The sequence below is a fragment of the Brachycentrus maculatus genome, unplaced genomic scaffold (assembly GCF_059751285.1).
Source record: "Brachycentrus maculatus isolate JH-2025_06_01 unplaced genomic scaffold, ASM5975128v1 h1tg000169l, whole genome shotgun sequence".
Lineage (NCBI taxonomy): Eukaryota > Metazoa > Arthropoda > Insecta > Trichoptera > Brachycentridae > Brachycentrus > Brachycentrus maculatus.
The window spans coordinates 1457276-1601454 of NW_028280922.1; the positions used below are offsets into that span (position 1 = coordinate 1457276).

The 144179-nt window shown below is 32.5% G+C and overlaps 5 protein-coding genes and 2 non-coding genes across 9 annotated transcripts; 4 read left to right on the forward strand and 3 right to left on the reverse strand.

Annotated features, from left to right (window-relative positions):
• Positions 1–11526: 11526 nt before the first annotated feature.
• On the forward strand, positions 11527–11599 carry TRNAK-CUU (transfer RNA lysine (anticodon CUU)). Its single transcript has one exon. It is a non-coding gene; the product is annotated as a tRNA-Lys (tRNA).
• A 20232-nt stretch (positions 11600–31831) lies between these two features.
• On the reverse strand, positions 31832–31915 carry TRNAL-CAG (transfer RNA leucine (anticodon CAG)). The gene has a single exon. It is a non-coding gene; the product is annotated as a tRNA-Leu (tRNA).
• A 236-nt stretch (positions 31916–32151) lies between these two features.
• LOC148308356 (putative cytochrome P450 6a13) lies at positions 32152–37534 on the reverse strand. Of its 2 annotated transcripts, XR_015837697.1 has the most exons (6): positions 37377–37534; positions 36354–37245; positions 34766–34993; positions 33139–33390; positions 32559–32793; positions 32152–32501 (listed from the first exon to the last, which is right to left on the reverse strand). XR_015837697.1 is itself a non-coding variant. In XM_088261944.1 (4 exons), the coding sequence occupies exons 2-4, from the start codon at positions 34977–34979 to the stop codon at positions 32624–32626; spliced, it is 636 nt and encodes a 211-aa protein (XP_088118070.1). In that variant the 5' UTR covers positions 34980–34993; positions 37377–37533; the 3' UTR covers positions 32541–32623. The 2 variants fall into 2 exon arrangements, 1 of the variants encoding a protein (XP_088118070.1); XM_088261944.1 differs by lacking the exons at positions 32152–32501; positions 36354–37245 and having other exon boundaries at positions 32541–32793; positions 37377–37533.
• A 7083-nt stretch (positions 37535–44617) lies between these two features.
• On the forward strand, positions 44618–60131 carry Nurf-38 (Inorganic pyrophosphatase Nurf-38). 2 transcript variants are annotated; one of them, XM_088261942.1, is made up of 9 exons: positions 44618–44770; positions 46854–46969; positions 53462–53661; positions 54807–54877; positions 56307–56524; positions 56704–56762; positions 57422–57531; positions 58444–58531; positions 59958–60131. In XM_088261942.1, the coding sequence occupies exons 1-8, from the start codon at positions 44713–44715 to the stop codon at positions 58491–58493; spliced, it is 882 nt and encodes a 293-aa protein (XP_088118068.1). In that variant the 5' UTR covers positions 44618–44712; the 3' UTR covers positions 58494–58531; positions 59958–60131. The 2 variants fall into 2 exon arrangements, with proteins under 2 accessions (XP_088118068.1, XP_088118069.1); XM_088261943.1 differs by lacking the exon at positions 58444–58531.
• Positions 60132–65434: 5303 nt separating this feature from the next.
• Positions 65435–84957, forward strand: Cow (Proteoglycan Cow). The gene is made up of 12 exons (XM_088261884.1): positions 65435–65701; positions 74035–74098; positions 74294–74396; positions 74828–74956; positions 75767–75912; positions 76943–77109; positions 78073–78151; positions 78855–79019; positions 79877–79975; positions 80530–80688; positions 81522–81662; positions 83047–84957. Exons 1-12 carry the CDS (start codon positions 65597–65599, stop codon positions 83127–83129), a joined length of 1440 nt encoding a protein of 479 aa, XP_088118010.1. The 5' UTR covers positions 65435–65596; the 3' UTR covers positions 83130–84957.
• A 5406-nt stretch (positions 84958–90363) lies between these two features.
• On the forward strand, positions 90364–92767 carry LOC148308359 (protein ST7 homolog). The gene has a single exon (XM_088261893.1). It carries the CDS (start codon positions 90474–90476, stop codon positions 91998–92000), a length of 1527 nt encoding a protein of 508 aa, XP_088118019.1. The 5' UTR covers positions 90364–90473; the 3' UTR covers positions 92001–92767.
• Positions 92768–93907: 1140 nt separating this feature from the next.
• On the reverse strand, positions 93908–101601 carry LOC148308360 (uncharacterized). Its single transcript, XM_088261894.1, has 5 exons — positions 101425–101601; positions 101081–101261; positions 98290–98442; positions 96921–97037; positions 93908–95768 (listed from the first exon to the last, which is right to left on the reverse strand). Exons 2-5 carry the CDS (start codon positions 101237–101239, stop codon positions 95616–95618), a joined length of 582 nt encoding a protein of 193 aa, XP_088118020.1. The 5' UTR covers positions 101240–101261; positions 101425–101601; the 3' UTR covers positions 93908–95615.
• Positions 101602–144179: the final 42578 nt, after the last annotated feature.

The window sequence follows — 144179 nt, forward strand, 5'->3', positions numbered from 1 at the left end:
AAACCACAAAGTAAAAAATTACGATTCATTTGCAAAAAAGTATTTTTCGAAGCAAAGCAATGGTTTATCCACTTTGAAGAAGTGCTTAAATTCTTTCATGTTCAAAGCTGAAATTTCAGGTGGTACGTTTGCTCGAATGTCATGAATTTTGTTCAAATAAAATAAAGGCACTGAAACAAAAAACACATATATTTGTTTTATAACATTTTGGCAGTGCTTGAAGTTGTTGTATCTTTTTTACGTGGTGGAACTTTATTTTATGTGCATTGTTGGTTTTCCAGTGTTCGTCGCTTTACATCAAGTAGTCCGTGAATACGGTGGGTGGGCGAAGGAAAAGGGCCCTTATGGGAGGGGCACATAAGGTCGGAAAATGGAGCCGGGAAATGTGATTTATTTATCAACAGTATCGTGTCGGTGTGTGTTCACGGGGAGACGGCAGACTTCTGTGGGTAGCTTTTGTTTTATTGCTGTCTCTTTTACTCGTAACGGGTGAACACAAATTGTGGGGCATACTAATAAATAAAATAAAAATTTATCATTTATTTTCCATCATACACATAATTACAAATCATAACGTACAATGATATGCCCTCACTTGGTTTTTCTTCGCCGACTGCATATTTTACAATACTTATAAATAAAATTATGTAAAAAGATAATTGTTTGTGAAATTTAAATACGACATGGCCAAATGATGCGATCTAATTCAGATTATGTCACCACCATTATCTATTTGTGAATAACTCTTTTATACATACGTAGCTTTATTATTTAATGACTTTATGGATTATAAAAGCAGGTTGTACAACTTTGTTCCATATTAATTAAAGTAATTTTGATTAACAGAGGTATGAATTAGGTTTTTGTCGTGTTTCTATGTTTTGGATTTTGTACTTTATCATATTACCATCCTAATTTGAATATTTTTTAAATACTGAGAAGTCTAAAAAATCTTGCTACATTGGATTCGAATACATCATATGTAAACAAAAATAAGACAAAATATTGTTTCAATAATTGATTCGGTAATCACTTTGTAGTAATATCGATCCATTGTTTATTTAACATGGTAAATACCACTATTACTTCAAATTTATTGTGAAACGTGTTTTAATGCATTCCGTATCATTTTTAAATACCGTAAGTGAAGTTAAGTATAAATATTATAGTTGTATCCTTGAAGATGAATTGGTTCTAGGAGATATTTTCTTCTTCTTTCAATTATTTCCCTAATTTATCAAATATATATTTTTTGTTTAATTGATTCAGCAGTAACTTTGTGGTAATAATAAATAAAAATAAGATAGAGCCCCTATTCATTCTTCAACAACCCAAGGACACAACTCTGAAATTTATACTAGGCTTTATATACGGTGTTTGATAATGATGCTTAATACATCGAAACACGTGACACAAAATATATTTAAAATAATAAATAATAAAACCCTTATCCGCACCCCAATGGTGCATAGGGCACTGCGTCATATAAACGCAGTGTTATCTTGATCGTTTACAAATGAAGGAAAGGTGATCAGCCCTCCGCTTCAGGTACCAGTCCAGGGTAATATTGAATAAATTTTTCAGTAAAAAAATCACTTATATTTATTTTACCCCCCTTGGGAATCGAACCCGGGACCTCCAGAACGGTAGCCGAGCGTGCTGACCATTACACTACGGAGGCGGACAAAATATATTTATAAATAGTGATATTTACTAAATGAAATTTATGTAAATTCAAAATATTGTTAAAATCAATTTTATTATTTTTACAGTTTGTAGCTCCCTCTTTTTTCCTAGCCACCCATCGCTTTGAAAAGAGATAGGGTGATCAGAAAGTGTTGGGTGTGTCTCTGGATCTCATCGCAAGAAAACAAGCTTTGTGTTGGTCCCAGCGGACCAGAGAAGAATATACCTACTATGTATTATACAGGGGGCGGCAAAAAATAATGTGTCTCTTCATATTTTGGTTTTATACGGACCTAATAATTTTATTACCATCCCGGGGGGGAGGGTTGAGGGATGATACATGATTTTTTCGGTGCTTTTGTATTATTGTCTTGATTTGCGCTTTCAATATTCTTCTTGCCTTTTAAATGATTTTATTTTCGTAAAAATGTACTATTATTATAATTGTTTTTCATCTTAGTAGAACAGGTGGAAAAATTCAAATATCTGGGTGTGGACCTGTGTGATCGGATCTGCGATGTGAAGCGTGGGGCAAGTAAACAAGGCTGCAGTCATCTCAGAATGCCTGAAAATTCTATATGAAAAACCCAGACACGAAGATCAGTGGCAAAATTAAAATATATAAAACTTAAGTGTATATATCGGTAGAATAATGGCAAAGGGGTATATCTGTCAAATTTTTTATTTTCGTATTTTCATTTTCGTATCTAAAATAGTGTATTCCATAATCCGGCAAAAGGATATAGCTGTTGTTGCAATACTTATTTGGTTTAGATATAACAAATGAGTTATTTAATTTCACAAGTTTGTTTCTGCTCTCCTATAAAATTTGATCTGAGACAGATATACCCCTTTGCCTTTACACTACCGATTTTTGGGTATGGATAAATCCTTGTTCATAAATCTAGGTTTCTCCACATAGGAGTTATTTTTACATTTTAACATCTCAAAGTAGATGAAGAAGAATATGGAAGTCTGCGTATTTACAGAGCTCATGACCTGTCAAACGCTGGTCAACTGATCACATTACACACATGCATCATTCACCATATTTTGCACACATCTAAATAAAGGATCTCAGCTAAATAAAAGGTTTCTCAAACCAACCATAGATTACTCCAGTGAAATCACACAGTTTGCGAATATTTTAATATATATATATATATATATAAGATTTTGGAGAATTTGACTAGTGTGGTTGTCAACCATGGGTAGAATAGTGATTGTGGCAGGTGTATAAATTAATCACTTAAACAGCCATTGACAAGTCATAAACCCTGTAAATTACACAGATTTCCATATTCTTCTTCATCTATTTTGAGACATAAATGTAAAAATAACTCCATAGTAGCTAAATCAGGATTTGTGAACGAGGACACACCAAAATGTTGTGAGGAAAAGTTCATGTATAATATATCTGTTTTTTTTTATTATTTTAAATATTTTTTTCAATCCTTGATCTAAAAGTACTCATACAAGTAATTATATAAAGACATTTTGAGTATGTCCAAATACTTGTTCACAAATCTGTATTTTCTCCAATTATAGGAGTATTTTTCATGTTACTTTTTGACATCTCATCAAAGATGAAGAAGAATATGGAAGTCTTTACATTTACGGGGCTGACGACCGTCATGGGTTGGTTTAAGTGATCTTTTTACACACGTATAACATTCACCAATTCTACCCATTAATGACAACCACACTACTCAAATTCTTGGAAGTTCTGTATATATGAACCAATTTTGAAACATTGCTTTTGAATCACTAGAACTTCACTAGAGACATCTATTGGTGAGATGAAAAGAAACTTTTTGTTTACTGAGCAGAATTTTTTTTATTAGTATCTGAGGTCCGAATCCTGAATCCGAAAAAAAATTATAATTGTATAACGTACTGTTATCTGCTTGTATTTTTTTTCATAAATTTGTTTTGTTAAAAATGGACATACATTGTTTTAGCTCTAGTAACAACTATCTCTTCATTTGAAAGTAAATTATTTCCAATAATGAAACATCAAATGTAAAGCCTTCATTTGGAGAAGTAATGGCTTTTCAGTGATTTGATTAAAAACTGTATTAAAATTTCAATTTCCAACTGATAGGGGAACGAATTGTGATTGAAAAATATACGTTTGAGGTATGTAGACTCAAATGCATCGATTTGCATTTCATCAAAAAGCAATAAAGGCGAAATTATGATAAAATGTATTTGACATACCTATTTTTTACTTCATAAAATGGGCTTTCATTTGTAAAAAAAATGTAACTTATTGAAAGACTTTTTATGATTAAAAAGGTGAGTTATGCAAATTCAAATTGCGTAACTTTTTAAAAATTGGTGAGTGGCATATTGTGCCATCTTATTGAAACCACAGCTCTGTCACATCAATGCCATTCAACTGTTGTACGAAGAAGTCAGTAATAATAGTTCTGTAGCGCTCTCCATTGACCGTGAAATCTGGTCAGCATCGTATTTCTTTCTTTTCATTCCACCTGGCTATAAAGCACACCAAATGGTGACTTTTAATGAATGTAAGTGCGTCTTGACAAAGGCTTCTGGGTTTTTTCCACTCCAAATTCGGCAATACTGTTTATTGCCATATAACCAAAACTGTCCCTCATCGGTTGACACAGTTCACGTGAGTTCACTACCGATATCTATGTTGGAATAGGGAAAGCTTTTAGTAAGCAAAGACTCTTTATATTTGTATGTAAGGTCCGAATCTTGGATTCAATTCACACACTTGTACGCCGCCTGAAAACATGATTTTAATTTTTTTAAGTAGCTAAGTATTTGAACAGTTACTTTATTTACAACATTTTGAGTGTGACCATTTTTTGTAAATTAAAGCATTGTCAACTTCGTGGTATTTTAATATAACACCCTCTTTGTAATTCATCGTTCACTTTGAGTAATACCACTTTAATAAACACTGGTACGTGACTACCGGTTCCGGAATAATCATTCCATCATCAGGTCATTAAAATAAAATTATTCGTTGATTGATTCGGCCTCCATTTGTGGTAAAATCTATCCATTTTCATTTAAAGTTTTACTAAGTAAATACCACTATTTCTTAAAATCTAGTGTGACACGTGTTCCGTAATGACGGTGTTTGAAAATGATACGGAATGCATCGAATCACGTGTCACAGTAGTTTTTAGAAATAATGGTATTTACGAAGTAAAACTTAAATTTAAAAAAAAATCGGTCTGTATTTTGTCCACATATTATTTAATCGTAAAACTATGTAAAACACTTATTTAATCGTGATAATTTTTTTCATTTTTCGCCATCGGATCACCATTTGGGCACAGATTGAGCGCAGTTTTCCGCCCCCGCCCTAGCGCCGCGTGGGCGGCTGGGCGGCAAATTGACGTTTCCACTTCCAGCGCGGAGTTTGGGCAAGCACGAGGGCGGGGGTGACTCAGGCACCCGCGACTGCTAATATAGCGACTAAATCTATTTGTGCGCGGGCGGCAGGCCGGGGCGGGGGCGGCAGACGGCATAATCAAAGCGGTCGGTGGGCGGAAATTCACTTAATACTATAAGTATTGCGTATTGTGACACATTACGCCTTGGAATTGTTTGATGTCATTTACGTTTGTTGTTTATTTATTTGGTGGATATGTATCGTATGTCTCGTGAGTTTTTTTGCAGAATAAATGTGTACTGGAGAGTTAGTTGCTTTTAAGCAATATCTTCCAACCAAACTAATAATATGGACAGACTAATAATATGGATAACAGAGCTTGTAATTATATATTTATATATATATATATATATATATATATATATATATATATATATATATATATATATATATATATATATATATATATATATATAATATATATATAAATATATAAATATATATATATATATATATATATATATATATATATATATATATATATATATATGTATGTATATATATATATATATATGTATTAATGATTCGGACACTCAAAATATTGTGGATATTTTCTTAAGTCAACTGTTGCTTTTCATAAAAATATTTTCATTAAATAAAGTAAATATAGAATCCATTCATTAGCAGTAGCTAATTACTAACTAATTACCCTTTATATGTATATATATATATATATATATATATATATATATATATATATATATATATATATATATATATATATGAAATAAAATACCTAGGTACCTACCTATACATTTTATTAAGTACTTACAAATAGTACCTACATAAAACAGTTCTACCACCAGATGTCGCATGCGTCGCACTGAAAAAAACAAAAGACATCAGATAGAAAAAATATAATATTCTGAACTGTCAGAATCAGATAGATAGATAGAAAAATATTATAAAGATAAATTAAGAATAAACTTTAATTATGAACTTTAATTACAAAGCAACACATTGTTTATTTTATTATTATACACACACTTTACATATTATTTACACCCAATTTACAAAGAAAAATATTACCACGTTTTATATATATATATATATATATATATATATATATATATATATATATATATATATATATATATATATATATATATATATATATATATACTTAAATTTATTGTTTAACTTTAACGGAATCATTGTAGAATCGAAACACATGTACGTTAATATAAACATATTATATTTATACATCCATAGGTATTATCTTCTACCCTAAAATCCCTAATTTAGACCGTTTGATACCCTTTCTCTCTCTGTGCACGAATGTGTATCTATCTCCCTATAGAAAATAACTTTAATTACTTAGGATAACTTGACTCACCCTTTGGTTTGGCTCTGAGTGGACTTTAGCGGTGGGGTGGGTCTAGAAGGACAAGGGTGGAGTAACCGGAGAGGGGGTGCTTCTGGCGGGAAACTCACTTTCTAACTAAACCTTAGTGAGGTGATTCGGAAGTTTTCACTTCCCAGATCGCACTTGTGTATAACATTATCATTATAATCATATAACTTTGTAATTAAATCATTTGTAATTAAATAAATACAAAAACTTGTTTTAATTTTTAATTTAATTTTATATAGTAAATATTGATTATTACAGAATATTGATTATCATGTGTTTTTTTAACAATAAAATACAACTTAGTACACTCAAGAAATCTGTGTTCGACTTAACATTTAATGCAAACATTTTGTATTTTCATTCATTCGAACCCTTATCCGCACCCCAATGGTGCATAGGGCACTGCATCATATAAACGCAGTGTCATATGATGCAGTGCCCTATATCGTTAACACACGAAGGAAAGGTGATCAGCTCTCCGCTCCAGGGTAATATTGAATTAATGTTTCAGTGAAAAAATCACTTGTATTTATTAGACTCTCCTCTGGGAATCGAACCCGAGACCTCCAGAACGGTATCCGAGCGTGCTGACCATTACGCTACGGAGGCGAAATTTAGTATTTATTGTTAAATAATAGCGTCATGCAGTTATACATACGTGTACATATCGTAGTCATACAGGAGAAAGTGACCAAGTGCATTGTTTTACAAAAACGTGATCATTGTCTATTTGATATCTTACTAGCTTAATATTGCCCTGAAAAAATCCCAAAAGATTTTAAACTTGGAAGTATAATATATTGACTAGTTAAAAATGACTAACTGCGTTGGTATTTATTTTCTTGCCAAGCAATAGTGACTTATATGGCCCTCCTGAACATTTTACGTTTTGGTAGTTGGTCACTTTCTCCTGTACGACTATGATATGTAGAATGACTGGTTTTTCTCCGTATTTTGTTCTTAATATTATAATTTTCTTTGTTTGTATATTTACTTTGTCTTCCATTCGCATTTCTCTAGCGTTTCAGATATAAAAACCAGTCCAACCGTTCCCCCCTCTCCCCAGATTTGGAACATTTTCCATCAGATGTCTTTAGGATTTTCCGCTTTTCCTTTCTCGGAATTCCCCCTGCCTTCCTCTCAACCCATTACCTCCACCCCTCTTATCTTCTCATTCTGTCTCCCTCCCTCCCTCCCTCCCTCCTTCACCCCCTCCCCCCCCCCCCTCAGCCAAGTGCCGGATGAGAAAGAGCAATGGCAAGGCAAGAGAGGAGATGATTCGGCGTAATAAACATGATAAATTCTTACCTACTCACTTCTTCGTTCTTCTTCCTCCTGTTTCCGCTTCCCCTCCACCCGAATTTGGGGTTTTTCCACCGGAACACCTCAGACCCTGTTCCGTCGAACGAATTGACAGGGAACAAGTAAATTTTTCGATTGTACGATCATGTCGGAACGACAAAGCACTGTCGTCATACAAAATTACACCTTGTTTTTAAATTTCCTATTACAAGTACTACCATATATCATTTCTATGATTTATTTTTTATCTTAATTTTAATTCTTAACAATTTTAATTGACAAAGTCCAAATCAAACGTAGATAACTTTTTAACTTTCTTTATTAATAATTTCAAAATTTTACGTGTCTTCACAGGACTTTCATTATATTTATTTGTAAATATCCAGCGTTTTTACAGGACTTTTGTTTTTCTAGATTTTTATATTTTTATTCATTATCATTTTTTTTAGGTTTTTTTCATTTTTTTAATGTCGTGTTTTCGGTTTATAAATTTTTCATATATTTTTATATTCTTATAAAATTTTCCACGTTGAAAGCATTGATGTATGCAGTGCCTACTTAAAATATAATGTGATTACCTACCAATATAAAAAGCATTGATTAGCCCCAATGTAGCGATTTTATTAACTAACAAGAATTCCGTACCACAGATGTTAAATATAATCTTATTTATTTTAAATGTGTTTAAGGTGATATATTTATTTTAAAATAAAATTAAAACAGGCAATAAATACATGCCTTATCAATATTTGAAAAAATGACATCTGTAGGATGTGATCTTTACTAAAAACGAAAATATTTATACTTGTTATAATTTTATTTTAATTTATTTTTAGAATATTTTTGATTATACGAGTACCAATATACCTAAAAAATATTACATATTTTATAAGACAAACATTTTTACCATCTCAATATTAGGTCAAATATCACAAAAGCGCACTTATGCGAATATCACACTCAAGATTTTTTAAATAAATATTTTACTTTAAAAGATATTCGTATTAAGTAACTGCGTCAAATTAGCATCAACTAAATGAAAATTTGCGCCAGTTCAAAAAACCCAATTCCTAATCGTTGAGCCATCAAAACATTGGCACTTATTAAAATATTTGAAAAATTGTATAAATTTTCCAGAAGCTCAATACACGCTATCAAACCTTTTTTATAAAGTGCTACCGAAAGGAAGTTATTTAATCGTTAGGAAAGTAGCCGAAATAGGTAAATCAAATGACGGCACGTCGCCAAAAGCCGAAAATAGTTCATTGTGTTTTGTGGTTGGTCGAATGGTGAAATGGGTCATTTTGACATGCGGCTACCGTATTCAGGATAATTTTTATCGTTTGTATCCCGGCCTTGGTCTGATAGTAATGACAGTTGGCCTTGAATGGAAAAGGGGAAAATGCTTCAACACTTTGGCTTGGTGAAAGATTCACAAGGGGTCAGTTTGTCAATCGTAGCCTAAAAAAATTGTAAGTTTCTTTTTGTATGTTAAAGTTTCTCTTTTTCGTAGAAATGCAGAGTTCTTTTCAATATTTTGTTTAAAAATGCCTAACTAAATAAATGAGCACAATTGTACTATTCTCAATATTATTAATATTTAATGCATTTACTTTGTGGTTGGTCATTTTTACTTTTTTATTTTTTTACAAATATGTTAATAATATTAGTATGTATATAAACAATGACGATAAGTTGGGATGTAGCCAGGAAGAAGAAGAAACAGTCTCACAAAAACTAGTACAATTGCATTTTTTTTACAAAAATGTTAATAATATTAGTATATAACCACTCACCGAAATGTTTATGTCTACCGGTTTCGAGACACACCCGTCTCTTCATCAGGACTCGTCTCTTCGTCCTGACGAAGAGACAGGTACGTCTTGAATTCGGTAGACATAAAAATCTCGGTGAGTGGTTATATACTAATATTACTATCATTTTTTGAAAAAAAAATAAAAGAACTGCTGATGTGTACGAATTGTGACGTACGAAACTGTGACGTCGTTTTCCCAAAGTTCGATAGGTTTGATAAACCGTTCACCGGGAAGACGAATAAGTGTACAGTAAGATTGTTTGACGGGAATGAAAGCGTAAAATATTAAGTGATCTTACCTCTCCCTCTCTCATTCTCTCTTCACACTGTTCCCCCTTCGCCATACTGCTCGTACGTCTCGGGTGTTGCCATCTCACTCTTCCCCTGTCTCCTCGAAATAAGGGATTTTCCTTCGTTTTGCCGGGATTACGGGTGATTTTAATAAAACTACGTATTCAGAGATTTACGGGATTTTTTTAGTTAATACGTAGCGTATATAATAATAAAAAAACAGATTTTTCAGCTTTTGTTTGGGGTGGGTGCACCATTGTTTTACTGTCTCTTGAACAAAGATATAAAAATCACAAAGTATGAGATGAAAAACGAATGAACAAAGAAACAGTAGAAATGGTTTACAATACGTATGTGGATGAGATAGAAGCCGAGAAAGGCCGAATAAAAAGTGATATGAGCAGATTCACCTAATACATAAAAGTGGATAGGTAAGGAGTCGGCGCAATCGTTGTATGTTCTTATATTTTATGTAAATACAACATTTCGAGTATGTCCAAACACTTCAGAAATCTGGATTATCTCCAATTATAGGAGTTATTATTCATATTTTATTTTGACATCTCAACAAAGATGAAGAAGAATATGGAAGTCTGGGCATTTACTGGGCTTACGACCATCATAGGCTGGTTTAAGTGATCACTTCCCACACTTGTTACATACACCAATTCTACCCATGATTGAAAACCGCACTATTAATATTCACACTTCCATATTCTTCTTCATCTTAGTTGAGATGTCAAAAAAATAATTATGTAACATGAATGTGAAAGACGTGATTTTTTATTATTATTAATGTAGTTGCTTGACATTCTATCCTCCCTACCTACATCTGCAAGGAAACAGCGTGATGATTATAAAATATTTCTAATGAATTTTTTTTTTTTTTCATTGTAATATTTATTCAATATTACCATGGACTGGTACCTGAAGCGGAGGGCTGATCACCTTTCCTTCATGTGTAAACGATCAAGATAACACTGAGTTTATATGACACAGTGCCCTATGCACCATTGGGGTGCGGATAAGGGTTTTATTATTATTATTATTATTATTATTAAATGAAAAATGAATTAATTCATACGGTAACCGAAATTACGCAAGGGGTGACCGAACGCTTTTTTATTGCGCAGTTAACTTATATCCCTCGGTTGACCAATAACGGGCGGTTATCATACCGCTACCAAATGAGGGTTAAATTCTGCGTTTGTCTACTCAACAGGAAGATATATACCTAGTAGATATCTGAGAGGTATAAGTATGATCCCTATCGTTTTTATATCTACCCGATAATATTTATATAACGCTATAATATGTATTAGGTTGTTATTGTGTTGGAGTAAAGGTATGCGTTAAGTTAGGAGCGCTTGGCAATGTTCCAATAAAGTCACGTTTACAATAATGCCGCACCTCGCATATTTAGTACGAATTCCGCTACAAAATGCTCATATAACAGACAAAATTCTCTTTTATTCTATTTCTTACGTTATATTCACATATCTGTATATCCACGGCTACATTTAACAAACAAAAATGTTTTCGTACGTTCGTACTTATCCACATTTTCAAAAGTTTTTAGTCTACTTGAGCTTAAAAGCATACAAAGGTTTAAATATAGTAATATTGGCAAGATCACCATCTGCCCGGCTAGCTCAGTCGGTAGAGCATGAGACTCTTAATCTCAGGGTCGTGGGTTCGAGCCCCACGTTGGGCGCAACATATTTTTGTTTTTATTTTACGTTATGTGAAATGCGATTTTTTTTAAAAAATAATATACTGCAAATGTAAAATTAGCGAGCCACATTTATAATGACGAAAGCAGTTAAAAATATAATAATTGCCGATGAGACTTATTTTATAAACGTTCACCTAGAATATGCTGACTGCTCTAACATACTACTCGTTAAAAAGCACAGTGGCGTACAATTAGATAATTATTTTTAAAAAATGTTGGATATATTATATAATTTCATACCAGAGGTTCCCAATTTTTTTGCTCACCACCCTCTAGGAAATCGTCTCACTCACGACACCTTACTTGTGCCTCTTTTTACCACATTTATAAAATCACTGCTATAAAGCACTTTTATTTCATTTCCCTCGACTCTCAAAGTACTTCAATCAGCTTTTAAACCATTTAAAATTCTTGATCGCTCCAAGCGACCTTAATCGTAAACATTGGGCATCACTGGTTTACACGGATAGCACACTGTTCAAATTTTAAATCAGCTCTACTTATAATTTCCACATTTATCTACCTCCCTTTCGCCCTAGGACCTTCACACCGTCACACAATACCACATTAAAAAAATACTTTTTGAATGAACAAAAATATCAAAATTGTTTTCATATGTTTATAAATAAGTTTTATTAATTGATTCGGCAGTCACTTTGTGCTAATAATACCTATCCATTTTTTATTTTAATTTTACTCGGCAAATACCGATATTTTTTACACATAATCGATTGAACTCTATATTTAAACACACAATTCTATATTTGGTCATTGAATTCCCACACATTTTAGCCATTTGTAACTGTACTTGTTTAACTAGCAATAATTTTATTTAATGATTAGGCAGACAGACACATTGTGGTTTAGCTGGAAGCAACCTAAATCCACTATTATATCCATGAAACTTATCATAATAATTAAGCAAGATAATTAATAAACGCAACTCCCATCAACAACAAAAAAGTCACTTTGTGGCAATCAAATAATTATTAATTTGGATTTATCAATAGGTTTGAGATTACGTGAATATATTTGACTGTTGTAAAATATTTAACAATATTTTTTTAAGTAAATTGTTGAAACTTTTGAGTCACTCATTCTCCTTATTATTTCTCCATTATTTTAAAGATTAATCTTTGAGAGATTATTAACGAGCCACCACTGAATTGTGACGAAATCGCTTCACTTCCAGGCGGTGCCGTTAATAGGTCAGACGAAAGATAGGCTCTGAGGGCGTCAACAAAAGAAAATACACATACTTATTACTGATTGTTTTAAAAATATTTTACGTTACAAAAATGTCATTATTTAATTATGGCATTTTTGTACTGATTTATTCATTTAATTGTGGTATATTGATTTTCGTGAGTTTAATAACATCTCATTTTAAATCTCGTCCTTTACCTATGAAAAGGATGTCTTTTATTTCACTCTAAGCTTTAGGACGTTTCTTAATTATATAAATAAAAACACAAAAATAGACGACAGTAAAATATCCCGATAAACTGCTGACTAAGCAATTTTTTGTCATTGGGTTCTTAGAGTAATAAAGAGTTCAAAGTATAAATAACGAAAACGAAAAATAAGTGACATCATACTCATCATTTATATACATACATCGATACCTAACTAACTAACCATCATGCCGCTTCCCCGCAGGGGTAGGCAGAGAGAATCGAACGCCCCACCACTCTGTCTTTGCAAACATTCTTCGCCTCTTCTACATTCATGCATCTCGTCACACATACCCGACGATTATTCCGACTCCTGACCCAGCCGCTTTCAAGTATTTGACAACTGATATATATATATATATATATATATATATATATATATATATATATATATATATATATATATATATATATGTATATATATATATATATATATATATATATATATATATATATATATATATATATGTGTGTGTGTGTGTGTGTGTATTCATATTCCATGTTAAAGGAAACGAGAAAGATAAGATATAAAAGTAATATTAATAAAAGATTAATAAAAAACAATTAATTTACATTATAGCAGACGACATATGTAGCTGTCCTGGTTTTATTGTACATACTTAAAAAAGTAGGCAATATACTTTTATGTAATAATATACGTCAGCTTAAATATTTGGAACAATACTTAAAAATGTAGGGAAAAAATGGAAGAGTGATGTTTAAATTAGATATGAAGTTATTGCAGTGGCGGATTTGGGATATCTTTCACGGGCGAGTAATTTTATTTCGCAAAAAAATGTAATGTTAGTTACGCAGCCGTGTAAAATTGCATAAACCAACGGAACTCCAATTTCATACTATGATTTTTTTTATTACAGGTTCTTTGAAAACACTCAAATGACAAAAATATGTTCTTATAATTGTATTTTCTTATATTATTACAGTTGGGCATGTATGACTAGATGTATGATGTGAAGGAAGCCAGGAGCGTGTGTCAGGATAGACGCAGCGGTGGGATGCAGGGGGCTCGGAGGGGCTCGCGCGAGCCCCTTGTTAAATTTGACTTGGACCGTCGAGCCCCGTGTTAAATTAAGAGAAATCAATATATTCTCTGATTAAATTAGTAAATAAATGCAAATTCAGTGGTTGGTTTAAATGTATCCTGAAACTTAATTTGTTGCCTTTTGAAATTTCTCGAGAGATAAATTTACAAGTAAAATTAAATATTTAATTTGTTTAAAAAAAAAGTCATCTACTCGTATATTTTGTCGTTTGATGCGCATATCAAGTATTTTTTATTATTTTTTAATTATTATGTATTTTGGATACTTAAAACAAAATAATAATAAAAACCCCTCTCCACCACCCCTACCACCACCACCAGCGAGCCCCTTGTTAAAAATTGGCGGCCCACCCCTGAATAGACGGGTGAGGGTGTGGCGTTCTATTTTCTCTGCTTGCACCCGCAGAGAAATGGCGTGATGGTAGTAGTAGTAGTAGTAGTAGTAGTAGTAATAGAATAGAAGTATTTGTTTACGTTTATTATAAGAACACAAATATTTATTTTTAACGGATAATAGTTTCCTATGTTTACTATTGTATATACGAAACATTATTTTTTGCTTTTCTTAAGGTCAATAAATGAATTTAAAAAAAAAGTACTACTGGCAACACTTTTCCACGTTGAGGCATTATTGTAAAGTTCCTTTGGCTTTTAGGAAAATCCGCCTCTGTGTAGGTAGGTAATATTTTTGAGCACAGAGTAGGATGTTGTGACCTTTAGAGGAAAAATCTCTTTTTTGCTATTGCCAACGGATTATCTGTCACGTGTGGAGATTATAATATAAAGAATGTATGGTGAGTATAAGTACCCTGAATTCCCTAAAGAGTAACGGCGTTTCAATTTACCAAGGCGAGTGGAAAATGGAATTAGGATTGAGCGGGAAACGTAATATAACGGTGAAAATATTCCTTATACATTACGGAAACACACGAACAAATACGAACACCTCCGAAACCCGGTCGTATTGATTAGGTGCGGTAAGCCGGCCTCTGGAATCGAGCGGAAAACCCGCAACCAAATTTAGCCCTTAGCTCGCAGAGGCCTTTCGTTACATACAGCCTAAAATCCTTTACCCTTCTCGTTTGAGTTATAACTTCATTCTGTTTTAATGGCTACACATCCACAACCTAGTACGAAATCGTACGTATCCATGAAGAATTTTAATCGGGAATGTTTTACACCGAAGTTTAAATATATTCCATAGACAAATGATAGTTTAATGGTGTCGGTTTACTATTCACTGGAGAAGACAAGCGAATTTGCGATTCTAATCAACAGATTGCTCTTGTTTTAAGGCCTGTTTTGGCAGGTCTGCTGTCATGATTTGTGAGGTTATGTTCCATGTGCCACCTCACCCATTCCGCAGCCATTTTGCGTTCAAATGATTATCGCGAAAAAGGCGGGAAAGTGGGTTGACAGTCGCCATTGCGCAGCGTAGGTGTTGCCATTATAATGAATAATATTTCCATTTACAGGCAAATTTGCAATCTGCTGATAGTAATATGATGAAAACATTATGGTTCGGGAATTATCGTAAATCAAATCAGTATTTTTAATTCGCAGAAGCGATTATTTAGCATAATATTTTCAACACACAAACGCAAGGTTTTATTTGATAAATTTGTATGGATTTTAATACATGTAGTTTGAAGCAAATAAAAAAACTTTATGACTGACGCAAAAAGTCTAAAAAATTTGTTTGCATACATTCTTTAATATGTGTATATTTACAAGTACAAATTTAGATTTTTCGATCTAAAAATACAATCCAAGTAAAAAAAATCTCGTAAAACTAAAGAACCATCACGCCGCTTTTCCGCCGGGGTAGGCAGATACTCTTTGTATTATCTCATAAAGAATTAAGGTTTTGATATGTTTTTTTAAGCTTTTGATTATTCTTTTATATCTTGGTGCAACTGCATTTTCAAATAATAAAACAACAACTGATATATATATATTTTCCATTTTTATTTCATTTGACCTGTGACCGGGTTTCGTCGTTAACGATATCATCAGATTATTTTCATTTTCAGAAGAAAAAAACTGATATTTATTCATAAACACAATAATGACGATTCATAGTTCCATGAAATTTATTAACGGACATTATTTTGGTTTTCCGCCTCCGTGGTGTAATGGTCAGCACGCTCGGCTACCGTTCTGGAGGTCCCGGGTACGATTCCCAAGGGGGGTAAAATAAATATAAGTGATTTTTTCACTATTACGTATATTCAATATTACCCTGGGCTGGTACCTGAAGCGGAGGGCTGATCACCTTTCCTTCATGTGTAAACGATCAAGATAACACTGCGTTTATATAACGCAGTGCCCTGTGCACCATTGGGGTGCGGATAAGGGTTTTATTATTATTATTATTATTATATTGGTAATGAAAAATAAAGATCGAATGAAAAAAAAAAGAATCTTTATGAATTACATGTTTTTTTTTCAATGTTTTTATTTATAGTATGTTTACTATGACGTACGTTTCATTAAGCTGTTATTTATAAGCGTTTTATAAATAACTTTTATCGATACAAACCAAAGGTCCCCAACTTTGGCATTTTGATAGCGCCAGCGAAATGAGCAAAAACTTTATGTTATTGTTTTATTCCTATCCACACATGCGCAATGTAGCGAATTGCGCATTCACTACACGGCATATTATACGAATACACACCGAAATATCAGCAAACTATTGTCTACATATTATTTCTGGAATATCTCTGTAAACGATACACATACCGGCGGTTTTATGCTATACGTCTAGATATGTGATGTGTGTTAAATGTTCTCATTTGCGTGTGGATGTGAAAACAGCCGTCATGAAAGGTTGCATCAACTGGGCGTAGGGTGACTAAAATGGGCCGATATATGGAACAATGCAACGGAAAATCCACGAACTAGTTCGGGTGAAAGCCGCTAGGTGCGCATATCGCTCACTCCTTTCAAGAACGTCATAAATCGAAATTCGTAAATTTTCTGTTGTGCATGTTTTCGGAATGCCCAGAAAATTTACTATATCCCAGCAAAAGCGGCATATTTTTAACTTAATATTTACCCGCTACAGGGCAGAAAGTGTTGTTTTTGCATTTTGAAGAAAAGGTATTGTTTAATTATTTTTTTAAATAAACTAAATATTTTTCAAATGGAGAAAAAACCTTCAGGTTTTACTTAAAAAGATCTGTTGCACAGTAAAAAGTTCAATAAGTGGCTTGATATTTATTTTTAATACATTGTATTATATTTTTAAACTTAAAAACGTTCTCCTGAAAAATCGAGTTTTTTGATTTATGACGTTCTTGAAAGGAGTGTGCGATATGTCAACTAGGGTAATTGTCGAAATTTGAGCTGAATCAAATCTACTTTGGCGAGACTTTGAAGACAGTTACATTGAGTATTTTTCTCTTTTTTACCAAACATCAATAACTTATATTATCATTAATTGGTTCGGTAGTCAGTTTGTGGCAATATCTATTAATTTAATTAATCAATTAAAGTTTTACTTGGTAAATATCACTTTTTCTTAAATGCATCATTTTCATAGGTGTTTGAAAATGTATAATCGTATCCATAATCATTGTATAATCATATCATACCGAATACAATGTTTGAATTTATTGACACTGTGAGGAAATCGTTACTTAAATCGGTTTTTGGATTCGATAGCCCATCACTAGAATAAGACTAGCATTCAATAACTGTATTCTTCTTCGTCTTCTTCTCCTCACCCTTATCCGCACCCAATGGTGCATAGGGCACTTCATCGTGTTGACGTAGTTTTATCTCGATCGTTAAATATAAGAAGGCACCCTGATCAATCGTGAGCTTCGGGTGCCGGTCAAGGGGTCATTAATTCAATATTACGATCATAAATTACTAGTAATTATTTCGACTTCTTTGGGGATCGAACTCAGGGCCTTCAGTGCAGAAGCTAAATAACCTAATATTACACAATGGAGGTGGAAAAAATTATGAATTTAACTGATTATGTACATAATCGAGACGAAAATATCAAATACTGAACATTTTGATTACGTCAAAATACTTGTTCACAAATCTGGATTATCTCCAATTAAAAGGGTTATTTTTCACATTATTATTTGACATTTCAACATATATGAAGAGAAATATAGAAGTAAACCAGCCAATGACGGTCGTTGGCTACGTAAATGCCCAGACTTCCATATTCTCTAGAATAAAATAACTATGTAACTTTTTCCACATAAATTTTTATGGCCGATAACCGACATCATCAGACCAGTCTGATAATGTCGGTTAAGACGAAACCCGGTTGCTGGTCAAACAAAATTCATGTGGAAAAAATGACAGAGTTTTTATTTTATTCTATAAAATGCAGTTCCACCAAGAAATGTCAGTACAATACTTAAATATTCTCATTCATCTATGCTGAGATGTCTTAAAATAATATTAAATACTGAACATATTATAATATTTTATTTGACTGTTTTACAGTCCCGACAGTCATGATAACGGATGGTCATCGCTTTAATCTATAAACTGACCTGTGATGCTGTAATTAACAGAAGCGTAAGTATTGAGCTCTGCCAATCGATGTATTCTCGTGTTATGTGCCAATAGTGGGCCACTGGTCGGCAGACGGGAATACTTCATACGAATTATTATTATTACAGAGTATTTCTGGAAATATTTCCTCAGCATCTCTGGACTCCGGGCAACCCGGATCGTTTATATAAATTTATCTATTATTGTACCCATGTTTGGAGTGCAAATGAAGACAAAGATGTTGCGTAAAAAAATGTTGTTTATTATTATTTATTGTTTGTTTTTATTTCTTCCTGGTGGATACAAAGCTATGGTTTATGGCTAAAATATTATTTTACAAAAAAATAGTAGCATTATAGTAATTCCAATTAGAATCAATAGACAAAGTCATCCTTTTTATAATCCAGCACGATCAAAGAACTATTTAAAAAAATCCTTTATTTATCGAAGTTGTGGGAAATTTAATGAATGTTGTACCCACCTTGATATGTTCTACTGCAATCTTTCAAACTTTAAAGCTACATTGTTCGAAATCTTATAAACCTAAAAAAGTAATTCTATTCCCTGTCCTTTCCTTTTCTTGTGTTCCTATCACTGCCATCTCCTTTCTCTTTATCCCATCCTTGTCTCATGTCTCTTCCTTTATATAGACCTCTCTTATGCATAGTTGTGAAGAACTATAATTGGTACTCATGATATTGTAACTGTTGTTCTTCCTTCCAATAAAATAAAATAAAAATAATAATACTTTTACTTATAATAATATATTTATCAATTCATTTTATTTTCAATATTTTTAATAAGATAGTGAGATGAACAATACAGATATGATTCATACGTCGAATCATAAGCCAGTTTGTGGCTATATTTTGGTTGATATGAATAAGCTTTATTCAGCAAAGATCATCCATAGATACTTCTTCGAACTCGCACACGAAGTGACGTATGAATCGCTTAAAAAATATTAAATATACATAAATGTATATATTTATATATATATATATATATATATATATATATATATATATATATATATATATATATATATATATATATATATATATAAATGCATTAAAATATCAAGTACCCTCATCCGCTCCCGATGGTGTATAAGGCACTGCGTCATTGAAATGCAGTATTATCTTAATCGTTATCTCACGAAGGAAGAGTGATCAGCCCTCCGCTTCAGGTACAAGATATATGAGTTTTTAAAAATTTGAATTGTGTGGTTGTCAATCATGGGTAGAATCGTGAATAATACACATATTTAAAGTGATCAATTATTACGCCCAATACCCAGAATTCCATATTCTTCTTCATCTATGTTGAGATTTTAAAATATAACAAATTGGTGCCAATTGCTTCAACTGTCACAGCCGGTCAATTTGCGATTTCAATACAAAAATCAAAACACGCACTTCAAAATACTTTTCATTTACGGAGTTGGCTAGTTACATATCGCTCACTGCATTCAAGAACGTCATAAATAAAAAATCGACCATTTTCAGTTGAGCATGTTTTCGGAATGCCCAGAAAATGTACTATATCCCAGTAAAAGAGGCATATTTTAAATTTAATATTTACCTGCTACAGGGCAGAAAGTGATGTTTTTGAATTTTGACGAAAAGGTGTTGTTTTTTTTTAATTTTAATAAAGTAGTTACTTTTTAAATGGAAAAAAACCTTCAGGTTTAACCTAAAAAGATCTGTTGCACAGTAAAAAGTTCAATAAGTGGCTTGATATTTATTTTTAATAAATTCTGCATATTATATTTTTAAAATTTAAAAACGTTCTCTTGAAAAATCAAGTTTTTTTTATTTATGACGAAAGGAGTGGGCGATATATATCCACATGTAAGATACCTTGAAGTGGCCTCTAAATATACAAGAATCTCATTGTCATAACACTGTGTCATTTGCATACATTTTCTATCGCGGATCAGACACATTTAAATCTTGTAAAAGTACGCTCTTTCAAATCGGTGGCCCAATTACTTACAATTACATGACCTGCTTAGGGTCCAATGTCCCACAATGTCCCCTACATTCTATGTAATATTACAAAGCCATTCGCGCCGGACAGCAACAGAAGACTTTGTCAAAAAAGCTTTTCATATCTTAGCTGAAATTGCACCACGGTTCATTCAGAATTGGATTTTTTCAGAAGAGCAATATTTGCTCGTAACTTTCGGCAAAGTGCGCTGTGTTTTGACGTAGGTTAAGTATTTCCGCTCCAGGTATATCAAGTTGTTCTCAATTTTCACTAGATTTTTCGAAACGTTGGCGTTTTCGTACTCGCTTTTGATGAAAAGTCTATTTAAAGTGCAAACCTTTTTTCGTAATCAATGAACACACTAAATAGGGCATTAAACACATTGATTTATTGGTAAAAAAATAATGTTATCACGTTTTACATGTAGTAAGGTTAAAAAAATCCAGTCACAAGATATTCGCGCGATAAAGTAAATAAAATAAATAAAAATGATCATTTAAGGCTGAGATCTCGAATGTTCAAGTTCAGAGCGCGACCGTGCTAGGGGCCAGACGAGTTTTCGGGAACATTTTTTTTAGAATATCTACAAATTTGATTTTATTGAAAAATATTTTTATCCTTTTTCTAACTTTCTTTTCTTTTCAAACCCATATATTTATTTCGATGAAAAATATTTTTTTTCAATTCAAAAACGGTCTTTTAAGCAAAAAATTCATTTACGTTAAATGTAAACTGGGTTTCAAGATAATTAAGTGGCGGAATGTGGAATACCCCACTTTTATTTATTAATAATTACCATTAGAATTTCTAGGTGCGGTGGAATGTGATATTTTGTACATATTTCCTTTCTGCCCGGTTTCGCCCGTGTTTTGAATTCCTGTCCTACTTGTATTTTACCTGAATCCCGCACTTGCATTTTTATTCATTACTTAAATCCAGGTAACAGTTTACGTAATTGTTTTTTCCTTGAAACACCGTTTTCGTATTGAAAAAATTCGTTTTTCTTTGAAATAATTTTACAGCTTTGAAAAAAAAGTTATTGAATAGTAAGGAATCAAAAAATATTTTGTTCTATATAAATTCTAAAAAACGGAAAATTAACCAATACACATGCTTTAAAAAAATCGGGAGTGAAGAGACTTGTTTCGCTGATTGAATTCCGTGTTTGCGAATATAGCCTTAAAGAAAATGAAATTGCAAATTATCGCAAATAATAATCAGCGTCCATAGGATACAGCGTCATTTGCAACACTGGCTTCGGAAGCGTTGAAAGAATAATTCATTAAACCCTCTCGGGGATTGAACCCGAGACGTGATGCACGGTAGCCAAACGTGCTAGACACTAAACTGCCGAGGCGGACTATAGATTTATACACTCGCAGAAAAGTTGAGTGACTCTATCTCCTTTATTTTTACACAGCGGCGGGCTGGGGGTTGGTACCCGTGGCGCAAACCGTATTCGCGCCTTTTTGTTTGTTATTTATTTGTCGTTTTTTCTGTTTCCCCGTGACCTGCCCCCCCCTCCACCGGCCATCCCTGCCAACCCTCCCCCACCCCCGAAACCCCCCCGCCACCTCCCCCCTGCGCACTACTAGACACAACTCGTGGCGGTCCACTCGACCCGAATGAAATGGGAATGCGAAAAAATGAGAATAGGCGGGGTGACCATCTTTCGACGGCCAAAATTTTATACTTAATAGAAAAATGCTCTTTTTACTTAATAGGAAAAAAAATATTGACATCTCGTCAAAGATGAGAAGAATATGGAAGTCTGGGTATTTACGTCAATACATAATATGAAAAATACCGTAAATACACAAACTTCCATATTCTTCTTCATCTTTGATGAGATGTCAAAAAATAATATGAAAAATATTCCTATATTTGGACACACTCAAAAGTAATGGAAATTATTTGGTCCTTAATTTTTTTGTAAATTAAAAAAGATGATACATATTTGTTCCCGTTTTATCAATCCGTTTGTATACTACAGCTGTCTAGTTCACAAATGTCAAATATAGTTGACGTACGACACCGTTTGCAAAAATTATAACATCTTCCGATTGGGTCATTAATTTTGTTCTACCTGTATATAATATTGCGGATTAACAACTTCCATTTTTATGACTTCCAGATTTTTGAGTAGCGTGGTTGTTAATAACAATAATAATAAATTTTAAAAATATATATTTCAAATTATTATTATTTAAAAAAAAATTACATCTCATCAAAGATGAAGAAGAATATGGTAGCATTTACGGGTATGACGACCGCCATAGGCTGGTTTAAGTGATCACTTTACACGCGTGTAACGTTCACCAATTCTACCCATTATAATTATTGGAGATAACCCAGATTTTGTGAACAAGTATTTGGACACACTCAAAATGTTGTAAATTTATATTTCGCCATTTTCTTAAAATACCATCTGAAGGGCGCTCTTTGTGGGTAGAATGGCCACTTAACCAGCCTATGACAACCCTGTAAACGTCTAGACTTCCATATTCTTCTTCATCTATGTTGAGATGTCAAAAATATCTCAGCATATCAGGTTGCTTATCCATACACCCTATCAGAATGGCCACCCCAATCTCGGAATAAAAATGAAAGAGGAAGATCATCCAACTCTGTTGTGTTGCCAGTGTTGGTGCGCCGGGGGTTGTGGGTGGGGGGTGGGGGTGGCTCGGGGTGGGGGGTGGTAGGTAGGGGGCAGCTGTAGGGTGATTTATGTATACCGGTCGCCTAACGGGCTGGCTGCGACTATAGACACCTAGACTCGGAATAATTTTAATCATTTTCGTATGCTCGGTATTATTTCCAGAAAATTTCTTCACCGCGCTGTGTCAACTCGCGAGAGGGGCGGCAGGGGTGCGTTTCGATTAAAGCCGTTATAAAATAATAGGTTTTTCGACATCTCAATATAACTGGAGAATATACCTTTATGTCTCACCGATAGATGTCACTAGTGAAAATTCTAGTGATTCTTGTACAATGTTTCGAAATTGGATCAAAAATATATTTATATATGTATATATAGATATCCAAGAATTTAAGTAAGTGTGTGAGCGAGTGTTTTTGCCTAGAATTCTCATTAATGAATTACATAAAATTACAATAACTTTAAACATAAAGAGTAAAGCCACTCATGAATAGGCATAGGTTATAAAACTTAAAAAGTTGAAGCCTGAGTAGGGTCATGATAAGCGGTGTTGCATAAGCCGTAGCTAGATTTCAGAGGCACTTGAACGTTAGGTAATTAAAAAAAAACGTAGTTTGATTGTCAATAATGGGTAGAATAGGTGAGTGTGACACGTGTGTAAAGTGATCACTTGAATGGTGGTCGTAAACCCTGTAAACGCCCAGACTTCCGTATTCTTCTTCATCTACCTTGAGATGTCAAAAAATAATATGATAGATAACTCATATGGTTGGAGATAATCCAGATTCGTAAACAAAATTGGTCCATTCTGTGTGATTTTCATTGTTCTAGCATTTAACGCTTTCGTCGTATTTTTTATTATTTATTAATGCGTACTTTAATGGCTCGCTCTCCATTCACGCCATTTAGGCACTATTTTGTCAGAAAACAATATTTACATTTAGCATAATGTTTGCATATGAACTGCTTACGCAAAACGTTTTCTATTCCTTTTCGACTTATGTTAGCTGTCAACATGGCATTTTTTAAACAAATATATCGCTCTTATATGTAATCTAGAAGTTCCAAAAATTGAGATTCAATTGGCTGTCAATCATGGGTAAAATTGGTGAATGATACACGTATGCACGTATGCAAAGTGATCACTTAACCAAGTCTATGACGGTCGTAAGCCCTGTAAATGCCCAGACTTCCAAATTTTCTTCATCTTTGTTGAAATATCGAAAATGTAAAAAATAACTCGTAAGTGGAGACAATAATGATTTGTAAACAAGTATTTGGACACACTCAAAATGTTGTTAATAAACTTTTTTTAAAAGAAAAAAAATTGTGTTTTTCATTATTTACAAAAACGCTTAGTAAGCCTAAAAGGCTCATTTTAAGAAATAGGTAGCAAATTGTCGAAGAGTGGGTTCGAACCGAGAAACTCTGACTCAAAAGTCCGCGACACTATCCACGGGACCACAACCCGAAACTATTATTACATGATATTTATTTTCGTTTGACATTGGTTGAAAATGAGCATCAGGGCGCTAGAGGGTTAAGTGACTACCTCGCCTTGACAGCTCACGCACAAACACCGCTATGCTCCTGAGCCCTTTATCCAGCCAATAGCGAGGCTGGCTTAGAGCAGTCTTCTATGTAGCACCCAGACTTCTATTTGTACAATGTAAGACGACATCCAACCGATCAACGTTCCACGCAAACGCCACAAGCTCAAACCGCGGTTAAACGTTAACCGAGACACCGTTCTCAGATCAAACTACCCCTAAGGGTTGCCACCTTCATTATTAAACCCGTAGTTTAAACTTTGGTTGATGACTAAACTTTAGTTATGTCAATATAAGTTTCGAGTTAAATTATGTGGATGTTGCCCTAGAATAATTTTCTAAATAATGATAATTATTTTTACAAATAACTACTACTACCATCACGCCGTTTCCCCGCAGGGGTGGGCAGAGAATATGAAACGGCACGCTCTTCTGTCCCTACATACATACACTCTTAGCTTCCTTCGCATCCATACATTTAGTCATACATGCTCTCCGGTTACGCAACCTTTTGACACGACCAGATTTTAGGTTCTGATTCATCTGATCGCACCAAGTTTTTTTCGGCCATCTTCATTAACTATTCCCTCATTCTATCCATAGGCGTGCGGTGTCTATTTTACAATGTGATGTAATAAAAGAAAAGATATTGTTTAATGGTTTTTTTAAATGTACTAAATATTTTTCAAATGGAGAAAAAAGACTCTAGGTTTTATCTAAAAAGATCTGTTGCACAGTAAAAAGTTTAATAAGTGGCTTGATATTTATTTTTAATACATTTTATTATATTCTTAAATTCTAAAAACGATCTCCTGAAAAATCTAGTTTTTTGATTTATGACGTTTTTGAAAGGAGTGAGCGGTATCTGAGATTTCTCCACTCCACTCAAAAAATTGTTAAGTAGGCTCTATTTTTTTTTTAAGAAAAAATTAATACTTGTGTTTTTATAATGAACAAAAATACTTCAATTTCATACTGTTTCTGTGAGCCTAAGCAGCTCATTATTAAAAATAGGTATCAAAATGTGGTAGAGTGGTTTCGAACCGAGAAACTCTGACTGAAGAGTCCGCGACACTAACCACGGGACCACAACCCGACAAATTATTACTTGGGTATAGCAACGCATAGGGGGAGTGTTGTCTTGGTTGTAATAACGTGAAAGCAAGGCGATCAGCCCTGCGCATCAGTGACCAGTACTAACAGATCATAAATCTGTAGCCTTTTAATAAAAGATAGACAGTAAAAGGTCTGAAAACTGACGACTGGTCAAGTATTTTATGGTGACAAAAAATCAACAAGTAAAGTGATGATTTACTCGCGGACAATGGGGGGGGGGATGATGGGCGGTTGTCAAGGCAACCAGCAACAGTATGTCCTCCCCTCTCTGCATGCCTTCACCCCGACCCCGGCCGCCAGCTCCTTAGGGTGGCTCTAGCAGCCCCCTCGGCATTCTTACCCTTCCGGATGGAGATCGGATTTGTTGAAATGTACCTTACACTGGAGAAAGAATAAAATAGTCCCGAAAAATAATATATCTTACATAATGTATGAGTGTTGTGTCCGCCTACGTAGTGTAATGGTTAGCATGCTCGGCTACCGTTCTGGAGGTCCCGGATTCGATTCCCAGCGGGGGTTAAATAAATATAAGTTATTTTTAACTCTAATATTACCCTGGACTGGTACCTGAAGCGGAGGGCTGACCTTTCCTTCATGTGTTAACGACGATCAAGATAACACTGCGTTTACATGATGCAGTGCCCTATGCACCATTGGAGTGCGGATAAGGGTTTGAAGAATGTATGAATAAAAATGACCATCTAGGTAGGCCTGCTGAATGGCTTTAATTTACGAATTTTCATAGGCAACATTTTGAGTGTCCACTTGTTCACAAATCTGGATTACCTCCAATTATAGGAGTTTTTCATATTATTTTTTAACATTTCAACATAAATAAAAGAGTTTCTGTTCAATAAAAAGCTTTTTCATCTCACCAATAGATGTCTCTAGTGGAAATTCTAGTGATCCAAGTACAGTTTTTCGAAATTAGATCATATTTATAGAACTTCCAAGAATTTGAGTTGTCAATCATGGGTATTGTGGAATTGGTGAATATTACAAATATGCTGTTGAAATGCGCTCCCTCAGACGAATGTGTGGAAAATCATTGTATGACAGAATTAAAAACGACGATATAAGAAAGGAATGTAAGGCTGAACGCGGAATAATTGAAAAGATTAGAAAGAGCTCTTTGCGGTGGTATGGACATGTGGAGCGAATGGATAGCGAGAGAATGACTAAGAAAATATATGTGGAGAATGTGAGAGGGAAAACAGAACGTGGACGACCGAAAAAGACTTGGCACGATCAGATCAATCAGAACCTAAAATCTGGCGGTGTCAAAAGTCTGCGTAATCGGAGGGCATGTATGACTAGATGTATGGATGTGAAGGAGGCTAGGAGTGTATGTCAGGATAGAAGAGTGTGGCGTTCCATCCTCTCTGCCTACCCCTGCGGGGAAACGGCGTGATGGTAGTAGTAGTAGTAGTAGTAGTAGTTAAGTTATCTTCTTCATCTATGTTCAGATGTCAAAAAATAATATAAATTTCATAGGAGATATTTTTTTAAAGATCTAGCACATGGGTCGGCAAAGTATGACTCCGTAGCCACATGCGGTTCTTTGACCTTTTAAGTGTGACTCGGGCACAAATATCCGCGTGAAGGCTCTTCGACTCTACGTATTCATGCGAACAATCTTTTTTAAGCATGAACCTTATTAAAAACAAACTAAGAAATCGTCTGATTGACGAAAACTTGGAAAAGTGCTAAAATTAACGACTTACAAATATGACATGATCAAACTTTCAAAGGAAATGCAAGGACATTATTCGCAATTAGCAGTACTCTAACGCATACCTTACTTTAAAATATTTTTTGATTAATGAATAAAATATTTGATACTTTCATCCTTTTTACCAACTCCATGATATACTTCCAAATATTGGGGTAGTTACCAGGATTCCATTGTATACTGCTAGTTTAGCTTTCGCTGTAGGTCACAGTGATAAATTAATTAGATATCCCTCTCCAGTACATCAATTAGCCTATTATCTATGGGTGATAAACTACCAGGTGTCGAAAAGACGTCGCGCGACTACATTAATAGGTTAAAATATGTCTTATTATCAAAACATTTATATGAGTTTTACACACATATAATTATACAATATATGTTTTACTAAAAATTCATGCAAAATATTTATGTGGTAATTTAATATGAACACCTAGATTAAAAAAATATATATATTTAATTATTATTGGTGAAAAAAAAGTTTTTTTGAAAAGATAACATCTAAAAATATTTGCTTATTTTATGCCTTGTCTGCAGGTGTGAGGAAAAGGATGGGTTGGAAAAGAATAAATAAATCCGTCATAATACCTAGAAGATTAAAAATAAAATTTAAAAAATAAAATAAATAAATAAATATAATTAAAATATATTTAATACTTAGGGTAATATTAAATTATATTTAAATAAAAATTTTTACTGTAAATTCATAAACACATATTTATTTTCACCCCCCTCTCCCCCTAGGAATCGAATTTCATACCGGGACTTCCAGTACGGTAGCTAAACACGCTAACCACAGAGGCGGATATATATATATATATATATATATATATATATATATATATATATATATATATATATATATATATATATATATATATATATATATATATATATATATATATATATATATATATATATATATATTTATATATACATAGTAGATATTTAGTATGGATTAAGTAAGTTAACATCGGTAACATCGAGTTCTAGTGGGTCTAATTTTAGTGGGCATAATATGTTACCACTTATACCACTGTTTGTTTTTTATTGTCTTGACCAGTAGCGACGTCGCACCGCATCCCAAATTTACTTACAAGTAAAGACCTTCTCTCCCCTCCCTCTTATCTGGATTCCGAATATGCCAAAGAGCTATATCGTCGCTCCGTCCCCCTCCGACGCGAGGGTCCTTACGCTGGGAAATGGTCTGCCGTCCCGCTCGCTCCCACCCTGGGGGAGGTTCCACCGTCCCCCAAACACATTTTGACAGAAATGGTGTACGGAGAAGGAGACGAGAGATAGGGGGTATTCTGAACACGATTGTTAAAAAAAATACATCTAAACATAGATGAAGAAGAATGAAGAAGAATTATGATCGTCTTGGTCCATAGCTTATGACCTAATACAGTTTTCCGCAAACTTTTTCTATTCAAGGTACACCTACTAATTTAAGAAATTTCAGGGGTGCAAATTTGCCATATTTACCGTATTATCGAATTAACAAATTTAACATATAATGCGAGCCTATTAACTGAGCACTACCAATCAAAAATTGGAGCAATTGTGTTATTTTCACATAACTAGACTTTTTTCCACGGCACACCAACTAATCAATATTGTGCCGCGGCACACACTTTGCGGAACAATGACCTAATATGCTGTGATCAATTTTCATAGTCTGGTTAAGTGATCACTTTTCACTCGTGCAATATTCACCATCCTACCCATGGTTGACAACCACACAACTCAAAATATTTAATCTCCTACATAAATCGTTAATCTCATGACACTGTACAAATGAGTTCACAAGAGCCATCAATGTTAGATTTAGAAAGCTTGATATAGCAAAGACTAAATAAAGATTTAGATGTATACAAGATGCGAACCCCGATCCCGATTGCGAAAACCCGTTTTTACAAACTGGGAAATGCCAGAAAACATAATTTTCAATTTTATGCAGTTTCATCATGTTTAGATGTCAAAAAAATGCAATATGTAAATACCCAGTTTTCCATATTCTTCTTCGTCTATGTTATGTATGTTGAGATGTCTTAATGTAAGTACTTATGTTTATAAAATTATACATATTATACTTGCTATGATTATTATATATAATGTTAAATCTTGTTTTGAGATTTATGTATCAATATAAGTTACAAGTCTTTTCAACGAACTACTGAAAACTTCACAAAATTCTTTTTTTTCCTCACACACACACACACACACTCTTTTTTTATATATCTTAATGTTTTTAAATAAAGCCGATTAAACAATTCCACATTTATGTTATAATTAGTTATTATAACATAAATGTGGAATTGCTTAATTGGCTTTCATTTTTATGAATGTAATTATTTTTGTTAATGTAATGTAATGTAGACGACTCCCGGGCAGACCACCAAAGAGATGGGTCGATAGCTGGGAATCGACATCGCAGGAGGCTAATCCTTCTTAAAAACAGGCCGCAAGGCCTATAATAAGAAGAAGAAGAAGAAGAAGTAATGTAATGTTTATTATTGTTAATGTAATTATTTTTCATGTATATACTTTTTTAAATGTAAAGCTGTACAATTCCCTAACAAATAAAATAAATAAATAAAAATTACAAATCAAATAATATTAAGTATTTTTGGCAGAATAGGCCACATTTGCACGTGTGTTTGTGTGGGTTATTAGGGGTCTTGGTGGTGGTGAGCAGAAGTGGTGTGGGGTCACGTGGTGGGGGGGTTGGTATTTCAGTTATTATGAGTATTATTCGGTCTGTGAGTTATACATTATTGTATTACGATGTGTATAAATTTCGACATTGCGTTGTACGTTGCCCCCCGCAAACGTGTAGCGAAATAAATTGTAAATATTGTGGGGGTGAGTTGGTGCTGTGGGGATGACAATTCCATTAAGCTGATGCCTTTTTTGTGTCGCCCGATTTAATTGAAACTGGAAAAATGGTATTTTTTGCTGCTTTGATTTTATACGCTAATATATGAATTCAAAAAACACGTTATTTTAAAATTATAATTCCGTTTAGGCAATAATATGGACAGATGGAATGATGGACCCCAATAATTCTACGATAGAAACCATAGAGAACGAAATAGGTATCGAAAGTGATGGTTCGACGACATAGTCGCTGTGGGGGGTAAAAACTGGCTACAAACAGCAACCAACCGGACACAATGGAAAGAAGGGAAGAGGCCTATATCCAGCAGCAGAGGTCACAGGACTCATGAAGAAAAAGAATAATATGGACCGTGTATTTTACATTACGCATAGTAAAAATATAATCAATAAACAAATATTTTACAAGATTTTTTTGTTGCTTTAAAATATTTTGTACATTCGGCAAAAACGTCAAAATCAACGAATATGAAAGAAAACCTTTTTTTAATATTTTGCATATTAAAAGAATTGTAAAACTTTGTGGTATGGTAATATAACACTCTCCTTATCATTCATCGTTCACTTTGTGTAATACCACTTTGATAAACACTTATTCGTGACTATTGGTTTCGGAATATGCATTCCATCATCAAGTCATTAAAATAAAATTATTACGGTCTGACATTTATACAAAAATAAAATTTAGAAATGGAGAAAGAAAACAATTTTTTAAAATACAGACTCTTTTTACTAACCATAAATTCCTTCCGATTTTATGTGATTATTGGTAGCTTAATAAAATAATTAAAATATTAATAAATACCTCTATGAAAATAAAAGTTAAGAAATCTCTATTATTGTGCATATTCTTGACATCTATTGCTGAAAGCTCAAAGCTTATAATAAATATGCTTAAAGCGCCTGATATATTTTCGGTTTTCCTATTCCCTTTTCACAAAACGTTTGATAGGTAAAAAATTTAGAACAATTAGTTTTATCTCTGAATTATTTTTAAAAAAAGATAAAATAACAATAAAAAGTTTAGAATGTCTATTACTTTTTGATTTACTATATAGCCATCTATCGGTCAGATGAAAAGCTTCACTAGCTTTATTTTATACATTTAGATTAGATGCGTAATGTAAATATTGGCTATTGTTATTAGTTAAATATCCAATAATAAAAGCTTTTAATAGAATTTGTCATAAAATCCGATCCTTAAAAAGCAAAAAGCGATTTGTCAGAAGTGGGATTCGAACCCACGCCCACAGAAGTGGACTGCGACCTGAACGCAGCGCCTTAGACCGCTCGGCCATCCTGACGGCGGGGATATTGTCAAAAATATTAAATATAAATTTTTGTATGTTAGAAATTTAAGCCATGCAAGCTTTCAAATTTAATGCACAGATCTCGCAAGCTGTCATTATATTTAATTATTTTCTAAAATAGTCGGTAAATATCGGATAAGAAATTATATGCTTGAATTCAATTATTTTATTTTGTAGCCTTTTTTTCTTTTTACCAGGGATTTAGGACAGGAAATAAAAAAAAAAAACAATTCATTAGTACAATTGTTATTATTTTTCACTGTTTTTGTCTAAATGCCATCACCTAAAAGAAGTATTTTGCGTTAAAATATAACTGTGTACATAGAAGTAGTACGTATATGTTTCAATAAAGATGTGTTTACTATATTATTTCTCATATCACACATATTAATCGTCAAAACCAGGTATTACTAGCAATTCGTTATATACATTTAAACAACTCCGTTAAAAAATCCGTTATATTGAGTGAACCTCAATATAACGGATTTTTAGCCATCCAAATCTCACTATAACAAATCACTAAACCATTTTTTTAATCTCGAGTTTCGTTATATCGAGGTCCCGATGATTACATCGGAACCTCGATGGACATAAAAAATATTATTGACGAGTGAATATTGCCATGGAATGTATTAACATTCCATGGCAATATTCACTCGTCAATAATATTTTTTATTTCGATGATTTTAGCTCTATCTAGAATCACATTTGATTCAAAGATGTAAACTCTAAGAAAATGTCTCCAACAGAGTGTAAAAAGAATCCACGTTTTTTAAATTTTATGGGTAAAGTCCTTTCACAAGTTGAAAGTTGAAAGTGCAGGATTACTGTTATTAAAGCCCATTTCATTTCAACCATAGCGAAGCGCCTACCTGGAAAAAGAGAGAAAATATATATCTTAGTTGCGTTCGTATGATAGTAACTCTTTTTATTTAAATAAATTCTTATGTCAATAACTGTCTGCAGTAACGGTTATAAAATTCAGAATAATTGACTCAATATTGGTGCGTGAAAATTAAAATAATCTAAATGAAACCATTGTTTACTCATGTGTAATGAAAATTGAAAAACTAAGTAGAACTCAGGACCTCCGGCACAGTACTACAAACGAAAAATATCTGTATGTTGTGTGTTCAATTTCAAATCTACTCGTATGTATCGAAAGATTTTAGGCAGATCTTTGATGTTAAATATTAATTTATGACATTATCTCTTACCAATGCAAGTCCTAGGTCCTTCTCCAAATGGAATGTACGCAAATGGATGCCGTTTGGCTATGTTTTCAGGAGTGAATCGCTCAGGATCAAACTTCAATGGGTCAGGGTAAATGTCAGGGTCTCTGTGTATCCCCAGTACTGGAATGAGCACTTTTACACCCTTTTCAATCAAATGATTTGTGTCGGGAACAGTATAGTTCTGAGTGCAGTATCGCAAGTGGAACGGGGCAGGGGGGTACAATCTCAATGTTTCTGAAAATTTGGTAAAAATTATTCTACCCTTGAAAATAACGTGTTTATATGAGTGTTTTTAGAGGTTTGGTTTCTAAACTGGCAAAATTTATTCTACAGACTGCCAATTTGACAGTGGTCAGTTGATTAGTAGTCAGGACGTTTTGCCATTTCACCGTGAATAGACTGAATTACCATTATGCGCGTCGTAGGTTCGGCGAATGGACCGAAAACAATATTCAGCCTGATCCTCTTTTTCAACCCAAAATATAGTTCACCGGTGAGGCACATTTTTGGTTAAATGGCTATGTCAATAAGCAGAATTGCCGAATTTGGATCGGAGAAAACCCAGAAGCTTTTGTCGAGACGCCCTTACATCCATTAAAAGTCACTTTATGGGCAGGTGGAATCTTTGGCCCATATTTTTTTAAAGACAATGGAGGCGCTACAGAACCATGATTACTGACTTCTTCGTATCTTAGTTACATGGCATCGATGTGACAGAGCTATGGTTTTAACAAGATGGCGCAACATGCCACACGGCGGGTTCCACCATCAATTTATTGCGGGGAAATTTTAATTTCTATACCTGTAAAAAAACATCCTATGCTTCACTTAAGCTAAAGCTGTAATTATTTATAAAGGTCCAATAAATTCACAAATAAATTTTACTTTTATAACTTGAGTCATATGCGTTCTGAATTAGAAGTATTTTATTTATTCATCATCATTCAGTCATCTCTGAAGACGAAGATGACAACACTCAAAAGTCCCTGGGGATTACATAAAAGTATTTTTTCAGTGTTTGTTCAGATCATATATTAAATTTAGTCTTTTTTATATTAAAAACATTAAAAAACTCATAAAAACATAAAATTGTCAAGTCCCGATAATCTGCAATCCGACCAGTTTATCATCGGGTTCTTAAAATAAAGTTAATGATAGTATTAAGACGAAAAAAAAGTCTATAATAATCTGTGACTTACATCTTTACAAGTGTTTAAACTGAAAAATAAAAAAAGTAAAACAAAGGCTTTATACCTTTATTTATTCGTGTATTTTTTTATTTTCTTTTATTTATTATTTTTAGGTCTTCGTCAACATATCAAATGGCTTAGGGGATAATGTATTCTAACGTTCTTGTCTCATATTTATTATGAAATATTGGTTCTAATGTCCATCAGCAAATATGAATTTAGTTGAATCACCTCTTATTTATTTTGATGCAACGAATGAAACATGTGCTGCGAGATTATTTTTAACCATAAAATACCCTTCACAGGTAATATTTGTAATTATTTATACAAAAATTGAAAATCACGCCTCTGGTCATACAAGCCTTACTTTCAATCAATTCAGAATATTATGATTTTTTTGTTAATCTATAAATAGGTACCTTGTATTACTTTAGTCAGGTATGTAAATTTGTCAATGGTGTCGTAGGAAATGCTTCCATCGTTTTGGTTTTGAACTTCGATTATTTCTTTCCTTAGTTCATCTTGGATATCAGGATTCTTGGCTAGCTCTAAAAGGGCATAGCTTAGGGTTGTAGAAGACGTCTCGTAGCCGGCCAGAAAGAAAAGGAATACTTGGGCAGTTATTTCTTGCATTGAAAGATGCTTGCCTGAAAATAAAGGAAGCAGTCGGAAGTCATAGTGAGATATTTTTGTGATGCTAAGAGGAATGCTGAAAGCGTGGGTAGCTATTGCATCGTTCATTGAGAAACATCACTAATAAGGAGGTGGCTATGAGTTCTACAAATCGCTCACTCCTTTCAAGAACGTCATAAATCAAAAAACGTCAATTTTCAGTTGTGCATGTTTTCGGAATGCCCAGAAAATGTACTATATCCCATCGAAAGAGGTGTATTTTTAACTTTATATTTACCCGCTACAGGGCAGAAAGTGTTGTTTTTGCATTTTGAAGAAAATGTATTGTTTAATTATTTTTTTAAATTTACTAAATATTTTTACTAAATGGAGAAAAAACCTTCAGGTTTTACTTAAAAAGATCTATTGCACAGTAAAAAAGTTCAATTAGTGGCTCGATATTTATTTTTGATACATTGTGTTATATTTTTAAGCTTTAAAAACGTTCTCCTGAAAAATCAAGTTTTTTGATTTATGACGTCCTTGAAAGGAGTGAGCGAAATGTATTCAATAGTTGTGCTGTGTCAAATTTTCATCACATTTTAAAGCTTTGGTAAAAACAAATGTCTTTAGACGGTTTTCAAGTTAAAAGAATGATTTTTTTACATAAATTCGCAAATAATAAACTAGTTATTTCGATATTATATTGTTTTTTGCAAAACGAAATCACAGTCCAGGTTGAAACGCTCCTTAACAATTTATGTGTAATTTTATTTGAATAAACGTTTACAACATTTTGAGTGTGTCCAAATACTTGTTCACAAATCTGGATTATCTCCAATTATGAGTTTTTCATATTATTTTTTGACATCTCATCAAAGATGAAGAAGAATGTGGAAGTTTGGGCATTTTATGTCACCAATGGATGTCTCTAGTGAAGTTTTAGTGATTCAAGAACTGTTTCAAAATTGGATCATATATATAGAACTTCCAAGAATTTGAGTAGTGTGGTTGTCAATAATGGGTAGAATTTGTGAATGTTACACGTGTGTAAAATGATCATTTAAACCAGCCTATGACGGTCGTCAGCCTCGTAAAAGCCCAGACTTCCATATTCTTCTTCATCTTTGATGAGATGTCAAAAAATAATATAAATAAACGTTATAAAAAACCGTATATTTTTCGGCAAGGAACGCAGTATCGTATTTATACGGGTAATATACACTAATATCTAACGTTTACGAGTATATAGCGTACACTAATTTATTTCGCTCAACGAGTTTTTCACACGAGTAAAATTCTGTAACGAATTATTCTCGTTACAAGAGAAGTCAATAGCCCCTCCTTGATATTCCTCATCATTTCTATTAATAGTACTTATGAACAAACATTTACCTGAATTAACGTCACTGTTTTTCATCTCAATCAAGAGTTGAAGAAAGTCATTTTTGACAATATTATTAGTTTCTCTGTAACCGATTGTTTCTCGTACGATTCTGTTAAAAAACTTTATAACATCGCTAAAGTTTTGGCTGATGGGGATCCTTTTCGTCAATTCAGGGGCTACGAAAGAACACATATCGAGACCCAACTTTACAATACCATCTGTAGAGATCGCTTTTTTACCCATTCTCCGGAATTCGTTATCAGGATCCTCGAAACTATTTAGCGGAATGCCAAAAGCGCAAGACGCGATCACATCGCTAGTCAATTTCGCCATTAGTTCTTTAACACATATAATGTTATCGATTTCCACTTCTCGTTTTATAAAATCCAGCATATTGTCACTCGAAGCTGTGATGGTCGAGAACATGTTTTTGATTTTCGCAGTCGTAAAAGTCGGAGTAAATTTAGTCCGAAGTATTTTCCATTCCTCTCCGTCTAAATTAAACAAATGTTGGGATAAAGGATCCGCCCATTTATTTATTTTAAATCCGTGCCCTTGGAAATAGTTGTAATCTTTCAACAAAACTCTTTTTACCAAATCTAAATCGTTGACGAGTAAAACCTTCGCGAAATACAGGAACAGTCCGACGTATGGGTGGCGTTTGGTTTCATTGTACCAATTGTGAATGAATTCTCCGAAATTCCTGTTCGCCAAGGCAGCTTCTCCCATGTGGCCGATGAAAAACGTTGCCGGTGGACTGAAGATTCCTTTTTTCTTCCAATACCCGAATATTACATATTTATTCAATATGTACGCCAGCACTAAAGCTATTACTGCGCAGGTTATTGACAAAAACATGTTTTTTTTTAATATTCCTCACCCTCCACCCTCAAAAAAACTCTGGAAAATTGTGAAATTAACGTTATATTAAATAAGTAATTAAATTAGGAATTAAATGAGTTAAAATCAAAAATGTTTTGAGTGTACTTATTTCGTTTGTATTAGTATTTCAATATACATATTAATTTTACCTTAATAAAAAGAAACCAATAAAGCAGTAATTCAAATTCATAAACCTAGATTTGAAACATTTGTTTGATATTCACTTTAGTTTTTAATATAACGAATTATACAACTTCCACAAAAAACATTGATCCAAACGCGTTGGAGGATGAAACTCAAATAAAATACAGGGAAAATAACAGAAACAAGTTTTGAGTAGTTATCAGGTTTTTAAAGTGAAGTTTTAGAAACAATAAATACTTAAATCTATTTTTTAAATCGGTAATTTGGCAAACCAGTTTTGATTTTGACAAAATATCAAGGTTGATAATACCGAACAACTACACGTGCATGACAAAACATTTTTGAATGAAATATTAAAATAAATGGATACAACAGTTGTTTTATGATAACAAGAAAGCTTTTGATTGCGTGATGTGGGAACATCTGTGGAAAGTACTCATAAAGATGGGAGTCCCATTCCATTTGATAAAAATCATCCATGGGCTTTACGCCCATAGTAAGGCAATCATAAGAATCAATGGCATAAACACTGCAAGTTTCTCCACTGAGAAAAGTGTAAGGCAGGGATGCATATACGTACTCTCCCCTGACCTATTTAACATCTAAGGGGAATACATTAATGCCATAAGAAAAGTAAAGTGAGTATCGAACATAAATTAATTCAAATTTCCCAGCTTCTGAAAATTAATATTAAATTTCCTTACGATTAACTGTAATCATATGAATCTATGAGGTATATAACGAACGAAATAAAACATATTATCTTTCTAGGTTTATATCCAATAACTATAGAAAGAATATATTTTACCAATTTTTCCGTTGCGATCGACCTTTTGGTTGGCCATTTCGGATTTAAAAATCATGTTTTGGGATTAAAAAGGCATAATTTTGGTTGAATTTCTACCTTGGGAGAGAACCATCAATGCACGACAGTATTGTGAGACCCTAAAAAAACTCAAAAGGAGCATTAAAAACAAAAGGAGGGGAATACTGACGAGAGAAGTGTGCTTGTTGCATGAAAACGCATAGTCCTCACATAGCCTTAGCCACCAAGACGCTCTTGGACTCATTTGGTTGGGATGTTTTGAACCACCCCCGACTTGGGGCCTTCAGATTACCTTTTCAACAAGCTGGTGCAGAAAACGGTTATGAATTGGGGGAACGAGCTGATGGAAGATTTCTTTGAAGAGGGCATTAAGATATTTGTGCTATGGCTCACCACATGCAATGGAAAGAATAACTAAGAACTGTATTAACAATAAAAATAACTAATCATCACGCCGCTTCCACGTAGGGTTAGGCGGAAAGAAAAGTACGCCACACCGCTCTGTCACAGTTGTAGATACACTCACTTTTTTAACATGCCTCGTATTAAGTAACGATTAAGTAATTATTAAGTAATGATAGTACTAGAGTAAGGATGTTCATTGTTACCTCACGTCCGACGTTAGTTAATTTGTATGTACCCTGTTAAATAATTGTACTCAAAGAGAGACAGTACTATAAACTCTAACAGTTTAGAAGTAATATGGTCCATGTCCCGACCCTATGGATGATATAAAAATAAGTCATAAAAGTAACAACAAAGAATATGAAAAGGTCTGTACTCTAGACCATTCAATAAGCATTTCAAAAGTAAATGGTACAAAAGAATTACTTGATAAAATTAACTAGATTAATTCACATATAAATTTTAAAGGGACCTTAAAATAGTCGATTTTTCCATAAACCCCTTCATCCGCGACATCTCGGATCAAACGGTCCAGATATATTTATTTATTTAAACACATTACATTCATGAGTCACATATATAATATTCACGTTGAAAATTTCCATTTTGCATTACTCATTTTGGGACATGGGATTAAGGTTAACAAGACTGATGTCTCCTTAATACCTTTCAGGTACAAACACAGTCTTCCAATGCATTATTTTATGACTTCCACATCTGGACCCGCTACGCTCGACAAGCCCTTGACCTTGAACACCGCCTTATCATCGGACGCTAATCAGCTAAGAACTCAGTTATTGATTGTTAAGTATATACAATATAGATAAGACACTATATACCTAGTACATAAGTAAATTTATATGCTGTGTAAACTCACAAGTAAAATCGTAAAACTAAAATATTAACTTTATAAAAGAAAACAACTTTGTTTTAACCACTTTTTATTGGTACACTTTTTCCAACCGGTTTCGACAAGAACCTTGTCATCATCAGGAGTGCGTGGAAGTTTTTGGCATCGTAAGGGAAGGGTAATTAACTATAACTTAACTATGAGTATTTCAATGTTTTAGAATTAGTACATAAACCCTGGTGATGACAAGATTCTTGTCGAAGCCGGTTGGAAAAAGTGTACCAATAAAAATTGGCTTAAACAAAGTTGTTTTATTTTTAATAAAGTTTATAAAATGTGCCACAAAGTATCTGCGAAAAACATTCAAGAAATACACCTATTAATTTTGAGTTCTATGAACTCATGCCTCAACGAGATGGTGAGTGTTTTTGACAACCTTTTCACTCAAGAATTACACAAAATTATAGTCACTTCAGTCTCCTTCTTCTTCCTCAAAACGTGTCAAAACCTCTCAACTACACAGTGTTTTTTTATTTACTCGGAAAAAATACTATTAAAATAATCAGTATTTAAAGGTGATCGAAAATTGATAACAACATTTCAAATAACTGCTCAATATGCGGAAAAATTTTTTTCGTACTTTAGTAGTGAGGTGGAGCCCTATCTTGCATAAAAATAATTTGCTGTCCAGTCTGTTGTTCGATTTGTTCAATTTGAGACAGCACAACTAAACTAGGCTTGTAATGGTCTTTCTACGAAAAAAAGGACCAATAATTTGTTCCCGAAATTGGTGCACACATCGAAACATACTAAACTACAATAAAAATATTCAAAACTATTGAATTACCTGTAATACTTTTTTTTAATATTAGTTATTTTAAATGTTGGCATTGTTTTTCGATGACCATGTATTATTATCATAATCGGTAATATTAGCTTCCTGATAATATGCTTTGACTACCGGTTCCAAAGTGTCAAAATCGTTAAAAATCTAAAGATCTAGAAGTGGTATTAAAATTATTTATGCTACCTAAACACCACGTTTGTAATACCAGCCCAGAATAATGTTTTTACATTATAAATACATTATTTACTTTACTTTATAATGTAAATCCAGCAGCGCGATTCCGTGTGTATTAGTGTGGTTAAGTAGTAAAAATTAACGCGTTTCTTTAACCACACATGTTTACGTAAACCGCAACGTAATGACATATTTTATAGATTCTAAACAGCATTGCGTATGTGCGAATATTATTTAAGAGATTTTATTGATTTGATATTACCAATGCGTAGATCTGCCATTGGGATATAATGAATGTTGTAATACTTGTTGCATTTACGTTAATAAAGTACTTATTTTTTACTTTTAGCATACATGGAGGCATATTATTTTTGACATCTCATCAAAGATGAAGAAGAATATAGAAGTCTGGGCATTTACGGGGCTGACGACCGTCATAGGCTGGTTTAAGTGATCACTTTACACATGTGTAGCATTCACCAATTCTACCCTTTATTGACAACCACACTACTCAAATTCTTGGAAATTCTATATATATGAACCAATTTAGAAACCTTGTTCTTGAATCACTAGAACTTCACTAGAGACATCTATTGGTGAGATGTAAAGAAGCTTTTTACTAAGCAGAAACTCTTATATTAGTTTGTGAGGTCCGAATCCTGGATTATAATCACACACATGAGAAATGCCAGAAAATACCATTTTTATTATTTAAGCTTATAATTTGACCAGATAATTTATTTACAACACTTGTAATTGGAGATAATCCAGATTTTGTGAACAAATATTTGGACACACTCAAAATGTTGTATATAGAGGCATGTTAGTATGCAGAATTTAAAATACAGTCGATAGGAACCTTCTACATATGTATATCGTAACGTTATCACCCAGTAGCGAATCAAGGCTCAGAAATCGTGCTTGTTTTTACGTTAGGACTATCATGGATATAAATACGGAATCACTACACACAGGGCAGAAGTTAGTGTAATATTGTTCTTTTTTCTTTAATCTCTTTTCGCACCCAAATGGCGAATAGGGCACTACATTGACCAATAATTATATGAAAGCAGGTTGATCAGTCTTTTACACCAAATACAAGGGGCGTAGTAATACTCGTATATTTGAAGAAATACAAATGCCGTTGTTAAGGAATTCTAGGCGAACGACATTAAAGCTATGAAGGAAAAGAATTGGAGAAGGAATATTAGATACGTAAGGAAATAAAAATAGAAGCATTGGCTAAGGCCCTCGAGGTTGCATACCTGTACTTGCATGAGCGTACAGTGTAATACTAATGTATACGAGTCCTTTGAAAATATAACTATTGTATATAAATAAACAATATTATAATGTGCAGATACTTTTTATTGCTTTTAAATGCTCTAAATACTACCATATGTACTATGTTTCACATGTATTAACTTTTATATTAAAGTATTAACAAGTTTTATTATTCTTTTCATCAGGATTTGTAATCAAAATAAATTTTAGTTAACTGTCCCGTTCCGAAGGGGGTATCAATTTCTTTACTAGCGCTCCACAGTTTAATTATCGGTGGTACATCGCCAAGTTTGCACGTGTGTGTGTTGTGTTCCCAATACCCAAACGTTATTAGGCAAATACAGAGTGTTTTTTCTCGTTGCTAAGAAAAATTATAAATTATTCAAATTATCTACTAACATTTCTTGGTGCATCGCATTTTTACATTTATTTTATAAAAATCTGCCTTTTTACACTGTAATTAAATTGTCATAATTTTAATATTTATAAACTTTACCCTAACAATGAGTGGAAAACAATTGACAGATGATATGATTGAGCAACTTCTGAACGATACGGACACTGATGTATCTTTAAGTGATGATGAAAGCGATTTAGGGTTAGAAAATAAAGATGATGTTTCCGACACAGATAACTATATAATCAAAGAACTTTCAGCGTGGAGTCCGTAGATATAGAAGACAACAGTAGAAATGACGAAGAAAATTTGTTCACTTCCAAATCAGGCTACAGATGGACAGATATTCCTCCACCTTCTTCAAAAACCCATTCCCACAACATAATAAGATCAACATCTGTTATAGCTGGACCACTAGCAGCTGCAAAGAGTATGAAAGAAATGTTTTTTTCTTTTATTACTCCTACCATGATGACTGAGATAATACGTTGTACCAACAAATATTGTGAAGAACGAGGTATTATGGGAAACGCAATAACAGAAAGCGAAATACAAGCTTTTATGGGATTTTTATCAGCATCTGGCAAAAATAGAGGTAGAAAACAACACGTTAGTGAGCTTTGGAAAACCAACAGAGTATTTAAACAGTTCTTTTATGCAGCGGCAATGCCTCGTGACCGGTTCCAGTTTATTTATAGCAAAATTCGGTTTGATAACAAAGCTACGAGAAATGAAAGGATGGCTCTGTCTGGCCATAAACATGAGGCAATAAAATTATTTTGTGAACAGTTTGTGGAAAATTGCACGATAAATTATTCACCTGGATCCCACTTATCAATAGATGAGCGCCTAGCTGCCCATTTAAGGTGTATATAAAAAGTAAGCCAGGGAGGTATGGAATAAAAATATAGGTGGCGGCAGAAGCCGATAGTGGATATATTTGTAATGCACAGATTTACACGGGCAAAATTAACAATGTACGGGAGGTGAATCAAGGTCATAGAGTTGTGATGGAGATGGCCACACCGTATTTTGGCAGTGGACGAGGAATTACAGTCGACAATTTTTTCACATCTGTGGCCTTAGCACAATCATTGATGGCGGAAGGACTTTCTCTCACGGGGACAATGAGAAGCAACAAAAGAGAAATACCTGTAGCATTTCAGTAATCTCCTTCACGAGAGTTATTTTCCTCACTGTTTGGGTTTTCGAATAATATGACCCTGGTATCGTATGTTCCTAAAATTAAAACTGCTGTAAATCTTCTAACGACAGAGTTTTATAACAAAAGCGTCGACATTGGATATAAGAAAAAATCGGAAATAATTTTGCATTACAACAAAACTAAAGGTGGAGTTGATTTGGGAGATAAAATGACGAGAGAATATTCATGCGCCCGGTCTACAAGGAGATGGCCACTTAGAATTTTTTTTGAAATCCTTGATATGGCGGCATTGAATTCTTATTTTCTTTGGCTTAAAAAAATCCAGAATGGAAACAAAATGACAGAAGTAAGAGAAGAAAATTTATTCAACAATTGGCCATGGAGCTCGTGACAGATAATGCAAGAAAACGAAGCAGATTAAAATCAAATGATAAGCTCCATCAAAAGGCATTTAGCTTATTTGCAGATGAAATGGGGGAAGAATTCCCCTTAGATAAACCATGTACTTCAGCTTTCAATCCACCTACACAACGAGGTCGCTGTAATTTCTGCCCCCGCAAATCTGACAAAAAAAAAACAAAATAAAGTGTGTTGTTTGTGACGAATTTATATGTTTGATACATAAACACGAGGTAAAAAAGTTTTACTGTCCAAACTGTTCATTCAACGTTATGTGATTTTTTATATTGTTTTTTAATGTCTGAATTTTGTAAACATTCTTTGTTTTCTTCCCATAATATAACGACAAATTATAAGCACGCTGTGTAGTATGCTTCACTCTCTCTCCTCACCCCCCCCCGCACGCATCGTTCCGGCCAACATCCGGCCGAAGCTCTCCAGTGATGATTGAACTTCGGTTGGAATTGGATGCAATTACCGCAGAGAACTTCTTCGCAACTATGTTTTTTTCGAAAATTATTATGTTTATTGCAGAAAAATCAAATTATTATGGATAAAATAGAATAACAATAGTATGATAAACATTTTGGCATAAGTAGAATTTGTAAAAACACTGTATTTATAGCATTTTACTTGGGGTATTGCCAGTACCCCCTTCGGAACCTACGGATTATTTTTTTTTTCCTCCGGACCGGAAAGGTTAAAAACGTTTTGTTGATTATTCATTTAAGTAGATACTTGCCTATTTGTAGATTGAAAAAAATCCACTTTTTATTTCATAGACTGGCAATACTACTATCTGCTAGCAACATTGGTCATGCGCAAGCGCAAAGCGCGATATAGCGACATTCGAATTTGTATAGAAATGAATCTAGCTCGATTTGCCCGCTCACCTCTTTCATTTGCGAGAAAGTTAGCTAACGCGACCGGTTGTGCGGCTCTACGAGAGCGAATTTTCAAATTCGATTTTTGTAGTAAACGTAAATCTAGTACAATGTATACAATCGTCGAAAGGGGCGCCCCAGAATCTACCAATTACAGGATATTTTTCAGTGAGTAATATCTCTATCAGTTAAAACATAACCTTTAACCGTCAGAAATTCATATTTGCGATGCGTGTTTGCCGCATGCCATGTGAACGATTTAAAAATACACGTTTATAATGTGATGACGATTAAACAATTATTTATTTAATGTTTACATTTCTTCTGACAGCTGTCAATGCGATACTAGATTCCAAAAACTATTCAATTAAACCCCCTACACTGTAAGATTCCTAGTTCCGTTATAAACTTTTTATTCGTCATAATATTTATGCAATTTCTTTTTTGTCGACATTTCTAACGATCTGTCATCTAATACTGTTTACGTAAAATATTTTATTCATTCGTGTTAACCTGATTTCATACATCAATACGCAACTCAAGCATATTGCACAAAAATGAATTCCGGTTTCATGATCTTGACCTTATCACAAATCACGTCGAATTTTAAATTATTGTAACAGTTTCACGTCGAATTTTAAATTATTGTAACGTAACAGTTTAATAAAACGATTATAAAATTTAAAAAGTACTTTCCTCATCTTTTAATATCCTACCCACTCAAAAATACATACTTCAATACTATTTATAGAATATTTAATTTGATAAAGGTTAAAAGTAGAGAATGCTGAATGAATACAGTATTGACACAAATTTAAATATGTTATTTAGAGATTAAAAGTTTTTTTTTCTCTTCAATTAAAAATATATTGATATTTCTTGATGACAATTCTTGGTGGTGTTCATTTTGTTCTTCTATTTCCTCATTTCATTCTATAAAATTATTTGGACATGGGAATTTTATATATTTGATGGGATACAGATGACATAAACGGTCATTTCTACTCTATGGGAAGGGAAGTGGAGAAAGAATTGCTAGGGCACTCAGGGTTGCATACCCGTTACACTTATTTGCACTAGTCCCTCAAAATGTTTTTATAGAATGGTAAATTAGTTATCTGAACAAAACAGGGATTATTCATTCATATTTTTGACATCTCAACATAGATAAAGAAGAATATGAAAGTCTGAGTATTTACTATAATACTGTAGTTTATAGGCTGGTTAAGTGATCACTTAGCACACATGCAACATTCACCAATTCTACTCATGATTGATGATCCCTACTTCCATATTCTTCTTCATCTATGTTGAGATGTCAAAAATGTAAAAAATAATTCCTAAATGGAAATAATCCAGATTTGTGAACAAGTATTTGGACACACTCAAAATGTTGTAAATTATTCATTCATTTGTAATAAACTCCTCATTCACAAAGTATATACATTCCACGTGATTCTGCATAAAAAATAATGTTAAAAAAAATATACTAAAATAACAAAAAATATGGTGGGTTGATTTCCTTGTATAAAAACATTTCTATCTTAATTTTATTTGAAAAATACTTCCCAATTAATTATTCAGCTAGCTAGAGTAATAAGTACATGTGAGGGATGTAGGTAGGTAATTCAGTGGCGTGCACAGAGAATTAATTAGGGTAGGCAGTATAGGTAGGTAGTAAGGTAAGCTAGGTACTACTTAGTAAGGTGGGGTAGGTACTGGTTACGTTTTTATATGTCACGCGGGTAAGTTAGGATTGGCACTGCTTTTCTGCCTATATGGAATGCACACCCCTGAGGTAATACCAAATTACTGTTATGCTTTATCAAGATGGACCCCAAAAATTTTACGATGAAGACCTTGGGATAGCAAAAGAGGCGTCGGAAGACCCCAGAAAAGATGGTCTGACTACAGGTCAAATCTCTTTGTAGCGAATACCGAATTAACGAGATTTCCAGTACAATGAATCTGCAATTGGTCCCCAGAAAACTTCCATATAAAATCTACTGAACCAAAATTCAATGTAGCGAAGAATAACAAACTTTTTTTTCAAAATTGAAAAATAATGTTACAATTCATTTTAAAACATTGAGAAGTCCAAAAGAAAATTTCCGATTTTTAGAAATTTTCCGACATTATATTCACTCGGAAATATTTCTGGTATGGGATGCGAGTATTCCGGTACTAGAACATGGTTTTGGACAATGTTTATTAGGATCTGATTATGACTGTTGGATTTTGATAATTGCAGAAGATAACAATGGCCCCATTTCGCCACTTCATGACATTCCACTGTATTCTGACGCAGCTAATAGTATCCTCAATATGGTGGTTGAAGTTCCTCGTTGGACCAATGCTAAGATGGAGGTTGGTATTGTTTTTTAATCATCTCAATTACATTTAGGAAGCAGTCACTCATCACACTTATCACTCCAGACTTGTGCCCTATGCGCCTTTGCGTGTGTGTGTAGAAAAAGAAATCTTCAAAAATGTTTTAAGCTTTGTACTGATATTTCTTAAGAAATCTTCAAAAATGTTTTAAGCTTTGTACTGATATTTCTTGGTGGAAGTGCATTTTTAAATTTAAAAAAAAAAACAACTATATTTTTTTTACCAAGTTTAAATTATGATTTTTTTATTTTTTATTTAAATTCTTGTACAGTTATGTGAATATTGGCGGTCTTTATACTAAGAGGCAATACCTTTCAACCAATAAAAAAATATATATGTTTACAGAATATGGACAATAAGTGCATTATAATAATCATTGTTTTAATCATACAAACGAATGATTGATAAAAAAAGTACGTCCTACTAATACTCGAAATACTTAAAAAAATTATGAGATATATTTTTTTATTGCATAACAATTTTTCACTACTATTACTGCACATTATATTGTCTTACTTTCCTTAGATATTTTTTTTATCTTATATTTGATTTGCTCATAATTTATTTTTTTTAAATACGGACTTTATAAACCTTTTTTTAACTAAAATGTTTTGTTCTTTAATGTTTTCAATATAAATGCTCCCAAACATTAAAGTATTAAACTTTTTATAACTTATTTTGTCTCCTATTGACTCTTTTGATTTGTTAAAAGCCACTTTTTTTCTGTGTACTCTAGGTGTTAATTTTTATTATTTTTATTTTATAGAATGATAAGTACTAAACATTTTATAATCTTATTTTTTGTGATTAATTTATTCAATTCATAATTATCCTATTCTTATTGTAAAAACCCTCTTTCTTCTATATAAGTACTGATTATAAAAAATAAACACATCGGTTAAAACAAAAATTTTATAATACAAAAGCCTCAAAATATCTTATTTTATGAATACTTCATTGAATTTCTACAGTTGCATGTCTTTCTGTGTAAATAATTCCTATAATACATAACTGTATTTTATTGGCCTTGTAATATCACCGATTAAACATTGTATTTCAATTATACTACATACTTCCTATTACGACTGGACCGGCCTTTCCAAACAATAAGGCTATTTCATGTTTACCTTGTAATTTGAATAACTTTCCTTACACGAAAACTTGTCCAATTTAATTATCTTCTAACGGTTAATTTTTGTCATTTAAAAAAAAGTATTGCCACCATTTAATTGTTAGAATGCTGAGAATCTATATATATATATTGACTCTGATATAGTATGCTAAATGCGCGGCCATCAATATACTGACAATGTCGTTAGTGTATTTTGGCAGTCGAGCTGGGAGGTTTCTACTGGGAGGCGCATTTATAAGTTCTGATTTTTTAATCCCGAGATCTCAAGCATTCAATTCACAACGCGCTTGGCCGCACTAAGAGCTGGACGTCTCTTCACACTATTTTGTAAAATATATATTTAAAAAAAAAAAAAAATTTAAAACTTTTTTCCTTTTAATAACTCTTTTCTTTTCAAAACCATTTATTTATTTCGAAGAAAAACTGATTTTTCAATACAAATACGGTTTAAAAAAAAAAATCAATGATGTCATATCGCTCATTCCTTTCAAGAACGTCATAAATCAAAAAACTTGATTTTTCAGGAGAATGTTTTTAAAGTTTAAAAATATAACGCAATGTATTAAAAATAAATATCAAGCCACTCATTAAACTTTTTACTGTGCAACAGATCTTTTAAGGTAAAACCCGAAGGTTTTTTCTCCATTTGAAAAATATTTAGTTTATTTAAAAAAATAATTAAACAATACTTTTTCTTCAAAATGCAAAAACAACATTTTGTGCCCTGTAGCGGGTAAATATTAAGTTAAAATATTTTCTGGGCATTCCGAAAACATGCACAACTGAAAATTGACAATTTTTGATTTATGACGTTCTTGAAAGGAGTGAGCGATATGTTACCTGGGTTCTAAGAAAAATTATTTGCGATTCTTCTTGTATTGGGCCTGAATAATATTCACAAATAAATAAATTGAACTAATTTTTACTAAATTGAAAAATAGCAATGCATTTTTTGTTTGCCTTTAAAATGTCCACCAAATTTGAAATGGACCAGTTTTGCAAAAAAATCTTAAAATTTACATCTGAGAATAAATCTCAGCACCAAAACCGTTGAGCCTGAGTGATCTGTAGCAAAATCAAGGTACATTTTTTTCTCAATTGTTTTCAATATCTACGTAATATATTCATTATATAATAAAATATTTATCATTTTATAGAACATTATCAATGCTAATTTATTATTGTAACATTCTAAGATAGGTCATAAAAATATATCTATATGATAACGGCAGATATTTCCGTACTAGTCATTGCAGACCGTGACCTTCAGACCAATATAAATATATTATTATATGAAGAATATTTATTGCATACTTAAAAATAATATAAAATAAGTATGGAATGAGATATTTGTGTTTATATATCGTGGGTAAAGTGGCAAATAATGTTAACTCTGAAATCCGTGTTATTTAAAGCTTTGTCTGAATAAAATATAAAATAATAAAACCCTTATCCGCACCCCAATGGTGCATAGGGCACTGCGTCATATAACGCAGTGTTATCTTGATCGTTTACACATGAAGGAAAGGTGATCAGCCCTCAGCTTCAGGAACCAGTCCAGGGTAATATTGAATAAATATTACAGTGAGAAAATCACAAATATTCATTTGAACTCCCCTGGGAATCGAACCCGGGACCTCCAGAATGGTAGCCGAGCGTGCTGACCATTACACTACGGAGGCAGACAATCTGAATAAAATACTCGCTATTAAGCTTTAAGCTGAATTTACCATATAAATATGACAAAATATAAACCACATAAATATGACAAACTACTTAGTGTATTTTTCCAGATTATAGAACGTTGAAATCTTTATAATTTGCATCGATAAGTTAAAATTCCATATTTTCAAGTTAAGGTTTTTTGCCAGTATACCCACGATATTATCACAATAAGGACGGGTGTTTTTTACACCTACTGAGCGCTGGCGTCGGAATTTGATAATTTTGTACATATATTTAACACCTTAACAAAGAGATTGATACTTAATATTCATATAAAATCATTAAAAAATTCCTTCTTTTCCGATTTTGAAATGACCCGGTACAAGAGGTAAGAATACCCTTTCCGTGCTTATGCATCAACCAACTGAACAGGTAGAAATGCCTTTCCCGTCCTTAGTTTGTTATTATATATTATTTTTTGACATCTCATCAAATATGAAGAAGAATATGGAAGTCTGGGCATTTACGAAGTAAAGAAGCTTTTTACTAAGCAGAAACTCTTATATTAGTATGTGAGGTCCAAATCCTGGATTATAATCACACACATGAGAAACGCCAGAAAATACCATTTTCATTTTTATTATTTAAGCTTATAATTTGACCAGATAATTTATTTACAACATTTTGAGTGTGTCCAAATACTTGTTCACAAAATCTGGATTATCTCCAATTACAGGAGTGATTTTCATATTATTATTCATATTAATAATATGAAAATCACTCCTGTAATTGGAGATAATCCAGATTTTGTGAACAAGTATTTGGACACACTCAAAATGTTATTATATATTCATAAATATATTTTAATTCAGCAGTATTTTCAATTAAATCTGAGCGCCTTGAGTTTAAAAATGGGAATCAAATTACGGTTGATTGCGAGTAAAATTTAAATACTCAATATGAATAATGCAGCTAAGCAGCTTTCTAATAGCTGTATAACTATAAAGATAAGACAAATTGTTTGCACATAAATGATATAGTCCTAAAAACATGTGTAGAAAATTTACTGAATGTGCTGTTTTGTTATTATATGTTGTTGTATTAGTATAATTATTTAGGAATTAAACACTTTCCTTATCATTCATAATTCTTCTTCTTCTTCTTATTATAGGCCTTGCGGCCTGTTTTTAAGAGGGATTAGCCTCCTGCGACGTCGATTCCCAGCTATCGGCCCATCTCTTTGGCGGTCTGCCCGGGAGTCGTCTACCATGGGGTCGGCCGTACAATGTGGGGGAGTCTGGATGGTTCCATTCTCCTCACATGCGCGCATACCATTGTCTTCTTCGCTGCCTTCCCCACCTAACGACATCTTCGATCTCGCATATTTCCCTGATCTTGGCATTTCTTAATCTATCTCGAAGACTCTTGCCTGTTATGCTTCTCAGAGTCTTCATTTCTGACACTCTAAGCGCGTTTTTTGTGGCAGCGGTGTCTGCTCTACTTTCGATTCCATACGTAATGATGGGTCGGACACAAGTTTTGTATATCTTGATCTTGCTGCCGATCTTCATCTCAGGGTTTTTTCCATATAGCATTTTTCATAATTCACTTTGTGTAATACCACTTTAAAATTGTACTTCACGACTGCAGGTTTCGGAATAACCATTCACTCATCAGGTAAACTATAGACTAAATGATCTTATGGCTACTACTACTACTACTACCATCATGCCGTTTCTCCGCAGGGGTAGGCAGAAAGGATGGAATGCCACACTTGTCCTGACATACACTCGTTGTCTCCTTCACGTCCATACATCTAGTCATACATGCCCTCCGATTATGCAGACTTTTGACCACCAGATTTTAGGTTCTGATCGATCTGATCGTGCCAAGTATTTACCTTATGGGGAAATGGTTATTTTCAAAACCGATAGTCGTAAAGAAGAATTTTTAAGTGGCATTACACAAAGTGAACGATGAATGATAAGGAGAGTTTTATATTACCATACCGCAAAGATAACAATGGTTTTCAAATACAAAATATATTAAGGAATTATTAAATAAATACACTAATAAAAGTATCTATTTAAAAATTATATAAAACTACATTTTTTTTAAGAAGCATAGTATCTCCATACATGTTTCTTATACTGTAAACACTTTACTTACAAATTATCTATTTTTAATGTCAAATATTATAATTAACCTTTCTGTGCGTACTGCACCAATCGTGGGGCCATAAAATACCAAGTCAGATAGCGTATGACTACACGTTTGGGGCGCAGTGATTATTTCTCGAATATTTCCAGATAATGTCGGGATTTGGACAACCAATTATTGATGATAAAACACAATTAAATCATTTATTGACTATTTATATGTTTTATCAACTTAACAAACAATGTTTTAAAATGTCATTAATATCTTAACACACTTCCGACGGGAAAGCTATTTCTGCCCGTTGGGTCGATTGATGGTTAAGAACGGGAAGGGTATTTTTACATTCTGTGCCGGCCTCATTTCAAAGGCAGAAAAGAAGGAATTTTGCTACGTTTTTATATGATTATTTTACGATAGAAAGGGAAAATATTATATTCATTGTCACCTGTCAGGGAAACAATGAATCATGTTGATACATTCATTATTGTAGACCAAATACAGATCTAAATATTTTTTTTTTACTGGCCTCAAGTAACACATCAAAGTTCAAGTAGCCCTGTTCTACGGTATACTAATCGTTTTGTTAAGGTCTTAACTATATGTACATTAGTACCCGTCGCCAGCGCAGCAATGTGTCCGCCTCTGTAGTGTAATGGTCAGCACGCTCGGCCACCGTTCTGGAGGTCCCGGGTTCGATTCCCAGGGGGGTCAAATAAATATAAGTGATTTTTTCACTGTAATATTTATTCAAGATTACCCTGGACTGGTACCTGAAGCGGAGGGCTGATCACCTTTCCTTCGTGTGTAAACGATCAAGATAACAGTGTTCATATGAAGCAGTGCCCTATGCACCATTGGGGTGCGGATAAGGGTTTTATTATTATTAAAATGTGTTAATACTAGGTTAACCTTTTCAATGCCGGAAGGTTATAATATGGCCGTCCCTAGCAGGCCGTGATTTTTTTTAACAAAAATGTGAAAGCTTTTAGAAAGATGACTGTAACTTTGATAATATCAGTGAATTGTAATATGTATTTTAGTATTTCTTGATCTTCTTAATAATTGTCCGCCTTCGTAGTGTAATGGTCAGCACGCTCGGCTACCGTTCTGGAGGTCCCGGGTTCGATTCCCAAGGGGGGTAAAATAAATATAAGTGATTTTTTCACTGTAATATTTATTCAAAATTACCATGGACTGGTACCTGAAGCGGAGGGCTGATCACCTTTCCTTCATGTATCAACGATCAAGATAACACTGCATTTATATGACACAGTGCCCTATGCACCATTGGGGTGCGGATAAGGGTTTTATTTTATTATTATTCTTAATAGATGTTTCTATATATTCTTATTAAAAAATACTGCAATTGGATTTGATATTGGCTTGCGACAAGCTCAAACGAGAGCATGTTTATGCGCTCATTTTGTATAGCTGGCCTGGCGAGCACGAAATTGGAGAGCGCGTTAAGGCGCTGGAACCGGTTAATGAAAGGATTATTTGAATTGTTATAGATTTGTTTAGCGGAATCACTTAATCCGATCAAGCAAGATGTAAAAAAAGGCAAGCTGCGATACGTTGCCAATTGCTTTCCTCATCACGGATACATCTGGAACTACGGAGCTCTTCCGCAGACTTGGGAGAACCCGCAACACATCGATCCCAACACAAACTGCAAAGGAGATAACGATCCTATAGATGTGCTGGAAATTGGGTTTGTATTTTTGTTTAAACAATTACTAACTAATCATTACAAAGTTTTACTGTAGAGAGAATACAATACCACATCACTCTGTCTTTGCAATCATTCTTCGCCTCTTCTACATTCATGCATGTCTTCGTACATATTGACGATTATTCCGACTTGTGACCTATCGACCAAGTTTTCTCAGTCTTCTTCTACTTTTATTGCCAACCAAATTTGCCACATAAATTTATTTTACCATTGTTTCTTCATTCATTCTTTTCGCGTTCCCTAACCACATCAACACAGTCTTAATTTTATTGATTATACTCATCTCAGCTTTGCATTCTTTCCTTATATCACCATTCGAACATCTATCATACGTCGCTCTGACGCACATTTATTTGAGAGATCGCATTTCGAATGCATTTATTCTACTTTCATCCTTTTTTTGCCAACTCTTTGCTTCACTTTCATACATTAGGGTAGGAACTAGGACCCCATTGTGTACTGCCAGTTTAGTTGACCGTACCAAATTTTCGACTATTTTTCGTCTGCTTCTATATCAGACTACATTTTTTTCCTAGATACAAATGAGCAAAGAATGCAAAAACAATTTCGCAAACTTTGCTCATTTATTCGTTCACCATGTGCGAACTATCTCAACACACCTGTCTTAGTTTTATCAATAAAGCTTAGATATGCCCAGATCGGCTTTGCATTCTTTCCTTATTTCACCATTCGAACATCTATCACACGCAATGTTTAGCTGCGTATTCCTCTGACTAATCGGATTTAGACTCCATTCAGTCCACTTTCATTATTCTTTTGCCGACTCCATGGTTTATTTCCACACGTTAGGGTAAATACCAGGACTCTTTTGTGCACTGCTATTTTAGTATAGCTCAATTAGGGGACACGATGAGAACGCGTCATTGCATATTTTCAGAAAGAAATAAATATATCTTCTTTCATCAATAGTAAATTAATCATTTTATTGCGCAACTTGCTTAAAATTCATTTAATTTTGATATTTCTTTATCTAAATTAGTGGTCTTATTGATGATAGTATTAAAATAAAAAAGATAGTATCTTTATTTTGAGATTATTATGAGATAGTATCGTTATTTTAAACATGTATGGTATGATTAATTCAGTAATTATTTCCTTATCAGGTACCGAGTTGCAAAGAGAGGAGAAGTGATGCAAGTTAAAATACTTGGTACATTAGCACTCATAGATGAAGGTAAACACACTGCATTGTACAAATAAGCTACTTGCCTGCATTTCTATTTCCGAGTAAAAAAAGGTTCATCCTATGATTTAGCACCTCGGTTACATATATTGGAACAACTCGGATACAAATAGAGAGAGAGAGCATTATACATATCAACAAAATATCATCTAAGTACTCTGTGGAGATATGCTTCAAGTATCTGGTTTAGTTTCATCAATAAAAATCTTTATTTTTAATTTAAGTTTTGCTAAATACAACTATTTCTTAACCTGTTAACCGGGCGGTCCGCTGTCCAATTCGCAACTTGTAACGGACGCGAATACTAAATCACTCTGTGTCTTAAATTCATGCGGAGACATGTATGGATGACTAATACCTTTGTTGTTGGAAAAATATACGTCCCGCCCGTGCCAGGGCGCAACATATATTTCAAGGATGTGTTTATGTGTCCTACCCGTACCCGATATTGTTTACATTTGACGTATTTATGTGTCCCGCCTGGTTAACAGGTTAATATCTATTGTGGCACTTGCTTCAATGCATTCCGCATCATTTTCAAAAACCGTATAGTGTAAAATGATCAGGAATACATCGGAACCCATGTCACAATAGATTTTAAGAAATATTGGTACTTACTAAGTAAAATTTTAATTAAAAATGGCTAGATATTACCACAAAGGGAATCAGTAATTGAAAATCTATATTATAGGTGTCTTAACTTGAGATGAAACACCTATCGTTTTAATATAAAAGAAGTTGGAAGTCTGCCCATTCCAGGGTTTATGACCTGGCATTTCGCTGGCTTAAACGATCACTTTATACACTTGCGTATCATTCACCATTCTGCTATAGAAGATGTGCAGGACCCACCTTGCTTTCATGTAATTTAAGATCAAGTAACAAAGGGTAGATACGATGCAGTGGCATATGCACCGTTGGGTGCAGATTAGAATTAAAAGAATATTTTTTTCTTCTGCTTCTTCTAACCCTTATTCACACCCAATGGTACATAGGGCACATCATCATATTGACGCATTGTTATCTTGATCGTTACTTATATGAAGGCAAGGTGAATTATCACTCCTGCGCTTCAGGGACCAGTCCATTATAATATTAAAGTGAATCACTAATGTTTATTTTCACCCCCCCCCCCGGATCAAACCCGGGACCTTCAGCAAGGTAGCTAAACACGCTAACTATTACACCACGGAAGCGGATAAATATTGAAACTACTCTGTACTTCTATTTACTAACCCTTTTTTGATTCCTAATCAATATTTGATCTACACGTCTAACATTTTAATAACTGATTTTTAACATCATGATGTTAAAAATCAGTTATTAAAAATAATGTAAGAATGGGAACATAAAAAGAAAAATTATAAAGAATGTGCCAAATATAAACTTATGTGAACTTTATACATATACATTTTTGTAGGTGAAACCGACTGGAAACTCATAGCCATCGATGTTCGGGACCCTCTGGCTAGTCAGATGTCGGATATTGGCGATGTAGAGAAGCATTTCCCCGGACTATTGAAAGCCTCCGTAGAATGGTTCAAAATATACAAGATCCCCGACGGAAAACCAGAAAATCAATTCGCCTTCAATGGTGAAGCAAAGAATGCAGTTTTCGCCAAGAATGTTGTTAAAGAAGTGAGATATTATTTCCTTGTTCCTTGCTATTTGTAAAGTTTAAATTTGTAATGTTTAATATTTTAAAGATACCTTTGATAGGTTTGTTCTTTATTTTAACCAGTCAAGCATAAAAATTTGAACACCTATAGTTTTTGTGCTATAAAACTTTTTTTACAAATAAAATAATGTTTTTTCAGGTTCATGATTATTGGAAATCCTTGATTTTGAAGGAAGTGGAAGTAGACAACATTAATTGGTAAATATATATTTCTCTTTTATTTTAATTGTATTGTAAACACAAATATATTGCAAGGACTCTGCGAAAACTGACCATGCTTATAAATATTAATTATCATGCCTTAGTACCTCATTTATGGTTTTGATATCAGAGAAAAGTTTTATATCTTAAACTAGCAACATGATAATTGACAATTTGTTTTACAAATTCACAATACTCTGCGAATTGTATTCTAAAGTATTTAAAATGAGATGTTAAGATGTTATTATAAGATTATTTTAATACACTACTTAAATTCATTGAATTTAAATTCGTTTCATGAGTTTTTTTAGTAAAATCATGGTCGTGCTTACCTTGTTTTGTATATAACATAAAATGTTGTTTAACCTTCTATGTATTAGTCTGATGATGTTAATAATGAACACCCACCCAGTGGCTGGGTCAAATAAAATAAAAATTGCAAAAGCTGTTCAGTTGTTTTATTCTTATATACCAAAAATTGACTGTAAAAATCTTAAACTGAATCAAAATTACCTTATTCCTCTCTCTTCTTCCTTTAGATTTTACAGTTTGAAAATTCTCTTGAAATATTCAGCTCATTGCGGCGATTTATAAAAAATCTCTAGTATAATAATTTGTAAAAATAAATCTTATCGCCTGGTTAAAATTATTTTCAGCGCAACAGTTACCGTTGAGGACAGTCCCTTCAAAATATCCACCGACGCTGCTAATGAGTTCCTGAACGCCAGTGACCCTCCCGCACCTGCTCTCTCTGTGGAACCAATTGGTAAATTACTCTTTTTAGCTTATATGTAGTCACTTCTTCTTATGTTTGTGTCATGTCAGGTCCTCTTATGTCGATTATCACTTGACAGTAATTGTTATTGTCTTGGGCAGCTCTAAATAGCACCTCGATGGTCCTGATCCCAGGATATCTGTCTTCTGCCCACACCTCGTCGACCTTCTATTTTGCCTTTTATGATTAGGTACAATAGCTCGTACTTGTCTCCTCTCAGCACATGTCCCAGATAGGACACCTTCCGGACCTTGATATCAGTAAGCAACTGTCTCGTTGCTCTTGTTCTTTGGAGCACATTTGCGTTGCTGACCATATCGGTCCATAGAATGCGTAGCATTCTACGATGTGGCTACGTTTCGAATGCCTCTAGTCGGTTCATAGTGCTGGCTTTGAGTCCACGATTCAACTCCGTATAGAAGTACTGACTAGACATAACACCTAACCATTTTCTGCATAAGCTTCAGATTGAGGCTGTCAATACAGAATATATTTCTCATCTTATCGAAAACTGTACGAGCGGCCTCTATTTTGCACTTTTCTAATTTTTACTATTTTGAAATAGTGATAGCAAACACTCATTCCAGGGACCGATATGATCAGGAATGCAAATATGCTCCAAGGAGCAAAAGTAGAAAGGCAGTTGCTGACTGATATCAAAGTCTGGAAGGTATCCTATATGGGGTATGTGCTTAGAGAAGAGAAGTACATAGAAGGTTTTGCACCTCATCACAAAAAGCATAATAGAGGATCGGCGAGGTGTGCGAGAAAGAGAGTTCAGTGTACCACTGTTTTTTGTTGTTGTTCAAGAGATGTGTTCTCACTCAAAACTTACAAAATTCAATTGTGTTATCAATATCAGTCCATTTTTCATTTCTATTTCATAAATTTATATGTTTACAGTTGATAAATGGATATTTTTAAGCAACGATTGCCTCAAATTCAAACTATGACATGTGAAGAAATTTTAGAAGAGATATGAAAAAAAGAAGTAATGTTCAAACATATTATATTCTAGATAATAGCTACTAACTATTTATTAAAAGTTAGACTATGGGTCATTTCAGCATAATGGTCGTTATAATTATACACATTCTGGCTTATTTTTATGGCCCATGTGCACATTTGAATCTAATAAAATGAAAAGCAGTTAAATTTGTGTTTTAACTTTAAAGTGTAACTTTAACATCAATTTTGTAAAAAAAAAGACACAGTAAAACCCGGATATAATGGACTAATTTGGGGAGGGGGGGGTGTCTGCCAAAGATGAAAGTATTCCATAAAAAAAAAGGTTTAAAATAAATCACAAAACTTTTTTTCTAAATACAGTTTATTTGATTTAAGTTTTGTACCGACATTTTTTGTTGGTACTGCATTTTATAGAACAAAATAACAATTTTTTTATTTTTTCCACATGAATTTTATTTGACCTGCAAACCGGGTTTCGTCGTAACCGTCATCATCAGACTGGTGTGAGGCTAGACAAAATTCTATGTTATGTTTTCAACTCCTGCCTTGTTGTGTATATAACATAGAATTTTGTCTAGCTCCCACCAGTCTGATGATGTCGGGTAATGACGAAACCCAGTTGCTCGTCAAAAAAAATTAATGTGGAAAAAATTACAGATTTGTTATTTTATTATTTAAATACACTGTATGTGATTTAAATAAATAGTACAAAACACAAAAAAATCTATTTATTGTCTTCGGACACTCTTCGTGAAGTGATTGTTGCTGTTTAATATCCACACACTTGCTTTCAATAATCCTTATTTGAAAAAGGAATCAAGTTCTGTTTGTACTTTTGAATTTATTTTTTATTTTTTTAATAATTAAATCTCAAAATTATTTAATTATTTTATCTTTACCAGATTTTTGTCTGTTATATCCGAAGTTGATTAAATAGAGGTCCGTTATATTGCGGTTTTACTGTATTCATATTTTAAAATGTTGGTAACTTTGACTTCCTGATGATACAGTTCCACAAGCGGTTTGAAAGTGTTGGAAATATAATGCCAAAAGTAAAATTAAAGTTATCTACGCTACGTAGTTAAATCGTTAACTTCCATATGGAATCTGCACCCTGGATAATTAATTTCCTTCAGTCTTTTTGTATTCTCAATATTATTAATTATTTAAAGCATTTTCTTTTTGGTTAGTCATTTTTACTTTTATATAAAAAAAAATATAAAAATGTTAGTAATAGTAGTATGTAACCACTCACTGAGATTTTTCTGTCTACCGGTTTTGAGATGTACTAATATTACTAACTTTTTATTTAAAAAAATATAAAAGCATCTTTTCATTTTAACAGCTGCACTTGTTAATTTTCTTAGATGAAAATATTTGCACTTAATACTTAGTTAATTTTATATGGTATACAAAAATATTTAAAACTGTTTTTCTTTTTGTTACAGTGGACAAATGGCACTTTTTGAACCTGAAGTAAAATATTCCATTAAACTAAGTTCGCATTTTAAGATGTCTTTTCCGCGGTGGAACGTGATCCGATAATTTATTACATTCACTTTTTTTGGTTGTTATTTATTTGTGAAATATATAAAACAATAGAAAAAAAAACTTTTTAAAAACATTTATTTATTTATTATTTGTATACATTTATATATTTTTATCGTTCCATGTCCAATCCCCTAAAAAATATGTTTAAAAAAATTATTTTTGAAAATTTTCAATATTTTGAGTGTGTCCAAATACTTGTCCACAAATCTAGGTTTTCTCCACTTAGAAGTTATTTATCACATTTTTTTATCTCAACGTAGATGAAGAAGAATATGGAAATCTGGGTATATACAGTATGACCTGTGATAGGCTGGTTAAGTGATCACTTTACACACATGCATTATTAACCATTCTAGCCATGATTGACAACCACACTCATCTCAAAGCCAACATAGGTGGCTCTTGTGGGCTTGTATGTACAGCATCATGATTAATGATATATGTAGAAGTTTAAAAATTTGAGTAGTGTCGTTGTCAATTATGATTAGAATGGTGAATGTTGCACATGAGCAAAGTGATCACTAAACCAACTTATAACAGGTCCTAAGCCCTGTAATTACCCTGACTTCTTCATCCATGTTAAGATGTCAAAAATAACCCCTTAATAGAGAACACCCAGATTTGTAAATAAGTATTAGGATACACTCAAAATGTTGTAAATATATATTTATTATACCTGTATAAGTTAGCAGGTGTTTTAAGAAAAAGAGAGAAAGAAGCTGTAAGACGTATAAAGAAAAGAAAACCAGATCACTTTGGTCAATTCATGAGGGAAGAGATATATGAAATAAAACAGTATATGTATTATAAGACAATGTCAAAGGTAAATGCAGCATACGAAGAAGATGTATATTATATCCTGGCTTAAATACATGATGGAGTGATTCCACTATAGCACCAAATCGCTGTTTAGAGCGGCTGCAAACAAATAACAAATTGACAACTTCGGAAAAGTGCAGAGTGGCAATTTTGGCCACAATTAATATTGTTATTAAATAAGATAACCATAATTGACAAAAGTATTTTTTTAAATGTACTTTGGTCCCTATTCAATATAGGGCACTGCACCGGATTGACGCAGTGTCAACTCAATCATTAGTTAGATGAAGACATGGTGAATGGTCCCGGGCCACAGATTCTTGGATCTAGGAGTGCAATATGTATATTTGTTAAGATAAAGGAGAAAAATGTGATCTCTATATGGGAAGGGAAATGAGGGATGAACAGTATGAAAAGAAGTAATTAATCAATAAAAAAATGTCTGTCATAATATGAATTTAATCTACATTGGCTGTTAATTCAATTAAATTTATTCAGTCAAATTAAACATACATTACAAACTAAAATTTAAAGCGTATATATTAACACAAAAATTATAAAGTAAGCAGTAAACACTCTTGTAAAAGATGTAGAAGAATCCCGCTTCGGAATACCCCCTCAGACACATGGAACAGACCAGATCCGGCGTGATATTATTCAGCATAGCGGTAGGCAAAACTCTCGGCAGGTTGGTCCTATATATAGGAATGTGAAACAATCGGATAATTTCAGGATTATCAATCATATTCTGCAACTATCGAATCGAGACCTCTTTCTTTTCTTCTTTGATGACTATCATATTAAATGATTAATAATTATATCAAAGCGAGCTGATCAGTCCTGCGTTCCAGATTCTTGGATCAATGTAGGAATGGAATATATTTGGTGGAATGAAGATGATGTAAATGAAGGAGCTCAGCGTAAGGAAAAGAGAAGAATAGCAGCAATGGATACAGCGCTCAGAGTCGCATACCCGCATTCGTACTACACTCAAACTCGTAACCTTCGCAAGTTAACTATATGTACAAGCCACTGGAAAATTCTTTGGGTGCCTTCAAGTCAAACAATTATTATTTTTTTTTGTAAATAAACTATTAAACATAAATAAATATGAAACAAATGTAAAATATTGTAAAAACACATTTTGATTAAGGGTCTACTCTCAAACATACAAAGTCAGTATGCGACCGGCTGCACGAGATGTTACATGTGTTGTTCACGCACATTTTTTTTTTAGAACACATGAACACATTAGAATTTATACATTATTTTAACATTAGAATTTGGGGAATAAATATTTTTTATCGTTTTTTTTAACTCCTTACTTTTCAATAACTCTTTTTTCAAAAACATATATTTATTTCTAAGAAAAAAATATTTTTCAATACAAAAACAATGTTTTGAGCAAAACATGCAGATGACAGGCGACGCGCGACGTGGCGTATTTGGGTAGATGCTCGACCGCGGCATTGACGTCGCGGGTTCGATTTCTGCCAATTGCAACATGAATTTTTAAAATACGTATTTTCAATTCTGGGTTTTTGTGATGATCTTTTTCATCTACCTTCCCTATGCGTACTTTCCTACCTACAGACAAGATTGAAGCTTTGCGGGTTATTGGTTTAAAAATTAAATTAAATGTTACCTGGGTTTAAAGAAATTAAGTTGCGGGATTTTGATTCTCCCGCCTTAAATAAATAGCATATCATATGGCACATTTGTTGTCGACATCACATGCGAGACAGTGACAGTTATGAAACACGCAAAATATAGGTACATATCGATTTTTACAATAAAAAAATTACGAATTATAAAAACATCCAGTCTTATGAAGCTTAAAGCAAAGTGCGTAGAGTTTTTTTTAACAAAGAATCTACTCGGATACTCGATTCCAATTCACTTAAGGCCTAGATCTCAAGCGTTCAAATCACAACGCGCTCAGTGCTGGACGTCTGTTTTTCCAAATCCATATACATTCTAAAAAAAAATTTTTAGAATGTACATGGATTTTTTGTTTTCTTGTTTAAATAAATTTTGAATTTTTTTTAACTCCTTCCCTTTCAATAACTCTTTTCTTTTCAAAACCATATAAATATTTGGAAGATAAAAATCATTTTTGAATACAAAAACGGTATTTTATGGAAAAAATATTACGTAAAATCTTATCTGGATTTAGAGACTTATCGAATACTGGGCCATAAATATCGCTGCATTACAAAAGAATTATACTTAAGCAAAAATTTTATGTGGCGATCAAGAAACATTTTTGTTCTATTTTTTTATGGAATCAAAATAATATAATATAAACAGGTGACTCGAAATTAATTTGCGCCTTGGGCTAAATCCGCCACTGTGTGAACCTACTGCTATTTCGGAAATGTAGCAAGATGATTGTCGAGGAAAGATTTTGCATGAAAATAACCCCAAAAAATGGTTTATTCTCGTCACAAACCAAAATCCACATCCTACCTACCCATTTTTTCTATTTGGGCAACATAACAAACACTAAATACTTTTGTTACCTTATGGAAAATGGCCAACTAGTGAAGGGTTCAACAATGCTACAATGTAGCCCTACACGAAGTTGCGCTACACACATCTTTGTACGGTCGTACACTACGTTAATATATTATTTTTTGATGTCTCAACATAGATGAAGAATATAAAATACTACGTTTATAGTTTAGTGCTTTTATTTTTACACTATCTACATTAATTTAACATACAAAATTCTTTTGTTTTAATGTAGTGTTTGATGCAGAAAAATGAGGCTTCACAAATTATTTCACTACGTTTGACAATTGAATACTACATTGCTGGCACTGTGACGGATTTTTTTTATTTGTAATTAGTTGTATTTATAATGAAAACGGAAAAAAGTCGTTAGGAAATATGAAAGTATAGTTAAGTAGGTTTAAAGGTAGCATTATTTTCTGCGGACTTTTTAAAAAAAAATTATGTTGGTTGTAGATGGATTTTGTTTTGGAAATAAGGGCTAAAAAATAAAATAGCTTATCGTGATATTATGATTTTCAGCGAACTATTTTTATAGGTCGTTGATAGGATTTGTGAACGAAATTCTCCCCTTCTATCGACGCTTTTCTTTGACTTTCGATGTAGTGTTCGCTTGTCGATCGTGTGAAGTTCCAATTCAAATCTCTGTACATCGTTCCAACACTACAATTCGAGCGTTATTTTGTAGTGCTGTTTTGTACTACAATTATACGAAAATTACATTTTTATCGTACTATTTTTACCTCTATACTTATACTCTTCCATTTCATTTCTTCTTATTTATAACATTTAAAAATACCTTGAAGTAATGAAAATAGATGGTTCAGTTAAGGATCTTTTCAGTATTCTAAAATAGTGCCGGAGTAAGCTGTATACCGATTTAATTAGTAAACCAAAACTACTATTCGAGTAAACTATAGTTACTTATGTGTAACTTGCTGGATTCTAACCATTTTCCACTTAGAAAATGTTCATTATTATCTAGGTATAATATATAATGCAAAACCTTAGTTTTTCCTAAAATAAATATTATGGAATGAAAATAATAATAAATTAAATATAAAAAGCTTTCCTAGCTTTATTACGATAACTGGTATAATGCTTATAAAAGTGAATATTAAATAATATTTTTTATCGCTCGTGAGCGTATCCATAATACATTATATTACATTAAAAGTTTTAAATTATAAAAAAAAACATGAAAAATAACTCAAAAAAATATGCTTGAATAATGATTTTTAACCTGTCATTTCATCAGTCAACTACTGATATGGTCATTTTTATGGCTGTTTGTGTTCGATGTATTGAGAGGTATTTTTTAAAACGAATATCGGTCAGGGATCGAAAAATGGTTAATTAATAGAAGTAGAAATGTGATCACACTATTATCGAAACAATAATTAGGGTTGAAACCTATATTTTTAAACGATTTAGTTCCTAATAATATTTAATTTTGGTAATTAATAAAAATCTTAGGATTCATGCGTGAAATAAATCACGAATCAACCAATAGTAAAGCAAACACATTAGAGTCTATTTATAAAATATTCCGCTGATAGGTACGGATATAAATTGTTATTGAAAATCTAGTTAAATGTAACGGATAGCGGCTGCGTTGGCCATTGGTTTTTTGACACCTGCGTGTAATTTACTAGAGTATACCATTATTTTAACATGATAAGGGTGAGGTTGGCCTAGTATCTCTTCATGGGCTTTTTGCTACAAGGTCAAATCTAAAGTCAATCGTGAATTCGCGCACACGAGAGGAATGCAGAAGTACCAATACAGGACGATCCCTGCAATGAGGATAAGAAAGCATTACGCCACGGGATGTATCAGTATTCAGAGTGCGGCCGTAATATCGTGTACGCGGACGAGTAACCCATTCTTCGGCGGAATAAGTAATCTGCCCGTTTCCCAGACATGCGCAAGAATCTCTCATCGATTGCTGCACACTCCGGGCGAGTGTGTATACAGACACACACCTCCCGCCAGTCGGGACGAGCCTACCTTCCTAGCTATATACACTCCGCGTAGCCACAGTCCGAACCTCGCGCTGACGACTGGATGCATCGCTCCGAACCGCTATTGTGAGACCGCCGCGGTCAGTCTGTTCGATCGTCTCGTAAAAACGCGTCTCGACCGAATTCCTGCGTAGAAACATCGATCTCGAACTCTAAAAAGTGGTCCCAAATCCTTCGGGATGAAGTTCACGTGGACTCTTGTGGTTGTGGGCATTCTAGCGGTGGCCACTGCCGAGGCCAAGAAGAAAAAGAAGTTCGACGGAGACTTCGAATTCGCCGACGAGGTAATTAGTAATATAATCCCGCTTTTGACACAGCGCTAACTAACATCGCGGATCACGGGCCAAATATTGATTTCTGCCTCAAGATTCACCACCCCCTTTTGGCCGAGGCGTATGGCCGACTTATGGGAACGCACTTACGCGAGATAGGTTTACGGTTGACTCGTTGTATAATTGTTTTCTATTGACCGAAGCCGTACCCACACTCGAGGTCCGAGTAATGTGAGATTGTGCGCTTTATACCTGGGCAGGGCGTAGACTCGCCTCCGGCTGAGCGGAGAATGTATTGGTCCCGCACACCGACGCACGTATTGATACACAAATATTTTTTGTTGACATATTTTACCTTTAAAATAATATACCTGCTAGAATTAAACAGTTATGAAGGCGCCTACAGATGAAAAAGGAAAAAAAAAATCGTAATCATTTTCGTGTTCCATGATCAGGAAACTTTTATTTGTTTACCATATATTAAAGATTCGTTTAGAAAATTTATGTGTGGTTTTGAGTTCGATCCACATTCAGAAAATAATCAAAAACCTGTATCTAGAATTGATTTTCTCACAGAATTGAGCCCATTTTAAAATGTAAAATATTGATTAGTTTCTATCTAAACAAAATATTTATACACACATGATAATAAATATTATATGCTAGGTTGGTCTTTCAGACCTTTGAGCCTCTATTGGTTAAGTTTTAGATCAAGTCGGTTTGACGTTGATCAGGCTCTTGTGCCTCTCAGGTTGGCCCTTTATTATTTGGGTATTTGGGCCTCTGTTACATGACCTTCGGGCTTTCACTGGGCAGCCCTCGGAGCAAATATTGATCAGCCCTTCGTGCCTCTGCTGGTAAAGCCTTTAAAACAACGACGTACGACCCTTGGGCCATCGTTTACTACTCCTGTGAGCCATTTTCCATTGATTATGGAACTCACCTATTTTCCCTTGGTATATATGTGTTTGTTTTTGTGTGTGCACACTAAAATTTGTTAGTCCGCCTCCACGATGTAATGGTTAGCGTATTTAGCTATCATGGTGGAAGTCCCGGGTTCGATTCCCAGGGGGGGGGTGAAAATAAATATGAGTGATTTTACACTCGATAATATGAAGATATTTTATATTACTCTGAACTGGTCCCTGAAGCGCAGGAGTGATCACCTTGCCTTCATGCAAGTAACGATCAAGATAACACTGCGCCAACATAATGCACTGCCCTATGCACCACTGGGTGTGGATAAGGGTGAGATGAACACTTACTTACCATCACACTGCTCCTCCGCAGGGGTAGACAGAGAGGATAGAACACCGCACCCTCTGTCTTTGGAAACATTATTCTCCTTTTTTCACGTTAATGCATCTCGTCATACATACCCCGGTGATAATTCCGACGCTTGATTTGTCCACGTTCAAGTATTTGAAATATTTGATGATCCCACGTTTTCCTCGGTCTTCCACTGCTCCCAATTCAAACTAGATTTGCATCACATATTTGTTTTACCATTCTTTCTTCACTATCTCTGATGACTTTCGAGAAACGCCTGGAACATTAAAATCTAGCCCTGGAACCCTAACTATCCATAATGTCATTCTTCCTTGGATCCTTTACCTCTTCCCCTCAACTCCTCACCTGGTCATACTTCCTTTGCCTTCCTTGTTTTCACCAATTGAAATTTTCAAGAATACATAATGTCGAAATTATTTGTTTATTCACACTGCGATTGATTTTGATTTATAAAAAAAAAATTGATGGACGATTTGGAAGTATGTATGTTTTTTTAGAGATGTGAAGATTGATAAAGACGTAGAAAGGAGAGTGAATGCTGGGAACAGAGTGAATGGTGCACTGATATTAGTAATAGAAAATAAAAGCCTATCAGCGAAAGCTAAACTGGCAGTACACAACGAATCCTAGTACCAACCCTAATGTATGGATGTGAAGCATGGAGTTGGCAAAAGAAAGATGTACGTAGACTGAATCCAGTCGAAATACGATCCCTCAGATGAATGTGCGGCAAAACGATGTAAGATAGATTTTCGAATGGTGAAATAAAGAAAAAAATGCAAGGTAAGCATTACCGATAAAATTAAGGAAGGGACGTTGATTGTCTGGAACGAATGATTGAGGAAAGAATAGTAAAACAAATTTATAAGGCGAATGTTGTTGGTAATAGGAATAGAGGAAGACCGAGTAAAACTTGGCATTAACAAATATATCAAATACTTGGGCGTGGTCAGTTCAGGAGAATAATCGGTGGGTATATTATTATGTAGAGATGCTTAAATGTGGGAGAGACGAATAATGTTAGCAAAGACAAAGTAGTGTGGCGTTCTATTCTCTCTGCCTACCCTTGCAGCGACGCGATGGTTAGTTAGTGTTAGTAAATAATACGTATTCTAATATTTACAATTTAGTTTAGGATATATCGCTCACTCCTTTCAAGAACGTCATAAATCAAAAATCGTCAATATTCAGTTGTGCATGTTTTCGGAATGCCCAGAAAATGTACTATATCCCAGCAAAAGCGGCATAATTTTTACTTAATATTTACCCGCTACAGGGTAGAAAATGTTGTTTTTGCATTTTGATGAAAAGGTATTGTTTAATTTATTTTTTAAATATACTAAATATTTATCAAATGGAGAAAAAACCTTCAGGTTTTACCTAAAAAGATCTGTTGCACAGTAAAAAGTTCAATAAGTGGCTTGATGTTTATTTTTAATACATTGTGATTTCTTTTTAAACTTTAAAAACGTTCTCCTGAAAAATCAAGTTTTTTGATTTATGACGTTCTTGAAAGGAGTGCGCGATATGTATTAACCTTTAAAAAATGTAAAATCGTCATGCTCGAAATCGATTTGCGATGTTTTCGTGAGATTAAATTCTAACCCATCGATTTTTATGTTGGACGTTTTTTTTCTGTCAGTAGAACAGTACCTACGCATTAAAATTCACTTATGCCTGATGGGTCAATAATGACTTTAGCTTTGTCATGGATATAATGTGGATATCATGTTCATACATGTGAACATATATTATATACAGAATGGCGCAAAATTAATAAATTAATGGATCTTTGTCAGACGGGAGGAATATCTAATTTAACATACTCAACCTGTAAAGGATTGTAATAGACTCGTTTTGTGTTTATAACAGCCGATATAATTAATATTTTCATTCATCATTTTCTTTTGGAAAATTCGCCTTCGAAAAAATGTTATTTTCGTAAGTTGGCAATGAATGACGTCACAGAAACGATGGATTTATTTTAATGTTGGTGTCATTGCTAAATTATTGGCGGCTCTATTTGTTGATATCTATGGTCCACCCTCCCCCCCACCCCTCATATTTGTACAATACAAATGGTAGTGTAGTGGTAAAACATACAATCCATAGTATATTACTATTACAGCTCTTTAAACCATAGACAATAAACCATATGACGTCATAAACGTAGTCTTGTGATTTTTCATATTAATTTATCAGCCAATAATTCAACATCGTGACAAAAGCCACGATGTTGGATTATTGTATTTATATTATTATATATTATATATTATATTTGACACTTGTAACTAGACAGTTGCAGTATACAAACAGATTAATGGTGGCGCAAAATTAATCATTCAATTTTGTTTTTGAATAACTTTTTTTTCTAAATTAAAAAAAAATGATTTTGAGTAAAAGCAATCTTTATTTGGACCTTTCATTTTTTCTTTTACTTGGAAAAGATGATATCTGTCAAGTGGCTGCTGCCAGTTTTGATATACATTTGTGACCCTTTTATCAATTTGTTGGTATCCTGCAGCTGTTTAATTCACAAAGGTCAAATATAATTGACGTGTGACACCATTTGCAAAAATTATAACATCTCCCGAGTGATTAATTTTGCGCCACCCTGTATGTATATATAACAGATAACTGGCCATTAGCAATGTAGGTACATATAATGTATGTACAGTTTAATGTGTAACGAGCTAATTTAGTTGGGTTATACTAATTCATCGACCTGGACAATACATAACTACGAGACACACACAGGTAACATTACTTTAGAAAGATAACGATCAATATAACACTGTCAATAACATACTGTGCCCTATGCACCTTGGGTGTGGACAGGGATTAGAAAAACGATACTTTTTTTAATAAAACAACCATGTATACAGGTTTTTCTACATTTATGTATTCTGAAAATTTTTACTGATAAAAGATGAAAAAAACAACATAGTTATTGTTTTATTACTGTATATAAAACATAGTTCCAACAAGAAATGTCACTACAAAACTTAAATATAGTTTCTACTTCTTAACTTTTTGTCTTTTAAAGGAATAACCCGCAAAGCTTCCGGTTTTAAAGGCTTATCTGCTGGTAAGATACTAAGAATAGGGAAGGTAAATGTGAAAAATGCAACACAAACATCCAGACCAATTGAAAGTAAATATTTTTAAATTTTACAATTGGTGCGAATTGAACTCGCAACGCCAGTTTTGCAGTACAGCCCCTATCCAACAACGTCATGACTAATGTCCGTTTTCACCCTTATCCACACCCAATGGTGCATAAGGCACTGTATCGTATTGACACGGTGTTATCTCGAACTTTACTCACATGAAGGCAAGGTGATAACTCCTGCACTTCAAACTTTTAATAGGTGAATATATGTATCTTTTGGAGATTTACGACTTTGAACAATCTAACATTAAAATTTTTATTGATATAGATATAAATATATTTAATTTACAAATTCTATACAAACACAAGAAAATTTTAATTGCCAAATTATTTTAGGTTACAAAATATATCGTTAAATACTTTTACGTAAATTTAGTAAAAATGTGTTTATAAAAGGTAAACAGAATAATGTTACGAAAAACCATTTTGTTTTTCTACTTTTTCTAGACCAAAACTTCACCTTCTCACTGTGGTTCAACGTTCATTTAAAAGTAACGAATACATAGAAAATTAACCGTAAAAATTTACAATGGGTTGATTTTTTTTCTATGCTTATTCTTAGTACTTATTCAGGTTCTTCTTTCTTTGAAGGAAGGATATCTTCTGCGAATTTATCTTTGTACACTGGTAGATACTGAAGTACAACTTTCCATTCGCTTAAGTACAAAAACCCACAAATTCCGGTGGCTGCAAAAGTAACAGCTGATCCTGCCCACGATTTCATCAGATGGAGATGCTTTTTATCAAAAATATTAAATTTCATTTTGTTTATATTTTTTGCTTGGAAATAATGGCCCGAAATACTTACTGAAAATTTGGAAAATTCTCAAATGACAGATTGGAAATTGTATTATAAATAGAATTTCAAATATGTATTTCAAAATCAATATAAGTTGGTAGGTACTAGATACGTACCTATTTTATGTATCTTTTTTACATTTTAACCGGAATGACGCGGTGTTAAATCGATCATTGATTATAATCAATGATCAAGGTTACACTGATAACTTTGATCAGTGATCAGTCCTTCTTTCCAAATTTTTGTATTTAGTAATGGAATATATTTGATGGTATACCGGCCTATACGCTATACTTATACGTCGACAACGGATAGCGAATCCAGTCGCCAAACGACAATTTGTATCTGTACTTACCTGTGCAATATTTTATGAACTGTCTCTGGTGTATTTCTTTCTTTATTTATAGATTCAAAAATTGTTTTACGCATTACGAGACCTTATTTTTGCCAAACTTTGTTTGTTATCAGTAAAAATTTAAGGTATATCGTGCTAAATTGTAAAAAAAAATATGTTTGTAACCGTAATTATTGTTTCAACAATGATGTGATCATATATACTATTTTGGTTTTTAATAAAATATTTCATTTTACTCTCATTACGTTGAACATTGATAGATAACAAAATAAATGAAAGCTGACTACGAAATGACAGGGCGTGGATGAGTTTGAAAGATTTTCGTTTTATTCAAAATTTTATGAAAGATCTTTCAAAAATATAAGCGCTAACCTATTTTTTTACTTTGTGTTACAAAATAAATACATGCATACTCGTTTGTCGCCTTGTATTTATTAGATTAGTTATGTCGAAATATATCTGATTTATCCATATGTTACTGCAGGTACAAGGCTTTACCTCGCTACTAGCGAATGCCTCCATATTACCTATCCCAAAGCCCAAAGCCCATAGGTTATATTTGGGTAGATAGTACGTGACCCAATGATCAATTGCCCATTACGTAATTTATTTACCCGCTGCTACTGCGTATACACATACATATAATATATACGGTTTACATAAGTTTCGCCCTCCTACCTATATTTGCCAAAACTTATCTAACCCCGAACGCAATAAAATAAAACCGTGGAAACCAACATAAATTAATCCCTTGCGTAAGCGAGATTCACCTACTTCAAAAAAAAAACATTAACTTGATTACAAATGCTTTTCTACCTCACCATCTATAATAGCACATAAATGTATACTTTTTAGAAATTCCTCAGTATAATTAATTACGAGTTTCTAAGAAAAACTTAAATCGTAAAATGATAATAAATATACTCTATAACAGTTATCTATCGAATAAATGGCAACATTTGAGTGCGGATAACCGAATATAAGGCTTGAATTAAGTAGGTACGATTATTGTCGTTATTATATTACATGTATACACCCTAACCAAAAGTATAAAACGTCCATTCGAAAAATGTCATTTTTTAGGTAATTTAAAATATTTTTATCTCAAACGCGTTTAGAAAGTTCATTTAACATTATAAAAATCGAAAAAAAATTACCATTATCTACTCAATCAGTTTTATTTATAATAATAGCAATAACAATACGTCCCTTTAATAATATCCCAGGAATTCTCGAGCCATGGCTTTGTGCTAAGAGTGCAGATCGATGATCATTAAAATAGCGATAAAAAAAGGCGTTAAAACTCTAGTGGGTTTTTAAAAAATCACAGTGTAGAGCGAATATTATCATTTTAATTGACTTAAAATACTAAAATACTTACAAAAACGTACCGATCGAATATTCTAGTAAAATTAAGCATTAAAAAAACTTGCAGATGCAGCATTATTTTTTGCTCGACAGTCATCGGATAATTTGGTCCTGGGAATCGATTCCATACTAAAGTAAATGACAAATATTCATTAATTTACTTATCGGTATCATTAACTTCCTGACAAATCGAATTGCCACCCGATTTTAAAATGCCAAAATTGTTAGAAACAAAAGTCTAGAAGTAATGTTAGATTTTTTTCTAACTTAGTTAATGCATCTGTTTTCACTGTTATTTTAACCCTGGATTGGAATTACAGTTAAAAGATGACGCGTTAATAACGTAGTGCAGAAACCAATAATATTAACATCTATTTGGTAAAAAAATCTCTTTTTGGTATCAAATTCGTGACAGCCGGTTTCAAAATGCCTAAGTCGTTAGAAGTAAAAGCCCCTAAGTTTCGTTTTCTACAAACACATTTAAGCGTCAAGTTCCGTGTGGAATCCCTGTCCTAGATATTATTAGAATTTCGCTAAAGAAATTTCATTCAGTTGATGTAAATCTGCTTGAGTTAGGTCTCATGAATAGCTGATTAAGTCTGGAAGGTACACATTACCGCGAGTAGGTTAGCTAGCAGTGACCTTTCGCACGCCATACTTGCATCAATTACCAAAGTTGCGTGATGGAGGACTTAGGGTAGGTATCGATTAATAAACTGAAAATGCATAAGATATCTAGGGTTAAATAACGATAATAATATATTGTTTTTCGTTTTTTATAAAATTACTTTGTCGGAAATACGTGATTTTGTTGATATTAGTATTTTATTTGTCATTAGTTGTATATTTTCATTAAACATATATCTTGGATATATTGTGCATTTGTGACAAAAGTTCTTTCCGATGTGTGAAAATTTCTGAAACTGTTTCCGGGATTGCAAAGTCTAGATCTTGGTTTTAATTTGCTATAGGAGGCGTTGAGTATCCTCAACAAGCAAGTGTTTAATTGTAAGCTTATAAAGTATTGCCACTTTATCAAAAAACATTATTATATTTTATATTTAAATACATACACGTACTTACCCACCTATTTTTTGTTTGCAATGGCAATAATTTTTTTTTCCACTGGAATCTTTTTTATCTTTGCCTTCGTTCAGTTCTTATTTTGGGTTGTCAAATTTGAAATTTATATATGTACTTTGATATAGTGATTTGCCATACTGTAATTTTCTTTGAATTGGCATGAGATTTTTCTTAGTTCCGTCATAAATATTATACCTAAATGTATGTTGTTGCGAAAATCCCTTCTAACATTGAATTCAACTTAAACCAATGCATTTATTTTATTTATTTATTTGCAGGATGAAGGAAGACTCGTTTCTAGCAAATCCAATGAAAATAAACGATGGGTATACTATCCTGACAGTAAGTACTTAACAGCATTTATAAATTTAATAAAAACTAATTTTTCCAATATATTTTAAATCATCATAAGTATATCACTGATAATTTAAAGTGGTTTTAAACACCAATTTATAAAGAGCACTTGAATATTTCATATTTAAACATAAGTTAAATTAAGTCTTAGTGTTTTTTAATTGGCATTAATTTTCGTTCTAGGTGATCTCTGTCAGCCATTGAAGTGTCAGAAGAAAGAAATTTGTTTACTAAAAGATTCGTACACCGCAGTTTGCGTATCTAAAAAAGAACTTCACAAAAATGGGTATGTTTATTATCTTTCTAGTCGGATTTTTTAGGTATTATTTTTTTAAAATGTTTTGTGTCATTGATATCGATAAAGGTGGTTAATGTTACAATTATTTAATGACAACATATTTTAATTTGAATTTTGATTTCTTGTGATAAAGAATATGTTTTGACTTTTATAATTTTCTGTTAAATTTCGTAGGTAAGTACCTACATAACCTCCTCACAAAAAATGTTTTATAAATAATCCTTGAGAGATGCTGGGTAGCATATTTGTTACCTATAAGATTAATTTCATGCTTTTTTATTTGGATATGACTTAAATAATATTTTCATTTGAAAAAAGCAATGATATATTTTCTCACATCTGATACCCTTAAATATCTTATTTAATACGCTATTTAACTTGTGGGCCCTCTTTTTTATTTGAATTATTTATCATTGCAGTGATCTAGTTGTACCTGGGGGTCCAACAAACTTAGGAGTAATACCTAATGAAAAAGATTCATCCGACAAAGATGACGATGTATTTTATGATTCTGAGGATGAATCTGAAGACCAATCGGACACTTTTGCGTGAGTAATGTGCTTTTTTAAATAAGAATTTAGATTGTGAGCGAAACTACCGTATATTATTTTTTGAAATCTCATCAAAGATGAAGGAGAATATGGATATCTGGACATTTACGGGTCTGACTACCGTCATACGCTGGTTTAAGGGATCACTTTACACACATGCCACCAATTAACCAATTCAATTAACCAATACATTAACCAATTCTACCCATTATTGATAACTACATTACTCAAATTCTTGGATGTTCTATATATATATTCATATGAACCAATTTTGAAACATTAAAACATCTTGAATCACTAGAACTTCACTAGAGACATCTATTGGTGAGATGAAAAGAAGCTTTTTATTGAGCAGAAACCTTTTATGTTTTATTCTATATTTTGAAACTACTGTATGTTATATTCTTTATTTTGTTAAAAATTAATAAAAATGTAAAACATTGGACTTCAATTAATTTTTACAATGGCAACACTAATGATTTTGTGTCTAGACATTAGATTTTCAAAAATTATTTGAGCTTAGTTTGGCTTCAATTACACTCCACTCTTTATTTAACATAATCTTCTTATCATTAATATGTTTTTAAAAATAATTACGTATAAATAAATATATTTTTGTGTTCTTATGATAAATGTATAAATATTTCAATTCAATACCAGTTTCAGGTAAGCCAAATGGTTTGTCTAAAATAGAAATCAAGTTTTGTTGTGTTTTGGCTTTAACCGGGTCGAACCCAGATATTGTTGCCTTGTTTTCCACAAACCGACACAAATATTACATTTGTTGGTCTTATTTCTCTGTTGCAGATGTGAATCTTGCCCTGTCGTGAAGCCGGTATTCTTGTGTGGTGCGGATAACCGAACATACTCCTCTCTGTGCCGACTGGATTATCACAACTGCATTCACCGTACGAGTATCAAGGTTGCCTGCAAAGGATTCTGCCCGTGCAAGGGTAAATATATTCCATATTTAAATTAAATATATTTATGCGGTTCCTCATTACTGAGAATTGTAACTATGTAAATGAATTTTCTTCTGTAGTCTCAATCTTGTGGATTGGTTTGCAGCAACAAACGACACCTCATTCGCCATTCCAGTCTATTATGCGCTACCCTCTTCAACTTCTCATACGTTGAACCGCCCATATCCGTATCTACATTATCTCGGATAAGTCACAAAGATATTCACAGCGTGGGTGTGTTCTGGCGTTAGTTCTTCGATCGTTCAACAATCTTTTCCCAATCATGGGAACAATCTTTTCCCTCTATTAATTATTTAATAAATTAATACCCTTAAATCTACTCCATTTCTTTTTGCACTTGCAGTTTTCTTGTCTTGATTTGGTCTTTAAAATATTTACCGTAGAATGGGGCTACTTGAACTTTGATGTGTTACTTGAGCCCAGTACAAAAAAAAATGTATTTGGTCTACGATAATGAACATATCGACATGATTCATTGTTTCCCTGACAGGTGACACTTATTATCATGATACTTCGATCGATACCATGATCTAAATATTTTTTTTTTGTACTGGGCTCAAGTAACACATCAAAGTTCAAGTAGCCCCGTTCTACAGTACCTAATGAAAATTATCCTATAATGTAACAGTTCTGTAAATTATTGACTTCTAGAGATTTATACATCTCCAGTATATAAGTTACGCAAGCCAGTACAAGTACATATATGTATAAAACCCCAAGTGCTCTAGCCCTTACTGCTATTATTATTTTCCTACCTAATATTCATTCCCCACTACCCTTTTCATATATATTCACCCTACATCTTCTTAGTCACAACTACTTCAGTGTATTCAAAGCACCATTTATTCTCTGCATTAGTTCTTTTCTCAATATATTGTTTTTGCTTTTCATGTTTCCACTTTTCCAATATGAAAAAATATAATAATATGTAAACATCTCTTATTTCAAAATAACCATTTAAAAATCGTATATTCATTATTTTTTATGTTTTAAAAAATAGATGTGGAGAAAGTATATAAAAAGAAAAAAACTTATAATGATCACCGAGCTAAGAAAACACCTCCAGTGTCGCCTCATCGTCCCCACGCTCAGTACAGCTTTACCCCGGAAGACTTCAAATATGATAACAAACATTACAAGTACATCAAGTACACCAAATACAATAACGTAAGTACCTGATTTATATTACCCGCTAAGTTTATAGGATTCATTTGTTTCATGGAATATTCGGTAAATAAATACTCTATAATCCGAATGCCTATAATTTACCCTCTGTTTGGAGTGTTCAGATTACAGTACAGAGAATCTTTAGGGTATTTTTATCAAATAAAACAAATATGTTTTGTGAAATTTTGAATGTATTTCTTCAACTTTTTTTAAGAGATCAAATATTTAGTTGGTCGAGACGTATTTAATGACAAGTAAAAAGCTTTGTCCCTGTCATTAAATACGTCTCGACCAACTAAATATTTGATTTCTTAAAAAAAGTTGAATAAGTTGAATTGTGTAATGGTCAGCACGCTCGGCTACCATTCCGGAGGTCCCGGGTTCGATTCCCAGGGGGGGTCAAATAAATATAAGTGATTTTTTCACTCTAATATTTATTCAATATCACCCTGGACTGGTACCTGAAGCGGAGAGCTGATCACCTTTCCTTCATGTGTTAACGATCAAGATAACACTGCGTTTATATGCAGTGCCCTATGCACCATTGGGGTGCGGATAAGGGTTTGAAAAAGAAGAAAAAGCTTTGTCTCGCAATTTACGCAAAAGCATCTTCTCTGGCACAGGAATATCCACTTGGTCAGCCCATTTTAGGCATGGTTTTTAAGGCAGACACCGCGCTTGAATGGGGAATGCTTGCTACTGCTTCAGCTTCAAACATTTCTTCACTTTCATTGTAGCACGGATTTACGTTTTTAAGAAGCGCTCCTGCGCTCCTGCTGGGATGAATGGGCGTTCGGATTAGTGGGGGTTCAGGCTAGTGGGGGTTCAGATTAGTGGGGGTTCAGATTAGTGGGGTTCAGACTTTAAAGATCCTGCTGTATATAAATCTTAATTTTTATTACCCTTTTTATACTATTTCAATATCTTTCTAACAGAACATAATCTAATTTTAATATTTTACAGATGCTTCAGGATAAAGCCCGGGAAAATTCTTTTAATGACGTCCTAGATACCAAGCCCAACAGAGTGTCTTCTATTCATGGTATATATTATAACATTATGTACTTTACAAATGATGTACTTTTAGTGGCTAGAGATTCATGATAAAAAAAAATACTAGCTAGAGATCCATGGTACATACCAAAATGTAATTAATAACCAAAACATTTATTTTTCTTTTTAGTGGTTAATTAGTAATATGCGGTCAAAATATATTTTTATTAGATACTGTATACATATGCCACTGTAATTATTTAACCCTTTCACAACATTTTGAGTCTGTCCAAATTCTTGTTCACAAATCTGGGTTTTCTTCACTTATTAGGAGTTATTTTTACATTTTTTTGACATCTAAACGTAGGTGAGGAAGAATATGCAAGTCTGGGTATTTAGAAAGCATACAACCTGTCATAGGCTAAATCAGCCTATGACAGGCAGTAAGCCGTGTAAATACCTAGACTTTCATATTCTTCCTCATCTATGTTGAGATGAAAAAATATATTTAACCCTTTAATTAATAATTTTATTTGAAATAGATTTATACTATCCATTATGATTTATCAAATTTCAATTGCCATTTTTTATTTGTTTTACATTTCACACAGTTACTTTGAAGACAGAAATCTCTTATATGTGGATTTTAAGTAATTAGACATGTAAACAAGGTCAATTATCTCGAAGTTTTGCAAATGGCAATGATATTACATATTTTTCCATAAAGCTCTTCACAATGATTTTGTTCACAGACAATAATATCTGGGATGAAGGGAACAATTCCGAAAATGGCGGGAAGTCCAACGGCTGCAGTCCTTCAGCGTTTGAAAGCATGGCGGACCGTTTGCTCGACTGGTTTGCAGTTCTCATGAACGACAACAACAAGAAACCTAATCTGCATTACCAATCGACAAAAGGTAAATTGGAAACTAAGACTCACACTAAGACAAAAGTAATAGGTTGATGAATGTGGAAGGATATGAAATGTTGGATATAAGATGACAATATGCTGAGAACTGTGCTTCTTTTTTCATCTACAGTTTAAGGGTTTTGGTTCCCTATGCTACATATTAACACACTAAGGACGGGAAAGGTATTTCTACCCGTTTGATTGATTGATGCTTAAGGACGGTAAGGGTATTTTTACCTTCTTCCTCATTTCAAAGGCAGAAAAAAAAAATTATCCAATGTTTTTATGTGAATATTAAATTACAATTTTGTCTTTTTTAAGGTCTTAACTATATGTAAATAAGTATCAAATCCCTTCGCCAGCGGTCCGCAGGCGTAAAAAATACCCTTTTGATGTGTGTTCATACAATAAACTCGGCGCATACACGTAGACTGTATTATGTATATGACAGAGAGAGTACAAACGATTATCCCATCCTTTCCTTTCAACCGTCTGTTGAATTCGGAGAGGAAGCAGTTTTCCACATTTTCATCTAATCTAGGCCAATTTCCCCTTCCGCGCCTAAAAATCCTTTTACTTCAACAATAAATAAATTCCAAAGTAAGTCTTTGACTCACTTAGATAGCTCGCGTAGATAGAAAAAGTTAGATGAGCACAATACTGGAATACTTAATAAATATGCCCTCGGCTCGGGAAAACTCTGTGAGAACATTATTGTAATTTGTAATTATGTGTACGATGAAATAAAAATTAAATAATTAAACACACTTAAAATTTCAAATCCCACTCAAAGATTCTATTTATTAATTTGTATATATTTTGAGAAGTTCCTACTTATCGTCTAATTATGTTTATTTTTTTCAGGATTCCCTTCAGAATGTAAAAATGAAGTTCGATGGATGTTTGGACATTTGGACCGGGATAATGATGCAAGATTATCAATCAAGGATCTCTATTCATTAGGTTATTTTTTTTATTATCAGAATCTTAATTAGCATACCAGTTAAATATTCCATGAATTGTCATCGGTGTATTTATTTGCTTTTCAATATTTGATGTTAAAAAATACAGTAAATTGTTTTTAAGACTTGTTATTTGTGTAATTTTTACAATACACAGTTAAAAATATTCAATTATTAAATTTTTTATCCAAAACAATTGCACAACCTTTTTCTTTATATAACATTTTTATTAGCATTATTATAAACATAATTGTCATTAATTATTATAAACAGTTCGTCATCCGACCCTCAGTATATGTAGTATCACAAGTAACCGCAAACCCAATTCCGATCTGTACAATATTTTTTGGCATCTCTCGCGCTCAACCAAAAGTAAGCAAATAGAACGCTCTCTACCAACAGTATGTAAAAGATGCTTTCTTGCAACAATGTGTTAAAAATAAAAAAACCCTTATGATTTTTTAACAAAGTGTGATGAAACAAAATAAATTTCATTATCGGATGTTAAATACAGATAATGTTGAATGATATAATAATTTCTTTTATGTTTTCCAGAGCATGACGAGCAGGAGCGATGCATGAGACCATTCCTGACCGCTTGTGATGTGAATAAGGATGCATTTGTGACACGCAGTGAATGGTGTCGCTGTTTCCAGAAAGCCGATAGACCCTGTGTCGCTGTCACAAGAAGGACAGCTCGTAATCATTTCAGTGGTAATACATAACTTCATTTTCATTTGTTACGGTATAAAATAATAGTGTTTTTCAAATCTTCTATAAATTAACGTACTGCACAGTATTTTTACTTGATTACATTATTTTTTAGTATATGTACTTATAAATGTAGGTGAAAATTAATTCAAAAAGAATTCTAACCTATGGTCAGAAAAAGAAAGCTATTTACTTCACAAAATTATCAACAGATGGTAGTTCCATCTATAAGTTCCAATAGATACGAATCTCAATAGATACGAAAGCTTTTCTTAAAATATCCTATACGAGTATAAAATATCCTATACGTGTATCCTATGTGTGTACATACATTTATATAATTAGATAATATGTACTGTGTTAATACGAACACCCTTGAAGTAGTATTTTACGAAAAATAAATAAAATCTAAATTTATATTATTAGTATTTATATTTAATATATATTCATTATTAAGATGTAATAATGCCTTTTATACTATTGAGTGCAGATGAAGGTTAAAGTAGAAGAATATTATAGTATGTTGAACTATTTTTTTTTTTAAAGACCGAAATACAAATGCTTGATAATAAATGTGTAAAAATTGTATTTATGTTTCATGACGACTGTGGAAAATAAATATAGGAAATAGGATTAGGAAAGGGTTTGTGGGGAGAGAAAATGCATAAAAAAGGAGGCATATTAGTAATGATGGGCAGTTAGCGTTACCATGTATAAATATCTGATGGGAACGGGTAATTCATTTTAAAATCTAGCAGGTTAAAACAGATTATAAATTTCTGGAATTATTTGTCATTTAAAAAATAATTAAATGAATGTTTTGTAATTGATTACAGGCGCATACGTCCCCCAGTGCGACTCTATGGGCTACTACCGCCCTCTGCAGTGCCACGCGGCGGTCGGGTTGTGTTGGTGCACGGATAAGCACGGAAATGAACGTGCCGGGACACGAACAAAAGGAGAGCCACGTTGCCCGGGTAATAATCTTTCTGCTTTTTGGATCTTTCTTAGAAGTTAGAAATATCATCCTTCTCCCCATAGGGTTAGGTAGGGAGGAAAAAATGTCAATCCACTTTATCATGCATTCATGCATCCCTCATACATACTCGCCGATTGTTCCAACTCCTGACCTGTCCACTTTCAAGTATTTGAAGTACTTGATCATGCCAAGCATTCTTCTGCGTCTATTGTCGACTACATTCGCCTTCTAAAATTTGTTTTACTGTTTTTTTTCCTCACTCATTCATTCCACATGTCTAAACATCTATCATAACACATCTTAATTTGATGGGATAATATGTCGGCCTGATTATTAACCATTTCTTGTTTCACCATTCAAATATCTATGATACTTGACTCACATTCGTCTGAGTAAACGCAGTATACTTTCATCCTTCTTTACCCAACTTCATGATTCTCTTGTATACATTAGAGTTGATACAAGGAAACGTTAGTTTAACTTTAAACTTTTACTGTAAACGTGCGCTGTTAGTTACACTTCCGCTGCTAGGCTTTTATTTAACTACAACTGATTTCAGTGCACCATTTACTCCTTGATATATATTTAACAATCTTCCCAACCTTAGTAAGTGTATAAGTGATTTTGGTGAACTGAAATTAGAATTAGATTTAAGTTGGTGCTCTTGAGGAAACAATTTACAAAAATGGTGCGTAAAAAATATATGTATTGTGAGAAAAAATATATATGAAATTATCTTCAACATTTTGAGTGTGTCCAAATACTTATTCACAAAATCTGGATTATCTCCAATTACAGGAGTTATTTTCATATTATTTTTGACATCTCATCAAAGATGAAGAAGAATATGGAAGTCTGGGCATTTACGGGGCTGACGACCGTCATAGGCTGGTTTAAGTGATCACTTTACACACGTGTAACATTCACCAATTCTACCCATTATAATATAAGAGTACAGATCTCACATACTAATATAAGAGTTTCTGCTTAATACAAAGCTTCTTTACATCTCACCAATAGATGTCTCTAGTGAAGTTCTAGTGATTCAAGAACAAGGTTTCTAAATTGGTTCATATATACAGAACTTCCAAGAATTTGAGTAGTGTGGTTGTTAATAATGGGTAGAATTGGTGAATGTTACACGTGTGTAAAGTGATCACTTAAACCATCCTATGACGGTCGTCAGCCCCGTAAATGCCCAGACTTCCATATTCTTCTTCATCTTTGATGAGGTGTCAAAAATAATATGAAATTATCTACATTAATATCAATTTCACTCCCACAACTATAAACATATGTACATCCCTTTCAAACCAATTTAACTTTGTACATATAATACATAGCGATTTATATATTTATGTGAGCAATTTTGTTATCTTCAGAATCTGACGAAGCCGTTAGCTTACCATCCGATGACGAAGACGGTGCGGGGGAAGGCAGCGCTGACCAACCACTCGATTTTTAAGAAAGAATTTTCACAAGAAAACCGTTTTCAAGCTAAATTGGCTACGCCGATTACGTAGTGAACAAATTAAATCCTGGAAATAATATACTCGGGTATTTTAAAATGTCAAGCGGGATCCACTAATTATATCTTTACCTAATAATTACTTTAGGTTTCCTATTTGTATTTTTACATCTTGTATTCACGAAACAACAAAATTAGAAGAAAATGCTTATTTGCACCCTATAGCATGTGACAGAAGTGCTGTGTGCCAGAATGAAAGAGAGATTGACGCAATGTGCTATTCCATCCTTTTCATGCCATTAGATGATATACTGTATAATAAACTCTACTCTATACAAAATAATTTTAACTCAATTTTTTATAATTTGTATTGGATAACGTGCGGGGGGGGAAGAAGCCTATTTACATTACATTATGGATGGCTATTTGGTCAAAGTGTTACACATTACAATATTAAGTGAATTTTGTATTATGGCGGGTATGGTGTCAGAAAATAGAGAACAATGAATACAAAGTGTTAGAAATGATAAATAGCTATCCATTGTAATATTTTAGTAAATAGTACTCTGGGGTATTTGAATGTGGTGACTCTTAATGAAATTTTGGAAATCAATTCGATATTTAGAAGGTATTTACTATGTTTTAATTTACATATTGTACTTAGTGGATATGAAGTAATGATTAAACACGAGGATATAATGATTTTCAATCGGTCCGTGGAAAATGAACATCGAGTTAAATAACCTCGGAATATAATATTTGTAACGCAGATTCACGGACTGGTCGTTAGTTCATTGTAGTCTCGTACTTGCAGAAGTAATTGCATTTCTAGATTTGGCCTACTAAAAGTGTCATTAAAATAGTGAAGTGGGTTGTGCATCAAATGTGTAGTAGGCAATATTTACAAAGTTTAGAGGTGAATGTGCTTGAAAAATAATATGAACTAGTTGTAAAGATTTGTATAAGTCATTTAATCTTATGAGAGTGCATTCCTTAGGAATATGATGATAATTATTCACTGGCGGATATGAAATTTTTAAATATCTTTTTGTAGCTGAAATGCTTTGGGTGTGATGTTATAAACTAATCACACAATATTAACCAACATTCCAAACTAAATGCAACTTTTTTTCCAGTCAATTGATAAAATTTTCAATGAACCGAAGCATCTATTGAAAATATGTATTTTCTAAAAATGCACTTATTTCCTTATTAATTTTAGGACGAGAAATTACACGCAGCAGGGTCAATTTATTGTCATGTACGTAATGTATTTCTTATAGAAATATTATTTTATACAGCGTGACATTTGAACTCCATTGAAATAAAGTTGATTCAGTAGCTTCCTTGGCAATATAATGTGTAACGCGAAAGGTGTCATAAAATGTATGTTATATGCACAATAACAGAAGATATACAAATTGCCTGAAATATTCTTATATTACATAAATACTTAACTGTCGATAGTATAGAATTATTTGTTAGTTTATTAGTATATTTTATGACATAGATGAATAAAAAGCTGCACAGTAAACTATGATTTGTCAGAAAATGGTTTCAGAACACGAGAACTTGCAGATTCAATATTTCGGGAAATGTTTTTAATTAAAATGTAGCGCAATAAATTAATTTTGATATCACCGGCTTTAATAGATTTGTAGCGATTTTTTCGTACTTTCTAGGCTTTATTTTAAAATAAATACTCAAGTCCTATTGCGTCCCATATAAAGTCTCACTAATTATGTTAGCAAATGTTTTTGATTGGTGTTTTTCCTAAATATTTTAAACAAAATATAGTACTGTTACCGTATAGTTTACAAAATAATAATGTCTTTTATTTAAAATAAACCTATAACAAACTGGATGCTACGAAAATGATGGTATGTATTAAGCATAAAATAAGTTGCGATTTCTGCTAACTTACTCATTTCAGTTTTTTTTTTAATGTGGTGTTGCAACCTAAAATATTTTTTTTCAAATTTGAGTAATGTGGTCTTCAATATTGTGTACATAAAGTGATAACTTAACCCAGCTGATGTAAACCAAACTTTCAATCGACAAAATGGTTGCAAATCAGATATTTGCCGAAATTTATTCTGGATGAGAGGGTTTTTTTTTTAACAAAGTAACTCTTGAAGTTTTTATTACAATATGTGCTTACCTGTGGATGAAAATGAAGGATGGGCAGGGAGGTAAGGTAAAACGCCCAGACTAATTAAAAATAGAAACTTTTTTTGATAATTTTGAAATAACACCCGCTACCTTCAGCATAGTATTCGTTTCGACCGTGAAACAGATTCAGCGACCAAACGCTTTAATGTACTTCTGAGTGATTTTGATTGTCTTCAAGAAGTAAATACCTCAACTCATAACGCAGGGGGTATATTGGATGTTATAATACGACGCAAATGTGATGAACATATTGCAGTCAATGTAACAGACATCGGACTGTCAGATCACAAACTAGTACATGGCGAAATCAATATCGGCAAACCCACCCCTATCTACAGATCCTTCACATCACGGTCGTGGAGGAAACTAGATATTAATAAATTTAAGACCGATATCTCGAACTCCTTAATTGGTCTGGATACTGATCGTAGTTCCAAGAATGTCGACCAGCTGGCTGATTTGTACAATGGTGTACTTTTCAGCTTGATAGACAAACATGCGCCTTTAACCACGAAAACCGTTCGTAAAAGGAAATCAGATGCATGGTTTGACGAGGAATGTCGACATGGAAAACAAAAACTACGGCGTTTTGAGCGTAAATATAGAAAGACGCTATTAGTTTCAGATCGCTTAAAGTGGCTCGAAGCACAAACCACTAATAGATTTTTGATTCAATCAAAACAATCTGCATATTGGTGTTCGAGAATTAGAGAACAAAGGTCGTCTCCGAAACTCCTGTGGCAAAGTCTGCAATCTGTCCGCGGAGATTGTGAACTTAAAATCAACACACAAGCCACTGCTTCCGAATTCGCTATTTTTTTCAAAAATAAAATCGAAAATATTCGGAAAGCAACATCATTGGTTAAAAATCCAACAATTTCCTGTAATGCCTTGCAGTATCTGAAAATTTTCGAGTCCACAAATATAAGTGAGGTAACAAAACTTATTAATGCTTTGCCCAATAAACAGTGTTTACTGGACCCACTACCGACATGGCTTTTGAAAGAATGTGTTAACGAGATTGCTCCATTTATAAGAGATCTTATAAACATGTCTCTGGAGAAAAGCATTGTTCCAAAGGCCATGAAAAAGGCAAACGTTACACCACTAATAAAAAATTCTCAGATGGACTCCGAGGACCTTTCAAGCTACCGCCCAATTTCCAACCTTCCTGTCATATCAAAAATAATAGAGAAAATTGTTGCCCATAGACTGACAACGTATGTTGAAAATAGCAAGTTGTTTTCAGAGAGGCAATCGGCATACAGGCGATACCACTCTACAGAGACAGGCGTAGTGAGAGTACTGTCTGATATAATAACTGCTGTGGATGCTGGTGACCTTGTTTTGGTTTCCTTTTTGGATATGAGTGCTGCTTTCGACACGGTTGATCACAATATTCTGCTGGAACGCTTGAGGAAGACATACGGCATCTGTGATAAAGCACTTGCATGGTTTTGCTCATACCTTCGAGAACGTGAATATTCAGTCATTTTTCAAAAAGTTAAATCCCCTTATCATTCCGTCTCTACTGGTGTACCCCAGGGATCAGTCCTAGGTCCTCTTCTATACCTTCTATATACGAAAGACATAGAAAATATTATAAAGTCACACGGATTGTGGTCTCACTGCTATGCGGATGACACTCAAATTTATTTTTATTGTAGGCCGGAGGAAAAATATAAACTTGTTGACTCTATTAATAAGTGCATTGAGAGAATAGGAGAATGGATGGCTGAAAACAGACTGACGTTAAACCCGTCCAAAACGGAACATCTCTGGATAGCCACACCTAAACGACAGAATTTGATTGATAACACGACACCACTCAATCCAAAGAGTACCACTACACCGGCCGTCAAACTGCTCGGCGTGTTCTTAGATTCTGATCTCTCCCTTGAGACTCAAATTAGCAAGACAACAAGTACATGTTTTTATCAGCTAAGGCAAATTAAAAGCATTCGCAAGAATCTGCCAGTTGATGCTGCCCGTCAATTAATAAATGCGTTTGTAATATCGAGAGTAGATTATTGTAACGGTATATACACGGGTCTACCAAACAATAAAATGACTCGACTGCAATCAGTGTTAAACGCAGCAGCGAGACTAATTTTTGGAATTTCTAAATTCAGTCACATCACCCCACTACTTCACAAACTCCACTGGTTACGCTTTCCAGAAAGGGTTGAGTATAAACTCTGCCTACTCATGTATAAATCAATACACAATATGGCTCCAGAGTATCTTAAGGAGCTGTGTATTCCAGATGAATTGGTTGATAGACGTCTCACGCTTCGATCGGCTACAACATCTGCAATGGGCAAAGTTATCTTACCAGCTCGCAAGCAACGCACTAAATTTGGCGAGCGTGCCTTTGCTGTTGCAGGACCGACGGCGTGGAATGCTCTTCCACCAATGGTTAGAAATAGTGAGAGTGAGATGATCTTTAGAAAAAGACTAAAAACACATTTGTTTTCTAAATCATTTCCACCATAATATTTTCCCCAATTCATTCACCGTGAAGCGCCCTTGAGGTATTTTTTTACGAAAATGGCGCTATATAAGTTATCCAATTTTATTATTATTATTATAGTAGCAAAACACTGCAAGGTGGACTTACATTAAACTTTACATGTAATGGCTGCTTCTTTTCTTCTAACCCTTCTCCACGCATAATGGTGCATAGTATACTATATCTTTTTGACAGTGATGTAGTGTCGATTAGTATTATGACTCTAGTGTCGATTATTTACATAAAGGCAGGGACATTCATTCCGCCCTCCATGATAACAATATATGTAAGTCCACAATTAAATATCAACGGAAATAAAATTCACAGTCAAGATTGAACCTCAAGGTGGAGACTGACCGGAGCATTTCGTCATAACGTAACACGTTACGATGCGAGCATCCAAGCAGTCAGTACACCGAGCCGAGGGCTCCATCCATAGTTTCGGATGCTCGCCACGAGCGATGTTACGTCGAAATGCTCCGGTCAGTCTCCACCTTCATGCACAGCAAATGTGCTAACTAATAATGGTAGCATAAGCTATGAAAGCGGACAATATATGGATATATTGTTTGATGTTAAGTGTAATACCATAATAATGAGCAAATTATGTATGTAAATTTGTAAGAATTGATCGAAATTATTCATACACATTTCGGATATGTGTTTTTTGCGCCTGTAGTCCGCTGGTGACGAGATTTGGTAATTGTGTACATACAGTTTAGACCTTAATAAAGAAATTGGTACAAAATATTTATATAAAACATTAAATAATTCTTTCTTTCCTGACTTTGAAATGAAGCGTCAATTGATTGAACGGGTAGAAATGCATTCCCGTTCTAAGTATGTGAAGCAAGATTAAAGGAAATAGTGACGGGCAAATGTATTAATGAGCTACTCTAAAAGAAGTCATTACTTAATTCAGTTTTGGTTATCGATCGCTTAAAGCTAATTACCACAATCAGTGGACAAATTCGGTAACGCATTTCTAGCTCTTGACATCAAAAGCATAAGCGGAAAAGAAGTATAAACCAAGGAATACTATCCCAATTTGGTAACTGAAAAAGCAATGATTTCTCACAAAGCATATTATAACAGGAAAGTTCAAAGGTCCTAATGAAATAAAAAGACGAAATGGATTGCTCTAAAGAGGGTTTATAGGGCATAAATTAAAACAATTATCAACTATAATATTTACATATATTTAATTAAATATTTTAGATGGTGAAAAATCAGCAGTAGTTGAGGAATTAACATAATCACGGCGTACAAGTGCTGAATTATTAATGTATTATCCTATTATTTCTTTTCTGATGGATCGTCAGCGAATTTTGTGTTGTAAACGGGCATATATTGGAGTACCAATTTCCATTCGGTTAAATACAGAAGAGCAGATGTTGCAACTGCTCCAAAAGCTGTCGCCGATCCTGCCCACAATCCCAAAAGCTGGAAATGTTTTTGGCCGACCTTCATTTTGGAGATTAGGGAAAAGTCTTCGTTCCAACGAGTTGGGTTACGTAAAAACGCTCAGAACCACAAAATCCACAAGAGACAACCAAAAACTGACAGGTTATCTATGGATTGTTGCCAGATGTATATACTTTTGTTTGCCAGTATCATAAATACCATTTTAAATTCACAATCTAGAAGTAAGAACCCGAATCGCGTGGGGTTTATAAAATGTGATTTTCCCTTGTTTTTATTTCAATACAGTGTTTTCAACATTAAATTCAAAATGTAACCGATAGCATATGGCAGTTACTCATCACCTCAAATAATAAAATGACAATAACAATGTTAATGTGGTCAAAATTTTTAAATTGTTTTGTCAAAATTTACAAAAAATTATTGAAAACCCAACGAATTAACTAATGAAGAACAAAACATAAAAAATTAACTCTTAATTGTCACTCTTAACTGTAAAAGATTATTTAAATTGCATTTTATTGAGAAAGGGTGTGACAAAAAATATTTTTACCTGACACAAAGTATCATCATATTTCCATTTTTTTTACTTTTTTTTTTAAATTAAAGAAGTGTTAGTAACGATAAGTTGCTTCAAAATACATGAAATTGTTTTTGATTATATTTAAAAAAATCATATTTTTTTGAGATTTAAGTAGCAGTTTAATTTTTTTCATTAATTATATAATACATTGTCCGACTCCGTGGTGTAATAGTTTGCGTGTTTAGCTACCGTGCTGGAGGTTCCAGGTTCGATTCCCAGGGGGGGGGGGTGAAATAAATATTGTTGAGTTTACACTCTAATATTTATTTGATATTACCCTGGACTGATCCCTGAAGCGCAGTAGTGATCATCTTGCCTTCATGTAAGTAACGATCAAGATAACACTGCGTTTATACGATGCAGTGCCCTATACACCATTGGGTGTAGATAAGGGTTAGAAGAATTCAATACATAGCATATCCTTCATATTTGGTATTTGAGATCAGGTAAATACCGAAAATATTATATAAGTGGCCAGTTTGCGGGGCTTCATCTGGCAACATTGAACATGAACGACTGTGTTGTAGCTATATAAATTAGTTAGTCTGTGGTTGTAGCGATTGTCAATCTGTGTTTTTTTTAAGGAATTTTCGCCAGTGTGTAGAATTTGTGTTTTTTTTTACATGCAAATAAATTAAAATAGCTGATAAATATGTGGGATTCCAGCTTATTTTTAAGTACTCTGACTCCGAAATTTTACGTAGCTTTAACCGGTACTTCTTCTCTTATTTCTGGATTAATTCTCATTTTTGAATGGTGGTATTTTCGTAAGTACGGAACTTCTTTTATCGAACAAGTTTCTTTGAATCACATAAGCCCTTGGATAGGCGGCGGTGACAATAATTCCGATCAAAATGTTACATCAAGTCAGAATGGAAATAATTGCCCTCAATCAATCCCCGAATGTAAAGTATGGCGGAACCCTCTCAACTTGTTTAGAGGAGCGGAATATCAACGGTTTTATTGGGCGACGAATAAAGAACCCCTCACGTATTACGATATGAATCTGTCGGCCCAAGACCACCAGACCTTCTTCACGTGCGAGGGAGATGCGGGGAAAGCGGAGTACGAGATTATGCAGACAGCCTGGAGAGAGCGCAACCCCGTGATGCGAATCAAGTCGGCGCAGGCAGCGATGGAGAGGAACGCCGACTGCGCTCCCGCATACATTCTTCTGGCTGAAGAGGAAGCTACCACCATACTGGAATCTGAGAGAATACTCAAGCAAGCGTTGAAAGTGGCCGAGGCAAACTACAGAAAATCCCAGAACTTGTTACATCAGGGTGCTATCATGGAATCCATTCACAGGCGAGATATCAACATATTGATATATATCAGAAGACGCCTGGCAATGTGCGCTAGGAAACTCGGTAAACTAAAGGAAGCGGCTAAGACGTTCAAGGATCTTACCAAAGAAGTACCGCCAATTATGAATGTACTTAACATACACGAGAATCTCATTGAAACCTTACTAGAGCAGCAAGCCTACGCCGATGTTCAGTCAGTGTTGGCACGATATGACGATATAAGTTTACCGAAATCGGCTACCATTTGCTATACCGCGGCTCTCTTGAAGGCTCGGCAGGTGGCCGAGCGCTTTTCTCCCGACATCGCATCCAAAAGAGGTTTGACAACGGCCGAAATGACCGCTGTCGAAGCCATACACAGAGCCGTGGAATTCAACCCTCACGTACCAAAGTACATACTGGAGATGAAGCCGCTGATTCTGCCTCCCGAACACATCCTGAAGCGCGGAGACTCGGAAGCCATCGCGTACGCTTTCTTTCACCTGGCGCACTGGAAGAATGTGGAGGGAGCGCTGAACTTGCTCCACTGCACCTGGGAAGGCACTTTCCGCATGCTACCGTATCCACTGGAGAGAGGACACTTGTTCTATCCCTACCCCTCCTGCACGGAGTGTGCCGATAGAGAGCTGCTTCCTTTATTCCACGAGGTATCCGTATATCCCAAAAAGGAACTCCCATTCTTCATCCTGTTCACGGCTGCGCTTTGTTCTTGCACCGCCCTGCTGGCCTTGATGACGCATCAGTACCCGGACCTCATGGGCCACTATGCCGCAATTTTTTTTTGCTACGTATCACGACCCTTCGAGTATATGATTGATAAGATCGAGTGGGTGTTACCTTTCAACATCTTCCAACAACTATCCAAAATATAAAAAAAGCAAATCTTTAGTCATGTGTGTGTTGGCGCGAGTATCAAAACTCGGGAGATTTGATGCATACTAGAGTAATGTATGTACATCTTTTTTTTGAATAGCCATTATCGTGTTTTTGACATAGGATGCCCGGAAGATATTTCCACATTGTGATTTATCCAAGTATCTTCGAAAGTTGTGTAACTTTTTATAGATATTGTAGTATTTTTATTTCTCAAGTAATAAGATCTGACTTCTAAACTAATTTTAAATGATAAAATGAATAGTTCAACTCTTCATAATTATTAAATGTTCCTGTTTCTTTTGGAATTATGATAATTAGCTTAATATCGTAAGTTTCCCACCCTGAATACTTGATCTCATTTCTTCGTAGTGTAATATGGGTTTTCACATAAATCAAACGTTTCTTTGTTTAAACTTATTTTTAAACAAATCTCACGATACTTATGTAAGGTTATGCCGAGCCGTACTATCGCATGCTGTAAAAGAGTGGTCACTTAACTTTTTTCATCATAAACGCCCAAAAGTAGAATACTTCAGAAAGTGGCTAATAAGAGTGGTGGACGCAAATATTGCGATAAGTTCTACGAGGCAAATTGCCATGCAACAACACTGATATTTTTCAAAGTGCTTCCAAGTGAGAAGTTGGACTTACCCAACTGTCGGCCTAATTTTGCAATACAATAAAGTTTTCATTCAAAGACATTCACTATGTTCAATATATGGTGAACAATCACAAGATGCTGACAAAATAGCAATTTTCAAAACGCTAAAAATATAGAATATGAAATTTCTTTTCGTAGATACTGGTACAAACTGTTTTCTTTGTGTGTAGCATTCACGCACGGCTCATGTTAATACTCGCTTTGAGATAAGCAAGTATAGACCTGAGTCATCAAGCGGACCAAAGCAATGTTTACATACAGTAGACGCTCTTTTAAGCGGCGCCGCTTTAACCGGCCTCTTCTAGGAATGCCTCGCGCCCAAAATACACGCAGACAAGTAGCAACTTGAACGTCTTAAACTTGCGAAAATGTTTTTCTTTAAACGTGTTTTTCATCACCTTTTCTTTAACCGGCTTTTTCATTTTCCAGCCCTTGGTAAGAGAGCGCCTATTGTACATGAAAACAATTTGCAGAAAACAGTATAATACATAATGTCAAGTTATTTATTTTTTGTATTTTTTATTCATTCATTACACATTGACATAAAATATTGTGTCAAGACTGTAAGGATATACTTTCAATTACACAATGATACTTTTAAGCCGTTTGACTCATTGTGAACAGCCACCGGGGGAAATGTTAGATATATGCTTCTGGCGTGTACGCCGCACCCAACGTGTTAAACAATAAATTAGGTTAGTTCATCAAACACATTACATAATTCGCTCGTGAATGGAGATATCCGGTGCTCTTATTAGCCGCTTTCTTAAGTATCAGACCTCAAGGCTAATAGTGCTAACTCCTAAATAATATACTCAGGGGTTTGAACTGTATATTATATACAGTATGTAAAAATGTTACCACTTATTAATTCCTTGTCGATTTGATGTTTAAGTGTAACTTGAAATACTAATTGGTATTTTTGTTAAACTTTTTCTTATTTTCTACTTAATCACTTGGCATACCCCAAGTATTGATTGTTGTTCTCCTAGGGTATGCGTATCCTACTTTCAACCTCTGATGTAATTTTAGTCTATGTTTTAAAGTCAATGTTTTATATTCTTTTTAAAATAGTATTTTAATCATGTTTTTATAAAAAAAAATATCAAATTATTATTTTTTTAACTAACCACATACCAAAGGTTTATTAATAAAATATATGATTTTGAAGCATCATAATATTTTATTATTCAGTCGCAATTGGCACCTACAAATTAAAATATTAACTAAAAAATATCTCCGACGTTAATTCATTGCATTTATTTTTGTAATGAAACTTGTAAACATGATTTTTTACACTACATAATATAAAATTGTACAAATACACATTAATAGTGAAAAACAAATATTTTAAAAGATTATAAAAGTTAAATTTAGGAAGTGCAAATTTCATAAGTGATGACATTTGAAAAGTAGTATTGATAGCATATTTTCCGCTAGGGAAAATTTGCCTAGTATCTTAATGTATTATATATGAATCAATTTGGTTTTATTATAAATTTTTTTAATAAGCTAGACATTAAATAAATGAAACCATAACATGTAATTGTAATTCCGGACATGTTACGGAAAAAGTCATGTAGATGACAAGGTCATGTAATGTGTAAAAAAAGATAATGTTCACAAAACTTTGATTCAAACATTGCCCTGTGTATTTTTAATAAATGTATTTTTGTCTGTTGATATAATTATTGTTATTTATTATAATATTAAGTCATTATCAATATTGAATGTGTTTTAATGAATTTTTAATCATGTAAGTAAATGAATGTACTTAAATGTTAGTTGAATAAATTGTGTGCCAAAATAAATTTGTTTTATTTAACGTAATGGTAGATATGAACTGTATTTTTACTTTTTGATACCTCAACATAAATGAAGAAGGATATGGAAGTATTTAAAGAGCTTATGGGGGTATTTAAAGGGCTTATGACCTGTCATAGGCTGGCTAAGTGTCAATCACTTATACACATGTAACACTCACCATTCTACCCATGATTGATAACCACATTACTCAAATATTTGGAACTCAGATATATCATAAATCTCATGACGCTTTATGTTTGAGTTCACGGGAGCCATCTATGGTTGGTTTTAGACAACTTTTATTTAGAAGTATGCAAGATCCTAATCTTTATTTAACATACTGAAAGATGCCTGAAAACATGTTTTTCAATTTGTATGCAGCTTATGTCAAGTTATATACATACCTATATTTCATAAAATTGGTTTTTGTAGAATCAAAACTGAAAAAAGGTATATAAATAAACTGAAAATTCACTATAGATTTTGTAGCAAGCTAAGGTTGCTAGTGAACAATTTATTTTAGTTTTGTAGATTTGAGACATACATTACAATATTTTTGACTGTTTACCACAATTATCTTACTAACCTAATAGAAAAAACTACTACTACTCTAACAAAAAACTCACAAATACCTTAAAGATAGTATTATGCATTACAACAGCAACGTTGATAGTAGGCATTGGAACTGCCGAGTGGTCACATTCAAAGAGGGTGAAAACTTTCAGCAAAGATGCTTTTGGGTGAGGCAAGTGGGGAGAAAATTTTTTATAAAGAGATTTAGTGACACCACAATTTTGCTTTTGCATTTGCCAGGGTCACTTATTTAAACAACATCATTAAAACATTTTTTTGTGGTTTCTCAGCTACGTTATAGATAAGTGAAAAAATAAGAAAATTTGAAGCTTTCCATTTAGCCCACACATCAGCATTTGAGCCAGTTTTCATAATTTATTTATTTTGGTAAGTAAAATCAGAGTATAAAATATGAATACTATAATACTAGGTATGCAGCATATTTACTACAAATCACCTATAAATGGAATGATTTGGTGTCAATTAAAATTCACTCAATTTTTTTAAAATAATAATTATGACTAACAATCTAATTCAACTATGAACATTGAAGTCCAAAAAATAAAATCAATTATGCTTTTAATTTTCTTCCAAGACTTGAACTACTTGAATTCTTGTGTTCTCTTTTCAGTCGTCTTTGTTCTCTTAATACGTCGGTGGGATCGATATGTTGTTCATCCCACCCAGAATTCCCCTCCTCCATCCACTCTCCCAAGTCTGTAAGCTGTAATATACAAAAAAATGATTAGAACAATAACTGTTATTGTGTGAAAAATTTACATAATGTTAAAGAAGATTAATAAAGATAACCAACAACATTATTCACGATGCTTCTACTTTTTACCTTACATTACAAAGATCATTAAAAATAAATATTAATGATAAATAAGATTGATTTGGACACGCTCAAAATGTTGAGGATGAAAAAATTGTTTGTATGATTGAATTGATTTAGCAAGTTTAAGTAGTGAGATATGCAAGCAATTGTAAAAGACAATGAATGTTCAATAATGGGCAGAATGGCTAACCAATGCAAGGTCTTAAGCCCTGTGAACGCCTAGAACAGGGGCGGGGAACCAGCGGCTTCAGGCCACATGCGGCCTTTTGGCTACTCTGACATGGTCTTTTGACTTGTGCCAATTATGTATATAGATTTATATTATCCACTGACACTTCGTGATGGAATTGCATTTTTAATATATTATTAGATTAAAACCAATATTTTTAGCTTTTCCACTTTATTTTTAATTGACCAGCGACCGGGTTTCGTCGTTACCGACATCATCAAACTGGTGGGAGGCTATACAAATTGTTATGTTATATATAAAAAATTATATCAAATCATGGTTATCAACTCCTGCCTTGTTTTATATATAACATAACAATTTGTATAGCCTCCCACCAGTCTGATGATGTCGGTAACGACGAAACCCGGTCGCTGGTCAAATAAAAATAAAGTGGAAAAGCTAAAAATATTGGTTTTAATCTAATAATATATTAATTATGTATATACAAAAATTCAACTTCCATATATTTGTGTCCAAAAAACTTGAAAAGTAGTCAAAGTGAATGTGAAATGTATGAGGTTGTATAATATGTATATTAATTCAAAACTTTTTTTGACAGTAAATATTAATTTTCATTTGTTACAAAAGATTTTTTAGTTTGCATTTTGGCCGACGTACGATGTAAATTAAAAACATTTGGTTTATACAGGATTTTTTAGTGTGGCATTATGTTGAATCAGATTACGAATTTGGACTAGAAATGAGAAGGTTCCCCACCCCTGGCCTAGACTTTCATATTTCCTTCATATAAAAGGAAGTTTTGTCACTGTTGAGATATATAATACACAAACATATACGCCATTACTTACATTTACACTGTCAGATGAAACAGCAAGTCGCGATAAGTCTGGAGCATTACTATATGATCTGTCCATGGAGTTTCCTATTAAAACTTTCTTCTGTTTAACATACCGAGGAGTCATTTCCTAAAGGAAATACAAAAATATTATAACTTTTTAATAAGTTTTTTGTTGTTGTTTTAAATAAAGTTCAAATTTCATAAAATGAGTTTCTATTTAGGAAAGTTCTCGCAATGACAAGCATTTTTACTGAAGATTAAAAGATATCCATATTTTATTTTGCTTTCTATAAAATGAGAATACTTATTGCTATTTTACAAGGTTTCCTCCAAGATTCATTTCTCTCAATGGCGATATAAGATATGAAAAAATGCATTTTTTTTTATCAAATGGGATAGCTATACCCAATGAACGATTTTCACCCAAAGGCTTCGAATTTACAGGAAATTCAAATTTCAGCTGTAAATCTACAGTTTACTTCAAGAAGTTTTAAATGAAAGAATGTGTACAGTAATAAAAATATGTACAAAGGAAGAGAATCTATTGCTAAAAATTACATAATATGTAATTCTACATAACCTTATCCGAAGTTGCACAAAAGTCAATTTAATTTTTATTCACATATTTAGTTCTTTATGCTAATGATTTTGTCACGCAGAAAGATCTCAATTGTAATAAATTCAATATGATGAATCTTTTAAAATAAAATACTACTAAAGGATGAAGAGAAGTCACATTTGAAAGTTTAATTACATATCTCTCCTGTAAAATTTCCTTATGCATATAACTGCATAGTTAGAATAGTTTCGCATTCAGTTAACAATCTGTATTATGAATATGTACGTATTCTCTTATACGGATGTGAAACATGGCACCTTACAAGGGCCCAGAGCAGCCGTGTACTTAGCTTTGAGAATAAATAGGTGTCTGCGAATAATTTTAGGCGATCAATGGTTTGACTTTGTTAGGAATGAAGAGATAAGGCGTAGGACGCAGCAAATCTTGGTCACAACTGTTGTCGAGAAAAGGCGATTCAGTTGGCTTGGTCATGTACTCCGCATGCCTCCTGAGAGCCTTGATCAAGCTTGCCTCTTTTACAAAGCATCAGGACGACCATTGCTGACAATTTGTCGGCAGTTCTCGTCTGAACTTCGGGACGTGGACTTGACTTGGGAGGATGCAAGGGAGCTGGCGGCCAACAGAAAAATCTGGTGACAGTTTTTAGACTTCATATGCTCCACATATGGAGCGGATATGGTTAAAAATAAATTATGAGTATGTCTAACATGATTACAAACAATTTTTAAGAAAGCATTATGGAGTTTGGCAGCGATATTTTATCTTTGATACAGTAATGCATATAATTCTAGTAAAATACCTGAAATAAGTTATCTAATACTAGATCATCCGGATTATGTTGAGGGACATTTGAGTGCGCTACTTTTTCTCTGTATAACTGAATGTGATCTTGTACTGTTTGGGGCTTCTTGTTCGTCTCCTCTCCCCAGTATTCATTCCACCCAACCGGTTCCTGAAACAAAATTAGAAAACCATGCTTAACACGATCTGTGCGTTCAACACTCCTGTGTCCATAAAAATATTGCAGCTATGCGTTTTGTCATCTTTATGCATTAAATCGAAAATATTACTGCGTCACTTCAAAAGTTGGGGAAAGATATCAGTGTAACTACATACGCTTAGTTTACCGTTGGGTTAGTATTTTGTGCCGGGCAAGCAGTATGGTGAACCGTTTTTTTTGTTGTTGCAACATTTATTTCAGGATTTAAGAGTGTTTTATTTTAAACAATATTAATATAATTTATTCTATCCGACACTGGATTATTCACCCTACGGATGACATTTCAATATTAAAGGTCTCAACCTGATATGAAACATCTATTATTACTTTTTATATGAAAGAAGATGGAAGTTTAAGCATATTAGGGCTTACGACCTGGCATTTGGCTGGCTTAAGCGATCACTTCATACACTTTTGTAACGTTCACCATTCTGCCCATTATTGAACATCCTTGAAACCTTCCACATGTCGACTACATGTCGCTCACTCCTTTCAAGAACGTCATAAATCAAAAAACTTGATTTTTCAGGAGAACGTTTTTCAAGTTTAAAAATATAATACAATGTATTAAAAATAACTATCAAGCCACTTACTGAAATTTTTACTGTGCATCAGATCTTTTTAGGTAAAACCTCAAGGTTTTTTCTCCATTTGAAAAATATTTAGTGTATTTAAACAAATAATTAAACAATACCCTTTCTTCGAAATGCAAAAACAACACTTTCTGCCCTGTAGCGGGTAAATATTAAGTTTTAAATATGCCACTTTTGCTGGGATAGAGTACATTTTTTGAGCATTCTGAAAACATGCACAACTGAAAATTGACGATTTTTGATTTATGACGTTCTTGAAAGGAGTGAGCGATGTGGGTATGATTTTTGATACATTTGGAAATATGGCTGATTGTAGCTCCTTCAGTTCTTTCATATAAAGAGGAACGATAGATGTTTCATATCAAGTTAAGACACTTATGTATTATTTTTATCACGCGATTATACTTTTTTCTTAAGTGTGTTATTAATGTGGCTCATATTGAACTTTGCATTGTTAGGTTTTTTTTTAATGTTTGCATATTATTGTGTTTCAATTGTCGCATTCCATTGTGTGTTTTTTGTTGTAATAATTTACACTTTCTTTCCATAAGGATTTCTTACCGGTTTCATGTGTTATGAGGATACGAAGAAAAATATTTATATATATGTTTAAATAGAGAGTAGAATTTGATTTTTAACAAAGTTGTTGGTTTTCAAAAATTCAAAAATTTTCAAGTTCTCAGTATGACATTATACACAGTGAATGTGTTAAAATTGGTAAATGCTTTTGAGACTTGAGACATTAAAAATTGTATTTTATTTCTGATTTTCAAGAAATTTGTACTATTTCCGTTACAGTGGCATTTACTAGTCAATCAGTAACCGCAGCTTAATTTTTACATTCATTACACTCCAGACCTAATTTAAATTTACTACATTACTTCACAAGACATAGACAGTAGTTTCCATTTATAATGTCTTAAGAATTTACACCTGTGTAAACATTTCTCAAATAAAGTGTCAAGAAAATGGTACACAAAACCATTTTTATCATGCGTTTTTTACAAAGTCATTTTTATTCAAATGTACAATCTTTGACAAAACCCCACCTTTGTTTCACCCAGTGGCGGATCTTAGCTGAATTCAATGTTGCAAAGGGCACTGCGAAGGCCCTTTGCAACATTGAATTCAGGCACTGGATTCAGTTTAACTTAATTATTGATTACGTAAATTGAAACTGGGACCTTACAAATAGTAGACATCTACGGTAATCAAATATGTATTTATGGTGTTTATTAAACTTTTTAAACAAAATAAATGTACATTGGCCGGCTTATTGCTATGAAGCAATATCTTTCAACCAAACAGGATAAGTCAAGCAGTATTGGTCAAGGTTTTTACCTTATACAGCTGAAATTATTCTGGTCCGTGTTCGCACCTAAGTGGTGTATAGGGCACCAAATTGGGATGACACAATTTTAACTCAATTGTTGGTTAATTGAATGCAGGCAGCAATAAATCCTGCTGTACAGATTTTTGGATCTAGGAGTGGAATATATTTGATGGATTTGAGATGGTGTAAGTGAAGAACAGGTTGAAGAACATTAATGAAATATCGGAAAGGAAAATTAGGAGGAAAAGTAGGTAAAAAGATGTTACACACCCCTCGTATTAACACATTTCGGATGGGTGTTTTTTATGCCTGCGGACCGCTGGCGACGGGATTTGATAATTGTGTACATATAGTTTAGACCTTAACAAAAGATAAGTACATAATATTCAGATAAAAACATTAAATAATTCCTTCTTTTCTGACATTGAAATGAGGCCACCGCAGAAGGTAAAAAAACCCATCCAGTCTTTAAGCATCAGTAGACCAAACAGGTAGAAACACCTTTCCCGTCTTAAATGTGTTAATTTAAAGTTATTTTGAAGATGTACAAGTCACTAGAAATTAGTGGGAAGAGTTCTAATACACCATAAAGAGAGACCGAGAGGAAACAATAATAATTGATCCGAAAATGGTGTATTGAAAATTTACTCTTATGATTACTTACTTCATTGTCATTGTTGTTTGGAACGATGATATGAGTGAGACACTCATCAGCATCATAATTCTGGGACCTTCGCCTACCTCGAAAACAACATAATGCTCTTTTGAAAGCACCTACTACAATAAGAATAAGAGCTTTTATTCTATTGAAAATGAACTGCATATTTAGGATATCTTCACGTTCCCTGCAAGAAAAATGCCGGTATTATTTATTGTAATCATTAAAAATTATTTAAGGCGTAAAAAATAAGGTGAAGCATGATAATTTCTGTACCACTTTTAAAAAAATACATCTTTCTTGTACAAAATGGAAGTGTGTCAAATGAAAATTGGAATTACTGAACTTACCATATAATATTACACTGGGAGTTCGTACAAGTGTTAAATATTGATGTTTAAATCCATACCAAATTATATCTTTTACTATTTCAGTATTAGTGATTATACAAATACCCGGCCGACGGCGATAAGAGACATTTTATATTTTTGCCAATTTGTTGTTTTGACAGCGGCTGCGTTTTCTATGTTTCGTTAATAGTGATGGGGCGCATGTGTGTAGGTCGTACAATGTAGCAGAACGTTTTCTTGATTTTAGTGGGGGGGGGACTACATTTAACTTCGGGTGAAGAGCAATCTATACATAGAAGAAAACGATTATTAACCAAGTTTCCTTTTAAAGATAATTAAAAAATGACTAAATTATATGTAGAAGATTTAAAAAAAATATTTCTATTAATATTCACTGAATCAAAATACGTTCTCCCATGAATTTTCTCACATGAATCAAATTCAAATATACGTCACTGATAGGAATGACACTTTAATTTTAACGGGAGAGTAATATGAACGAACTAAAAAAAGAAGTATTTTAATGTATTTTGGAGGATTGCATTTAAAATATTTATGTACAAAATGTAATGAAAACCAAAGGTTATAAGTTTCACCAATACAAAAATGAATCCAACCCACCATCATCAAATTTTTCTCTGAAAGTTTTATTTTTATTTTTATAACCATAGAAGTTTAAAAAGAAATTATTCATGGCTTTTTTTCGTTCTAGCATATTAGCATATATTTCGATTACCGTTATATTCGATCAATACCACTTAAAATCAACTTTAAAAAAAAATGCACTTTTGTTCCAGCTGTATAACTCCAATAGGTACCAAGATTACGAAATAAATATTAGGTAGGTACCTTATAATATCCATATTATTGTCTATAGGCTGCATATTTGCAAACCCGATAGCTACGGCGAGGGAAAATTGAAATTGAATGTGTCAAAAAAGTTTTAAAATATTTATCTGGCGATAATGGCTCAAACATGTTATTTGTGTCTAACAACAGATCCGTTACAAATTCTTTTATTCGGAGAATATGCAAGTGAGAAAAAAATTATACATAAAATCTACACATGCTTGCAAATTAAAATTGTACCAAATATAAATGCAGTTTCTAAATGGATTTGTTATATTTGTATCCAAAAGATTGAAATGTTTTTCGACTACAAATCTATTGTTATGGGCAATCGACAAAGACAGGTGCATGCATTAAAACCGGAAGATAATTACGAGATAAGTTCGAGTATAACGTCTAAAACTAAGCCAGAAATTACAGTCGAAAAACAAAATGATTCATCTAGTGCCGACGCTTGGAGCGGGGAATTCGAAATTAGTAGTAGTAAAAACGTTATAAATTCTTTTAAAAATGTTCAGAAACCCAGAAAAGATTCGGATAGCATTCTCGCTGAACACTACAATGAAATGATAAGCCGCGAAACTCAAGAAAATTTGGAAGAATGTTACTTATGGCCGCAATCAATTACAAATGATAGAAAGGAAAACATTCGAGCCGGGGTTAAGAAATCAAGACCATTCGGAAATTGGAATGTTCGTAAACATGCGAATAAAAAGTCGCCATTGGCGATTGATAAAAATAAAGATTGCGCTAACGTCTCGGCTTTCCGCGAAATAATTCTGACACAAGTGAAAGAAAATGATCCGTTTTCTTACATAAACAAGTTAAAAAAACAGCGCGCCATTTCTTCTAATCGGAAATTGGTGACAGAGAAGCGTGCAAATAATTTTCATCCTGACGTGAATCAATATGATACAAAACCGAGTAGTATTTTATATTCTAATGAAATGTTTGCCACTCAGACACCGGAAAAAGATACGTTGGAAGGAAGCGAAAGTTCTAAAGAAGAATGTGAGTTCAGTTTGACTCCCGATGTTGATGTTATACAAAAACTGAGACAGAACCGTTTTCATTAAATATTTATAATTTAGTAGCATGTTATTTAAAATAAATATGTAAAAAAGACGGAATAAATATATTTTTTATTTCTTCTCATTAATGTTACTAGGCATATTTGAATATTTTTGCATCAATTACTAATAAAAGTATGATACTTATGTATGTTTTATTTATTTATTTTTGTGACCCTTTTAAAAAATGGATAAAAGACAAGTAATCAAAATATTTTAAAATCAAAGTATATTTGATTTGATTTATTTTTTAAATTATTACTAACCTTAATTCAAATTCTCATAACTAAATACAAGTTAAATTTTCGTAGAGTTTTTTTTTTTGAAAATGAAATATGTATATATATATATATATATATATATATATATATATATATATATATATATATATATATATATATATATATATATACATATATATATATATATATATATATATATATATATATATATATATATATATATATATATATATATATATATATATATATATATATATATATATATATATATATATATATATATATATATATATATATATATATATATATATATATATATATATATATATATATATATATATATATATATATATATATATATATATATATATATATATATATATATATATATATATATATATATTCAAATACACACATATAAATATACTTGCAGATCTATGTGTGTAATACATTTATTCTACTTTATAGAAAAAAAAATACTTGAAGGAAGACGGCGTTGTATTATTTATATTTTATGTTCAATACATTAAATCAATTAAATACTATAATATATTTGCACGGGCTGAAGAAATATAAATAATTATTAAATTTTGTTCTGGCATTAATAGCAGTCAGTTTTTCAGATAAAAGTATTAGAACGATTCAAATAAAACGAGATAAAATTTATAAATTTACAGAGCAATTGGTTCATTCATTTTACGTACAATTCTTTAAAAGAAGTAGAAAAATACATTCCATGGTACTTTGAAAAGCTCGTAGAGAGTTTCCACATCAAAACTCTGCTTTGAAATCAGTGGGCGCCGAGATACGGCCGGGAAAGGACGTCGACGCGGTCGGAAAATCGGAAAATTTCAACTCGAATCGGAGACGAAAATATTTACGAAATAAAACTTTGTTGACTGTTTTTCGAAATAATTGCCACGGAATGTAAATGTTGTTCGATGTACATATTACTATTAAAATGTTATACATGCTAAAAATGTGTTAATGGAAAATCGACCAAAAATAGTAATTAATTGAATTATTTTTTTTATAAAAATTGTTTTGATTAAATAAGTGTTTAAATATCTGCTAAGGGTTAGTTATTAAATGTAAATTACGTTGGAGGAAATGCTAAAAAATATTTAAGTTATTAAGTTTAGAAAAGCTTGTATGAATTCTATATTGTTTTTATAGCAGTGTCATTAATCAGACTATAACGAATGATGACCGTAACGGAAAGTAATGCTACCCGTAGTCTAACTCTCAACGGTTTAACAGTGACAGCTAAGATTCCACCCAAGGGTTCCGCTTCTAACTCGTCGACCCCGGAAAATTTATCCGAGAGCGACTTTTATCACGAACTAGAGATATATCAAAAATTATTAAGGGGCGACTGTGAGAATGGCTCTCCGAAAATGTCGTCCAAGTGCACACGTGTTACAGAAGGGACGGACGACGAGGGGGGCGGGGGCGGTGGCGAGGGGCGGAGGAGGGGGGCGAAGAAAAAGACAAAACTCAGCAGGAAGAAAAAAATGAAGTTGTCCGGAGCAAGGAAAGGAGATATAGGCCTTCGAGATCGTGTAGCGTGGAGAGAATCAGGAAGATTAAACACGGGAACGTTGTAAGTATTTTAGTTTTTAAGTACCTACTTACAACGCAATTACCCCTTTACACAAAGAGGGCATTTCAAATCATTGGAGTGTTCGAAAAATAAGTTAATGATACCAAAACAATACATACATATTAATTTATATATTCACCATAAGGATGATATATTAAAAAATATTTACATATTATTGGTCTATGTTTTTTTTGAAAGAGGAGGAAAAATGGATAGAAAGGACTGGCCTTTGGCCTGGCTTAAAAAAATACTATTTACACTAATTACATTTCAGACTTCATCTTCCATCGTATAAAAAACTATAAAGTGATCACTTAAGCCAGTCGAAAGCCAAGTCGTAACCTAAGGCTTTTATCTTCCTTCATATAAATAAACAATAAATACTTCGTCTACAAACATATATACATCGTCTTACATATACATACATATGTTTATATATATATATATATTTATATATATATATATATATATATATATATATATATATATATATATATATATATATATATATACATATATATATATATATATATATATATATATATAAATATATATATATATATATATATATATATATATATATATATATATATATATATATATATATATATATATATATATATATAAATATATATATATATATATATATATATATATATATATATATATATATATATATATATATATATATATATATATATATATATATATATATATATATATATATATATATATTTATATATATATATATATATATATATATATATATATATATATATATATATATATATATATATATATATATATATATATATATATATATATATATATATATATATATATATATATATATATATATATATATATATATTTATATATATATATTTATATATATATATATATATATATATATATATATATATCTTATATATATCTTATATATATATATATATATATATATATATATATATAAGAAAACTTGATAAGATCGGAGATCTTGGAATATCTCTCCATTTTTCATTTAATCGCATAAAAAATATATGTTCGTTGTGTCATTGTACGTATTTCAAGACAATTTGCTTTAGTTTTAAAATTAATTTATTGAAAAATGTGTTACATAATACAATATTATCTTAGGGACATTAATGTAGCGACATCGATTCATCTGTTCTAGAATTAAGATCTGAATGGATGATTTCCCAGTCTTAAACGGCAGCAGGTCCAAAAAGTTATATTTGGTAATATTGGTATCTTATTGATCTTGTCAGTTATTTACAGCAAAAATCCTAGAACTCTTAGAATTCTTAAATAATAACGAATAGTTGTATTATGAATACTTAGTATTTTGATTGGATAAGGACCAGCAATTGAACGCCACAGGTAAACATATGACTCTAAATACTCTTTTAGTTAGAAACTCTGCTAACATTTCGCTCACTCATTTCAACGACGTTATATTTAAAAAATCGTAAATTTTCAGTTTTGCATGTTTTTGGAATGCCCAGAAAATGTACTATATTCCAGCAAAAGTGGCATATTTTAAACTCAATGTTTACCCGCTACAGGGCAGAAAGTGTTGTTTTTGCCTTTTGAAGAAAAGGTATTGTTTAATTATTTTTTTTAAATATACGAAATATTTTTCAAATGGAGAAAAAACCTTCAGGTTTTACCTAAAAAGATCTGTTGCACAGTAAAAAGTTCAATAAGTGGCTTGATATTTATTTTTATATTTGTATTATATTTTTAAACTTTAAAAACGATCTCCTGAAAAATCAAGTTTTTGATATATGACGTTGTTGACAGGAGTGAGCGATTTATCATGCAATAAATTGAGGTTATACGTTCTGGACATCATTTTTATGCGATGTTTACAGTGATGTTAGGATTTATTTTTGTTTAATATCTAACTGGAAAATGATATTTGATTTATTTTTCGATAGTCGTCAGGAATGATTAATTCCAAAAGTATCGGACGATTCGGAATTTCTGCAGAATACTTGAAACTTTCGAAGAGAGGAAACGTTAAGTTGAAAGAAGTTAGCCATTATGTTTACATCAGATGAATATTCATTGAATTCGTTACGGAAATCGGAAGGGCCAGAAGGGAAATTTTAATGCTTTTAATGGAAATTTAAAAAATCTAATAGCTCTAGAGAAATAACTGATTAAACGCTTTCTGTTAAAATTTTGTTATGTAAGTTTTCACTGGGTGAGGTATTACTTACTGTATTTATATCCCTAACTTTTCTATTTTTCTTTTTTACATTCCATTAATTAAAAATAAATAAAAATTCCTTATGGTCTACTATTTGATTCAATATTGGTTGGTGAAGATTTGCCAACACCCATTTTAGACCCCACACACTCCTTTCAATCTATAGATATAATCCCGACCTACTTTGACCAACATCCTTAGTGCATATCAGACTTTGGCCTATTATAGTGCATGCTGTTGCTAAGGGTTGATCAAAAACGCATGTGATTAACATGTTTTTAGTTGTAAGTGTGTGAATAGTGCTATGGTAGTAACGTGTAGTATTGCTTGCATACTGGTGTAGTGATTGTCCTGATGAAGAGACGGGTACGTCTCAAAACCATCAGACAAAAATTTTGACCAAACATTACTTAAATTTTTATCAAAAAAAAGTAAAAATGACTAATCACAAAGTAAATGCTTAAAATATTAACAATACTAATATTTTTTATATTTTATGATGAGTTATATTTTTGATGCTTCTTTTAACTAAATGCATTTAGTCCACAAATATAGCCATCTCAGTCTTTTGAATTGTGTTGTATAAAAAATAGTGGTTAAGGATCCTCAAAGTACTTTAGGGTGGGTGCCTAAGACCAATATGAATATTTATTTCGATTTTGTTTAAACAAACGGATTGATCAATTGTTTTGTTTAAACAATTGATCAATCCGTGAATGATCCTCTGAGGATACATTGGATAATTTAATTTTCTACCAGCATCTAATATTTTAAATTTACTATTCAAACTGCGCACGCCATTAATATGTTTTGTGTGTTATATTAAGATTGGATGAGTGTGATAGTTTTTAATTGTACAAATTTAATAATGTATATGAATACTACAATATTTCAAATAACAAATTCTAAATTATTGATTCGTATTCCATTCCGATTGTATTCAGAGAGTTATATAAAAGAAATAATTTGTTGGCTTTTGCAATCGCTATTTTTTAAATCAAATAAAATACTCTACAATGGGTAAAAATATAAAATTACCATTTATTCAATAAACGAATTGGTTTGTAATAATGTAGCAAAACGAATGTACAATTTGTGATGGATAATTTGGTGGACAGTGGTAAAGGCGTACGTGACGTGCTTTAATGATTTTTTTCGTCGTATTAGTAAGGTATATCAAAATTATTTTCTGAAAATAATATAATTGATTTAAACTTATTATTTATATTATTTCAGACGAGTAATTTCCATAACTAATTTTGTAAAACAAATATAAATATAAATACTATATTTTGGTAGTTATTATCACCCTTCTAGAAAAAATGAGAAAAAGGTAGATTTTTTAAATAAAGTTTAATAAATAGTACCTAACGATGAAGTTTTTTTAAAAAAAAGTTAATTTTTAGCATTTGCGTTCAAAAGTAACTCCAAAGAAATGTAATTTAACACACCTTTCCTCGCGTGCGGTGTTTTCTTCATAAGGAAAATGTTCAAAGTAAAATAAAAAAAACTTTTCTTTTTAGGTAAAAGTGTAAATTATAACATAAATCTTAATAGCGAACTTGTTGATATCAAAAACAACACAACGGGTTTTCTCCGTGGATTAAAAATACCTATTTTCCGGAAACAATGAAAAATACAGCAGCAAAAATAATTCTCTACAAGATGTGAATTCACCCGGATAAGAACAAAGAAGCGACATTTTTATAAGATACTTAAAAATTGCGTTTTGGTAGAAATATGAAAATGGGAGAATTTTGGAATTTCGGTGTCAAAAGGAAATGGCGCTCTCGTATAGGGGTTAAGATATTTCGCGGTTTGATAAGCAATGTTTTATGTGTAACAAAGGTTGTTAAGGATTCCAGGTTTTTCACCATTCCATTCCTTTGTGCAAGTATACACGGCCTAAGGTGAATTTAAATACAAATTTCAGCAAAGTAAATTCAGCAATCATTGTTCGTGTAACCTTTGATATTCTTTAAAACAGAACAAATTATGGGGAGTTTAAAAATAAGGAATTTTACCTAAATTATATTTCCACGAGAGAAAATTTTGTAATAATTATTCAGGGAATATTATTTATCTTGTTACATTTTACTTTTAATATAGAATATTATTTGAATAAACAATTTATAATATTTTCACCGTAAATTTAAGGTAAAACCTCGTTTGTCGGAATACACCCTTATTAACACTCATACAATGTTAAGCGCCTTTTTCGAACTCGAAAAAAGTATTTAATATTCCATTATTACATTCAACTTTTTAGCGGTTTTTAGAAGTTTCTAAAATTAAATTAGGAAATATTGAATCACATTAGAAAAAATAATCACAAGTTTAAGTAAATAAGTTTTTACAATAAATTGAAGTTTGTTACTCACGTTACTTGTCCATATTCGCTCCCTATGTGGAGCATATGGAGTCGACAAATTGCTACCGGGTTCTTCTTTCGGCTGCCAGCTCCCTTCCAATCTCGTCGGGTCTCTTTCAAAGTCGGATCCACGTCCCAAAGTTCAGATGAGAACTGACGATGAATTGTCAGCAGTGGACGTCCTGGGTGGCGATACATAAATCTAATGTACTATTTTTTTAAGGAATATACCACAAAGCCTCTATTAGAATTTATGTATTAATTTTAAATCAAACACAGATTTTACACAGAGTCTACTAAGTTGTATTTTATTAACAAAAACACATAAAACATTCGTTTGATAATGTCCTAAATAGGCGAAACAATATATTAGAAGCTTGTGTGCAGGTAGGATAGTAAGGATAGGGAAGGTAAATGTGAAAAATAAATCACAAACACCCAGACCAATTGAAAATAAATATTTCTTGAATTTTTTTTTCACATGGCGGAAATCGAACTCGCGACGTTTTTTCTATTAAAATGTCATAGAGCTTTCGTTTTCATTTGGGGAGGGAAAAATCAGTGAAACGAATAATGTATCGAAATTTATCCCCTTTCCCAAAGCGCCAGACATCGAGATCATTTTAAATAAAGACCGTCTCTTTTTCCGTTTTAATCCGCGCGGGCGCGATATTTGACTAGACGTCTATCTGCCGCCGGCGGTGTATGTCCTTCCGGGTTGTAATTGAAATTCCCGCGTACGCAGCCCGCTTCACTCTGTTATACTCTCCACACTTGTATCTTTCCACCTAATAACAGGCGTGCCATCTTGTCATGTTGTAATCCGTGTGGTTGCTGACAAGGTATTTCGGGTCATATCTGCTAATTTCAACATTCCACTTAGTGTGAATTTCGTATGATATTCTGTCACTGCGTACGCTCCGGTATCTATCCCAACTTCCCGACTCGAACAAACGAGGGTATGCTTTCGTAATTAAAATTGCATATAATAACACGCACATACTGAAAATGAAGAGACATACCATCTCTAATCTAATCATCATGTTTTCTTTACGTGTAGTTCATATATGTATAACTATATAATATTCATATATATATATATATATATAATATTCATATATATATATATATATATATATATATATATATATATATATATATATATATATATATATATATATATATATATATATATATATATATATATATATATATATATATATATATGTTTGTGTGTGTATATGTGTGTGTAATTAATATTATAGTACACAACTTAATCTTCTTTTTCATCTATATTGAGATGTCAAAAAATAATAAAAAAAAATCCTCCTTAAATTCTATATACCTATCGAAAAAAATATATATAAAATCATGGTTTTCAACTCAAGCCTTGTTGTGATATTACATAGAGTTTTGTCTAGCCTCCCACCAGTGTGATGATGTCGTTAATGATGAATCCCGGCCAATGGTCTTTTTAAAGTAGCAATTTTTATTAATCAAATCGAAGGTATTCGAAGCGAATGACAATTCTTCGACTTTACCTTTACGTAATTATTGATGAAGATAGCACTGCATCGATGATATGCAGTATACAGAGAAGAAGAAGGAGAATGTTAAGTTTTCTTAAATATCTTAATCTGATTATTATAAATAAATCCAGGAATCGAACTTGGGACCTCTAATTTACCAAGATACATCTTGAAATAATTATGTCAGCTCAAAAATTAATTACATACACCCAACAAAAATATAATCATCTTACAAACTCTCTTAAATGATAAACATCCAACAAATTCTAATTATGTAAGGGTTGCTAAATCTCTACCCCCAACGTATCCCGCATATTAAAAAAAAATACCTCCATGAATGTCTGTAGAAAAAATCGATGGTTATTATTTTTCAAGTCCCCAAAGCTGTAAATTTTAATATTCAAACTTGAAATCAAAATAATGGAATATATAATATGTATATAAGAAACTCGATTAATTTACATACCATATACATAAGTAAAAATTATTTATGGATCTTTTTTTTTGACATCTCAACATAGGTGAAGAAGAGTGTTTTCTTACTTCCAGAACACAGACTTCCATATTGTCAAATATCAGAGATGTGAAAAAAGTAAAAAATAGGGAGAAAACCCAGATTTGGCAAAAAGTATTTGAATACACTAAATGTTGTGTATATATATTAATTTTACTGATTTTTAACATATTATTCACACATTAAATTCTCATACAATACTTAGATAACAGTTTAGAAATATATTCAACGTAGTAAAAACAATTTAATATACTCCAATATACTCCGGTTTTGACTTCCGAAATAACGTATTATGTACCTAGCTACTGTACCCGTCACACGTCACAATCTTTATTCAGAGTACCTGATCTTCGAACTAATTATGCGCGGAGTTCACCTATGTTTCGAATGGCTAGTGAGAACAACTCATGTTTTAGCCAAGTTGACATTTTCAAGTTGCGGAAAATTTGTGTTGAAAAGTCGAATCAGAATCTTTAAAAACTATGCTTCTCTGCATTGTATGTATGTCTCTACTAGAATAAGCATCACACACACACACACACACACACACACACACACACACACACACACACACACACACACACACACACACACACACACACACACACACACACACACACACACACACATATACACACACATTCACACATATATACACACACATACACACACACACACACACGCACTCTTACACACTTAACACATGCACATTTTTCTCATAAATACATGTTCATTTGCCAGATCCACACTAAATATTTTGTACTAATCTTTATGTTTTTGTAGTAAACTGTAATTGACTTGTTTAATGTAAATCTTTGTATGTTGTGTTTTACATATATTGCTGTTGTTAACCCAAATAAAAAATAATAATAAAAAAATAATTCTAAGCACTTGTAATAACATACAGTTGTTCAAATGTGTACTGTAAATTGTTATTGTATCTATTGTAAGTAATGTAAATAATCTATCTCAACATAGGTGAGTAAATAATAAAAAAAATATATATATTAAAAAAATGTATTAACATGTACCTAAGTATTTCGGCTCAACACTGACCATTCCCTAAGAGCCGTAGTACACATAGTTAAAAAAATGTATGTATCTATGAAACAAATAAAATAAATAAATAAATACATTCAAACAAAATACCTCAAGATCAAGGTTCTGACAGAACAAACATACATTTTTTCGGTCTTCTCCATTGCACATAAATTGAAATAAATATTAGCTTATCAATTTTACAAATTGCTGGAAACATTTTATAAAATATTGTAAAGCATTCACGACAATTCCCTAAATGTCTCGAGTTCGATAAATTTGTTATGACTTTCAACGTCAGAATTTAAATTCGGGTTCATACTAATCAAAAAGATCCAAAACTTTGTTTTTAACATTATACTCTACCTCCAGCGTCGGGTTTCGAGCGTCCTTTGTGAAGTTTGACTGCTTATTTTATATGGTCACTGTTTATTTAGTGAATTTAATTTATTTTTGGTATGAATTCAGAAGGGTCGGAACGATAAAATTGGTCGAAATTATTAATCTCCCAAAAACACTGTCTGTAGTTATATTATATTATGTACAACCCGAATGTACTGTCACATTTATAAAGCGATACATCATCGCTTGTATCTACCGAGATTTATTTCTAAATGAAAATTTGTCTTTGCTATAAACCTTTATGAAATGAGATTGATATTTTATTTTTATAGACTTAATTCATTTTTAGTGTTATACACAATATTTTGATTATGACTTGACAAGTATTTGGTTAAACTCAAATCTGGGTTTCTCCACTGATTTATTTTCCATTTTAACATCTCAATATAGATGAAGAAGTTGACAGATCACTGTAGACACGTGCAACGTTCACCATTCTACCCATGATTACCAATCACACTTCTCGAAATTTTGGAACTCCTACATATATCATTAATATCATGATACTGTACGTGTGAGTTCAGTAGAGCTATCTATGGTTGAATTAGGAAGCTTTTATTTAGCGGAAACTCATTTATTTGAATGCATGCAAGATAATAGCCAGATTATTTTACATACTGGGAAACGCCTGAAAACAAGATTTTTTAATGCAACTTATAATTTGACTAGATTATTTTATTCAAATTTACGAATGATGTTTTACTGTTATGTACACAATTATTTTTTTGATATAATATAGTAATCGTAGTTCTATGTATGTTACCAAAAAGTGTGTTAATTGTGATTTGTGTGCTTTGATTATTCCACACATTCGTCTAAGGGTTCGCGTCGGACGCTTTCATCCGTCTTTACCCAATTCCATGTTTCTCTTCAGTTTCTGTATACATATTACGAATTATTTCTTAATTTTTGAAAGCAAATTATTAAAATAGTTAATGTGACTCGACGTAGATTAACACTACAGCAAGATAAAAGTTTTCTCAAGAGGAAACGGTTTTTACGCCATCTCCTGTTTTTCCGCTTATGCCTAGAGAAGTTTGGCGGGAAAATGAAATTCCTCCGCTCTCCAAAAGAGCGGCACACCATGTCTGACGCCATTTTAGAATTCGCTTCGGCGAATTAAATCCTTAAATGCTAAAATTAATAAATATTATTTAAATTTATATTTATAAAGACATTTCTGGTATCACTATTTTTTATACTTGCGAATAATAAAATAAATGTATATAAGATATGATGAATAAGTCATAAAATTAAGATCTTAATTTTATAATTTAAACTTCAGAGGAAGACCGAGAAAAACTTGGCACGATCAAGTATGCCAAATACTTGAAAGTGGTCAGGTTAGGAGTTGAAACAATCGGCGGGTGTGTATGAGGAGATGCATGAACGTAGAAGAGGCGAAGAATGTTTGCAAGGACAAAGTGGTGTGGCGTTCTATTCTCTCTGCCTACCCCTGCGGGGAAGCAGCGTGATGGTTAGTTAGTTAGTTTTTATCTTAAAAATTTATAACAAATTATGTTACCCTGAATCATGTGCATTTCTATGACTTACTACTATTTAAAAGCCATCATTTTTACATGTAAAATTCTTCATACTGTGAATAAAGATAACTTAGAAAAAACAAATGACAGGTTTTGAAAAAATGATGAAAATAAATTATGTATTACGTTTGTTATTTAAATTATGTTATTTAAAAAAAACTATTCATTAGTTGAAAATGGAAGTGGGCAGATTTTCAATAAATCGCATCACCAGACATGTCGTTTGTGATTGCTTGAACAATTTTCCCACATTACATAAATTTTGTAATATGTTCCCTTGATACGGGAAAACTTTGTGAGGGCACAATATTACAATTTATTATTTGTAATTATATATATGATAAAATGAAAAGCATAATGTTCTGTAATAACAATAATTACTGGATTGAGAGACGGTGAAAATCGCAATCAATAGGTTAAAGAGCTGTGAAAACCCGTTCATTAATTTCCCTATTTAGGGGATTACAATCACCCCGCTTCCAAGTCCCCGATAACACTCGATAGTCGAGTAAAACAATGCCATTTCATTATAATGAAATATGGTCATGAAACGTATCGGCTACCTTGTATTTTGTATATAAAGGACACAGCTCCGGGTTAATTAAAGAACTTGCTTTATTAACAACACTTCGCCAGTAAATTCACAAAACGATTTAATTAACTTAGGTTTAAAATATGTAACAAAAGGAACTGGCCACCCAATAGATTCAAAGTTGATTATAATAGTTATTTTATGAACTGTTGTTGTTTAAAATTATTATCTCATTAGTTAAAAACATATATTATTTGATATTAGACAAGAACCCATAGTCTGAAAAGACTCTCAACACTCTCCTTATCATTCATTGTTCACTTTGTATAATACCACTTTAATTAATGCTATTACATAAAGTGAACGATGAATGATAAGGAGATTGTTATATATATTACCATGCCAATACCATTCCATGACTAACCGTGACTAACCATTCCCTTGTTAAGTCAATTTTCTGTAGTTTGTAACGATTTTATTAAGATCGAGTTTTAAATGTGACAAAGTGGTAGGTACTTACTACACACAAAGATAATTGAAATCGTTATATTGTGAACGTTTGTTGTTTGAAATTCCTACCTAATTAATCAAAAAGATTTTCGTATTTTGTATTGGATCGGATTAACTCATAGGCTCAAAAGGCTCTTAAATTCTCCTTATCATTCATTGTTTACTTTGTGTAATACCATTAAGAAAAATGGAATAACCACTCCCTCGTTAGATCAACTATAAACTGTCTATAATAATTATTATTAGACTGTCTATAGTCGGCTTGACGTGGTAATGATTCCTTCGAAACCGGCAGTCGTAAATTATTTTTTGAGTGGTATTATTGATATATTACTTTACCCTAAAGTTAAAAATGCCTTTAAAATACATAATTTAAAAATACTAAAACCCGTTGGTCATACTACGATTTTGGGCTATACTACGATCATAAAATATTATGTACAATTAAAATGTAATAATAAACAGTTTTGGGTTATACTACAATTTATATAATATTACGTAATTGCAATAAAAATATGTTATGAAGTAAAAACATGATGTGACTTGTTGGAACACATTTTATTTGGAAATTTATACCCATAATCACTGCAGTAGAAAAATTCTCGTAAATCCATAATTTTAAGAGTGAAATGAACCGATATTTTTCTCTACTCAAATCCCGATAAATCAATAATTTCAAAGATCAGTACACAGTAAACGCTTGCAGTGAATACCAGTTTTAAAAATAATATTAGGTCCCTTTTCCAAGAAGCCATTCCACTAATATTAGATATTTATTTTTCATTCATTATTATTATTCCTATATGGATAAAGTCATCACGAAGGATATTATGTGGGAAGGGAAATGGACAAGAAATGGCAGGAGAGGACGATCAAATAGTTTAATAGTAGCAATTTTTCGGACATTCGGAGTTGTACATTATCTTGCATAACTTGGACATTGCTTATGTGTACGAGTCCCTAAAGGAAAACTTATTGAAACGTGATAATTGTCACACATTCATACGCCTTAACCTATTTCAAACATTATAACTTCCGCGATAACTCTTGTTGCACACTTGAACAGCAATTTTCTCATTAACTTCCTAGTTTAAATAGGTCACCGCGTTTGCTATGGAAATAGGGGTTGATATTTATAAGAGCACTTGAATCTGAGTGAATTCAAGATTCGACCTAACTTCAGGTCGGTTGGCGAGCTCACACCTTGCATATGCACATATGCATGGGTGTAGGTTTGAAATGAAATTAGTCCACACTTTTTTGTATGCAATAATGTTAAAATTTAAAATGTTGATGTTAAAAATAATTATTTATCAATTATTTTATTTTCAAATATCGTGATGTTTTATAACGATAAATCAATGTCGAGACTTTAAAATCTTTTTTTTAAATAGACACTAAAAAAAGACTTTTTATACTAACGATATAACAGTGAGTTCATAAAAAACAGCATAAAATATTTAGTACAATGAAAAGGTCATCCCTATTTTATTATTATTTTAATTATTATTTATCTATCAGTCCCTGAATTAATCACCCTACGGATGCTGTTAACAAAAATAATATAGGTGTCTCAACATGGGATGAAGTATTTATCATTTAAATAATATTTAAGGTATACATTTATATAAATTATAGATGTTTCATCTCAATTATAAAATTTTTGATAATATTAAAAAAACATATTTTGGTTTGAGCCATTGGAAGTCTAAAATCAATATGGATTAGTAGTTATAGACAACCGTCGTAATTATTTGAGATTTTGTAAAGACAATTGAGGTTTACTATGTTTTTTACGGATAAAAGTTGTTTGATATTCAACAAATTCAATGATTTTTATTTGTGAAAGTTGTATGATGTTAATCAAATACAATGATTTTTTACTTGTAAAAGTTGCTTGATGTTAATCAAATTCAATGATTTTTCCAGGTAAAAGTTGGATGATGTTAATCAAATTAAATGATTTTTACTTGTAAAAGTTGTATGATGTTAATCAAACTCAATGATTTTTACTTGTAAAAGTTGTATGATGTAAATCAAATTCAATGATTTTTCCAGGTAAAAGTTGGATGATGTTAATCAAATTAAATGATTTTTACTTGTAAAAGTTGTATGATGTTAATCAAATTCAATGATTTTTACGTGTAAAAGTTGGATGATGTTAATAGAACTCAATGATTTTTACTTGTAAAAGTTGTATGATGTAAATCAAATTCAATGATTTTTCCAGGTAAAAGTTGGATGATGTTAATCAAATTAAATGATTTTTACTTGTAAAAGTTGTATGATGTTAATCAAATTCAATGATTTTTACTTGTAAAAGTTGGATGATGTTAAGCAAATTCAATAATTTTTACGAGTAGAACTTGTATAATATAATGTTAAGAAAATCTGTGATTTTTGCGGGTAGAAATTGTTTGACGTTAAACAAATTCAATGATTCAAACATATATCTACTTGATAATCCCAACTCAAAGTTGTAATAACACAAGGTATTAAATCAATATGATTGAAGTAGTTTTTATACTAACGTTTATGGTTGACAGAATCCAAGATCAGCATGCAAATGAAATGTAAACTGAATTCAGCTAACGTCTCCGACAATCTTAATTAGATCGACGTACAATTGTCAAGAAAACGAATTAGTCGTCGGTACGTATGTTGGGGTGTGTTCAACACCAACCAACACCTTCCTTTCAAAACATCGTAAGCTCCGATTTGGCGGAAATCGGAAAGCAGAAAGCATCAATCTGAAATCGAGCAGAATAATATACATATATCCAAAATATATTACATTGGGATATATGTATAAATGTAGAGTACTCAGACACATACATATATTGTATAATGTATTTTTTTATTCACAACATAAAAAATATCGAAATTGTATAAAGAATGTAACTTTATTTATATACATACTAGAGGAAGACCGAGAAAAACATGGCACGATCAGGTATGCCAAATACTTGAAAGTGGTCGGGTTAGGAGTCGTAACAATCGGCGAGTATGTATGAGGAGATGTATGAACGTGGAAGAGGCGAATAATGTTTGCAAGGACAGAGTGGTGTGGCGCTCTATTCTCTCTGCCTACCCCTGCGGGGAAGCGGCGTGATGGTTAGTTAGTTAGTTTGTTAAAAAATGGTGTTTTTATTATATACAAAAATTGTACTTTTTCTGTGAGCCTAAGCGGCTCATTATTAGAAATAGGTATCAAATTGGGGTAGAGTGGTCTCATAACCGAGAAACTCTGACTCTAGAGTCCACAACACTTACCACGGGACCACAACCCGCAATTTAATAAAATAAAACTCGCAATTGGAAAAACCCAGATCTGTGAACAAGTATTTCGATACATTTAAAATGTTGTGAACATACCATGTTTTGATAGTCGGGTAAAGTAGTAATAACTACCTACGTTTGGTATAGACGTAATTCGTAAACTTCCTTAAGTAACTAGCTGGGTGATACGTTTTAGCTCTGCGGTTGTCGCGAGTGTATCCCTTGTTAGCGACACCAGGAACGGTTCACACTGGCAAGTATATAATACGGGAGCGAACCGGTATCCCGGCTGGAGAACGCCCCATACTGCCTTAGTAGGGCAATTGCTAGTTGGTGACGTGTCGGGAACACGCCGGGATAGCCATATCGCCGCCAGAATGCTGTTCACATTACTTCCTCACATCTGGAATGAACATACGAACAGAACAGTGTGTGTTTTTGATACAGTTTAGCTGAGCGTAAGTCAAGAATTTTGAATTGCTTTTGTAGCGTCATAAAATTTAATTATTAATATTACTTATATTATATCATGTCCGCCTCCGTAGTGTAATGGTCAGCACGCTCTGCTACCGTTCTGGAGGTCCCGGGTTCGATTCCCAAGGGGGGGTAAAATAAATATAAGTGATTTTTTCACTGTAATATTTATTCAATATACCCTGGACTGGTACCTGAAGCGGAGGGCTGATCACCTTTCCTTAATGTGTAAACGATCAAGATAACACTGCGTTTATATGACGTAGTGCCCTATGCACCATTGGGGTGCGTGTAAGGGTTTTCATTAATAAAATAAAATATTATATTATATCAGACATGGATTATTTACCCCACGGATGCGATGTCAATATTACAGTTGTCTTAACTTGATATTTAAAAAAAATATGCAATATGGATGTTCAATAATGATCAGAATGGTGAATGTGACACAAGTGAACAAAGTAATCGCTAAAGCCAGCTAAATGCCAGGTCGTAAGCCCCAAGATTCTCAGACTTCCATGTTCTTGCATATAAAAAGAACCTGTGAAGTATTTATTTTGTTATTTAATTATAAATTTGTTCTGTGATAAAATTAAGTGATGTTGGTATTTTCATTGTTTTCTAAAGTAATTATTTAAAAGCTATCGCTTGTATTAAAAGTAATTTTTCAAGGAATACAGATTAAAGAAAAATTAAGAATCTGAGAATTTTTTTTCTTAGAATGCAAATTCGTATTTATATTGAAACGCTGAAATAATGTTTGAACATATAACTAAAACGTTTTAATTAAAATTTTAGATGGAGTTTTCTTATTATCTTATATTTTATATTACGAAGACAGTGGTTAGCAGTAAAAAGTGACCGAAGTATAGTTTGGCGAGGGTGATCAGTACAGAAACTCCATCCGGTGTGGTATCCGGAAAAACTCGAAGTGAATGGCGCAGAGTGTAGACACCAGATGCTGAAAACTCATTATTTTATAACGAAAACTCCTGAAATGATATTTCGAAGAGATTTTATTACACACAAAGAAAAGTTTGTTATCAAAACGAAAAATACAAACGGTATTTATAAATATTTGTAGAACAGTTTCCGCGAAGAACATCATAGGCTTATTACGTAAAATGGAGGGTTCACTTATTATTTTGAAGATATACTCCATTCGTGTTTGTTGGGTAAATTAAATAGAAATTTGTTCAACTCGTTATGGAAATACCGCCAGAAAGCGCAGACCAAAGACAAATCCGATTAGCCGGTAGCCATATTCACTTTGCGGGAAAATTTCAAAGTTAAAATGTTGACGTGCGTATGTATTATATTATGCTCTTGTAGATACACAGTGTAGATAAACGAACACACATGTTATTCCGTATGTACTCACATTACAGTCTGCATACGGGAAAGAGTCCATAGATTTTTAATTAAAGATAAGGATTTCATCTGCTGACCCGCTTTTATTTATGTATAAGAAGTTCTTACGCTGAGATGGAAATACCATTCCCCTTTTGGATACTAGACAAAATAATTCGGTCACATTTTTCAGAGGGAAATAAAATAACTTAAGAGTATTCTGTATTGATCTTTCTTCATAATTGTAATTACTAATATATTCTGCATGATAAAAATCATCTTGTACTATTTGTAATTGTTCCGTGGATATATTTTTACGGATGGTTGATATTATTTATTTGTAATTGTAAGTACGATCTACGAAATGATGTAATGTTAGGTAGGACATTCCCTTTTTCTTTACTTGCCATTCACCTTTTATAATGGAAAAAGAACAAACCATCAATCATATGCCACAAGAGTAGACAGAGTGGATATTCACCTCTTAAACATTTATGAATCTCCCGATTAAAGCCGATAAAAACTTGGCACGACCAAGCACTTTAAATACTTGAAAGTGGACAGGATAAATGGACATTCCTTTATATTATATTGAAGATTTGGACTGACATTTTGTACCTTTTTCGCCCGGTGAAGACTTGTATAGGGTTCGCAGAACGAGCGGATCCCTCGCGTGAATTGTAGCGTTATGTATTTTAATTTCATTTATTAAACTGTTTCTCTGTCGTTACAGGCGTACCCATCTCCTCTGTATATTCCGAGGCAGTTAAGCTTTCGACGGAGCAAAGAACGAAGTTTTACAAAGTTATTTGTTCCTTAACAACTAAATATGCCTCTTTTTTGTTCGTTTCATGACGTAACACATTAAATTGCGCTATAAAAATACATACAAGGAACTTAAGGTCTTTTAAATTATTTCACTCTTTAGAAAAGGTTACTCTGAATAATGGTACGCACGAGAATTTATCCTGCATATATTAGCTGGATGAAATTGGGGATTTTATATTTTAAATCCGATGATTATTTTTACATTTTTAAAAGCTCTCCAAGGGAATGAGGAAAGGGTGGTTCACGGTATATGCTGATTAGAAACATACCATGTTTTAATCCTAACTGATATTTAATTTGTCCTTTTTTTTGTTGACAATATTTTTTTGTAAACAAAGTCGACTTTTTGTTATAAATTTTAAGAAAAATATTTTTTTTTGTATTTCTTATTAATTTATATATTTTTAAAAATAATAAGATAACTACATGATTATTCCAATATTATTTTATTTGTACAATGATTAGACTTATTCAATACCAAATCTTACTCAAAAACTATTGCAAAATTTTACACACTATTTAAATTCAGTAAAATTAAATTGTGTCGGGTTGTGGTCCCGTGATTAGTGTTACTCTTAAGTCAGAGTTTCTCAGTTCGAACCCACTCTACCAAATTTGATACCAATACCTAATAATGAGCCGCTTAGGCTCACAGAAATAGTATGAAATGGAAATATTTGTGTGAATAATAAAAACGCAAATATTTCTGTTTTTTTAATAAGAAAAATTGTCAGAAAAATAAATTAAAATCACAAATTTAAACCCCTGCTTTATTGGTTACAAAAAAGTCCTGTTAAACGATACTTACTTGAATAATTGTCAAGTCCTTACCTAAGGTCCAGGTAAGTTACATCAGCAAAATAGGCGGAAAAACAAGATAACGAGAAAAAAAGAGATAAGGGATTATAAGTAAAATAAAAAATAGTTCAATTGTTTGTAAGAATATTTAATTCGAAACAAAATCCACCAATTCATATGAATTTTATAAAACAAGAGCGTTCATTTTTTTAATCGTACAATTGGAATTTTCACTGAAAGAGATTTATGTTGTAACGTTGCAGAGTGATCGAATGAATCACTGTTGTACATTTTATCTCTTTTTAAATTATTGCCAGGGCAATTGACGAGGAGCAATTCGCAATAAACTGGTACTATCAAATGTTTCGAGGGAAGAATTCGAGACAATGTTCCCTTTTATGGAGCACACCATGTAAGAAATGTAATATTACTTTTTGGCGAATTTGTGGAGCAAATAGCCGGGCATTTTCCAAACGATGGGTTAACATTACCCAATAATCGAGGTATATAGTTATTTTGGTGAGCGGCTCTGGTTTATAATTTGAGATAAAAGCCGGTATAAAATAAAAGTACATCGACCGTATAAGACACAAATTACTCCCCTATCGGAAGCTGCCTATAAGATATATTGTAAAGGGTGTTTTTTTTAGAGGTTTTGTTTTTAAACTGGATGTGTTGTTTCTATAGACTGCCAATTTGACAGTTGACAGTTGATAAGTAATTAGTACGCTTTGCCATTTCAAATTTTGATCACCGATGAGGCGCATTTTTGGTTAAATGGCTATGTCAATAAGCAGAATTGTCGAATTTGGGGTGGAGAAAACACAGAAGTCTTTGTCGAGACTCCCTTACATTAATTAAAAGTCACTATTTGCTGTGCTTTATGGGCAGGTGGAATCATTGGCCCATATTTTTTTAAAGACCTTGCCGGCCCGAATGTTTCGGTCAATGGAGAGCGCTACAGAACCATGAAAACTAACTTTTTCGTACCTCACTTGAATGGCATTGATGTGACAAAGCTGTGGTTTTAACAAGATGGTGCAACATGCCACACGGCGGGTACCACCATAAATTTATTGCTGGAAATTTTAACTTGTATACCTCTCAAAAAGCACCCTATACTAAAGCGCTCGTATAATGTGGGGATGTTTCAAAATCTCAATGTATTCATAGCAACACTTTTTGAATAAATAAATATTTTGTCCGACATTATTTTTTAAGAATACATATACCCTTCATTATAAATATTGTGTTTCTTTCAGGTAGGGGCGACCAGAGAAGCAAAACCTTGGGGGTGGAACATTCTTATCTCCCCCACCGAAAACAAACAACACTATTTTCAACATCTTCAAGACCCGCCAACGTGAGTATCTTACTATGGTCTTAGATTTTATAGTTTTGTAGACTAGTCAAAACAGATAAAAAATATATGCGTTGGTTGCTATAGCGGGAGGGTTGAAGGCATTTTTATAAATTTAGGATACATTATACGTAAGAACGGATTATTTGAATCCCAAACATAGATTCAATATGAATATATTTTTATCAAAAAAAATCTAGCTTATCACATGACGTAAGAGAGGAGACTCGTTAAAAATATTTTTTTGAATGGATAGTAGCAGAACTGATTTGTGAATATCATAAACATATGTCTATCTTTTCGATTTAACCCTTGTTTGCCCTCTACTGTATCGTATATATAATAACATTATTATCTCTGTCACTTTATTTGCATATCTTTGATTATATTGGTGAGCAATAAAAACCGTTTAAAAGAAAATATAATGTTGTCATAATTTTGGAGTGTGCTTTTCTTCTCCTATCCCTTATCTGCCCAATGGTGCATAGGCCATGAACAAACAGTGTTATCTTGATCGTTAAATACATAAAATAAAGGTAATCGGTCGTGCGCATTAGGTACCAGGACTCGGTGTCTAGGGTAATATGATATAAATATAAGGGTGAAAAATCATACATATTTATTTTGTCCCCCCTGGGAATCGAACCCGAATCTTTCTGCATGGTAGTCAAACACGCTAACAACTACACTATGGAGGCGGATACATGTAATTGAGAATAAATGAAATATATCATTCAAATTTGAAAACGTATATAAACTGATAAAGTTTTAAATTTACAGCTTCATAAAACCATTTGTTTATTAAAAATTTTATATCTACTCATAAATGCAAAATTCGAGAGTACGAAAAAAAACTCTATCAGTTTGCAGATGAACAATTTCGTGAAACTGTTTCATTTTTTGTCATATTTACGGTCGCTTGTTCAATATTTTAGACCGCAAATGTTTTGTGAAGACTCAGCGGAATACAGAAATATTTAGGCTTCGACAAAACTAGATACTCGGGCTGTAAGGGAAACTATTGCAAAGCAAACTGCCAACAATAATACCTTTCCCCCGCACCAATCGGCAGACAGATTGTTCCGCAAGTGGGATTATACTGTTTTTGATAAGAATTTACTTTGACATCTGAGATACATTATGGACAAACTTTTGATTTATGTACAACTGAAGAGGAATATCTAGAGATGCTTCACATCATAGAATGTTTAGGAATACGCTTCTTGGTTACTAATATCTTTGCTGCTAAAACTTCAGAAAGAACGGAAACTTCAGTGTAAGCCTATTTATTTGCAACATTTTGAGTGTGTCCAAATACTTGTCTTCTCAACAACAAAAACATACAATATTTTTTTAAATAATAATAATAATAATAAACCCTTATCCGCACCCCAATGGTGCATAGGGCACTGCATCATACAAACGCAGTGTTATCTTGATCGTTTATACATGAAGGAAAGGTGATCAGCCCTCCGCTTCAGGTACCAGTCCAGGGTAATATTGAATAAATAATATAGTGAAAAAAATCACTTATATTTATTAACCCCCCCTGGGAATCGACCCCGGGACCTCCAGAACGGTAGCCGAGCGTGATGTCCATTACACTACGGAGGCGGACATCTTTTTTTTTAAAGAGAAATATTTGTATTTTTATTATTGACACAAATATTTCAATTTGATACTATTTCTGTGAGCCTAAGCGACTCATTATTAGAAATAGGTATCACATTGTGGTAGAGTGGGTTCGAACAGAGAAACTCTGACTTAAGAATCCGCGGCACTAACCACGGGATCACAACCCGTCATCTTGTCACCCGAATACTTGTTCACAAATCTGTACTCGGCACATGTTTAAAAAAAACCAAAGGCTTCGTTGAATTTGATGGATTTTCAGTGATGATTTGATGAAGAATTTGTGAGTTAGTAAGTGTATCTAATGTATTTGCAGTCCCTTTTAATTTCGGGAGTAAGAATTAACTTTCCTAGTGAAGTGCCTTTGAGGTGATAATTCAAATAAATCAGCCACTAAATATTATTATTATTAAGTGCGTTTGGTTTTTCAACATTTAGCCTTGCTTCACTTTTTTCACGTTAACACTGCAGTGTTAGTAATGCACTGCTTTCTTCCAATGCAGTGAGTATATAATCATACAAATATATAAAAAGGAAAAACAAAGAATTAAACGAATGCCGACAGAAATTTAAGCATTATGAATTATTTTTTACTTCAAACCGAAGCGTTGTAGAACGAAAAACTCGGAAGCTCTTAAACAATTAAGTTTTGTAAAAATGAGAGAATAAGGTTGCGCTCTAAAAAGAGCAGGGTCCTTGATGTTCAACACCTAACGCGAGAATAGCCCCTTCACAAGACGAGGAGGGTAGCCATTTGGAAAATCGGGTAAAATTAAGGTCGACAGAAAGAAAACTTTATGGCAACACCCGTGAAGGCTTCTGTTCCATTTACAAATGACAAGTGCAGATAGGGGAACTTTCTTTCCAATTCGGAATACAAATTATTATACTACAACGTCTTGGATTCTATTTGTCAGTGCTTGATAAAAAAAAAACAGGACAAGCGATAAACATTATCGAAAATTCATTATTTTGAAATTATGTACATATCAACAGGTCTATTCTACAAAATTTTTAAACGTATATTTCTTTTATTTTATTCTTATTTTTTACTTTATTTATTTTTAAAATTTTTAAATTTTATATTTAAAAATATATATATTTAGGTATATAGACGCATTTGTTTTATATTACAATATTAACATATAAACAGTCAAAAAAGGAATTCTGTGTGTGAGTTGGAATTTTACGAATTGATATTCTTTTATAATTTTTTAACTCTTTACCTTTCAATAATTCTTTTGTTTTCAAAATCATAAATGGTATATATTTTACAAAAATGGTGTTTTGAGCAAAAAATTTTATTACGTTAAATATTATCTGAGTTTAAATAAAGCATTAAGTTGCGGGCATTGATTATCCCGCCTTAAGTATGTTTAAAATGTTATAATTTATGTTCCCTGATTCTTGTTTTGAATTCTTAAAAAGTACCTATGTAAGAGCCTCAAAAATCACCATTGTTCTTCAAGACATTTTAAAAGTAATAATGAATATAATGAAAATGTAACTTTGTTTTAAAATCACCATAAATATTTCATTATAACTACCGGTTTCGAAGCTAGCCGCTTCTTTATCAAGACTGATAAAGCATTATTAATCAGTATTAAGCATTAATTAATTTTTTTTTTTTAAAAATTAAAATGTAACTTTGTTTTAAAATCACCATAAATATTTCATTATAACTACCGGTTTCGAAGCTAACCGCTTCTTTATCAAGACTGATTAATACTACATATCAATCAGTATTAATCAGTCTTGATAAAGAAGCGGTTAATTTCGAAACTGGTAGACATTACAATTAAGTTATAATAAAATATTTACTGTGATTTTAAAACAAAGTAACATTTTAATTATAAAATGGAAAATTACAAAGTTAGTGCTTCAAATATGTATTATAATAATGAATAATTTAAAAGAAATACATTAGAAAAATATCGTTTATTAACAGGACTATAAAAAATAAATCTTCATCTAGGTTGAGATGTCAAAAATGTACATAAAATAACTGGTAAGAAGGAGAAACCCGGATTTGAGATCAAGTATTTGGACACACTAAAAATGTTGTGATATATTATATTTAAATTAAATGAGGGTAAGGTAGCATTTTGAGTGTGTCGAAATGCTTGTTTACTAATCTGGATTATCTCCAATTAGAAGTTATTAAAAAAATGATATCTCAACACAGACGAAGAAGAATATGGTCGTAAACCCCGTAAATGCCCAAACTTCCAAAAAATAATAGAAAAAGGTAATGTAAGTGTTGAGCACCCTGTAGAAGGTTTCGACATAAAAGACTGTCGATTTGAGCCGCTTAGTCGTTTAGACTGCCATATTATTGCAAACCCTTCCGTTCGGCGAATTTGTTTCCGCTTTTTACGAATGACGATCGCGACGGAATCCAGATGAATCTCTTATTTACATAACGATCCGGTGGATAACTCCGCTGCCATAAATATCAAAACTTCCTTACTTTCTGGGGAATTTATCTTCCTCAATGTCACCGCTCTATTGTAGCCGGCTCGTGTTGTTCCGTAATCCGCGGGGAAGATTTACTTTACTCTACAAAATGTATTGTAATGACGACTCAAATATTGGCGCGGGTAAGTGAGTCTTCTTGATGAGAGTCGATAATACAAAAATAAAATTGTCATCGTTGCGATTAATTATAAACAATTTATATGTAGATGCTTATAATGTTAAAAGATAACACCTTTGAAAATTCACAATTATTTTACTATTTTTTAAAACAACCTGCTGATTTTTTTAAATTTATTTTTACTTTAGAATACTTTTCACAAGTATGTGATTATAATCCAGGATTCTGACTTCCCATACATTCACATACACTTCACATACATTATAAGAGCTTCTGCTTAATAAAAAGCTTCTTTCATCTCACAGTAGATGCCTCTAGTGAAGTTCTAGTGATTCAATTACAATGTTTCGAAATTGGATAATATAACTTAATAACTTCTAAGAATTTGAGTGGTTCCAAGAATTTGAATGTGGTTGTCAATCATGGGTAGAATTGGTGAATGTTATACGTGTGTAAAGTGATCACTTAAGCCAACCTATGACGGTCTTAATGTTAATGCCCAGACTTCCATATCCTTCTTCATCTATGTTGAGATGTGAAAAAATAATATGATTTTTTTTTCTTCAATTTTCATTTGTAATAATATCAATAGTTAGTAACTTTGCGTATTTTTCATAACCGCTACGATATAAATAACTATTTAGAATGCAAATCACGAATCGTGAACTGGGCAGCATATTTGAATATAAATGAAATGCGTAGAGCAACCAAACATTAGGTTGCCGTATTTTGCAATCAGTGCAAAAACGCAGTTTGCAGTTATCGGGAAATTTTAATAATTTGATCGGAAACGTATTTTTGAGAGAATTCGCGGGAGTTTTATGAAATTGTATAAATTAGTATAATTGCACCATACTTATGCAGTTTTGTGAATCCATTATTTGAAATATTAAAATATGCAACTTTTCTGATTTTATGAATAATATATGCATAAATCATAAAAACTTAAAAATACTAAGTATTATATTTGAGTTATTAAAATAATACCATCAATAATTTCATTAATTGATTCAGCAATCACTTTTTGGTAATATCTATCCCTTTTTAATTTAAGTTTTACTTAATAATATTCTTTTAACCCTTATCTGCACCCAATGATGCATAGGGCACTAGATCATAGAGACGCAGTTTCGTCTTGATTGTTAATTGCATGAAGGCAATGTGATCAGCCCTGCTTTTCTTGTACCAGTTCAGGGTGATATTAAATAAATATGAGAGACAAAATAATCCATTTTTATTTTGATCTCCTTGGGAATTGAACCCCGGACCCCCAGCACGGTAGCCAAACGCACTGACCACTACATTACGCAGGTAAATACTTGGTAATTGTAAAAACCTTAGTAAATAATTACTAAGTAAAACTCAAATTAAAAATGGATTGACCAAAGAGACCAAAATAAAAATGGATAGATTGCCACAAGGTGACTGATGAATCAATAAATGAAATTATTGTAGCCACCAGTCTGATGATGTCGGCTGCAACAAAACCCAGATCAAAATGGTCAACCTGGTCAAAATAAAATATGTTGTAAAAGCCATGTAAATATATACAGGATGGCACAAAATTAATCACTTTATCAGAAGATGTAATAATTTTTGCAAATGGCGTTGTTATGTCAATCATATTTGAGATTTATAAACAAGACAGCTGCAGTATACAAACAAATTTATGGTGGTGCAAAATTAATCATCCGATTTTGGTTTTTAATTACTTTTTCACTACATAAAAAAAAATTGAATGATGAAAATCTTTATTCAAATCTAAACAATCGTTTCTGTTAAGTGGAAAAGATGATATCTGTCAAGTGGCTGTCGGCAGTGTTGACACTCATTTGTGCCCGTTTTATTAATTTGCTTGTATACTGCAGCTGTTTTGTTCACAAAAGTCTAATATAATTGACTCACAACGTCATTTGCAAAAATTATGACATCTTTCAATAGAGTGAATAATTTTGCGCCACCCTGCAGGTGTTATTTTATCATGTCAAAGAAAACTTATTATAAATATATATAATATATATTTCGGACAGCCATAAAAAGATGATCGTTAACCATGATCCAAAACTTGAGGTATCTAAACAATTTAATTAAATTTGAGACGATTACCTCATTTTGCTAAGTCGTGCTTTATGCGAATAGTGACTACAAGTTCGCTTCATTATGGAACTTCGTTATTATTTATAACCCAAAAACACCTAGGAACTCTGTAACTTCCTTCTTGTTCCAGATGTTAGAACGTAACTTCTAAGGACCAAAAAATAATGAGTATGAAACCAATAGGTATTAAAAACAAAACACTAATGGATATCATAATGAAAATTTATTCACAGAATATTGAGTGTGTCTAAATAGCTATCAAGATTTATTTTTAAATAATTTTTTTCTATAAACCTGTATTAAATGAGACTGTTATTTTATTATTATTATGAAATTAAATATATTTTAAGCATTGTATGATAATATATATACACAACATTTTGAGTGAGTCCTAATACTTGGTCACAAATCTGGGTTTTCTACACTTTGAGTTATTTTTAGATTTTGACATCTCAACATAGATGAAGAAGAATAAGGAAGTCTGAGTATTAGGAGTATGGAAGTATTTACAGTGAATGACCTATCATAGGCTGGTAAGTGATAACTTAACACATGTGCAACATTCACCCATGTTTGAAAACCACAATACTCAATTTTTTGAAACTCCTACATATATCATTCTGTAACACAATCCTACATATCTCACAACACCGTACGGGTGAGTTCACTAGAGCCATCTATGGTTGGATTGAATTAGCCTTTATTTAGCAAAGAGCCTTTTATTTGGATGTATGCAAGATCCTAATTGGATTATTTAACATGGACATCTCAACAGAGATGAAGAAGACCATGGTAGTCAGGGTATTTATAAGGTTTATGACCTGGTTAAGTGATCACTTTACGCACGTGCAATATTCACCATTCCACCCATGATTGACAACCAAACTAATAATTTTTTAACTCCTAGATGCATTGATCAATCTTATGACACAGTACATATGAGTTCACATCACTCATCTATGTATTAATTTATTGGATTGAGGAAAGTTTGAATTAACAAGGAAAGCCTTTTATTTATATCCTAGATCCGAACCTTATAAAATTTTTAATTTTCATTAATGGTTCGGCAGTCACATTGTCGTAAAATTTATCCATTTTGTTTTAAAATATAATTATAATAATAACAATAAAATAAATAAATAAAAATATAATACAGCTCCTATCCCCTCTACAACCTTCAACGTCCCAAGGACCCAACTCTAAAATTTAGAATTAACTTCACACCCGGTGTTTGAAAATGATGCGGAATGCATCGAAACACGTGTCACAATAGATTTAAGTAGTAAATACTAATTAAAACTTAAATAGAAAAATATTGTATGTACTGGGGAGTACCTAAAAACATATTTTTTTTATTTTTATACCTATTTTATACTTTATAAAAAATAACTCCTAAGAGGAGAAAATCCAGATTTGTGAAAAATTCTTTGTACACACTCAAAAGGTTGTCTTTATAAACTTTTTCATAAATTTCTTGGTAAAATGTTAGATAACTCACAAATCATCCCATAAAATTACACCCCTGATATAGTCATACATAGGCACATTATACAATGTATGTTTTTGACAAGTTAAACAAAAGAGAGCGGGAAATTCATTTCCGATTCGATATCGGAATGCAAACACCATCTAGCGGCGGCTCACAGGAACGAATATCGTAATCCGAAAGTGGAACAAGGATTTGCGAGTCTATCTTAGTGAAATACGGTATCCGAACTTAAAGCAAACCGCGATACTACTTGTGTATACAATATACGGTCTATGTGCATGTACAGGGTGCCACTAAATTAACACTCCTTATCATTCATCGTTCACTTTGTGTAATACCACTTTAATTAGTGATATTACACAAAGTGTACGGTGAATGATAAGGAGAGTGTTAAATTACCATACCACAAAGTTAACAATGCTTTTAATAAACAAAATATGGCACTAAATTAATCACCCTATCGGAAGATGTTTTAATTTGATGTCAATCAAAATTGACATTTGTGAACTAGACAGATGCAGTATATAAACAGATTGATAAAACGGGCACAAATGTGTATCAACGCTGGCGGCAGCCACTTGACGGATTTCGTCTTTTTAAATAAATAGATTTTTTCGTAGAGATAAATCCGAACAAAGATTTTCATCACTTCAAATATTTTTTTTATTTAGTAAAAAAGTTATTTAAAAAACTAATGTCTGTACATAAATCTGTTTGTATACTGCAGCTGTCTAGTTCACAAACGTCAAATATTATTGACGTGCGACGCTATTTGCAAAAAACATATGTCAGAGTGATTAATATTGAACACTCTCCTTATCATTCATCGTTCACTTCGTGTAATACTACTTTTAAAAAACACTACTACTGATTTCGGAATAACTATTCCCTCAGCAGGTCAACTATGGAGTAAATGTCCTAGTGAGGGAAAAATTATTTCAAAACCGGTATTCGTGTTGTAGAATTTTTATGTGGTATTACACAAAGTGAACGATGAATGATAAAGGAGAGTGTTATATTACCATACCACAAAGCTTAAAATGCTTTTATTATACAAAATATGATTAATTCTGTGCCACCTGTATATGTGTCAACAGTAAAGTAACCGCGGTAGTCCGTAACTCAGATTCGCGGGAGGAATCTCATTTCTTTTATGATGAGTTTCCTTACTTTTCTTGTTAAGTGTATTAATATTAGTTTTCTCTTAGTTGATCAGTTGGGTAAATAAATTTTAAAGCAGGATTGCACACGAAGTTTGTACAGCGGTTCCAACAAGAAGTTTTTTCAATTTGAATTAGATTGATATCTGAACATAGATGGATAAGAATGTGGTATGTGGTTATTATTTAGCCTGGATATGACCTGTCATAGGCTGGTTAAAGTAATCACTTTATACACGTGTAACATTCAACATTCTACGCATGATTGACAGCCACACTACTCAAATTTCGGAATCGTTTGATTGATACCTTCTTTCACATGTGAGCTCTCGGCACCATCTATGGTTGAATTGAGTCCGTTAATTTTTTCCATACTTATGATAATGTATGTTTTATGTAAGTAAATTTAATAATAAGAAAACCTTATATTAATAATTTCGTTTACAAAAAAATATAAATTTACACCATAGTAGGTATCACTTAAAAAAAAGTTTTAAAATAATTACGCATGCACCACTTTACACGCGATATAAGCAAAACTTCATTTAAATATAAGAAATAAATATTCCTAACACAACGTGTGGTACCTCAGGTGTTCATATATAGCGTCTGACATGTAATTCTACGACCCGCGCATGAGCTATTCTATCTCACTCTATCGCTTTGTATCGTTGTGTGTATGTCACTCTCTTTTACTCCATTCTTGTGGTACTGAAAAGCTCACTTACTCCTTCTCTCTTCGTTTTATCTTTCTCCTCTCTCATGTAACGAAATGAACCTAATGAACGTGACGCATCTTTGAAATTTCACTCTTATATTTCGTTCGATTTTCGTCCATTTTAGACAAGCACAGTGGCATAGTTGGGTAGGCACTCGTCTGCCAAACTGGCGTCGCGGATTCGATTCCCGCCAAGTTAAAAAAAATCAAGAAATATTTATTTTCAATTTGTCATGTAATTTTCACATTTACCTTCCCTATCCTTACTATTCTATCTGCAGACAAGCCTCATAATGTAGAGATTTTTGCGGGTCATTACTTAATAAAATCGATAATTGAAGTGTGTCGGGTTGTGGTCCCGTGGTTAGTGTCGCGGACTCTTAAGTCAGAGTTTTTCGGTTCGAACCCACTCTTCCACAATTTGATACCTATTTCTAATAATGAACCGCATAGGCTCACAGAAATAGTATGAAATTGAAACAGTTGTGTAAATAATAAAAACACAAAAATTTCTCTTTAAAAAAAAAAAATAAATAAACAAGCGCCGACTAGAATGTTTCACTTCTAAAATATTATTATCAGTGACGGTGTATACGTATGCCCACGTCTAAAATAGACGTACATATATGAAATAGTTGATTCTATATAATTCGAAGGATCATTAACGAAGGGTATTGTATTAAACGCGCGAAGAAATCATCTGTTAATCTCTGGAGACATTTGTGACGTTTTTAATTAAGTGTACTATTGGTTCCTGTCCCTCTAATTAAGACATATCCTCAATAGGTACTACGTCGGAATGTGATTTCACCCCATCACGTCACGTCACGCGCTACCGCGTGATGGTTGTGACGTCAGCATTGTCAGTCAACAGACTCTGGAAATTACACGAACAGTGACATGTCTACAATTCATTAGGAACATATTATCGTGTGTTGCCATTATTATGATTATTTCCGGTCGGAAAATCGTAAACAAAAGTAATATTATTCAATGCTGTAATGTGGATTAGGGAAACAAAGTAAGATCATTCAAAATTAGTGAAAAAATATTCATATACAGTAAATAAAATTTTTTATTTTGGGGAATTACGACTTAGTTCACCCATATAAAGAATTTTAAAATAAAATACACATATTTCTTAAAATCTATTGTGACATATATTTTATAATGATACTGAATTCATTGAAACACGCGTCATAATGAATTAGAAGAAATAGTGGCATACAAGAAGTAAGAATATTTTATTTTTAGATATAACCAATTCTTCTTCAAACCTTTTCCGCATCTGATGGTGCGTAGGCCACTGCATCATATGAACGCAGTGTTATCTTGATCGTTAACACATGAAGGAAAGCTGATCAGCCGTCCGCTTCAGGTACCAGTCCAGGGTAATATTGAATAATAATAATACTACTACTACTACCATCACGCCGTTCCCTCGAAGGGGTAGGCAAAGAGGATGGAACGCCACACTCTTCTGTCCTGACATAGACTGCTCGCCTCCTTCACATCCATACATCTAGTCATACATGCCCTCCGATTACGCAGACTTTTGACACCGCCAGATTTAAGGTTCTGATTGATCTGATCGTGAAAAGTCTTTTTCGGTCGTCCTCGTTCTGTTTTCCCTCTCACATTCGCCACATATATTTTCTTAGTCATTCTCTCGCTATCCATTCGCTCCACATATCCAAACCACCGGAAAGAACTCTTCCTAATCGTTTCAATCATTCCTTGTTCAGCCTTACATTCCTTTCTTATATTTTCGTTTTTAATTCTGTCATACAATGATTTTCCACACATTTGTCTGAGGGATATATTATATTTATTACTATTAAACATATATTTTTAAATATTATCGTAACATGATTTTTAATATACAACACTACAACAAATTAATATATTTTATTCAAGAAGTAATTAAGATTTTTTATCTCATTGCGCTCGTAAATTTTTCAAATACAATATGTCTACATAATATTATAATTTACTGAATATATGTGTATGCAAAACAACGTCCTTTTTCATGTTTTAGAATCCCTTGTATAAAAAAATATGGAATTCCATTACTGGAATTAGCATTCATTTTGCATTTATCAATCTCTTTCTCTTTGAAACCAGAAGATGTCTTACGATTTCTAGCGGTCCATTTTCATTGCATTTTAAAATAGTTTCATTGCATATTAAAATGGTTTTCAATGGTACAACACAATAATTTAAAAATCAATTATATAAGTAGGGTTGTGGTTTAGTGGTTAGTGTGAGCTTTATTATATATATATTCTAAGTTTAACCTTTCCAGGAGTACAATAATTAATGTCCGACATTCTCTGCGGAGTGGGTTTTTTTTAAATATAAAATATGCATTTTTTAAAAAATAAAATCATTGTGTTATGAAAATAAAAATTATGTAAAAATAATTTAAATATAAAATAAAGCTCACTATCTCTAGGTTTTTCATTTATGTCGATACTCCACTAAGGAAAATTCGGACCGACGTTCATTTACGTCCATACTCCCGGAAAGGTTCATTGTACAGCTAGATTTATATTTAGAAACACAAACTATTGAGGTCACCTCAAAATAGTGTAAATTGAAATTCGTGAACAGAAATATTAAAATTCATTTAATTAATAAAAAAGTTAATGGATTATTTACTGAAATCTAAAAAGAATAATTAGTTAATGCCAATTTAAAGTAAACATAATAAATGACTTTCATTAATTTATTCAACCGTCCCTTTATGTTAATATCTAACCATTTTAATTAAAATTTGACTTGGTAAATACCACTATCCCATAAAATCTATTGCGACACGTATTTCGATGGATTGATAATTATAATGACAACGTTGTTAATATATGTTTGATAATTATGTTTAACGCATCAAAACACGTGTTACAATAAATAAAAAAAAGTGGTATTTGACAAGTTGAATTTAATTTAAAAAAATATTAAATAATATATCATCCGCCTGTAAATAATATTGAAACGTAATTTGAATTCAAACAACTTTTTGTATTTCTTGCTCATTCAGATAATTCCGATTTTACTTTCAATATCAAATGGACATATTATATAATGAAATTGCATATTCCATGTATCAATTACTATCTTTCCAAGTATCTTTCTTTTTAAATTAACTTTCTTATATGTGTTTTAGTCTTGTTAACCTTAATCCCATGTCTCAAAACAAATAATGGAAACTACTCATCGGAAATATTATAAATATGACTTATTTATGTAATTTGTTATAAAAATAAATTAATAAATATAAAATCTTATTTTACAGTTTCATTTATATTATTAATGAAAGAGTGTAAATTATATTTTTCTGCAAGTTTTTCGGTATACTATGCAAAAGGTTAACGTTTCAGTTATTTTGCACCTCAGTGCATTTTCAGTGTATTTTATTTATTCAGATCTCCATCACTCACTCTGACTCTAAGGGGGATTCCCATACTTTATCGGGAGTAAAGCTTCTGTGACATGCGACCGAAAATTCGTAGCTTACTGAACCTGAAAATCATTGTACGCCCGGAGCACTGTACCTCTGTTACAACGTTGTACATTGTACTCGCTAGTTTTCAGGGATGACTGAAATAGTTTGGGGACATTACAATATAATTGAAACTGAAAAAAATATTTTGAAAGAATTCAAAGATAATTTTTGTAAGCAATATTTTTAGTGTTTCACAAAAAAATTAAACTCAAATAACATTTTTTGTTGTTAATATCTCTACGAATTATGAAAGTTTGGATGTTCGAACTTTCATTATTTTTTAAAAATTAAAATGTAACTTTGTTTTAAAATCACTATAAATATTTTATTATAACTCAATTATAATGTCTACCAGTTTCGAAGCTAACCGCTTCTTTATCAAGACTGATTAATACTATTAATCAGCATTAATCAGTCTTGGTAAAGAAGCGGTTAGCTTCAAAACCGGTAGACATTATAATTAAGTTATTATAAAATATTTATAGTGATTTTAAAACAAAGTTATATTTTAATTAAAAAATGGAAAATCACAAAGTTAGTGCTTCAAATATAAATTATATACATTATTTTTATTGACATTTTGGTGAAAATGTTTGCAGCGATTTCGATCTGGTTGGTTGAATGATTTTAAAAACTGAGAAAAAACATGAGTATTATTTTGCCTATGAATATTTTTTTTCTTTTGGTTACATCCTTTCATTACGATTTGAATTTATTTATTTATTTATTAAGAAATCATGCCCCTTAGATTCAGTTTGTAAAAAAAATCAATGCTAAAAAAAACTCTTTTGAAAGCTGTTAATTAAAAAAAAACACTTGATGTTAAAAACTTTAAAATAAATGAATATAATAAATTAGTATGAAAATATAACCAAAACATTTTGGGAACGTTAATGTATTTTAATTAGAGCTCGTTCAAAAATAACTTCAAAATTTTAATTTTGATTTTGTGAGTTGTTACACTATTTAATCGGAGGTGGCATGTTTAAACGTTTTGTATTTATAGTGCGAATCCCTTGAATGTGGATTTCAATGATAAACCCAACAATGGGAGCCGTTTCGATTCGCGCTGTTGCGAGATTTGAGTGCGTTTTTGGGATCTACCATTCTGATGTATTGAAAGGATCTGATTAGATTTACTTCCTCGCCTAGTGTACAAGAATGTACATACAACGGTTACCAAACACTACGCTTAAGGGAATAATATAATGCCATTTATGGTATACTATACATGGTACGTCTCACGAATAATGTTGCATCTGCGAGAAGCACATTTTATCTGAGAGCGATTAGATATTTATTTAATAACGTTAGTATTTTTTTTTATAATTTAATGTATTTGCTAGATATTTATACGTCTAACATATCTTAATACTAGTAACTCTGTCCCTTTCCAAAAAAGAGTGAGCTCTTGTGATTAGAAAGGGTATTTTCTATATGTATTTTTATGTGCACGTCAAAAAAAATTGAAAATTATCTATCAGTTAAGGTTTGATAATCCCCTAACAAGGCGAAACAGTTGAATAAATTCAGTGGAGTCATAAATGGCGTTCTGATTTAAATTAACTAAAAAAAGGTGGTTTTAATTTTATATTTTTGTATTTAAAGAATTTTTTATTTATGGTTTACTAATAATGAAAATAATACCGCACAATACAATATAATACAGTACAGTACAATACGATACAATAGAAAACAAAAAAAAGTACAGAACAGTACTGTAAAATACAACACAATAAGATACAAAAAAGTACAATACAGTACAATACAATAGAATAAAATACAATACAATGTTACACAATCTAATCAAATACACGATAAATACACATTTATTACCAGTGAAACAGTAAAAACCACCTTAAGAAGAGCATTGTATCGCTTTTAAGCATTTTTAGTTTTTGAGCTTCGTGCGTGAGTATTTCTTATAAAGGTCAATTGTTAAGTATTATTTATGGTATATATGCTTTTCATATTTCCGCAGATTCGACGTATTTTGTTGGACGTATCAATGAGCAGGTGGATAGATGATGAATTTGAGATTGAATATCTTGTCAACGTTTGTGTAATTAGAGAATTGGCAGTTCCATATTTAAGCATAATATTACAGGAAAACTTGTAAATGTATTCATGAATATAATCACTGCTGAGCACATTGGTAAACAAAAGATACATACTTGTCAAATTAGAATTAATTCGTATTTATTTCAAACAGTAATGCTACTTTAAAATATTGCTTAATATTAGGTTATACGCAAGAAATAGATATTCGAAAGTATAAATTAATTGCAGCATGGTGTGCCCAAATCCTTGTTCACAAAACTAGGATTCTCCCCTTTGGAGTTATTTTTACATTTTTACATCTTAACATAGACGAAGAAGAATATTGAAATACTTTATAATAAATTTAATAATATAATAAATTTATAGGGTTTACTACTCGTCATTGGCTGGTTTAAGTGATCATTTATAAACGTATATCATTCACCATTCAACCCATGATTGACAGCCACACTACTCAAATTTAGTAAATGCTACGCATATACGAGTATATAATATCGTTTAATTGATAGGTATCTTTATGTGTGAGCTTTCAGCGCAACCTATGGTTGATTTGACTAAGTTTTTTTTTTTAGCGAAGACCTTTTTTAAAATGAATTCCCGAGTAAAGAAAAAAGTATTTGGACACACTCAGAATATTGTAAAAAATATAAGTGTTTAAATAACCCGTGCTTTCTGGTGTCTGTATGTGAAATTATCCAGGAAAAAATCGTGAATCAAATTAATACTTATACAAATTATTAAAACTTAATGTATTTGTTTTTCATTGTCAAATATATTGTTTTTTATTATTCGGACTACCTTCATCAAATAATCGAGGTTCTACTGAATTACCATCTTTGTAGTGAAATGCGATGTCCGTAATATCAGTCAATAGCTACCTATGATGGTCTCTTAAAAAGAAAGCTTGAATGAGTTCATAATGTGAAGGTTGATATCTTCTTCTTCTTTTTCTTCTTTACGAGCCATCTGACCTCCACTGCTGGATAAAAGCCTCTTCCTCTTCTTTCCATTTCCTACAGTTGGTTGCTGCTTGCAGCCAGTTTTTACCCCCTACAGCGATAATGTCATCAGATCATCTCTTTTGGGGTCTTCCGACACTTCTTTCGTTCTTCCAAGGTCTCCATTGTAGAATTCTTGGGGTTCATCCTGTCTTGCTATATATCCTGCCCACTGCCATTTGAGTTTTGCCACGCGATTCATGATGTCATCTACTTAGGATTTTTTCCTGGTATGTTCATTTTTAATTTTATCCCTCAGCCTAAAACCAAGCATGGATCTTTACACAGCGAAGTTGATATACCACCTAGATTCCTTTTAAAATGCGAATATATCCAAGTATATATGCTCTTCCAATATTCTCGCGTGTAAAGAAATAACCTTATCCGATATTAGCACAAGAAGGCTCCTGATATGTTTTTACCGGCTAAGTGAAATTGATAAGGTAAAATGTGCGTCTACTGTGATGGAAACTTTATTGTTATGGCTTATCATGCTACGAGTATACGCGGGCCCTATTTCCAAACTCAGCTATAGTTTATTTGTGGAGGTCCTCACCAAAACGTTACATTGCCATTATAAATGATTTCAAGTAATCTGGAATTTTAGTTTGTTAAATTGTTACGTATTGATGCGATTTAATGATTTCATATTGGTTTAACACAAGATTGGTCACGTTTTGTCGCAACTTTTATTAAGATTTCGATAGAATATAGTAAACAGAAAAGATTTGCATTAAAAATATTTTTTTGTGCTATATATGAAATAACTTTTTGGTGAGTACCTCCACATTTATTCACAGGTTTTTCACATCAAATTGGACGTTTTACGAACCAAATTGGACGTTACACAAAAAAATAGTATAAATAATGTTTAAAACGATTTACAGCAACACTTAACCGTTGTATATTAAAAGCATTGTTAACTTTGTGGTATGGGAATACAACATTCTCCTTATTAGTCATCGTTTACTTTGTGTAATACCACTTTAATAAACATTAATAATCATTCCACCATCAGTTCATTCACATGAAATTATTGTTATAAATGTCAGACCGTAATATTTTCATTTTAATGACCTGATGATGGAATGATTATTCCGAAACCGGTAGTCATGAATAAGTGTTTATTAATGTAGTATTATGGTATATAAAGTGACCGATGAATGATAAGGAGAGTGTAAGAGACATGAAATCATTATAATTATCAAAATGAATGAATCCAAAATGAATGAACTGAAAAAATACTGTATGCAAATATATTTGTGTTAGTGATTAGTTATATTTTTGTAAGTTATAGTTGTTAGTATTCAATTATGTTTTTTTATAAAATAAAACACCTTTACAAATTTGTTTGGATAAAATATTTTAACGTTTCGAGGCTGGCAACAATTCTTCAGTAAGTGCATAAAAAGTTTCCATTGTATTTTCAATTTGAATAAAATACGAAATTCATAAAATTCAAAGCACTCAATTTAGAGGATTCAATGTGAATTTTATACGCTTTATCAGGATTTTTTTTTATCTAAAAAGGAGCATTGATTTTTTTAATAGACTTTTAATACAAAGGGTATTTTTACCCATTTTCGGTTATAACTTTTATATATTTTGAATAAAGTTCCAGTAAGATATTTGTATATTGCATATTATGTATTTTTAAAGCATTTTAAAGATAAGATGAAGAGATTATCTACTATGGGTTTTGATGTAGACCTACGTCTTTACCAAGGGACTACGTACCTAAGTACCTACGTGTATTTGAAGTATCAGATTTCCTGAAAAAGAGGTTTCTGAAAGAAAACTTTAGAACTTTATCAGTGATATGTACATAAATTATAGTGTGTAAAGAATGATAATAATAGTGATGAATGATAAGGAGAGTGTCATAAAGAATTCGCTTGAGTAGTTATATATATATATACACAATTAAAACACTTTATGATAACTACACATCGAACAAAATCTAAAACATACCTCTTTGGTCAAAAGTACTTTGAATTTTTATGCAAGTTTTGGTATCTAGTTCCATTATTTATAAATTCATTAAATATTAAAACGTAATATCAAAGAGGTATTCATTAGTAGATAACGGAAGTGGCTACATCTGAAAAAGACCTAGTATAATTTAAATTAAACATAGAGAAATTTTTCCTCTAGTAATGTATAGATAAACTGTAGTCGAAATAAGATTGAGATTTAAGATGTTTTTAATTTCTTATAACACAAATATTTTCTATAATATTACTACATAATGTCATTAAAATATTATGCAGTAAATATAAAAATATTTAAAAAAAAGGAGTTTTTGAATAAAAACAACTTTAAAAGCTTCTCACCGTTTGGTCCTTTTATCGCTGAACAGGATCATTGGATATTCATTGGTTGTGTCCTTTTTATGGCGCCCCCATGGTGTGAAATTTACCGACCGCTTGCGTGACGATGTATATTCCTGAATTAATGTTGGTCGAATCGGGTTAACAGGACGCCATTGCTTTATTGCTTGTCAAATAGCATTCGATTGCAGGACTATAGATTTAGTGCTGAATTTTGCCATTTTTTTGTAAAAAATGCAGTTGATGCTTTTCCCCTTTTACACCCCCCCAAATAAATTTATTATTATTATTTATTAGTCACATGCTGAATTCATACTATTTTTTAACATATCAACAAAGATGAAGGAGAATTTGGAAGTCTGAGTATTTACGGGGCTTATGACTGTCATATGCTGGTTTAAGTGATCATTTTACACACGTGTAACATAAAAATTAATATGAAAAATAACTCCTATAATATGAGATAACCCAGATTTTTGAACAAGTATTTGGACACACTCTAAATGTTGTACATGCTGAATTATTTACCCAATGGATGACATTTTAATAAAAATATTATAGGTATTTAGACTTGAATAAATGAAGCATCTATCGTTTTTATTCTAAATATGAAAGTCTGAGCATCCTAGGGCTTACGACCTGACATTTTAGTGGCTTTAGTCATAGGTGTTAGGTGTTAGGTGTAGTACCCTACGTTTTTAAATGAAATAAGATAGAAGTCTGATCATCCCAGGACTTATGACTTATGACTGCATTCGGCTGTCTTGGCTGGCTGAAGTGATTACTTCGTATATTTACAAAACATTCATCATTCTGCCCATTATTAAACCTTATTGCATTAATTATTTGCAAGATAAAAAGTTTGAATTTTCATATCTTGGCAAAAACACCCGTAGTTTTCGAAACTAATTATATTTGAATTTCATTAATTTCAGTAGATTTTAAGAAATATTGGTATTTATTAAGTAAAACATTAATTACATATGTTTACATTTATAAACTCAAAGTGTTTTTTAGCAAGGTTTTATAAAAAAATATTATTCTCAATATTTAAAAGCAATATTCCACAAGGCCAAAGTAATAATTAATTGAAAAATTATTGAGTGTCACAATAAAGAATAAAAGGTTTTAGGGTTATATGTGCGGAACTGGACAAATTTGTTCATTACGTTTCCAAAAAACAGGCATGAGAGGAACATTGTATTCGGAATCACCTTTATTTTGTCGCTATTACTTTAGTTTTATGAGAGATGATACAAATTGTCCTGTGTTCAATTGACTCTTATATCCTCTAAATACGATACCCAATGATAGATGGTTCTGAGAACTAGCATGTAAAAAAATGTCAAATGAAGCATAAATATGACTTCCGAAATTTTTGAAGTGTGGTTTTCAATTAAAGGTAGCTTGGTGAATGTCACACGTGTATAAAATGATTATTTAAACAAGCCTATGACAGGAGATATCAATTTAAATAATAAAATAAAAAATATTTATAATTTCGACTATCTCAGTTATTTTGAAATATACTAAAGGAATATTGAATAAAAATATATTCAACTACGTGTGACAAATATGACGTATTGTACATATTACAAGAGAATCATAATTCAGACACAAAAGACCAGCTGTCATTGTATTACATTCTTTTATTTCGATGG

Coding starts and splice junctions, on each gene's coding strand:
- Cow (XM_088261884.1), top strand. CDS start 65,597: ATGAAGTTCACGTGGACTCTTGTGGTTGTGGGCATTCTAGCGGTGGCC. Junction 77,110..78,072: donor AGTACACCAAATACAATAAC/GTAAGTACCTGA, acceptor AATATTTTACAG/ATGCTTCAGGATAAAGCCCG. Junction 78,152..78,854: donor CAGAGTGTCTTCTATTCATG/GTATATATTATA, acceptor TTTTGTTCACAG/ACAATAATATCTGGGATGAA.
- LOC148308356 (XM_088261944.1), bottom strand. CDS start 34,979: ATGCAAGAAATAACTGCCCAAGTATTCCTTTTCTTTCTGGCCGGCTAC. Junction 33,391..34,765: donor CCTGACTAAAGTAATACAAG/GTACCTATTTAT, acceptor CCAAATTTTCAG/AAACATTGAGATTGTACCCC. Junction 32,794..33,138: donor AGGACCTAGGACTTGCATTG/GTAAGAGATAAT, acceptor CTCTTTTTCCAG/GTAGGCGCTTCGCTATGGTT.
- LOC148308359 (XM_088261893.1), top strand. CDS start 90,474: ATGTGGGATTCCAGCTTATTTTTAAGTACTCTGACTCCGAAATTTTAC.
- LOC148308360 (XM_088261894.1), bottom strand. CDS start 101,239: ATGCAGTTCATTTTCAATAGAATAAAAGCTCTTATTCTTATTGTAGTA. Junction 97,038..98,289: donor TATTAGATAACTTATTTCAG/GTATTTTACTAG, acceptor TATTTCCTTTAG/GAAATGACTCCTCGGTATGT. Junction 95,769..96,920: donor TTTCATCTGACAGTGTAAAT/GTAAGTAATGGC, acceptor TGTATATTACAG/CTTACAGACTTGGGAGAGTG.
- Nurf-38 (XM_088261942.1), top strand. CDS start 44,713: ATGTATACAATCGTCGAAAGGGGCGCCCCAGAATCTACCAATTACAGG. Junction 54,878..56,306: donor ATTAGCACTCATAGATGAAG/GTAAACACACTG, acceptor ACATTTTTGTAG/GTGAAACCGACTGGAAACTC. Junction 56,525..56,703: donor CCAAGAATGTTGTTAAAGAA/GTGAGATATTAT, acceptor ATGTTTTTTCAG/GTTCATGATTATTGGAAATC.